The following is a 102,316-nucleotide window of genomic DNA, read 5'->3' as shown; positions in this document are numbered from 1 at the left end:
CTAAAGAGACAAAGGAGGTCAGCGCGGCGCTGCGTCGCCCGGCCGTCGTTCGCCGCGCAGATGCCCGCGCCTCGAATCGAATCTGTGCGTCTCCATTGTATGCGTATATGTGATCGCTTCTTTTCTCTCACACGTTCAGAGGGAAGCGAACAAGATACCTTCGTCACGCTGTTTGCCTTCAGCTCCTCGCGCCGCGTTCACAGTGTCTGCGTCTCTTCTCGTGTGGCCACCGTGTTCAGCGGTTCACCGTTTTGCGACCTCTCGCCCTGCGTGACGCTCGCGTTTTCCTCCGCTCTCTCGAGGCGATGGAGCCTTCATCTCCGGCTGCCGCCCCGTGCGCCTCGATGAAGCCTGAGAGGGACAGTTCTCCTCCTCGAGCAGTCGTCAAGGCGGACCCGGACTGCTCTGTGCCGGCAGGGAGCTCACCAGCAACGTTCGGCGCTGCCTCGCCGCGTCGCGCGCCTCTCCCCACAGAACCCGCTGCGCCGGCGGCCTCCTCGACGCCTGAGAGCTCGGAGACGGTCGCGACACCAGCAGGGCCAGCGGCGGAGGGCGCAGGGCCGTGTGGGGCACCAGAGACTGCGGGCGCGGGTCACGCGCAGGCGGGGGAGGGAAGCACGCTGCTTGTGGCCCGGTCGACTTGCCTGTCGATTTTGAATGCGCTCTCGCTCTGCTGTCCAGAGTGGAAGAAGAAGGACAACTTCCGTTCCTTCTACTTCCACTTTGCGCAGATCTCGCAGGCCGCAGACCGCGCGTTCCTCGACGTGTACTTGACCATCGTGTTCGACAAAGTCATTCGCAGTCTCCCGCCGCAGCCCTGTCCCCCGCCGATGCCTCTCGTCGTCAAGGCCCTTCGGGAACTCCCCCAGAGCGACGTCGACGAGATCACGGCAGAGCTCGACGCCCTGCGGCTCTCCTCCGCGGCTGCGGCTGCCCAGGCTGCAGCCACCTCGGGCGCGGGGCTTGGCTTCGAGGCCTCGTCGCTGTCGCTGACGACCCTCGCCGAGGAAAGGCCCTCCCAGGCCCCCACCGCCTTCTCGCCCAAGCAAAAGGAGGAGGCGGGCCGCCTCGCCTCGCCGCGAAGAGCTGCGGCGCCGGGAGACTCCCAGGCCACGCTGTCGACCCCACGCGGTCGCGGCGGGTCTCGCGGAGGCCTCGGCCGCGGAGGCTCGGGCGGCCGGAGCCAGCGAGGCGCGTCGCACGCCGGCGCGGCGGATGAGACAGTCTCCGGCCTCGAGTTGGACGATCCCCCCGAGGGCGCCGCATCCGCGAACGGGCCGGCGGGGTCTGGCGGCGCGACGCCTCAGGCGCTCCGGCGCCTCGTGGGCGGGATCTCCTTCAACCGCAGCGGAAACGCGTGGGTGGCGAGTTGGGTGACTCGCGCAGATTTCAAGCATCGCTACAAATACTTCAAAACTGCAGACTTCGGATACGAGCAGGCGCGCCTCCTCGCGATTCGCTTCCGTCAACACAAGCTCCTCTCTGGCGACGCTGTCGTCGAGGCCTCCGAGCTTCAGCAGCGCCTGCCGCACGGGCTCCACACGGGCGCGTTTGCGCCCTACGGGTCTCCGGCAGTCGCCGCGGAGGCGGAGAACCCTGAGGCATCGGAAGCGGTCGAGAGCGAGCGTGGGGAGGATGGCGGTGAGCGCGGCGAGGACGGCGTCGAGGGCAGCGCGGCCGGGGGCTTGCGTGCTTCGTCGGGGCTGGGGAGTCTGGGGCTCGAGAGCCGGGGCCTGGAAGCCTCGCGCCCGAGAGGCGGCGCGAACTTCCGGGCCACTGAGCCGTCGCCGATGGAGGGTGTGTACTACCGCGAAGGCGGGAGTGGGGGGTCGAGCTCCGCGTCTTGGCAGTGCCGCTGGTCCGTCGGCGGGAAGAAGTACAGCAAGACCTTCGCCGTGAGCAAGTACGGCCCCGAGAAGGCGCGGGAGCTCGCCATTCGCTTCCGCCTTCAGCAGGCCGAGGCGCTGCTCGCGCAGGGTCACGAGACTTACAACCGCAGCCTGGAGATGGTCATTTCCGAGGGCGACCAAAATCCGGTGGTCTTCGAGCGGGACTCGGGGGCCGCGGACCAAGCCGGGACCCGCGCCGCCGGCCCCGCGCGCGCCACGCCAGTCGCCCTCTCCTGGTCCGACAGCGGCGGACCTGACGAGGGCGGGGAGGGGACGCTGTCGGACGGGAACCTCTGCGGCCGACGCGGCCTGGGGACGCGCCCTGCTTCACAGGGCGGGGGCTGCGCGGCCGAGGAGCCTCAGCCGGGGGCGGGCGACCGGGCCGGTGCCTGGCAGGCGGGCGTGAAGTTCGACGAGGCGACGAATTCCTGGAAAGCCTGGTGGCGACAGAGCGGCGGCCGCGCCGTCTTCAAGGCGTATCCGATTGCGCGCTACGGCGAAGCCGTGGCCCGCGAGAAAGCGGAAACGGCGATGCGCGCCAAGGCTCTGGAGCTCCAGGTGATGGGCGGCGACGTCCCGCGGGCGGTCGCGGTTGAGGCCCGCGACTCGACACGCGCGTTCGCTTCCGGGCGCGGTCGGGGCCGGGGCTCGCCTTTCGCCCAGGGCTTCGCGGGCTCTCAGGGCGCGCCTGGGGGCCTCGCGCCGACGACCCCCGAGGGGCGCGGCCCCGCGCCTCTCTACCAGGCGCGGCGGCCCGAGGATGGCGGGGTCTCAGTGTCTCCGAGCCGACGGGCGACGGCGCCGTCGAGTGGGGCCTCGCTCGCGTCGTTTTTCGCACGCGGTGCAGGCGGAATCGTGTTGCCTGGCGAGGCAGACCTGGAGGAACATGAACTTCAGGGCATTCTCGAGTTGGACAAACGCGTACCGGGGAGTGTCTTCCTGCAGCAGTCCGCCTACTGTCTCTCGTTCGGCGGCGGAAAATGGGTCGCGTCCTGGGGCGTGGGCGGCTCCGACCGACTCCTCTCACGAAGCTTCTCGGTCTCGCGCTTCGGCTTCGCGCAGGCTAGGGCGATGGCCGAGCACTGGCGCCGGACGAAGCTCCTCAAGCTCTGGCGCACGGAGCAGGAGCGGAAGGAGACAGCGAGTCGCGAGGCTCTGATGATGGTCGCTGCGGGGGGCTCGCGCCTCGGGAAAGACAGGGGCGCGGCGAGTCTCGCGGCCGGGCGGACCGGCGCGGGGCCCGCGAAGAAGGGTGAGGCAGGGCTTCACCTGGGGGCGCTTCCCTCCCATCGCCACACACCGTACTCACACTCGCTGTCGGTGGGGAAGCGCAGCGGCGCAGGCAACGCAGGCGCCGGCGGTGCTGTGGGGACTACGTCCTCTGCCCTCCATCACTTCTTGAAGCTTTCGCAAAATCGTCTCGCCGGAGGAAGCCCCGACACCTGGGGTCCAGCCAAGGGCGCGGGCCACTGCGTCAAGGCCCTGGACCTCTCGCCCGGGCGTCGCGCCCTCGCGTCGCTCGAGGGCGACGCCGCCGGGCCTGAGGGGGGCGAGCTCGAGGGTAGCGGACCCGAGGGCAGTGGGGCCTCGGGCCTGTCGCCGTACGCATCGGGCCTCTCGGGGTTCCCAGATGAGGGCGAAGAGGGCGCCGAGGAGGGCCTGGGGGCCTTGGAGGGAGAGACTCTCTGGCGCCTACCGCACTCTCGCTTGGCCGCTGGGCTTCACGCGAAGCGAGAGAAAAACGAAGACCGTCTGTATGCGTTGGACGAAGAGGAACTCGAGCCTGGGGTCTCTGGCGCTTCCTCGATTGACCTGTCCTACGACTCGCAGACGCAAAGGTGGAACGTGGAAATGCTAAACCTTCGCGGAGAGAAGGTGGTGAAGAGCTTTTCAGCGGTGGCTTTGGGGGGGGTCGAGGCGGCGAGACGTAGCGCCATCGCCGCCCAAAGAGACATGGAGGCCGACCTCGTTCGCGAATACCTCGAACCTGACAAAGACACGGTCCATCTCGGTGTCTCCTTCGACCGGAAACATGCCGCCTGGCGCCTCCAGCCTGCGGTCGTCGTGGAGGCGGTGCTGAAGAAGTTGAGGGCGGAGCCCGAGGAGTCGCAGTGGGAGAAGGGACCCTCCGCCGACCCGGCAGCCGACGCTGGACAGCCAGAAGCCAAAGAGGACGCGGACCCCCAGAGCACATCCTCCACGGGCGAGAAGAAGCCGCGCCTCACGGGGCAGCTGGCGGCCCCTGAGAAGATCGCGACGGTCGCCGCGAGGCCCGTTGAAATTTTCGCCGTTAGCGCGCTCGGGTGGGAGGGGGCGCGCGGCGCGGCTCTGAAGGCGTCGCGCGACCTCCAGCTCGAGTTGGGGGTTTCGGAGGCGTCGCTGCCTCCTGTGGAGGACGTTGTCCTTCACCCAGATCTCTCGCGCCTCCTTGGTGCGTACCTGCGGAAGTCCACGCGTGGTCGCCTCGCGGCCGTCCCTGGCTCCCTCGACCTCGGAGAGTCCCTCCGTAACTCCGCGTCCTCCCAGCCGATGGGCCTCGTCGACGCCGCGCCCACGCTCGGGGCGCGCTCGCGCCGCGGCTGGCCGCCGGCGGGTCCTGGGACCCGCAGGAAGGAGGCCTCGCCTCAGGACGCCTCTGAGGGGTCTCGGGAAGCCGAACAAGCCGCTGTGGCTGCGATGCAAGCGGCGGCGGCAGCGGGGGTCCGCTGCCTCCAGGTTTCCGACTTTCTCGCAGACGTCGAAATCTCCCCGATGGACGTTCAGGCGGCGGCGCAGCGCCGCGCGGCCCTCGCGGCCAACGCGGCGGCCGCGGCCGAGGCGGTCGCTGCAGAGGTCGCTGCAGCCCAGGGGGCCGACGACGAAGGCCCCGAGCGGAAGGAGGAGGCGAGGCGACTTGGGGACCTTGCCGCGGTCGGCTTGACGACCGCCAAGGGCATTCACTACAGCAAGCGCGAGCGGGCGTGGGTGTGTCGGTGGACGGACGCAGTGACGGGGAAGGTAGCCGTGAAGGCCTTCCAGGAGAAGAAGTTCGGCTTCGAGGAGGCCCGACGCCTCGCCGAGATCTACCGGCGCGCCGCCGAGGCCACAGGACGCGTGAAGACCCGCGAGGGGCCCGCCACTCTCGCGGGCCTGCCTCTAGTGCGCTTCGTGCAGACCCGCGGGGCGGACAAAACCCGCGGCGGCGTCTGGCGCGTCGAGTGGCTCTTGAGCGAGCCGGAGGCCGGAGACAGCGGCAACAGTGTGCCGGAGCCCGGTCGGAGGCCTCGCGGAGTGACTCTGCAAGTTGTGAAGCCATTTCTGTGTCACCAGTTCGGCATCGAAACAGGCCGCCTCCTCGCCCTGCATCTGAAGAAGAAACTGGACGACGTCTACGGACCGCTCGCCGAGAAACTTCGACGCAGACGCGCCGTGAGCAAGCCCGGCGCGGGGGCGGAGAATGCGGAAGGTGCGAGCGAGAGAGAGGGAGACACGAAGATACACGAAGGCGGACCTGCGGAGGGTGAGGGGACGTCTTCTGGGCTGTCTTCGGGTGAGGCAAGCCAGGCGAAGCCGCCGGCGCCGGGGTCTTTCTTTGACCCCTCCGAGCTGGATTTTGACGACATTTGCTTTCAGTTTCAAGAGGTACAGAAGCTTCTGCACGAGACTGCAGAGCTGGAGGCCCGCGTCCACCACGCCCTGCTCACGAACGCGCCTCTGCCCTTCATCATTGAGCCACCGCCATCGCCACCGTCGATCTTCACCTCCGAGTCGGGGCTCCTCGCGGGCGCCTTAGGCGCCCGTGACGGAGATGCGCCGCTGGTGTCTCTGGAAGTCCTCGCGCTCGCTGCGGCTTCTGGGCGCGGGGGTCGCGGCTCGCGTGGCGGTCGCCTGTCGACGGGGAGCGCTGGGAGTGTGGGCGCGGAGGACGGCCGGCGAAGGCGAAAGCGCGATCCAAACACAGAGGCGGGCGCATCCGAGGGCATGAAGCACGAGTCCGACGAAGAGACTGCGAAGAGAAAGAGACGCCTCGCGACCGGCCGACGCGGCGGTAGAGAGAGCGCGGCGGCGCGCCTTGCCGCCGTCGCTGCGGACCTCATCTCGACCACGGCCGCCGCTCAAGCTTCTCTGGCTGCAGACAAACTCCAGGGACAGCGCGATGGGCCCCCGCACGGGGCCCGCGGGCCCGGCCGGGGCGCATCTGGAGTCCAACGCGATCGCGAGGAGAGCGCAGACCGAGATGAGAGCAGCTCCGACAGCAGCAGCGACAGCAGCGACTCGGACTCGAGCTCCGAGTCGAGCAGCTCAAGCGACTCCTTGAGTAGCGAGGACAACGCAAGTGGGCCTGCAACCGATGACCGCGGGGGGGGAGGCCAGCAGCAGGAAGAAAAGCCGCAGCTTCCCGCTCTCGCTGCGTCTCCGTCTGTCGCAGCTTCGTCGCCGACGTCTGCCTCGCCTCGCGAGGGCCTGGCGAAGGGCCGTCGCGGCGGCTCGCGGCGGCGCCCACGCCAGGGCCCAGGCGACGGCGGCCGCGGCGGCCGCGCGGGCGCTGGCCGGGGGGAGCCCAAGCCGGCGCCGGAAATGGGGCCTGCGCGGGGGGGTCGGCTCGGGCCCCGCGGGGGATCTGAAGGTGCACCTCCAGGCGGGTCTGGGGCCTCGCTGGCGTTTCGACCGCCTGCCGAGCGAGGCCAGGCGGCTTCCGCGGAGTTGCTGATGTCCCCACGAAAGGACAGCGGGGCGACCCCGGTGCCTCGCGCGCTGTCTCCGGCGGGACAGCCTCAGGCGCCCGAGCCGGGGGCGCCGCCGGCGCAGGGACTTCTCCAGGGCGGTGTGGTGGGCCTCCCGCCGGGGGCCCATGCCCCGCTGCTGAACCCAGCGGCGGCCTCCGCTTTGAACCTCGTGCTCCAGCGACGAGCGCAAGGCACGCCGCTGTCTCCTTCTTCTCAACAGGCCATGACGGCTCTGGTCGCGAGTGCGTTGGCCGCGGCAGCCAGTCGCGGCGGCGCGCCGGCGGGGGGCCCCGCGGCCCAGGGTCCGCCTGCCGGCTTGTCTGGGGCCTCGAGCTCCGTGGGTCTCTCGTCCAGTCCTCTCCTGGCGCGACTTGCACAAAATCCGCAACAGCAGGTGTGCCTCGCGGCTGCGGCGGCGGCCTTTCAGAGACAGCAAGAGCTGCAGAGACAAATGCAGCAGCGGGCCTTGCTGGCCTCGGCGTCGCGGCTGCCGACACCTGCCGGAGGAGGCCTCGGCAGAGAGGGCGAAGGCGAGGCTGCGGCCTCTGGTCCGGCACCGGCTCGGGGTCTTCTCGCGACGTCGTCGCCTTCGCTGTCCCCCGCTTTGTCGGCGGCATCTCCGGAAACGCTTTCCGCCCTCAGAGCCAAGCAGGCGCTCGCCCACTTCCAGCAGCAGCTTCGCCAGGGCCTTCACCTTCAGCAGGGCCTCGAGGCCCAGGGCGTCCGGGCCTCCCAGGGACCGCCAGGTGGAGCTGACGGCGCCGGGGGCGGTCCTGAACCGGATGGCGAGGCCGCGCCCCCGGCAGGTCCCCGCGCGCGGCTGCCGCCGCTAAGTCTGTCCGGGGGAGGCGCCCTAGGGGGACGTGGAAGCCCAAGTCCGAATGTACAGGCCGGCGAGCGAGCTCCGTTCCTTCTTCCTGGAAGCCTGGACAACAGACCTCACCTCCAACAGAGACTGCAGCAAGAGCAGTTGCTCGCTGCCGCCGCAGTCGCTTCCTCTGCGGCGCGGAACGCAGGCGGCGTGGGCCTCGCGGGCCCGGGGCCCCTCAGAGGGGCGGACGGCTCGGTCTTCTTCGCAGGCGCGGGGCACCCCACCCCACACTGTCTCCCGGGAGGGCCTTCGGGCCAGGCCGCTGCGCAGCTTCAGAGTCTCCGCTTTCAGCAGCAAGTCGCAGCTGCCCAGCAACAGCAGCAGAAGCTCCAGCAGCACCAAGGACAGTAGCTGATTCACAGTGCCCTGAGTCGTTCTCTGGAGTCGCGTCTTTTGCATGTGCAACCGGAGAACCGAATCGCAAACACAGACTTGTGAAGAGCGATAGTGAAGAGGAGCACTTGCCGGCCTGCGAAGGCGATGAAGGAGAGGAGAAACAGACGAGACGCCTCGCCGGGGGGAGGGGGGAGGTAGTACGAGAGCTGGACCGGTCGGACATGCGATTCGACGCCTGACGGTCTCTGAGCATAGGGCGGGGAAAGAGACAAGGAAAAGAGACAAGAAAAAGAGAGGACGATGCGAAGGAGGGCTCGAGGCGCTTTACTAGGAGTGAACGCCCGAGCTGGAGGCTGCAGGCGGGAGGGAAGGGGATTGCCGGAAGAGGGAAGAGGCGTAGGCAGAGGAGAGAGAAGTTGCAGAGAGGGGAGGAGTCGGGGAGAGTGGAGGAAGCAGCTTTAGAGAAGAATTTGCGTGAGCAGAGATGAAGGACCCCGAGGAGGTCCTCTGTTCGCTTCAGGCCCGCGCACCGTGTGTCTTTGTCTTTTTCTTCCGTGTGGAGTGACCTCTCTTTGTGCCGTTTGTGTGGTTTCGAGCTTCGCGTTGCGTCGAGACGATTCTGCATGCGCTGCCTTGGCCGCGGCCCGTGTCTCCCGGAAAGGACATCTTCGGGGAAGATTTCTGTTTCTTTTTCGCGATGAGATGCCGCCGATCCGAGAGGCCACCCACTCAGACTTGCGTGGAGACTCATCTCCGCCGTCTCACAGGATTGTGTGTGCGCCGTACGCAGGTGTCTCGCCACAGTTCACTGCAGCTTTTGCCTCAGTCGTTGAAAGGAACTGTGTTCTCTTGTGGAGAGAGAACTCGGTCAATTTTTTTTGGTTGCATCTCTCGACTGCCGCCTGCCTTCTGGCCGCCTCTTTGCACCCGCGCAGCCACGCACAGTCCGTTAGAGGAGCCTTCTCTCTCGAGACGGCGTGTAGACAGATTGAAGGAATAGAAGTTTTTCTCCTGGAAAAGAAAACCTCACAACCGCGACTGCCACAACGACAACGCGACCCACTGGACTCAATGCACGCAAGGAAAACACCCTGTGTTTCTCTTTGCTTGTTCTCCCTCGCTTTCTCTTGTTTCTTGGACGCCTGTCTCCTGTTGCCGCCCCTCCGTCTGCTTTGACGTTATCCTCGACCGCTCGTCGTCGCATCCCTGCCGTCGCTCTCTCCATTCTCCTGTTTTGCTTTCACTCCGTGCTTCGCCTTGTCGCTCTTCTTCCTCTTTTCTTCAGTGATGGAGATTAGACCTTTGTGACCTAACCATCTGAGCTTCGCAAACACTCCACGCCACAAACGCCTCCCTGCCATCCTCCCAGCTCTCTCCTTCACAAGCGCCTCCCTGCCATCCTCCCAGCTCTCTCCTTCACAAGCGCCTCATGCGCAGATTTACTTCCTCAGGAGACACGCGGTGTCCAGGCGCCTCTCTCTGTCTTTCTCTTTCGGTAGATGTCTGCCTCGAGACATCGCGTTTCGGTGCGCGCGGTGTCGAACTTCCTCCACACATCACTTCCAAACAGAAACAAGAATGGCAACGACCGATCGCCTTAAAAATACAGTTCCTGCTAACGTACACACACATATATATATATATATATATATATTCAGTTGCGTCAGTGGATGAGGAAACGTACAGGTGTGTGGCTCGCTCTGTAGGTGTTGCAATTTCCCTACATCTCTTGTAAAAGACTCACTCCAATATTTATCTAAATATATAAATATATAAATATGTATATATATATATATATATGTATGCGTGAGTATTCATGTATGCAGGTAGATCAGTACGAAGGGAAGAAGCCAGTGGTTGAGTGGTAGGTTTAGCGAGAGTCATCGTCTCCGGACGTCTCTGGTTTTTGACCGAGACGAAGACAGAGACTCGCGTTTCTTCGTGGTTTGTGCGTCACATGCGACAGCGAGACGCTGTGCTGTAATGGTCACCGTATCGGCAGATATTCTGATGTGACAATGGTCCGCGAGAGTCAGACCTGTATTCCCCAAAAACGTGCAGGAACAGAGACATCCTAGCAGAAGTTGCATTACACTCGTTTGACATGTCTTCTACGAATGCGTGAGTGGTGCCAGCAACCAGACTCGGTACGCCGTCAAAACAAGGTAGTCGCTGGTGATCGAATGGCTGAATAAATCTTTCAGTCCAACCAACCGTTCCCGACTTCAAACGAAGACTACGCGTACGGCCATGTACTGGCTTTGGATTGCCTTCAACTTGCTTCACGCTTTCTAAGATTCAAGTGGACGCGTTGTTGAAGGCGTCGTCGCCTTCCTTCGAGAAAGAGGCACGAGGCCACAGCCTCGCTGTGCTCCTGAAAAATGCACACTCGACGACCTGCCGACGTTCAGCGCCCTACGACACCAGGTTGGTGCGGACATCGGCAAGGAACGTGGAAAAACTCAAACGCATGCAGACAGAAAAAAATGTGGACGAAGAAGCCGACAGTCGCCACCCCCTCCGTGCAGAGTGGACTCCAAACCCACTCCCTGTTCTCGAAGCTTCCTGTCTCCTGTTCGTTTTGTTCTCGCTTGTGATTCCCCGACATCGGCCACACTGCGCCGCTGTCTCCTGCCGCAGCCACGGCGTTCGTCTCTCTGTCTCTCTCTCTCTGTCTCTCTGTCTCTTTCTCTGTGTCTCTCTCTCTTTTGCGCGCGCTTGCAGAGAGCTGGAAATCGAAGCGAGAAGGCAGTGGCAAGCGAACGCGAGCGACGCTCAGGCGTAGAGCTTTCTCTCGAAGCTGTGCAAGTCATGAACATCGCCTTCCCTCTGCGCAGCGCCAGACCTGAGGGAAGCCAGTGGAAACAAGGAAACACCAAAGAGAGTGGAAGCGCCGAGCCGCGGGAAGACCGCGCCCGTCCGACGAAGGAACCGTTGCCGCCTCTCACCGATCTTCTGCGACAACATTCGCGTTCCTTACCGGACGTCGAATCGGAGTTCTCCGCCGACAAGCTGCGCATGCAAGTCGCGGAGCGTTCGCGCGCCGATGTCTTGCATGCCATGCTTGACACCCTGAATCACGTAGGGGATGAGCTGCATGACTGTTCCCTTGTCGACGACGCAGCCGCTCACACCCTGCGCGACGCGAATCGTCTGGTTCTCCGCAAAGTACCTCGCGGCCGAGCCGGTGGACGTCGAAGTTCGCGACGCCTCCGACTTGGCCGACGGCGAGGCCTCGCTGAGAGCCGAGGCTCGACTCGCGCCGCCGCTACTCGCCGCCGTTGACGGGGAGGCTTCTGGCGAGCGCAGGCCGCGCGCGGGAGGCGACGCGTTCCGCCAAGTACCCGCGCGCATCGCGTCCAAGCTCCCCATGCCGCGGTAGGTCTTGACGCGGACGCCGTTGTGGAAGTAGTACTCCCCGGGAGCCTCCTCAGTGCCCGCGAGCATCGATCCCATCATCACGGCGTTCGCACCGAGCGCGAGAGCCTAGACGCAGCAAGAGGCCGGTCGCGGAGACAGCGCGGAGGGACTCGCAGAAAGGATACTTCCAGCGAACGAGGCGCGAGAGGGGAAGGCGAAAGAGCGAAATGACAAACGAAACAGCCGCACGGTGAAACCCAGAAAGAACGACGACGAGTGAGAGCGTGAGAGCGAACACAGGGGGGGAGCCCAGAGCTCGAGGACCGGGGAAGGACGACAGGGTGGCAGAGATCTCTTCTGGAGAAAACCTCACCTTCATGACATGGCCTGAGTTTTGGATGCCTCCGTCGGCGATGCATGGCAAGTCCCCGTGCTCGCGCGCGTATTTGCAGACATGGTAGACCGCCGTCGCCTGGGCGCGACCCACCGCACACACCACCTGGAGAACGCGACGCGCAACGCAGACGGCGGAAGCTGGCCGAAACCGAGAGGCCGAGAGGCAGACAGCAGAGGGGGAACACAGACAACCGACAGGCAGGAAGGGGAAGGAAAACCGCAGGCGGAAGGAGAGAAGAACAAAGACGCAGAAGAAGAGAGGAAAAGAAGAAGAGAGAAGGCGACACGGAGGAACGAGCTGGAGGTCGAAACGAGGCGGAACGAGGCGAAGGTTGCGGCAGAGGTGCAGCAAAATGCCGACCAAAGTGAATTTCGTTTTGCCCGAGTTTTGCAAAGCGGCGAACCTGGGTGGTGCAGATGGACCCGCTGCCCATTCCAATGCGGAGTCCGTCAACTCCCGCGTCGATGAGGCTCTTCGCCTGGCGCGCTGTCACCACGTTGCCTCCAATGATCTGCAAAAAAAAGACAACCCCCGTACCTCCCGCAAGCCGATTCATCTGCATGCATCCAAATATAAAAACACACCTCTGCATATCTATACACCTATATATATATTTATACATATATACATATATATACATATATATATATATATATATACGAAACTCTCTCTAAACACGTGCGCCTGCAAAGCCGGCGGTAGATGCGTCCGCCCAGCGCGTGAACTCGCCTACACCGTCGTGCGTCTCTGGAGACACAGAGACCATCCAAAACCGCACACCGGCGCGAGCGGCGTTTCGTCGCGCTCAGATCTCAGTGGGGAAGGCGAACCAGAAACCCCACAGACGAGAGAAGCGGTCTCCCTGTGTCTCCCTCTCTCCTCTCTGTCGCTGTGTCTCCCTCTCTCCTCTCTGTCGCTGTGTCTCCCTCTCTCCTCTCTGTCGCTGTGTCTCTCTCCGTTTCACAGTGTCGCATGTTCATGCGTTCTCTCTCGCACCCTCTGGATGCCTCGGCACATCGTCTAGGTGCCACCGAGGGAGTTCGTGAGAAGACGAAACGAAACCGTGAGAGCTTCCGTCTCGTTGCCGTCAAGCGGATCGTTCGCAGCGCCAACGCGCGACTTCCTTCCACGACGCAGCCTCTCTGGAGCCAACGAAAAGTCCATTTTTGCCGCCCAGGCCTTGCTGGCAATCCAAGCGACGCTCGGTGAGTCCCGCCACCACGGGCATTGTTGCCTTATCATCTCGAGAACGCGACGCGCTCGAGCTCGAGAAAGCGATGCTGCTGCACCGCGTCAGCGGATCGGAGCTTTCGTGCGACTTGCCTGCAGTTCAGGGAAGGCTGCCTTGAGACGCTTGACGAGATCAACTTGGTAGATCGAGTCTCCCTGGCTGCTGTCCACGACGAGGACGTCCGCGCCCGCCTCCTGGAGGGCCTTCGCTCGCTCAATGTCGTGAGGCCTAAAAGAAAACAGTGCCGGAGAAAAACAGGCATAACAAACTCGAAAGAAGAAGTGGGAGACGAACGGAAGACAGACTAAAAATACCACAGGCACCGAAAAGGAAGACAACAGAGAGACCCCAGCGGTCAAGCACGAACCCCCCGCGCGTTTGTCCACCGTGAAACACAGACGGATCCCTCTCCATACATCTCTTTCTACATGTGAATACGGATATCGGGACTTGTCAACGGATACATCTCATTGGCTTCGTTTCTATCTCCGAGAAGCATCGCTCCGTGTCTCGTAACACACAGAGGCCTTTCAACGCTTGCATCTCTCCATCTCGGGTGGACGTCTCGCCCTCTCGAATAAATAAATAAATATATATATATATATATGTACGTATCCCTGCAGAAGCGTCTTGTTTCGTATGTCTACCGCCCTCTGTTTCTCTGTGTTTTTTTCTCGCCGTCGGCTGGAGGTCCGTTTCGACTCTGCTGAAACGGCGTTTACTTGGTGGAGACGGCTGCGCCGACAAGAAGCTGCTTGTTGGAGTCCTTCGAGGCGAGTGGAAACTCTCGATTTTTCTTCAAGTCGTTGCGGGAGATGAGTGCGACCAGCTCGAAGTTGTCGTTCACAATCGGGAGCTTCCCTTTCTTTGACTCCCGCAGCAGTTCGTTTGCCTCGGCCAGCTGCACCGGCTCGTGACCCACCACCAAATCGGAGGTCATCACCTCCGACAGCGGTGTGTGGACATCCGTCAAGAAGTCGATGTCTCTGCTTGTCACGATCCCCAGCAGCTTCCCCCCCAGCATGCCCGTATCTGTGATCGGCACTGAACTGTATCCGTACTTCTGAAGAACACACACCATTTCCACGAACCAAAACTCCAACATCGACAGAAATACATACATATATATATATATATATATTTATATATGTTTATATATGTATTTATATATGTATTTATATGTGTATTTATATATGTATTTATATGTGTATTTATATATGTATGCATATACGTATATGGATACGTGTATGTCTACGTATATGTATATGTATACGTGTATGTATACGTATATGTATACGTATATGTATATATGGACGTCGATGGGGGTATGCTGGAGTGGATATTCCGCCTCAGTTGAAAGCAACACAGACGAGTCGAGAAGAGAAGAGTCGAAGACGCGCGGAACGGTCGGGGAGAACGAAAGGAGAGTCCGCGCTCATGCGTCCTGCGAGAGATGACAAACGAACGATTCCCCCATCTGTCGAAATCACTCGTTGTGGCCGGGAGAATGCAAAGTTGAGCGTCTGAGCATGACCGGGTCTCGCGTGGACCGATACGAAACGGTCCGCGACTTCTGCAGCCGTTCTGTGGAGCAGGCAGACTGCGTCCAGTACCTCTTTAATGCGGTAGACGTCGGCGACGCTGTCGGACGGACGGAGAACAAAGGGATCGAGGATGAAGCCGTTTTCGTATCGCTTTACTTTCTGCACTTCGGCGACTTGTCGCGCAGTCTCCATGTTGTTGTGAATGACGCCCATGCCTCTGTTGAGTCAGCGCGCGAATGACACAAAGTCGCACAGCCGCGTAAACCTCTGAAACCGTGAGACAACGCGCCGTCACACGGCGAGGGAACGCCGAGGAAACGGAGAGAGCCGAGCTGCTCTTTGCGAAGCTGCTGTCCAGACACCGCGAGCTCTCGGAGCGCAGCCTCTCACACTCAACACAGGCAGAGGCACCTGTGTCTACGCGGTGGAGATGCGCTCCTCGCTTTCTGCACTTTGAGGCGAGATGAAGACACCCACCCACCATCAACGAAATGCCGAATAAACAGACAACATATACACATATATATCTATATATATATATATATATACAAAGGTGCATAGAAGTATATGTACGGATGTACGTATGCGACGAGAGGAGGGTGAGAAGCGAGCAGGAGGAAGGTGTGAGTTGTCCGCCTGGACAGAGCTTCTGAGTTTCTGTTTGAGAGGCGAATCGACTTTATGCTCCTCACCCCATTAAGGCGCAGCCGATAGCCATGCGGTGCTCGGTGACTGTGTCCATCGGAGAAGAAACAATGGGCGTTCGGACATGCAAGTTCCGTGTGATGCGCGTCGACAGGTCCACATCGTTGACTCCAAAATCAATGTGACCTAAAAACAAAGACAATCGACACTGTCCAATACACACAAAATGTGCATCTCTCTCTCTCCAGACCACCGTCTCCATCTATATGCATATATCTACATATATACATATATACACATATATCTATATCTATATCTATATCTATCTATCTATATATGTGTGTATGTATGTGAGAATAGGACTCTCTCTAAATGCGTTTATATGGCACACGGGCAACTCTGCGAGATCTGGGGTGAAGCGACGGCGGTAGGAAAACGGATCACCGTCTCGACGTTCCGCTCGTCATCGTGATTCTGTTGGCAGACTGCGGCGCGTCTACTACGGGCGCCGTCTCCGAGCGGCGTCTGTCGGTGCTGAGGCGTCTTGGTTGTGGTGAGAGCGGCAACGAAAAGTCGCGGACGGGCAAGCCAGGAAGCAAGGATTTTTGCGAGGCAGAGAAAGTCCACTCTTGAGGGCGAGCAGACGCGCGCCGCGTGGAGATGTCGTTACGTACCGGGCATGAGAATCAGGTCATCGTACGTGAACCCGAAGACCGTGGTGTTGAAGATTTTCTCCGCATCCCATCCGTCAGCCATTTTGTTTCGCTGGGGAAGTGCAACGGAAGAAGAAATATAAAAAGGGGAACTGGAAAGACACCCACAAGCCAAACAGCCACGAGGCAAAAACGACGCAGGCGCGCTGCTCGAGTGTGAAGTCGCGCGGTCTCGGTCGAGAGGAGGAGGCAGAGTTTCGCGGGCGCCCAGCTGTAAGAAAGCGATTGAAGAGTCCCGACCTCACGGAGGTGGATCTTCTCTGAAGGGAACGGCGGAAAGTGAGGACGGGGGAGAAATGAGCGAAGACGCAGCTCACGGTTCGTCGACGCTCGATGAGAAAAGCAGCCGAGAGACGCAGACCTGCGGGAGGAGAGAGTTTCAGCGTCAAAACGCCCGCGCGCGGGTGCACAGCAGGAGGAAGTCTCGTGCCTCTCTCGGCTCAAGAAACGCGAGGCATCACGCGCTCGGCGAAGCGAACATACACACATACACACCTCGGCGGGGAGTTGTTCTGTCGCAAGAAACGCGCAGAATCGAAAAAAAAACGAAAAAAAACGAAAAAAAACGAAAAAAGCTGCGGGGGAACTTGACCGCATCGTCGAGTCCGCGGCGCGGGGCCCTCTCGATGCCATCTGAGCTTGTCTGCTGAAAACGTACCCCACGGAAACAGGCCAAGCAAGAGAGAGGAGGAGTTCACTTTATTAGCAGCTTCCGTTGCATGCACTTTGAGCGCCTGTCTCGCGCAGTTCGCCGCGACGCTTGTCGCAGGGTGACGCGGTGAACACAGTTGTGTGGGAAGCGACCTTCTTCTCGTCCTCTTTTCTCTCTGTGAAACGCCTCGTTTTCTCTCTTCTTCCCTGCCTCTCCGCGACTGTATCTCAGCCCCCGCTCCGACGGCCTCTTTGCGTCTCCCGCCAGGCTTGCGGCGGCCTTGACCGAGCAAAGCACTACGCGAAAAGGCGCTTCGCCTCTCCCTGTCTTCTCTTTCTTCTTTTCTCTGCAAAAGCTCCCCGTTTTCCCCCGAAAAGTCTCCTCCTTGGCGCTGTCCTCTTTCCTGAGGAGGCAGAAGCCAGTCTGCCAACCCGACGCCTTCTTCCACGCCAGTCTTCCGCGTCTTGCTCTCGAGGGCCAGCATCCCTCTTTCTCTCTGGACGCAAGCTCTCTTTTCGAACGTTTCCCGCCCTGGACGCCTTTACGCTTCCGGAGACAGACTTCTTCTCTCTCTGCGACTGCGTTCGCCGATCCTTCTTTCCTCCCCTCCAAACTCTCTTTCTCCTTCGACGGCCGGAGAAGCAGAGACTCCAGCCTCCACCGCTGTTGGTACGTCTCTCCTCCTCCGCCTCCGCCTCCTCCGCGTCCTCAGGCTCGGCTGCTTCTCGGCCTCTCCCCTCCGTCTGGTCCCGTCCACGACGTAGCTGTCGCTTCTCCGGCCGAGTCGCCGCTGCGCAGAACGCGCGAGAAACCGCAATGAACGTCGACCCCAACGTCCTCAAAAGGCTCGGCGGCCTCGGCGCCGCTGCCCTCGCCACGGCGGCCGGTGGCATTGGCCTCTTCAACTATTCTCTGTACAACGGTGAGCGACGACAGAGGCAGAGACAGGCCAGGCGCCAGGAGAAAACGCGCGAGACTGGCAAAGAGAGAGAGAACGCACGAGACTGGCAAAGAGAGAGAGAACGCGCGAGACTGGCAAAGAGAGAGAAAACGCGCGAGACTGGCAAAGAGAGAGAAAACGCGCGAGACTGGCAAAGAGAGAGAGAACGCGAGTGCGAGGCAGGGGGGAGGGTGGAGAAGGGAGAAGCAGAGGATAGGGAGGAGCCGACGTAGGCAAAAAGGCCAGGGAGGAAGAAAGGTTTTTGCGACGAGGAAGAGGCCGAACAGGAGGCGTAAGATGTCGAAATTTAAAAATTCCCTGAGACACACACACGAGGAAAGGTCAATGCCCATAAAACCGTATAGAGGCAGACACAAGGACCGGCGCTCGTCCTCCGTACGCCTTTACGCCTATCGCCGTTTCTTGGTGACATTTTCCTTCTTCTCTTCAAGTACTTTTCTCTTTTCTTGCTCCATACCGGTCGACCTCTCTTTCGTTGGATAACTGACCTTCTTGTCGCAACGCTTGGGTCCACGTCTCTCGAGAAGAGACAGAAGGACCGAGACGCACAAGATAGAAAACGTTTGTTCTCGAAGGAACGGATGAGAGAGGAAACCGACAGGGAAAGGACAAAGGTGAAGTTCCACTTGAGACGTTCCACTGATTTCTCAGTGGTGACTCGACACAACGAAGCTAAAAAACGAAGTCTGGGGTCTGCGGCGCTTCGTTCGTAGGCGCGCGCAGGGAAATTCGGATGTCGAGTGGAAGTTCGTCTGTTCTTTCTTCCGATTGTGCATCTCGCCTTCAGAGGGGCTGCGTTCGAATCAGCGTTCTTGGGTGTGAATGTTCTTCGACAAACCTCTTGTGCTCTCTCCTCTCATCTCTCGTGTGCTCGCGTTCTCGGTCTCGTCTCGCCTGTCCGCGCTTTTCCGATTTTCCCCGACGTTGCGTCTCGTTTTTTCAGTCGAGCCTGGACACCGCGCAATTATTTACAACCGCTTTTACGGAGTCCTCGACCGCGTCTACTCGGAGGGAACTCACTTCTGCATACCTCTCGTCGAGCGGCCTGTCATCTACGACGTACGATCCAAGCCGCGCACCCTCGTCTCTCTCTCCGGATCCCGTGGTGAGCATTTGCGTTTTTTTCTCTCTCCCTTGCCCGCCTTCACGGTCTGCCAACTTGACGTTTCGCCTTGTCCTCAGCGACAGAGCGAAGCGCATCTTCATTTCTCTCTCTCTCGCTGTCTCGCCATCTTTCTGTCTCTCTCCCTCTCAACCTCGATCTTTCTACGTGTATCTGCGTCTTTCTTTCTTAGATCGTCTCTCGCCTTCTTGGCAAGCACACCTCCCTTTGTCACATACACATATGCACATGTATATATATATATATATATTCATATATGTATGTATATATGTATGTATATATGTATGCATATATGTATGTATATATGTATGCATATATGTATATATATATATACATATATATATGTATATATGTATGCATGTATGTATGTATATGTGTATGCATATATGTATATATATATATATATACATACATATATATATGTATATATGTATGCATGTATGTATGTATGCATGTTGACATATAAACGTACAGGCAGTGGCTGTGTTTTGCGTTTGGCTCAGATCTTCAAATGGTGAACATCACATGCCGCGTATTGTCGCGGCCGGATGTGCCAAAGCTGCCGACGACCTACCGTCTGCTGGGCAAGGAGTACGACGAGAAAGTTCTGCCCTCGATCATCAACGAAGTCTTGAAGAGCGTTGTCGCGCAGTTCAATGCCTCGCAGCTCATCACGCAGCGAGAAGTCGTTAGCAGAGCCGTCCGAGACCAGCTCGTGGACCGCGCGAAAGACTTCAACATCCTCCTCGACGACGTCTCGCTCGTAAGCAAAAAGCGGAAAACGCGAGATCGCAGCCAGACCCAGACTCGCAGAAAAACCACAAAGCATACACAAGGGAAGAAGGACAAAGATCTTCATAGCCAAAACTGTCTGTTCTCTCCACCTCGGTGGGCGGATAAATCTGAATGTTGGCATCGGCCTGTATAACCATCAGCGCATGTGCGGATATGCGTATACACACATCTATGCATGCGCATCTGCATGCATAGATTTGTGTCCGTGCAAATCTATATATGTCTGCGCATCTCTATGTAAGCATATTCAAATGTGCATCTACATGCGTATGCATATATATATATATATATAAATAAATATATATATGTATATATATAAATATATGTATGCATGTAGATTCATGTGTGCGTGCATGCGTGGGTATGTGCATGCGTTTGGGCATGCATGCGTCTTTGGGCTGATCACATTTCTGAGAGTCCGAAACGCGACCAGGACAGAGCAGGAGAGAGTCGCGAGTCGTCCGTCTCTCAGGCTCAAGTCAGAAGCGAAACCAACCTCGTGTGGGGTCTGGAAGAGACTCTGCGATGCGGAGACTGGTTGACAGGAGTTCCGGGATTTTTCTCGGCGACGGTTTCGTCGAAGCGGCCTCGCGATGCTGAGGTGACTGTTCTGAAGCTCGCGTCTTGCAGCGTTTGTGTGTGAGCAAGCGCCTGCGAGAGGCGCTGCTCTTCCACTCGACGCAGCGGCAGCGGCGCGCGGCACTGCGTCGTGGTTTCGGGAGCGGTAGAGAACGTCTCTCGGCGACTTGTGCAGAAAAGCGGGAGAAGAGACAGTGGCGCGGAGACGACTCTGCAAGGAACGTGGATGCGCCGGCCTGTACGTTTCTCGCTCTTGCCGTTTTGCAGACGCACCTCAGCTTCGGCCCAGAGTACGAGAAGGCTGTGGAGGCGAAGCAGGTCGCGCAGCAGCAAGCCGAGCGAGGCAAGTACATCGTTTTGAGGGCGCTTGAGGAGAAGAAGAGCACGATCATCAAGGCTCAGGGAGAAGCCGAGGCTGCGAAGCTGGTGAGCGGCGGAAGCCTTCAATCAAAGCAAACAATTGCGACAGAGCACCGGGCCGAGAGTGGCTGCTTGAGATGTGAAAAGCAACTGCGTTCGAGGAGAACGGGGAACATGACGCGCAAGGCTGTCGGAGAAAGGAGATGTCGAGCCTCGGAATGTCGCGAAAACGGACGTAAAAGAGACGAGTGAAAAGCAACAACCGAGAGACAACAGAAGGCGAAGACGACCGTCGCTTTCAAGAAACGTACAGGGCGCGGCACAGAAGAGACGTTGAAAGGGATACATGCATCGAATCGGATACGCAGGGAGAAGACAGAGAGTACATACATTCATTCATAAATATATATATATATATATATATATATATGTATATATATATATAGAGAGAGAGAGAGAAATTTTTGCAGAGGAAGAGAAGGCAGACAGAGATGTGATTGGCAGATTCAGAGGTCATGCCTGTAGAGATAGGAAGACGGGAGGGAGCGTGACTGCTCTTTCGGCGTCGGACTCTCATGGCTCCGAGTCACTTCCAGATTGGGCTCCAGTGGTAGGGAGGAGTCGCAACGTCTCCGGCGTCGTCGATACGGTGTGCGGTCTCGCGAGTCGTTCGCTGGGGAACCGTGGACCAGGCGTCTTTGTGCTCAACTTTCTCGCGCTTTCTGTGTCGCAGATCGGAAATGCCATCAAGAACAATCCGGCCTTTCTCGAACTCCGGCGTATAGACACCGCGAAGGAGGTCGCCAACACCATCAGCAAGTCCTCCAACCGTGTGATGCTCAACTCGGACAGTCTCCTTCTGAACCTAATGGGGTAGGCGCGAGAGAGAAACGCTCAGCTCTGTCCAGAAGGAAATAAGCAGATCAGCGCTCTGCGAAGGAACGCGAGAGCGAAAGACACTGAAGACCTCAGGAAGCGAAAAGAGTGGAAAGACACACAACCGCTGAGAAAGAAGCAGATGACAAGAAAGACGGAAGCAGCAGCCTTTAACTGGAACGCTATGAGAACGCATCCGTCTGGGGACCAAGATGTTTCTTGCACAAGACATCTGGCGAAGAGAGTCCGCTGAGGGGGAGCGAAGCATCCGCCGGAAAACCAATCATGCGGTAGGATCACTTTGGAGAAAACGCGTTGACGAGAAACTGTAGAGGCAGAAACGCTTGCTCGGAACCAAACTGCACTTTCAAATGAGTCACGCAAGGAGAAAAGAGCGAAAAGCGGTGCCCTCTTGTCCATAATCAGAGACACTGAAGAAAGGCTGTTTTCTGGCGTTTGCAGGAAAGATTTCAAGACCGGCGTCTCGGAGCTCACTGGCGGGAAGTGAGGAGAGAGTGAAGTTCACATTCAAATCAACGAATGAACGTCTGAAGCAGTTTCGCGCATGCGCGGCGGCTTTGCTGGCGTCCACGCTGAACTTCGAATCCCAGCAGATCTGCCGTCAAAATTGCACTTCTCCTGTATGTCACTTCTCGCCGCCTGCCTCAGCGGCCTACATCCCAATGCGGTATCTAGACAGCCGAGAGCGCCCAAACCTGCTGGGCGTTTCGCTGGCTTTTTTCGTTTTTCTCTGTGTTTTCGTTGCGCCTTCGCATCACTCTCCCTTCGTCGGCGTTACTGCAGACGAGAACTTTGCGTTTTGAGAAGAGTAACGCACACCGAGTTCGCCGGCGCCTCGCGGCCGCCAGGAGAGAACCGCATGCATGCGCAGGCTGTCGTTACTTGGCTAAAAATGTCATCGTTGAATTCGTTTTGTAGCTCACTACACAGAGGCCCTGTCCGAGTTCCGGCTCGAGCACACACGAAAGCGAGAGTAATTCGGCAAACCCAACTGTCCTGGGAGGTCTCTTAGACAGCATCCTCTCTGTCTGGTAAAACATCACCTGGAAAAAAAGAAAAAAGGGTCTTTACGTGATAAGAATGCCTAAACACACCTGGCATACAGTCGATTCTCCTCTCGTCTACATACAGCCACGCAGACACCGCTGCAGAGACACAGAAATATATATATATATATGTATGTATATATATGTATATATATATATATATGCATTATATATATATATGTATATATATACATTCACATTTATATATTTCATATAAATATATATATATATATATATATATATGTATATATATGCGTATATAAGGAGCTAGAGGGATTTTGCGAGAGGAGGAGAGTTGTGAAGGGGACGTGTGGGTGCAGGTGAGAGAATGGAGGGGAAGTTTTTTTCGTCCGCATTGGCGTCCTTGAGAAGTGAAGCGGCACTATGGAGACAGGAGGCTTCACAAAGCGAGATGCGAAGGTCTCGGGAAAGTAGGAGCAAATGATCTTTCACAAGACTACCAGAGATTACATTTTCGTCAGTTTACAGAGGTGAAGGAAAATCGGCGCAGTTCTACAAAGACTGGAAATCTCACTTTCCTCCGGAATGGTGCAAAAACGTTCCGAGTCCACGAAGACCTCGATACACCTCTCAAGACCGAGGAAGACACAAGAAGCAGCAAACAAGAAGAAAGAAAGGTACATGGAGAAGGCAGCAAACAAGAAGAAAGAAAGGTACATGGAGAAGGCAGCAAACAAGAAGAAAGAAAGGTACATGGAGAAGGCAGCAAACAAGAAGAAGGAAAGGTACATGGAGAAGGAAAGGTACATGAAGAAACAACGCTGCACGTGGAAGGCGGCGGAGACAGGAAGAAAGAGGCCCAGGGATCAAGAAAGATAGAGAGGAAGATGGAGAGGGAGACAGAGACAGGGTAGTGAACAGTGTAGACGCGCTTCTTCTGTTTTGAAGTGAGTGAATGTGGAGTTTGGAAAATGTGAGAAGATGGTGAATTTCACAGAACCTCTTTTGCGTTTTGAGTCTTATGTGAGGCATCGACGGAGGAGCGGGAGAACGTCGCCGTACCGCTCAGAATCAAGAACACCGGTTTGGCAGTCTGGCGTCGGTTCCTAAAGAAAGAGCGAGAGCGCCTTGGAATGTTGCTGCGGATTTTTTTTCTTGTCTCGTCTCCGTTTCTCCCGCGTCCTGGGGGCGGCCTTGTCTCCCTAGGCGGCACCCGAGTGTGTGAAGTACCTGAGTTTCGAGGGATTTCTCCCATTTTCCTGTCTTTCGGAAGCAGCGAATGTGCAAAAGACACTTTGAGAAAACAGCTGAGTTTAGCCTCACACTCGCTTCCTGACTACCTTCAAACATGGTGCATGCGCATGCAAAAGGATTACCAAACAAATCCAGAAAAGGAGGGCGGGTGGTGAGAGAAACGTCGCGAGGTCTGTATGTGTGTATGTGTGTGTGTTGCAATTGCAACGCCTGGTCCGGTGGTTCTTTTCTTTTTTTTTCTTCTGTTCCGGCGTTTTCTTTCGTTTCTCTCCTTTCCTCGTTTTCACACACAACTGCTGGTGTGCATCTGCCCTCTCTCCCTTTCGCCAGAGGGACGCCGGGGAGCAGGCGCTTTTCCCTCCCTCCGTTTTTTACGCGACAAGAATATGTCTTCGCGGAGGGCCTTTCAAGACTTTGCAGGCCCAGTTTCGTACATTGAACATCTTGATTTCGACGGTCCTGAGTCGAGAGGAAGCGAGAACAACTGTAGAAATGTATCTACCTTAAAGTTCCTTCGCTTCCTGTCTCCAAAACAGTGTCTGCGGTGCGTCGTTGTCTTGTCGCCTGCTTCCCCGGTGTCGTGTGTCTCCACGTTGTTGGCATTGCCCTTGTCTCAAATCAAAGGCCGACGCTTTCTGCAGTGCGTTTCCTCGCAGATCTCGTTTCGCCGGCGAACGCGGAACTCCTGTCCGAAAAATTAACTCCACACAGGCTCAGCTGCATCCAGAAATCCGAGTTTTTGAGGCGGACTGCGCGGAGTTCGCGCTGTCATGCCCTGTGAGTCCGAAGAGAGCGCCGAATGCCGTTTTTTCCAGAGAAACGCTTTCTCACAGAGGCCAGAGCTCTGTCAAGTTTTCGTTTCCACGCAGAGATCGGCACCGCACCGCTTGCGCCCCGCAGGCTGACGCCGAGCGCTGCAGGCGAGGAAGTCGAGAACGCGACCCACAAGCAGAATTCTTCTGTCTCCACCGATGCCGCTCTTTCTCTCCTCTTTTCTCGGGCTTCCTCTCTCCTCTTCCCCCTCTCCAAGGCTCAACACCCTCACATGCACCGGCTTGCAAATCTCTCAGAGTGTATATCACCAGCATCCATATCGAAATCGCTAAAATTCGCTCGACGTACGAGTGGCTAGACACACACCAGTGTGTAGAGTTGCATATCCCTATTTATTTATTTTTCATTTGCGTATCTGAATGTAGATGCATGCATCTGGATGGTGAATCAAGGCCTTTTTGTGCGCATCGCGCTGCATATTTCTGCCTAGTCCGCATTCCACGGGAGCAGTCTGCGCACCGAGAGGGCGCCTGTCTCGAGCGCCGGTCTTGTCGCATCCTGCTAAACGGCGAGCATCTGGGACAGAGTTGAGCGTCCGATCCACCGTCGCTAAGCTGGGTCGAAATGGGGATCCAAAACCTTCTCGTAGGTCGCTTTTTCTGCGTGAAGCGCCGGAGCCTGAGTGAATCTGGCATGAACGATCTCCTCCAAGTCTCGCGACTGTGTGTTTGAGCGGCGATCCAGGAGTCGATTCGCTGGCGACCGCCTTCGTCTCCGTCGACAACTGAATGCAGACTTGCTTTTCCGAGCTGGGCGGCTCTCCCCGCTCCCCTTGCGCGGTTCCGCCCAGAGCCGCAGGTGCACACATTTCAGGATAGAAGCCTCTTTGTGTATATACATATGTATATGTCTATCTATCTCTGTATATAAATGTCTTTCTATATATGTAGGCATATATACATGCGCATCTATATATGTTTACATGCATATCTATCTATCTATGTCGATGTATTTCTATCTCTCTCTCTCTATATATATATATGAGTATCTATATCTGTTTATGTCTATACATGCATGAATGTTTGTTATCTCACTGTTTTGAGGAATCGCGATTTCATGCGTTTTTGTCTCTCGTGCCTCTCTTGCTTGCCACTGCGCGTTTCGCAGAAATTTCTCAAGCCGCTTGCGCAGCCTGCGCACATCAGCGAGTGAGTTTTGTGAGGGCCGCGCCGCTGCTTGTGAATGCCCAGTTGTTTCCACAGAGCGTTTGTAGGGATGTCTCCACCTCTCTGCGAGTCGATCCGATCCGCGTCTGACGCTTCGTCTCCTTCGTTCTCTCGCTTGTTTTCTCTGTCGCTTCATCTCGACATCTCTCCCACTGTCCGAAGATTTCTTGCGCTGCCAGTCTCGGCATCTGTACACACAACCTGCAAGAACTGTCTCCCCTGGGTCTGTCCTCAGCCAGCCTGCAGGCGGTCTCTTTCTCGCAGGTCTTCTGCGGTCTGCGCCGCCTTTCCGGATGGTCCGTTTCACCTCTCGCTTTCCCCCATTTTCTTCTCTCGTTCGGTTTCGGTCTCCTCTGCCCTTGCTTTCATAGTTGCCTGCTCCAGGGGTTTTGTCTCTCTCTGTGTTCTCGCCAGATTCGCTGGACAGACTGTGGGCGTCGACGCCATGAGCTGGCTGCACCGCGGTGCCATTGCCTGCGCGGTTGAACTGATCAAGCAGGAAGAGTCCGACAAGTGAGAAAACAGAAGCAGTTCTCAGTCTCTCAGCTTCAGCGCTTCACATCACCATACCTTTCGTTTCTTGTTCCAACGGGTGCATCCCGGTTTCGGACTTCCTCGTTTCGGACTTCCTCGTTTCGGACTTCCTCGTCAGCTCTGCTTTTCTTCTGCGTCCTGTGGCTTCCTCTCCATCTTTCTGTGTCTCCCTCACCTGTCGTCTTCCTCTTCAAGCGCTGCTTCGTTTTCGTCTCTTCGCTCTCCACCGTTTTCGCGCCTCTTCGTCTTTCTTTTCTTTCCTGACATCGCTGCCTGCTCGAGCCTCCCTTCGTCGTCCGTTTCAACGTTCGCGAACCTCCGTAACTTTGTTCCCCATTCTCGTTCACCTCCTCAGCGCGCCTGGCTTTTCGTCTTTTTCTCTGCGCTTCCCCTCAGGTTCCTCCGATTTGTCATCCATATGATTATGCTGTTCAAATACCACCGCGTAGAGCCGCTCCTCGGTGAGACCCAAGTCGCGCTGCACCCGCGATGCTCCAGCTCACTTGCCATTTTCTCTGGATCACATCGTCTCGCGCCTATGCTTCTTTCTACACGCAAAGACGTATGAATAGGTCTGTTGAATATCGTTGTCGATCTGTCTGTCCATCTATCCACCTCTATGCCTATGCCTATATCTTTCTATGCATATCTATCTTCAATCTATCTCTATCTACCTATATCTGTGTAACTGTATTTACCTATAGATGCGTCTGTCTATCTAGGGATCTGTGTCTAAGTCCGTATTTGTATGTATGCTTCACTCTATAGCTGTATATCTCGCTCTCTCTGTTTATGAATACAAAGGCATGTAGTATTGTATATGCTTTATACTTGAATAATCGTGCGAAACGCTATGCATGTACATGGATAATGCATGCACATATGCATGTAAAACATAAAACGGCATACACCTATATGTGATATATATCTCGAAAAAATATACGAATCATCCTATTCATTGTACATACGTGTCGAATGCCATATACTTGAATATGTATGTATAAGTATGATATATATATATATATATATATGTATATATATATATATATATGTATATATATATATATGTATATAAATATGTATGTATATATATATATATATATATGTATATATATGTATATATATATATATATATGGATATCTGTGTGTAGCTGGGTGAGACTTGTACGTTTGTATCTTTGTTCCCAGTAGAGTATAGATATCTCCCAAGAGAACGGATGGAGGGTCGGTTAGAGAACTTGAGACGTTCCTGGAGGTGGACCGGATTAATATTTTTCTGCATGCGTCCCCAGCGACGTTTGTTTTTTTTCAGTTTTCGACGGCGCTAAAATTCCGGCAAAGGCAGCCGAGGACGAGAAGCGACAACAGTGAGATGATCGAGCGTCGACCGAAGACCTCAGTGCATGCAAATAGCTATCGTGACACTCTCCCTCCCTTTCTCTCTCTCCTATTCATGTGAATTTGTAGATTTCTGTAGAAAGAACTTCTCACGCAAGTACACGTAGACACAATGAACCACAGAGGACAGTATGTGCATACACCTATGTGTATTTTCACTGGACTGCAGATATATCTATTTATATATATATATATATATATTTGTAGGTATGTAGACGTTTCCAGGTTCATGACCATCTGTGAGATGTGCGTAGACATATGTCTGTTGTTTATACTGTAGGACATAGACATTTATCTTGTTGTGCAATCCACAAGTATATATGTTATATCCATGTAAGTATCAGAATATATATATATATGTATATGTATCGGTGTGGAGGTATGCGATTCAAGTCGTGGACATGTCCATGAGAGTGACTTTGGTGACTTTGGTCAGCTTTTCCTCTCTTGTTTCAGAGCACGGCAAAAGGCGTCAGAGGAAGCGCGAGAGCTGCTGAAAAAATACGAAGAAGCTCGGCGCGCCGGTCGCAAACCTCCTGGAGATACGCGAGTTCGTCTTCGGTTTTTTCATTTCTCTGTTTCCTGCATCTCACCGTTTCTGTTTCTTCTCCCTCTGCCTCGTCTACCCCAGCCTTTGCATCTCGTTCTCTTGTGTCCGAATGTTGTCCTCTCCCTGGCAGAACTGGTAGTCGCAAACAGTCCTGCCGCAGCGACGTTTCGAAGTTCCATTTATGTCGCATGCACTTGCTTGAGGAGTTCGAGTTGAGGATGCTGAGCAGAGGAATCCAATCTTTTCTTTCTTTCTCGAGTCCTGCGCCGACCACAGCCTCCCTCCGCATCAGTGTCTGTGCCCTCCTGTGTCGCTGTAATCCGGTTGTTCATCGACCCCTATTTTTGCATCTCTTTTGCGCGCATCGACGTCAGAAGCCATGGACATGGTCCTCGCTATGCACATGCGTTTCTGGACCTCTCTATACGAATGTGTTTACAAGGACAGGCCAACCTAAAAATAAATCTCTGTACTCTCCATTAAAGGCTCTGTTTCTGCATACGCCGCCTCCACTCATATGCGCTGTCTCCACTCATATGCGCTGTCTCCACTCATATGCGCTGTCTCCATGATGATGGACTGGTCGTTGGCGGTGCCTGTCGAACAACATGTTTCCCTGTCTACCTCCCTTCGCGTCGTTTTCTCCACGCCCTTCCACCGTTGCCTCAAACGTCGAGCGTGGATGCCCTCTTGCCCTTCCCGTTTGTCGCTCTGTCTTTATCTCTCTTTCGCTGTCTCGGCGAGCCTCTGCATATCCGTTGAGAAGCGTCTCTGGTTGTGGCTCGAGAGGCCTCGCATGCGCGACCCTCAATTTGTTTCCTGCTGCGACTTCGCGCCGAGAGCTTCGCGTTCAAAGTGTGCATGCGCACATTGTTAGAGAGCGATTATTTGGAGATGTTCTGCCCCAGAGGTTACCTTCGCGTCCGGGGGATGACAGGAGAGTCTTTCGTTTCGACGCGGGCGGCGCGCCGTGTCTGGTGCTTGTCTCTTCAAGGTGGAGCAAGTCGGCCAGCCAGCTGAAGAAAATGCGCGAAACGATGCCGAAGCAATTCCTCAATGTCCATGCGTTCTGTCTCTCTACGTTTGGTGTCTCTCGCGCTTAGGAACTTCTCACCAGGTGCTCGCAGGCTCTCTCCATCTCTCCAGAAATGGTAGGCGACATTTGTTGCTCTGCGTACGTCCGCTGGGTCCACTCCCAGTCTACGTCCAGACTCACAGGCATCACGCGGTCCTCTCCTCTGTCAGCGTATGGAGGTCGTATCCTTCGATGCTCATCTTCTCCACCCGTTCGCCTCCAAGCACAGATACGCATGTGCAGAGGGTGCCAATGGACAAGCATGCACATGCAAATGCATAACAATATATAAATACATATATAAATACATACATACATAAATGCATGTATACATGCATGTATAAATGCATGTATAAATGCATATATATATATATATATATATGTATATATATATATATATATATATGTATCCATGCGTCGTGGAAGAAAGTTGTTCCCTTGTCGCGTTTCACGGAAAGAGATTTTTTTTTCGTTCGCTTGTCCGTTTCTCCCGCGGCTTCCACTCGTCCAGCTCTGTGTTTTCGCTGTCTAGGTGGACACAGTGATCTCGGCCTGTCGCTCGCTCGGCGTTGCCTTCGTCGTCGCGCCCTACGAGGCGGATGCTCAGCTCGCCTTCCTCGCACGGACAGGAAAGATTGTGAGTCGAACCGGAAACGCGAGTCGCGGATGTTTGTTGCCCGCGGCCTCGGTCAGGGCAACAGCCAACGGTTTCTCCGCTGCAGGTCTCTCGAACATGGCTCGAGGCCAGTGCGTCGACAGAGGCCGCGGCGCAACTCTGCGTAGTTCTGCATCGTGAGCATGCGGTACAAAGGCCAGCAGAAAATCCATGAGAAGCCTCGGCTCGGCCCCTAAGAGAGAGCGCCTGCCGGCTCGGATGGCGCTTCGTGACTACAGAGGAGCCAAGAGGTCTGCGTTCGTAGCGAACTTGCCGTGGGTGTCACAGGCAGGAGGAAAGCCTGGAGACAGGAACCATTTTTCGACGTTTTTTTTTTCGCAAAAAACGAAAATGTGCACACCCAGCTGTTTATCTGGGAAAACGACGGTGCTGAGTCGGCTGTGTCGATGGAATTTCGTTCTTCCTTCCACTCACGTAGTTGTCTCTATCTGTGCGAGTTTGTCTCACCGTGTACAACAAACTCTGTTCAATTCGATTCCTACCGTCCACCCACTTGCGTCGCTCTACCTTTCAGTCGCTCTCTCCAACGAATCCGATCTACGAGTTTATCCCTGTGTCAACATCTCGCTACACACAACTCCGTCGACGTCTACCTGCGCCTGGTCCTACAACATCTGCACAGCTCTGTCGCAATGCAGGCGCTCGTCTCTGTCCGCCAGTTCTCCTCTGTCTCCCTCTCCATCTTTGTCTTGCGTCCAAGTCGCCGACAACGAAGCGCTGTTGAAACGAAGTCGTGAGCGCAAGACCTGCCCTTTTTTTCCGACGATCGTTGGTGATCTGTCCGGGGGACCGTTTTTTCCCTGTGGGCGTGCATGCACAAAGACGTCCGACGCTTTGCTTCTTCTCGAAACTTCCTGTCTTCGCGCGTAGGCTGCGGCCGTATCGGAAGACAGCGACTTGCTCGCGCATGGCTGCCAGCAAGTCTTGTTCAAGATGGACAGGGAGGGGAACTGCGAACGTTTGAGTCTCCCTCTAAACGACCGCGCCTCTCCCGACGCCGCGCAGGCCTCCGTCTCTGCGTCTTCAGCCAAAAAACTGGTGCGCCTTCTTCGTTTCCTCGTTTCACAAGTCGCCTTCTACACGCACGCACGGCTTCGCGACCACCATTCATACGTATATATATGTATATATATGTATATATATGTGTATATATATGTATATATATACATGTATATGTATATATATGTGTATATATATGTATATATATGTATATAGGTGTATATATGTGTATATATATGTATATATATGTGTATATATATGTATATATATGCATGTGTATGTATATATATGTATATATATGTATATATATACATATATATGTATACGTGTACATAAAAGCATCTGCACGTGCGTGTGCATATATGTTTCAGTCTGTATCTATCTAGATCTAGCTATCTATATGTATACGTTCATATATATATATATATATGGATATATGTCCAAGTGCATGCAGCGATGAATGGAGCGAGAGAGGGGCATCTGTAGGTGTCGATACCTGTGTGCATGTATGATGACAGGAACATTTGAAGTTGCAGTTTCTTTGCGTGTGTGACTGAGGGAATCCGAATGGAGGTACCGCGATTTGTGATGTTTTCAGGGACAGCTGGAGTGTCTCCGCGACTTTGATCAGACGATGTTCACAGCGATGTGCGTTCTTGGCGGATGCGACTACACGCACGATGTTCACATTAACGTAAGAGAAGAAAGCATCTTCACAAATTGCATGCGCAGAGCAGCAAGTGCCTTTCTCTCAGTCGACTTGCACTGCACGCGCGTTGGGGCTGCGACGTCGTGAGAGACTTTCCTGCAGTCGCTGCCCTTCGTGTGATCCTGGGTGTGGTGACTTGCGCGATCGCTGCCGAGCTCCTGTTCCTGCCGGCACAGAGAGAGCGAGAGCAAACGGAGACTCGACTGTTCTCGCAATTGCCTGCCAACGTCAGGGTCTCGGCATCAGCACTGCATGCCGCTTCGTACACAAACTGGGGAAGCTGGAAGCCGTCATTCAGTACCTTTTCAAAGACGAGAAGTGGAGAAAGAAACTGACTCTCGTAAGTCGACATGTGCCCCAAGTCCTCTTGCGTCGTCTTCCTTTTCTTCCTCTTCTTTCTTTTCTTTCTTTTCTTCCTTTTTGTCATTTTCTTCTTCTCGCTCGCGATCCTCTTGCTCGGCTCTCTTCCCTCGGTGATGTTGTCTCTCCTCTCCTCTCTCGTTCGTCTCGCCCAGCCTCCACAGAGGCTGCACGCGCGGTGATGTTCGCTGCTTTCTCACGGCGCTCGGCCTGCGTTTTCTCTTGCTTCCGAAGAGCATTCTGCCTCTGGCCAGACTCCTCTGCACAGCTCGGCTTTGCGCGCCTGCGTTCGGCGGCTCCCCCCTTCTGCCCTTCTGTGTCGTGATGTTTTTCTTTTCGTTTTTTGTCTGTTTCCTTTTTTCAGCCTCAGGAGGTTGTCCTGCGTGGACACAAGATGGCCATGGTGGCCTTCACACACCACCGCGTCTTCGATGTGAACTCCGGATTGGTTGTTTCTGCTTCTTCTCTTCTTCCTCATCGTTCTTCTCTCTCTGCTTCTCTTTCTTCTGTGTCGCCTGTTGTGGGGCGCCGCCATGCTTCGTCCTGCGCTCAGACGTCCGCGGACCGAGGGACGCCTGAGGATCGCCTCACGCGAGAAGAGAACTGCGCAGGAGAGAAGGAAAACCACCGGCCGGAGGGAGTCGCGGAGTCGAGCGAGAAGAAGGCGGCGGAGACCGAGCTCGCAGAGCAGACAGAGGAGACGGAACGCAGAGGCGACAAGAAACCGGAGAGGCGAGACTCGCGCAAGTTCTCGGAAGGCGCGTGCGACCTTGACAGAGACGACAGCGACGGCGAGGTAGGCGAGAGGGGAAGAAGCCAAATTCACTAGAGTCGGAACGAAAGCAGAGAAACCGAGGACGCGGTCCAGAGGAGAGAGCGAAGAACATCCGCGCATCGAAGAGAGATGAACAGAGCGTCGTGAACGCCTCCAGGCAATTTATCCTTTGCATGGTCCTCTCGACGGTTCTTGGCCTTTGTGTGCGTTCCAGTGGCCTCGACGGTCTCTCCTGGCCTTGTCACTCTCTTGTCGACGCCTACCTTTCTCTCTCTCTTGAATGTCCTTGGGCCCTTCGTCTCTTTGTCTCGCTTCCCGCGTCCTTTGTCTCCACGCGCGTTCCTCCAGCGGTCCTCCAGCGTTCCTCCGGACTTCTGGTCGTCCCCGCCTCCTGAGTGCGAAGACGAAAGAAACGCAGCCGAGAGAACCGCTGCGAAGAAAGTTCTCTGGCGTTTTCATGGCTTGCTTGCTGTGAACAGGCTGCGCGGGAGAAGATCGTCGGCAAATGCCAAGAGAATTTCCTTCCTTACGCAGATGGCCTGGTTAACCCACGCACCCACAAGCCTCGAATTGCGCATGTGAGTTCCTTTCCCCTCTCGCTTGCGCGCGTCTTTCCTTGTTCCGCGCTGGTTTCATGCACAGAGTCGGCTGTGTCTCTGTCGGTGGCGCTTCTTCCTTCACTCGCGTCTCTGCTCCGCCGCGTCGTCTTCTCTGCTGCGCTCAAATGCTTCTCTCTCGTGTGATCTCTTCTTTTCTCTCTCCACGGTTCCCTCTCTTTCTCTTCTTCTTTCTCTGTCTCTCGGTGGCGGACGCCTGCTGTGCTCGGGGTCTCTCCGCGCGCCGGTTTCTCGGATCTGTTCCCCGCCCACTCGCCGTTCCTTCCGACCTCGTTTCTGTGTGCAGTTGAATCGTAAAGAAAGGTTGTTGCTCGAGGAGTATCGAACACGGTCGCTGATACGCGTCCATGAAGACAATTTGCTTTCAGCACGATCGCGCGCCTGTCAAACGCACCAGCGTCCCTCTTCTTCTTCCTCTTCTTCTTCTTCTTCTTCGTCTTCTGCTTTGTCTTCTTCTTCGTCTTCTTCTTTGTCTTCGTCGTCTTCTGTGTCCTCGTATTTCGACGCTTCTTCCTCTTGCGTTTCCGCTTCTTCCGACGTTCCGCCCTGCTCGCCTTCGCGCGCGTCGGCCTCCGCCGATTTCGCGTCATACCGCAGTGCTGCTTCGTCCTGGCTCCAGCGGACGAGAGCGGCGAAAGACGGGGGAGAGAGCGAACAGAGAGAGCGACGGGCGAGAGCGCGCGAAGACGAGGCCTGCAGAGAGGCGCCTGCGTTCGATGACTTCGCGATGCCATGCGCACCGCAACAGACAAGACAGGGACATTTCTGCGGAGACGACGCTCGCCAGCCTGGAGGCGAGGGAGCACGACAGGCGGCTGCGATGCACGAAGCGAAGGAGAGGGAGGCCAGCGAGGCTGGCGGAGACGCGAGTCGTGCCACCGCGTCTGAACAGGAGAGAGAAGAGATCACTGCGACATCGATGCAAAAGGGAGCCGTGCGAAGTCGTATCGTGTGTTCGAGCGAAAAGCCAGCAAAGGGTGGACAGATGAAACTCACTTTCATCGTCGAAAAGCGAACGAGAGTGGTGCAGACAGAGCGCGGATTCAGGGAAAACAGGAAGGAAAATAACCAGGCAACGCACGGCGCTGAGTCCTCTTTGTCTCTCGAGAAAGATGGTGTTTGTTCTCTCTCGGGGGCGCGCTCGGCCTTCGCAGCGTTTGCGTACCGCGAAAATGCCCAGCTGAGTGAGGAGAACACAGACGCTGAAGAAGGGCAAGTTGTCGGCGCAGGGCCGCAGAAACGCGAGAGAAGCCAAGACGACGAAAATGAAGCATACAACGCGCGACACAAGCGACACAAATCCCCAAACGAAATTCATGTTTCCGAAAGGGCGCTTCACGCGTCTTCTCCTTTCGCCGCGTTCGCTGCACCCTCTTTCCAACCTGCTTCGTCTGCTTCTCTCGCTTCTCGCACCCTTCCCTCTGCGTCTTCTCAGTCTTCGCCTCCCCCGTCTCAGTCTCCCTCTCAACTTTCTGTCCAATTCTCGTCTTCCTCTCTTGCACAGTCGCTTCTTCAGTCTGCCCCCGCAGTTCCTGGCTCTTCTTCAAGCCGAAAAAAGAAGAAATTCGGCACAGCCTTCGAGGCGGCCTCAAACGCCAGCGGGGCGTCTGGGGACTCGTGGATCCTTGGCGGCAAGGTGACAGGCTCGTCCAATCCGACTCTGTCTGCTTTTGCCTGGCGAAACAAAAAATAGGGAACAGCTCCACTCCAAAGGCTCCTTTTCCGGTCTTACCACGAAGAAAGAATGACAAACACTCCCGTCTTTGCTGGAGGTGCAGGCATCTGTACCTACATTTTATATATATATATATATATATATATATATATCAATACGTACCGGTATATATACGTATACATACGTATATGTTTTTTTACGTAAATGTGTACGTGTATATGTATATATATATATATATATATATATGTATATTCTTGTATGTCTGTGTATATATGTTCGTGGTTCGGTTTGTCTATTTACACATTCATGTAAAATGCGTGTGTTCCCATTTTAGAGCATTGGTGCATGCGTATATGCACTTATATATATATATATATATATATGTATATATATATATATATATATGTATATATATATATATATATATATGGATGTATCTTTGTAGGGTCGCGAGGTGTATGAGATTCGCCTCAGTGCACCAGCGCTTTTCCAGAGCTACACAGGAGACACACCTCGTTTTTTTGAACAGCAGAAGATTGTCCCAGTCCCCTTCTGTATTTCCTGACTCTTGTCTGTCGCTACCGAACGAGGATTCGTCTCGGCTCTTCTCGGCTTCTGCGCCTCTCTCGTTCTCTGCGGAGACTGTTCCTTGACAGGAACTTCACGGGGGCAGAGGGAAAAGTGCATGTTTTCCAGGCCGACCTGTTTCGCTTCCCGGGAAGCGAAGAGAAGCGAACGAGCGTCGGAAGCGACCGGAAAAGAACGCAACCGCACACAGTTCCTCGTTTTGTAGAATTCTGTGTTTCCGTCGTCCCTACATTCGCTCAGCAGAAACGGAAGTGCCGAGCTCAGACAAAGTCTCCGGGAGGTCGTCCCCGCGTCAGAAGAGCTCTCTCTGCACCAGCTCGCGAGAGGAGCCTCAGGAAAGGCTCACGTGCCTTCTTCCTGAATTTGGAAGAGACGACAAACAGGCAAAGCGCCCGCATATAAAATGATCACGTATGAAGCGAACACCCCCGTCGAACCTCTGAACGCTTCACTGACACAAAACAACTCAGTATATATACACATATGTGCATGCACCATCAAATCTGTACACGCACACATATACATATACATACATATATATATATATATATATATATATATTAGGTTTACATGCACATTTTGTATCAGCAGCCTTTCGGCAATTTCCCGAGAAGGCGCAGTTGACGTTCGCGACTGTGAATGGGGCCAGCTGCGCGGTGTGCTCGTCTTTCTCAGAATGCAGAAGAACTAATTCACATTTTTGTTTGCGCTTCTCGTCGTTTTTCTCTCTTCAACTACGCCTGCGCATTCATAAGTGCAGTGCTGTGGCTGACAGTGTCTCCTTTCGCGGGTGTAGGTCACAACAAGAAGTCCGCCGAAAGGTTCCGAAACTGACCGCGGGGAGGGCGGAGTGCTGTGAGCAAAGTCCCTGAAGTCTGCACAGCGTCGAAACGTTGGTGCCTCTTCTCTCCCGACCGGGTCCGGCAGGCGGCTTGTGCGTGAAACGATTGCATGCAAAGTGGAAAGCAGTTCAATCTAAAAAGCTTTTCTCGCTGTTCCACTCGGATCGCCTCTCTCACTGTGTCTCTCTCTGTGGCCACAAAGGTGATTTTGACACTTGATTCCTCCTCAATCCGATTTTTTCATTTCTTCGTTTTCTCTTCGTTGCAGTTTTTCCTGTGTTTTTTCCTCCCCTCCGCCGTGCGGCGCTGACGAGTTGTTCTCTCGTCACTTGGCGCGCTCATGGTTTGGTCTCATTTCCTTTCTCAAGTCGAGCTGCACTCCAGGTTTGCCCAGCGCAATTGGGGAGCGGAACCGGGCTCGACGCCTGAGCTACGTTTTGGGGTTCGTGCTGAGTATGTTCGACTGCATGCACCCACTCTGCATGCATGCAATTATTCACGTGTCTCCTCTAGTCCTCTGCGCCAATCCCTTTTGAAAGCTGTCTCCGTACAGACCGGTTCTCGTGGAAAAAAGGCGATCAGAAACGAACAAGTGACGAAGCAGCACAGGTAGACGCTTCGACAAACACAGACTACGCGACAACGAACTCCGGAAATGTCTCCTGCGCATGCAGGCATTTGTCGGAACCTCTGCTTCAGATCGTTCGGCAGGGCTGTCTTCCCGTCGTAGTGGCATACAGAAGGCCGGACCGTCTGCATGCGCGTCAAGGTCGCCAGCACCCGTCGTGTAATACATGTAGAGGAGCTGGTCGTTCGAATTTCTCAAACCCCGTTGCTACCTCCCTTTCCGACTGTAAGCCGATCCACTGATGCTGGTCTTTTCTCCCTTTGCGAGTTTCAAGAGGTCGTCGATGTCGACAGGCGTCCACTTCAAAATGGCCTTTCCCTTCACGTAGATCACCTTGTCTTTTACGTACATGTTCATCCGTCCATACGCGTACACCTGTCTGCCTTCCTCAATTCGCCCGACCTTCGGCTTGAACAGAATGCCCTTTTCCTTGGCAAGGCCCTCCAAGTACTCCAGTGAGCTGATGGTCCCTGGCGGCGCGGGCGTCGTCCCGTCGCCCGAGACGGCCGTCGGGCCCGGCGCCACCGGTTCGGGCGCTAGTTGGGCTCCAGAGCTCAACCCGGAGACACCCTGCCCCAAGTAGTAGGCCGCGCCGGCGCCCGCGGTAGCCGCGCCTGGAGCCGGCGGGGCCGCGCCCGGAGGCGGGAAAGGACCCATTTGCGCGGCATGCGAAGGCGGGTGAGGAAACGCAGACACCGGCGACGGAGGTTGGGGCGCCTGGCTGGTTGAGGGCGGCTGAGGAATCACAGGCAAGCCGAGCGTGGCGGACGCGTAGTTCATCAGTTGAAGAGCTTCGACGAAGACGCCTTGGACGCGTGCATGCGTCACGAGGGCCTGCGGGAGGATTTCTTTCCAGCCGGAGTACCACTCGAGGATTTCCGAGAAGTCGGCATGCGTCGAGTTGATCCACACCTTCAAGACCTGCAGCCAGCGCGGAAAGAAGGCCGTTAAAAACAGGTTCACCAGCATCTCCACAGGCAGCAGCGGGACCCAGACGAGGACGTCGTGGAGGGGCTGCATGTGTTGGTTGTCGGGACGAATCGGCAGGTTCAGCAAATGGTCGTGGAGCTTCGGCATCACGGAGCGCTGCAGGAGCGCCGCGAAGCTGTACGCGTCGAAGACAGTCGCCCAAGGCAGCAGCAAGTTCACGGCACTTCGGTCCGTTGCCTTCCACTTGGCGTCCAGCGCAAGTCCGATCTTCAGACGCAGCGGCGACGACAGCAGCTGCAAGTGATGCGGGGACAGGTGGGGAAGCCACGGGTGCAGCCATGTGTGAATCGGCGTTTTCGCCTTGACCGGATTCCACTCGTCGACGGCTTGGAGAAGCTTCTGAAGCACGACGTCCTCGATCAAAAACCGCGCTGTCTCCGGCGGCAACGCGCCTAGCCAGCGCTCGACGAGCGTCACCACACATACCCCACTGTCGCCTCCTGAGGGCGCCGCCGCCAGTGGCTCCGCGCCTCTGTCTCCTGCAGAGGCTCCTGCGGCCTTCCCGGAGGCGGCAGATCCTTCAGCCTGCAGTCGCGCGCCCTCGCCGTCGTCCGGCGACCAGTCGTTCACCAGCGCCGCCCTGAGTGCTTCGAGCACAGTGACCCGCAGGACATGTTCGAGGGCATGCATACTCAGCAGGTACGGCTGGGCCGAGGCGCGCAGCGGCAGCCGGAGGAGTCGCAGAGCCGCCGTCTGCGAATCGAACGTCAGACGACATGTCACCCGCTCCTGCGTTTGTCTCTGCAGTTCGCGACCCTCCATTCGACCTGCGAGCAGTGGCGCCAGCCAAGACTGCGTGCAGCCGTCGCGTTCCGCCGAAGCCGACTCCGAGAACGCCTTCGACGACCCATCCGCTCGGCCCTCCAAGCGCGCGAGCATCCGATAACACGCATGGACTTCCAACGCCTCCTGTTGCGCCAGCGCCGAAAAACGCGCCACCAGACGGCCCACAGCAGTTGGCAAACGCGACGAAACGTCGCTGTCACAACCGGTCTCCGACGCAGCAGAGGCAGGCGCGTGAGGGCAGGACGAAGCGGAGGAAGACGAGGAAGAAGGCGAAGAAGAGGAAGAAGAGGCAAGAGGTCTCCAAGAGCGAAGCGCACACTGAAGGCGGGGGCGGAGAAGGGCGGTCAAGAGACTAGGGACATGAAGTACACGAAACTCGAAAGGGTACTTGTCATGCAGAGCTGTCGCAAGGTCCAGCACGGCGTCGATGCCGAAAGGATCTGAATCCGAAGAACTCTTCTCCGACAGGGAAGTGCCTCTCCTCTGAGGGCTCTGCGAAGCGCCTCGCGACCCTCCACCTCGAGCTTTGCTTCTGCTCCGACTCCGTTCATCGTTGCTCCACTGCTCTCTCTTGCTAGGCGCAGAAGCTCGCGTCTCATCTCTACGCTCGCGTTCCGAACTCAACGACTTCTCTTCACTTGCTTCCTCACTGCGACCTCGGCGTTCCCACCCGTTCTCCCCTCTGCTTCCCGATCTGCCTCTCTCTCTCTTTTTCTCTTCTCTCTCGTCATCTCTCCTTCTCCGATCGCCCTCCTCCTCTTTCCTTCTCCGATCTCCCTCCTCCTCTTTCCTTCTCCGATCTCCCTCCTCCTCTTTCCTTCTCCGATCTCCCTCCTCCTCTTTCCTTCTCCGATCTCCCTCCTCCTCTTTCCTTTTTCGACCTCTCTCGTCATCTCGTCTTCTCCGATCGCTCTCGTCATCTCGTCTTCTCCGATCGCTCTCGTCATCTCGCCTTCTCCGATCGCTCTCGTCATCTCGCCTTCTCCGATCGCTCTCGTCATCTCTCCTTCTCCTACCGCTCTCCTCCTCTTTCCTCCGTCGGTCTCCACTGTGTTCTTCCTGATTGCCTGGGCGCCGGGATTCGGAGTCGCAGGCGAATTCCTCCCAGAGTTTCCTCAGCTCTTCGTCGATGCGTTCCACGCGTTTCACCATTTCTTTTGCGCTTCGCAGAGACTCGAGAACCGCGTTCTCGGCGAAACCTACACCCTTGTCTGCGTTCGCGTCCGCCCACAGGTCGTCCTCTCGATCGTCGGCGCCGTCTGCGTTGTCCCCGCGGTCGGCCCACTGCAGCAGGACGGCTTCTTGCTCTTTTTTCTCACGCACAACTTGCCTCAGCTCCTCTTCGACTCCGCCAATCACATGCCGCAAGCGTATCTGCAAGCTGCGCAGAGGCGCGGCTCGCGCCACTCGACCTGAAAGGCGCGTCTCGCCGCCGTCCGCGCCCGCGAGGCCCTGCAGGACGAACTCCTCGTCCTCTGCGCCGGCGGCTGCCCCATCGGCGACGCGTTTGTGGTGCAGCAGCGTCTCCCGCAGCTCGTCTTTGCCCTGGATGACTCTCACGTCCGGACCTGTCATGTCCAGAATCCTCACCGAAGAAGCCTGAAGCTTCTCCCGCGCGCGCTGGACCTGCAAGCGCCCCTCAGCAGCGACCTCCGCCGCCGTCTGCGCCAGGCGCCGCCGCCTTCGCTCCGACGGTGTCAACGCCTTGCGGTTCTTCTTCCACTCTTCGGAGACGCCCTCCTCGTTCTTCTCGAACTTCTTGCCGAGCAGAATGTCCAGGGCCGTCAACGCCTTCCCCTTCGACATGCGACCCACCTTCTCCCCCGAATCCTGTGAAGGCGAACCAAGAACCGACGGGAGGCAAACGAGGAAAAGCGAGGAGTGAGACAGAGAGCGAAACCGACATGACGGAGAAGACCCGAGAAACGAGACGCGGAGCACAGAAGCAGAACACAGTGCAAACCGCGCGAAAGAAAACGCCGAGGGAGCGACCTCTCCCAAGACTCGTCACCAAAACAAACACACACACACACATATCCGGTCCGCTTCTCAACTCGTGGAACAAGCACAGATTTCCAGCGTCGAGTTCATGCAATTCACATTGATTTATGCATGGGGGTTAAAAAAAAATGAACCGTCACAGGCACACCTGAACACAGGCGGAATTGTTGACTTGCTTCCCCTGTTTGTGACGCTCAAGAGCACTACTTCTCTAACTCCTCGTGTATATATATATATATATATGTATATGTATATATATGTATATGTATATATATATGTATATATATGTATGTATATATGTATATATATGTATGTATATATGTATATATATGTATATATATATATATATATATAGATAGATAGATAGATAGATAGATATGAGGCCCCCGTGTGTTTGTGTATTTTGATTGCAAATTGACAACGGGTGAGTTTTGCCGTTCAGGCTAGAGTGGCGCTCTTGTTGAAGCTCGAAAGTTGCAGGGACTCACCTGTAGGCCTCGGTTCTTTTCTCTGACTCGGACTTCGAGAGGATTGGCAACTCCGGTGCCGTGTCGGCCTAGGCCGCCTCCTTTGAAGCCCATTTTCTGAAGGAGTTTGAAGCCAACGCCGTAGGTTTTTTCCATTTTCGCGAATCCCCAAGTATTTTTCTCGACGGCGACTGGTCCGCTGTCTCCTGCCTTTGCATCTGCCTTGACGTTCTGCGCTCCGGAGAACTTAAACCGACTCCTGTCGGACTCTTCGTCGTCGGACTCCCCTTCGCTCTCTGAAGCATCTGAAGCTTCTTCTCTGCTCTCGCCCAGTTTCCTTCTCTTCGCCGTCCGCGAGGAGTCTCCATCTTCTTCAGACGTTTCTGCAGGCGAGTCCTGAGTCTCATCGTTTTCTTCGGCGCTCTTCGCAGAGGCCTTCTCTTTTTCTTCGTCGAGGTCAGCCTTCTCTTCTTCCTCGCTGGACTCGTACGCGTCCCCCAGTACCTCCTTCAGCACCTGGGCGTTCAACAGCTGGTCCTGGAGAGAGAGCGATGCATCTGCCTCCTCGCTCGACTCGGACTTTGCGTCTCTGATCTTCTTCTCGCGCTTCTTTGTGGGCTCGGAAACTTGACGCTTCTTGCTTCCACTCGCGTCCGCGGGTGTGGGCGTCCAGACACCCCCCTTGACGAACTGGATCGCGCCTCTCCCCTTCTTGTACCCGTCGTCTTCGTCGCTGCTGGCCAAGAGAAAGCTGTTGCTGGTCTCCTCGTCTTCTGCGAAGATGCCGTAAATCTGCTCCTCCTTCCGCGCCCGGCGAGAAGAAGAAAGTCTAGCCTTCGATCCACGACCTGCGAGCGGCGGCTCGGCCATCGTGCCAGACAGAGGAAGAAGGAGCGACGTGCGAGAAGTCCAGAAAAACGGAGAGTGAAAAACGAAGGAAGTTTCGCGTGCAAAGGGATGAAGAACTGTGGAGAGAAAGGAAGAAAAGCAGGTGGATGAACCTCCGAGAAACTCGGGAACAGCGGAGGACGGGTGCGTTCAAAACAGGGACCTAACCGTTCTCGCGGTCTCTCTCAGGTGTGCGTGCATCTGTTTTCAACTCAGATTTCGCGATCACTCCGCTTCTTCGTCGTTTCTCGACAGGACGCAACTCTTTCTACGAAACACCACGGACGGAACCGCCCGGAGAGAGCATGTTCCAAGATCGTGAGCGCCACTGGGGTCTCCAGAGAAGCGAGAGACGAGGGAAGTGGATGGCATTTCATTGGAAGGCACTCGCCTGGCTTCTGTCAAGAGGGGGAGACTGGAAAGGACAGAAAGATGTTTTTACAAAGAGAACTGCTGAAGGACGCTGTCTCTCTGTCTCTCGCGCCTCTCCCCCTTACCGCTTCCACCTCAAACGCGGCAGCCGCGACTGGCTGCGCCAAGAAGACGACCGGAAAAAGAATGGACGAAAATTTTACAGGAAACTTCCCAAAGAAGGGCCTTTTCTGCATTCAGAGAAAGAAGCATTAGTCGCCGACGCCGGGGAAACAGCAGGAGCAGCGCGGCGGGAGAAATGTCGCAGCGTCGGTGCATGCACAGCCGCAGCAGTGTGAGAAGCGCTTCTCACGCAAGCTGCCAGCTTTGTGCGTCTCCGCTCGTTCGTTTCAGCGCTCGACTCTCCTCGAGTTTTAAGTGCACAGAAAGCAAGAAAACGGCGAATAGACAGGGATGAGGCGGCGTCTGACTCCGAGCAACCCCCAACTGAAGTAGACACCACTGACAAACGCGACCGTCTGACGCAGTCCGGGTGACAGAAGAGAGCGTCGTGTTGTTTGATGTCCATCCATGCTTATTCAAGTCTGCATGGACATAGGAATAGACCATCGCGTATAATGCAGGATGAAGCTGCGCAGACTCCGTATTTGAGCACGAAAAAGAAGGAATCTTTTCCAGAGGTTTACACCAGTGTGCCAACAACAGACACACTGCGCTCCACACAAGCATATCTTTGCCTTATGTGCATTTCTATGCAAAGATGCACAGAAAAGATGGACGAATCCGAGTGTGTGGCCGTAAGGGTGCCGACAGGAGCGTACGGTGGCTGATGGTGAAGTGAGGGGAGGTGATAGAAGCAGAGATCTGTGAAGACGTCTCAAGGTGCGAATACGCGAAGCCAGCAAGCTTATAAAACACCAGGAAAAGAATGTCCAGCCTCGCGCAGAGACAAGGAGAAGCAAATGCATCATCCTTGTCGGAGAAACGAATCATTGGAAATGTGAGCTGCTGAGAATGCGGACGACCAGCAAACCCGCAGACCTGCCTCTTTTGTTTTCCTGTGTTTGCAGGCAGAGTACGTGTAGCTTGTTCCACCCATCATTCGTTTGTTTTCAGCGAGAACCTTTGCCAGAGATGCCTCGAGCTGTGCATGCACAGTGGGGAGAAAAAATGCAAAAGGATCTTGAGGAAAAATGAGGTTCGGTTGTCTCACTCCCCGCATCTTGTCCGGAACAAAAGCCACGGGAGCCTGAACCCAGCACCGTGTGAGGTCAAATTCCTTTTCGAGTGAACGCATACACGCCAAAAGGGCTCTCCGTGCCGATATTCTCTACTCGGATGTGTATCAGTAAATGGCATCTTGAGAAGTTCGGTGGATAGAGCTTGTGGCAAGCCGCCTGCATGCATCGCGTCGGCGACCTATCGAGGGAACGAGAGTGGACGAAAATTGGAAATGAAGAGTGCCGCAGGTCTGAGGCGTCAAGCGGTGATGACATGAGACTTGGTGTGTTCAGTGTAGTTGAAGGTAAAAGGTATTCTAGAGACCTCGGCCAGCACTCGACCGCAGTCTTCTGACTTTGACGATTCTCCATCTGACCATGCACGCTCCTTTCTGTCGACCGAGGATGATCCTCCTCTGAAAGAAGGCACGCGTCGACTGTCATTTTCGCAAGACTTCGGCGACGGAGTCGCGGGCGACCCGCTAAGAAATTCATGTGCATGCACTCGACGCATTCTCACGGATGAGTCGAGCAGCTGAGATAAAAACGCGGCGGTCGAAAGGAGTCTCTCTGTGTCAGAATCTTTGTTCAGAACCTGCTGAAGTAGAAGAAGCGGCAGACTGTAAAAGAGTTGTTTCTCAATGTCTACCGACGTTCATGCCCATCGATGATGGATTTCCATTTGTTTCTGAGAGACAACAGGAAAGTCGAATGATGCAGAGACATTGTGAGGAGGGGGAAGCCGAGAGGCCGCACAGGCACGCTCAAATGTGCAGCATGTTGTCCGGTTTCCAGACGAAATCTCGGGGAAGCTTGCGTAACTTGAATCTATTTTGAAGAGAGCCGACACCTGGAATGGCGACCCGCAAAACAGGGGGTCCCCATTTGAGAAGATGGTAGATTTTACATTTCTTTTTCATCCAGAAACGCACAGCAACCGTAACCAAAACGCGCACACCTCCGTTCGCCACCTGTGAACTCAAACAACTTCACCACAAACGTTTCAGCAATCATCAAATGCGTTGTTAAATGCATTCTCTCCCAGTTCACCTACATTCACAAACTCACGGAAACACACCGGACTTACCGCCATATTTCTCAGTCCTACGCAAACGCGTATACGTATGTACATATATATATATATATATATATATCCATGCATATATGTATATATATGTATATGTATATATATATATATATATATATACCCGCGTATAAGCGATGTCACACGCGAGAAGTGCTAAGCGCATGTTTCCAGGTGAGCTGTTTTGTCCACAAAGAATTCGGTTGGTGGACGCGGAGAGGCAACGTTGATTTCATCGTTTTGAGCATGCTCTCTGAGTCCATCCCACCTCTTTACTTTTTGACTCTTTGCAAGCGCATGCAGACAGCGAACCTGTTCTTTCGGAGCTCCGCAGCTCGGTCTCCAAGCTGGGCCGGGAACATCTGCGCGAGGCTACCGAAGAGGGGGCGACAAATAAAATCTGTTCAGGAGAAAAACGCAGCACGGCCTGTGAGCATTCGACCTGACCGCTTTGTAGGAAACCTTCGAGTTTCTCGAGAGCCCACCTACTTCCACTGCTCCACGAATTATGAATCGGTGATATCCGCATGTCTGTGCACGATGCTGTACACCTGCCAACCTACATACTTCCGTGTGTTCTTTGGCGTATATATATGTATATATATATATATATGTATATATATGTATATATATATGTATATATATATATGAACATGTGTAAGCAAATAAATGCACTCTTCACCTACATAGCCATATATATCTCCCCATCTCTCTCTTTGTTCGTCTATGTACCTGCCGACTGGTTTTTACTTGTGCGCATCCACCTAAGCCAATCACCCTGCATCCTGACGCCTATCGTGCTCCGTATCCGTATCCTGTTCATGTACATATCTGTCCTCAATGCCGCATTTGTGTTACCGTGCATCAGCCTCCGGATGCACACGCATAAGTATATATATATATATATATATATATATATATATGTATATATATATGTATATATATGAATATATATATATGTATATATATATATATATATGCATATATATATATATATATATATATATAATTATGCGTGGGAGTTCGGACTTGGGTTCGTGTTCTCCGTCATCGCCTCGGTGTCAACGTTTTTCTCTCTATGAATTTGCATTTTCGAATGAGTTTGCATGCAGAGGAATTCGTTAGTCTCAGGAGGCAGGTGCGACAGAGGATGTCCAGTGAACCAGGGTGGAAACTCGCCTATGAAATTCACTTGGCATTTTGCGACGTTGTAGAGGTCGAATGCCGCGAAGGTAGGCATGTGCGGCGGCTGGCCGAGCTTCTCTTCGAGTTTGTTCTGGAGGAAAGACGCAATTGCGTCCGAGGCAGAGAGAGTCACTAAACGCAGAACGTCTCTTTCTCCACGGAAGCAGCTGGCGACGCGCGTAGCCCTCCTCAGTGGAACTCGAATACGTGTGTCAAGAGGCTTAACATGGTGGTAAAGAGACACAGAACGTTTCAGCAACTTTAACAGGATCTGCAGGAGATCGACCAGTGTCACAAACTAACGAGCATGCATCCGGTGGTAAACTTATAACGCGAAAGCACCCTACGGAGGGTCGATACGGACACGAAAGTACTGAAGTTCGGTGTAGCAAATAGGGGACTGTGAGATATTCAGATAGCCCAGCCGAAAGAGAACCGTCGTGCGAAACAGACAAAAACATCTGCACTCGAATGTGTACATATACCATTTGAAACAGCTATGGGGGGACTAGGAAGACTGCAGTGGTGAGATGCACCTGTTTTCTGAGACTACCTGCTGAAAGAATTCGTCGCAGGCTCTGACAGCCCAGTCGAAGGAGAGATCGAAACTGAGCAAGGGATTTGAGATGTCGGAGGCGTGGAGGAGCAGCCCCTCCAGATACGGCTTTTGCAGCGTGATAATGATGCCTTCGGTCAACACCATTTCGTCCTCGATTTTCGCCTTGAGTTGCGCGACCATGTCGAAATGCTTTGCCATGTCGGTCCACAGAATCGCGCTGATGATGCGCTGTCGGCAAGCCGAGAAGGCTTGAGGCGGAATGGAGCAGAATACGTTAAACCGGGGGTGCCTGGCAGCAAACAACGAAACAGATGTCAGACGGGACCTCAACGGCGTCGTCGCCGTTGCTGCACAACGCATGGACGGCCATTCGGTCATATCTTGCAGGAGGTTCGAACCCATGCGGTTTTCCTCTTTTTCGCGAGTCTTCGCTCCTGACTTCGCTACGGTCCTTGACTCTGTGCAAGCAACCAACTGTACAAAGAAAGCGATCCATCCATCGGTACGTCGGATGCTATCGTTCTTCTTAATTTCCCTGTTCAACGACCTGTGTCTCTATGTCTTCTTCGCCTAGACATCTGTCGTTCTCTCTTTGCATCCATCTACTCCTCTGATGATTTAGACATGGCTATCTCTCGCTATATATATATATATAGTTATTTCTGTTTGGATTTACGAGGTGCTGCTCTCTCTTGGTGTATACACCTTCAGTCGGATTCGTAGAAGGTAGAAACCCCCACCTCTCTTCTCCCTTTCTACATGTACATTTATCTGCAGATGCAGATGTCCGCGTTTCTCTCTTTGTACACATATGCATTTATATATATATATATATATATAACGTAGATTTCAATGCTTCTTCCCTTCGTAGCCGCTTGCGTTCCGCCCTGTGGACCTCTGCGCAGCAACAAGTGTGCATGGGCTCGCGCGGGGAACTGGCTCCATGCAGCTCGTACCGGAGAATTTGGAAAAGTAGAGCCGCGTGGTAGTTTTCGAGAACAGACCGGTTCTGGTAGAGACGAGAGGGCAAGCTGGAGGAGAAAAGACGAGAACAGGAATGTTCTAGGAACCGCCTCTTGCTTTGGTAAACAGTCAGACACCCCAGGTGCCACAGACGCTCTCCCTTCCGCAGCAGATCCTGCAGCGTCTGTGGCCGGAAAGGAGTTCTCTCAAAGATGCGGTCACTTACAAGCCTTTCTGCTTCTACACAGCCGTCACAGAGAGCTGGAGGTCGAAGGGTGTGTGAGTCCGCGATCGTTCCCCGACAGAGAAGCGTCTGTCTGGCGACGAGTTCACATCTGTTTCTTTCCTACAAACGAGCGTTCGCCTGTGTCTTCGCTAACTTCTCCTGCTTCGTGACTGTGAACGACGACTCACGCAAGAGTCTGCAGAGAAGCTGATGAATCGTGTACACACTGCAGAGCGGATCTGCGAAAGCAACGCGCTTTGGCGAGCGACGCAGCGCAAAGATCAGAAAAGATGTGCGGTCTCTCACCAGTCGTTTCGATTGACGAAGAGATTGTTCGCGCCTGGGTGGCCTAGGTCATGGCCCAAAGCAGCGACGGAGAGCACAAAGTAGTCCAGAGGTTGGAACCGAGCCGCGACGTCTGGCAGGGCCATGAGCAGGCAGCAGACCTGAGAGAGACACGGCGGAAAAGCGACAAAGACAAAGCGCGTGATGTTGACGCCCTGGTTTTCTGCAGTCTCGCGGGGCGTTTCGCGGCGTCTCCTTCATGAGTTGCCCATTCCGTAAATAGAAAGCTGGCAGCGACCGAGCAACGCGAGTAAATGGAGAGGACCTCCCTCAAGGAGCGCGGATACCGGGTCTCCTCGAGGATCCTGACAGTGTGGAAACGCCGGTGCACTGCGGCGGTTCGTGGCTTTCAGTGCGACAAAGATGTTTGGTCGAAGTCGAGGAGAGCCATGTGTCGAGCCAGCTTTCTACAGACAGAAAAATACAGATAAAGTGGAGAATCGCTCGTCGCGAGGTCTCGTTCTGAAACCTACTTGGGCGACATTGAGGGCATGAAAGAAATTGTGGTACGGATTCTGTTCGTAGTTTATATAGAGAGCAACGGCAAAGCCCATGAGAATCTCTCCAGGAATCTCCACCTGAGCCGTCGCGGCAAAATGGTGAAGAAGGTCTCTGACAGAGACAGTTCAGAGGACAAACAGAGACAGCAAACGCAATCGAATCCGGAATCCAGCCGTCCAGCGCCAAACAGGCATGAGAAAAAGAACACACGTACACTGGCCGGCACTCCGCATCAACTCCGTATTTCCACATATATATATATATATATATATACATATATATATATATATGTAGATGTGTAGATGTGTAGAACACAAAAAAGTGAGGGGAGGTTTGAGGTTCGCATGCATGTGTATACGTGAGCGCGGAATACCGAATCATTTCAGTAGAGAGGAAAGGGCAGAGAAGCAAGTCGAGGCCTCACCTGGCGATGCGCGTGGCGGTGGAGGGCGTGAGACTCAGAACATGAAAATCCCAGTTGAGCACCTGGTGAATGCTGATGGGGTCCTCGACACTCAGAGTAGAAGACGCGAGGTTGAAGAAAGCCTGTTTGTCCATACAGGAAGGAAAGAGATATCTCAGAGAGGATATCTTTCGATGCGAGGTGGAGAGAGGCTGCAGCCGAGAGGTCGAAACATACAAGACGAGTACGTCATCAAAAGGAAATGGCGAAGCATATATACATTTGATGCGTTTCTGCAAGGCATGCGTCTGCGAGCGCCGACGGGCTAAAAGAGAGTTGTCTTGCCCTCCCGCACCGGTCTCGCGCTCTCTCCTCCGACCTAGGAGGCAAGGCAAGGGAGTTCAGGAAGCAAAGCCGGCGTCAGGTCGTTTGCGCCGACATACAGGCAGAGGGGTCTTTTGTTAACCAGTTGTTGCTTGTACTTTTACGGATGTTCAGCTCTGTCAGGAAAGGTGTGAGGGGATCCTCGTGCTCTTGTCCGTCGTTTGACGTGTGTGTCTCTTTATACGCGACTTGTTTTGCTTAAGAATGTTGACGTTCGACCAACTGCGGTAGGCATTGCTGCGAAGAACGTGGTGAAACACCGAGGAAGCCTGCATCTGAGCGAGACGTGGAAACGAAGGTCTCTTGGAAATGTGGACCCAGCGGGCAGAGGCAGTGTGCGGATAGACTGCATGCTTAGCTCAGCTCACCTGGACTTCTGGCTCGGCTGGAACTTTCACTTGGAGAGCAGACAACGACTGCATCATGGCTAGGGGATCTTTGCCTGTGTTGGACAATTCACGGGGAAGCAGGAACCGAGAAAAGTCTCACGGTCAGCACGAGATCTGTTGCCTGTCACCACTCCACTTCAGACCTGCAGAAGACCGCTCGTCTTCCACACCCATACCCGTCGTCAGACCTGAGCCTACAGCTCGTCGCTACGCAGCAAAGACAGACCGCGATTTCAGGCCCGTCGGTAGAAGAGCGATCCCCTTGCTTGACAAGCACCGCGCCATCCAAAGCCATCCTAAGCCAGCACAGAAATGAGATGTGGAACTCCTCCTCTTTCAGCGGTCCACGGCCAACCGGGGATTGGCATGCGCGGCGCCTCGCTCGACACCCTCCAATGTTCTCGTTCTGGCGCGCGGTGTGCGTCGGGAGCCGCTGCATGCTTCCCTCTGTGGAGCTCGCCTCACGCGACCGGACGCAGACAAAGGAGATATAGGTCTTCTGTAGCGAGCGCCATTCGTCGACTTACGCTTCGACTCCGGCCGCCACGTTCGATCCGTTCCCTGAGGATCCAGATCCGTCATACGTCGCGATCTTCGTCGCTTCTGCAGAGACCCGTCGCGGCCTGGCAAGGTTTGGTAATAGCGAAGCAGCGCCAGCGAACTATCCAAGGCATCGATAAACTTCGCTGACGCGTCCAGGTCCTTCTGGAAGGGCGTCTGCAAGCACACACCGACACAGCAAACAATGACCTGTCTGTCCACAGTCGACGAACAAGCAACCAACTGGAGACTCAGAAGCTGAGGCACACGCTCATGCCTTCATATATATATATATATATGTATATATGTATACACATGCTTTTACCTGATGCTCATATATACATATATATATATATATATATATATTGAGAAGTTTACATGTGCTCGATAGTCATCGGTCACTAGAGGGACTCCGAAATGCGCGCCTGTGCGGGAGCAACACAGTTGGGTACAAGCGATTCCGTTTTTCTCTTAGTCTGAGAGCTCTTCTACAGCCCCTGTACGCAAATGAGGCCTTGAGCGTCCACAGATATGCATTCTTGTTTTTCTCTGTATCTTCAGACGCAGACGAATGTCCTGAAGGGTGCTTCGCATGCCCTGAAAGAGTCCGTCGTCTGCGTTATCCACGCAGCGAGGTGCCTCGCCTTCCAGCGTCACGAGCATGCGTTGACGCACACAGTGTCGAGGCAAAGAAACGCATGTTCCGAAAACCTCCAACGCACCTGAGCGATGGCCGCAGCGAGTTGCTCCGCCGGACGCGAAAGGCCGACTTGATTTACAGCCTGAACGACCGAGTTGACGTCGAAGAGCAGCGGCTCGGGGATCTGGTCCCCTCCCGGGAAGAGAGGCTGTAAAGTTTCGTTGTGCAACGGAAACAGCTCGACAGGCTCGTCGTCGCTTCCGTCTGCGGGGCAGAGAAAGCAACGGCCACAAAACCGAAGCCGAAGAGACGACAACGGCACCCACCGGTATCGACGTAGGTCCAGAGAGAAACACACATGCACTTGGATCGACAGAGAAGCTGGAAAGCAGTACGGAGAAGAAACCAATCGTAGACGTATCTCACAGTCTACCTGACTGTGCCCAGGACTCATAGGCAGACACAAACCATACAGAGCTAAAGATCTACATCACCGCATCTACCTATATCCATCTATATATATATATATATATATGTAGAGAGAGAGAGGAAGAGATTGATATAAAGATAGATACATAGGTAGATGAAAACTCATGGATACGCCAGTTTCTCGGCTGTATGCTTTAGTCGTTTTTCTTCGTAGAGCTTGTACAAGGCTTTTCTGGAATCATCAGTTCCGTAGAGGCTAGACGCACAGTGTTCCTTCCCTTCCTGTCTTCTATCTCAGGCACTGTCGAGCGTGTACGCGTCGGCTTCGGTTTGACTCTCCTCGGACCTTTTGAGTGTTTCGAAACCTGTGCATGTTTTTGGACTTCAGCATGTGAGTACAACTCTCCCCCGGCCTTGTTGTGGTATCAGCACTGTTCTCTGTATCAGCGCTGTGAGTTCGTCTCGTGACAAAGCGCTTTCCCCCGTGCCTCTGGGCCTGAGCGGCAAAGCTGAAAGTGAACTTTTCTCTTGTGGGGTATTCGAACTCGTTTCACCCATTCTCCTTCTCCTTTGTCTCGTTATGTCTTCCACTTCTCTTTGTCCGCCTCTTCTTCTTCTCTCTCGGTCTCGCGTCACCCGGTATTGTCGTCCTCTTCACCACCCGCCTCTGCTTCGCTCTGCTGAGTGGGGACGTTGACTCACCTTTGTCCTTGGAGTCGTCGCTGAGGCTGGCTTTGTCGTTTGTGTCTCTGCTGCTCCGTCTGGGTGGACTGTCTTTGCCTCTGAAGACCGAGGAAAGCAGGTTTCTGTGGCGCCCGGCTTCGCTGGTCACCGACGACTCCCGCTGCGAATGCGGCGAGGCGGAGGCTCTCAGGGTGCGCCGACGAGCCACTGAAATCCTGAAGGTGTTTCTCTTTTTCTTCTGCGGAGAACTGTCGCCGCCTTTTCCCGAAGCTTCGTTCGCCTCCGATCTCTCGCACGAGACCAACAAAGATTTGCGGCCAGGCCCCGCCGCCAGTTTGCCTCCTTCCGAGCGCGGCGACGCGTACACGAGTTCCCCTGGCATGAACGGAACTTCCGGTTCGATCTCGCTCTCTTCTCTGAGACACAGACCATACGCTGTCTCTCTCTGTGCAAGGCGACATCCATTTACTGTGGGAACTACATACACATAAAGTTATATATATATATTTGTACACATGGATATGCAAGTGCATATGCGTGCGTGCATAAATAGGAAGATGTATGTGCGTGTTTGTTCGCCAGTCTCCTTCCGTGGCTCTTCGCAGACGGCAGATGATCTGAGAATCATCCGGTGCAACGGGGAAGTCATTTACGGCAGGAAATAGATAAATACATACATATACATATGTATACATATATATATATATATATGTGTGTGTGTGTAGGTACATTATGTGTACGTTTGCTCGAGACATTGTCCGGAAGATGTGAAGAGGAAGGCAGGCCGCGCGATACCCGAGAGAGGGGAAGCCGAGGTCGTAGCTTTGAGCTGAAGTGCATTAGTCTGGTGAGAAAGTCGCTGTGGCGACGATTAGATCCATAGGTCAGAGGAAAGGAGACGGCAGGACATGTAGTGTGCTGGAGAGTCTCTGTGTGCAGGCATCAAAAGGCCGTTTCATCGGCTGAAGACTGTAGATCGGTTGTCGTGTAGAAACGAGGAATCCCCAGAGAGAGGCCGTGTGTTAGACGGTCGCCGAGTTGAGCAGGTCGCGACTGTATTGTTTCTCGACACCCTCCGCTTCTGCAGGCACTCGTTCTGTCACTGAGCATGCTGTCCTGCAGCAGAGATCTGTGGAGTGCGTTCCACCCGGACAAGTCTTTTCTCCACTCACTGGCTCGAGTCGTCCGCGGACTTGCATCCCTCGACAGAGTCCAGCGCGCGTGCAAGGATTTGAATGAGGGCATCCGTTCTGACCGGCACCGAGAGTCTGCGAATCCAGCAGAGAAACCGAGACGTCGAGCTTCTCAGTTCGACGTGTACGAGACGATAGTAAGTCCCAGAGCACGCAGAAGAGACTAAAACGCCTCGAAAGGCCCTTCCTGTCTCGATAAAGCCACGACATATATATATATATATACATAGATCGATCTATCTATCTGTATATATATATATATATACGCACATATATGAAAATGCGTTGCGCCGTGTAACAGACTGCGAACGGGGGCTTATGTGACAGCGTCATGTACGATGCATCGATGCAGACGCGCAGATAGAATTTCGAGTGAGTGAGACAACTCGTTTGATTGGACTAAGACGCTGACAAGCGGTTTGTGGTGCAGTGGAACTATCACATTCCCAACATATACGCCTGTGTAAAACGTCTATGTGCGATGGACACACACACACACACACACACCTACAAATACCCACAAACCTTATCAAGCATACAAGCATAGGGCTCCCTGTATAAACCGTGACATGAGAGAGGCACAACATGCATAGATCAGTGCTGCATCTCTCTCTCTCTCTATATATATATATATATAGTTATATACGTACTTGGAGCCAGAAAGATACGGTAGGCCGTTTTGAGTCAGTGGACGTTTCATGAATAACGAATGTATGCATCGTGTTCGAGTACGTCACATCCGCGCCAGCATCGTGCGACGAGCTGTGAGACGTCGTATGTTAGCTACTTGCTTATGCCTCACTCCCGGATAGGTTCTAGGCTTACAGCAAGCCAATAATGTTAGTGGTTGCGGCTGCTGCGCCCTCCTGAATACCGAATTCACTTTGTGCGCTTTAAACTCTTTTTGTCCGTCGTTCTACAGCCACCCTGCCTTTTTTCTTACTTGGTAACATCGTCAGGGAGAGGGTGTTGACGAGATTCCCCTTTTTCGTCGCCATCTTGAGAGCTCCGATCGCCTCGAGATGAGACGAAAACTTTTACCAAGGGAAGACAACACCCTGGAGGCGGGCGGAGGGCGGCGGCCTCCTGAGCTTCTCTGAAAATCTCCGCAGACGTGAGAGGCCGCGACGCTGGATCCGCCGCATTTGCAGAAATGGTGACGAAGTCTCCCAAAACAAAGGCCAGCGAAAAGGTTTTTGTCTCCTGCAACGCCACATGCAGACAACGCACACCTGCAAGCACCCCAACCGGCTAAAAAACAATCGCTTGTGCTGCAGGAGAATGAATCGCTTCCTCTCAAGAAGTCAACTCTGTACAGGCATAGCCAAATCGACAGCGGGCTCCTATGTTGCGTTGGCCACTCAATCTTTCTACACAGATGTACCACTGATCTAAGTATGATACACACATCTGGCACCACAGTCAGCATACGTATATATTTTCCTAGATATGTATATACAACTATTTATGAAGTTATATACATATATATATATATATATATATATGTGCATACCTTTACACATGTATATATATATATATATATATATATATGTATATGCATACATAAGTGCATGCCTTGGAAGGGACGCGGCATAGGAAAGGGACTCGACTGGCTCGGAGGCCTCGGCCTGTGCAGACAAGGTTTTTCTCTTACAGTCGCAAGCGACTCCCGCAAGTGCCTCAGACAATAGCAGGCGGTGAACTGGATCCCGACGTCCTTGCAGAGGAACTGGAGAGCTCGAGAGGTCTCAGGGGCGAGTCCTAGGGAGATGATGCGTTGTCGCCGCTGTTGAGAGAAGGACGCGCGGAAGTCCTTTTGGAAATCGAGAAGGCGGAAGCGTGCACGAGTCCGAATTTGGAAAGACACCAACATCCCGCGAGAAGGCGAGGAGAGAATCTGCATCGTGCCTCCCATGGTTTGCAGAAGCTTCGCCGTGCACAGCATGCGTAGGCCATGCCCGGCTCTGGAGACCTCGACAGAAACACCCGCGTCGCCCGGTGAATATCCAAGCACTCAAAACATCAAGCTCGGCAAACGAGCCTGTCTGAAGAGGTATCTGGCCCCAACCACGTTCCAGGCACAGATGCAGAGAAGACAGAGAAGACAGAGAAGACAGAAACCGAAGGCCGGACAGACGGATGCCGCCAAGGAGATCCGCCCGCAGAGAACGAAGTCTATAACAGAGGCTGAAACGTGGTGAGGTACACCGACCGACGGATGAGGCACAGAGGCGAGGGCACATTTCGCCGCAGACAGGCGCAAATAGGGAGATAAGCGAATCCCGAAGGCGTCTACGTCATGTCTCCTCACGACATGGCATGGCCTGAAGAGACACAGCTTGCACCTATTCATTTCGAGTTCTCCAAACAATCCCTGCGTTTTCCATCACAGAACGAAGCGGAACAAAGTGTAATTCGCAGACTGTGTGATCCGCTGCAGAAAGGAAAACAGACACATCGTCCAGGAGTGGTACACAACTGAGCTGCTCGATTTCTGACTCGAAACGAGGAGCTGTCTGATGTCACGACCTATGATGCACACGCATGCGTTTGAGGCCCTGCTGTGTTTATTTCTTCCTCAGCGGAAACAGACTCGCCAGAAACGCAGTGGAAGAAACGCACCTCCTGAGGAGGCTCTTGGGATGCCCAAGTTCTTGAGCTTCTCTGTTCTCCATGCACACCCCGTGACCTTTGACCTGCAAAAAGACGCGTGATGAGGGACGCTGACTCGCGATGGAGAGATCGACACACACACTGAAGACTTCCTCACTGTGGATCCTCTCTTGAAGCCATCGCCGGCGCTCGACGCGGCCCTTCGCAGGTTTTTGTCTGGCACGGCCTATTTGTACAGAGTACATGCCCATGTACACCAGTATTGGTTTCTCAAGTATTCCATGGACGGCGCCATGTCAAGCTTAAACGTGTTTTGGAACATTCCCCTCAACGGGGTTTCTGCACCACAGAGAATGAATGTCTTGAGAGGCAGGCGCGACGCCGTTGTCTCATCGTGGCTAGAGTAGTTCAACACAGATTACCGAGAGACCGTCTTCGTGCTGCACAGTTAGAACTGGCTAGTTCTACGTACCTGCATCCATACAGACAGACACGATACACGCAAGAGAGGAAACACCAACAACGCGACCGTCGACAAGGTGACTAATCTGGCGAGACCCAGGTCTACATTCTGAAGTATCTGCGTGCTGAGTTGCGTGAGTGGACAGCGCACAGATAAGGTATAGAGGTTCATAGGCCGGAAAGGCGATCTAAACGAGAGTGAGACATGTGCAAATATCTAGGACTATGCATGGATATGGACACCCTAATCTGTGGAGCGAAGCGCTACAGGCATAGAAGAGCACCTCGGAGAAGCCCTTCGACTGGCCTGTCGAAAGCGCCGCTTATGGGAGAAGAAACTGGCGAACGACTGACTTCGAAGTGAATGTCAAAGCCTCGGAATTCTTCTAGCGAATCTCCTTGTCGGGATGCAGACGCGTTCGCGTTGACGAAGACGTCGACGCCGCGGCCCTTCTCAAAAGTATGGTCAACAACAAAGGAGAGGACCTGAAAGCCGAGACGAAAGAAAAGTCACATTGCACGGCAAGGTTTCGCTTGCTCGGCTACGCTGCCAGCCCTGTCGCTCTACCAATAGTCCTGCCAGGTACAATGTCCAGAAATGCAAGTGGATCTCCAAGTATGTAACTAAAGGGGAGGGCTGCTCTTCACCCGCACATGTATCCGTGGTGTTTCGTTGTTGACAAAGCTCCTCAAAACGCACTTGTATGAAGACAAATACAAAAGTGAAACCCCCTTCACATTTGCATAGAGATAGAAATCTCATCATTTTGACAACGTACTTAATGATGGATGGTAGCGAATGCATTTGTAGGGATTTTATCAGAGACCTAAGCAGTTTCACATGCGCTTGGTGTATGCAGTCTGCAACTCTCAGATCGCTGCACCAGAGACGGGGGAAGAGCAGCGACAGAACTGTTTTCGGATATCTGCACGCATGCTCCAAAGGAGAGACGTTGGAGGATGCAACAGCTATTGATTTTCTTTGCAGCTCTCACCTTCGTTAAAATCGTCCGCAATTTATGTGAGTCAACGAGAGCGACGGAGGGGCACCCAGCCCCGAATGTGCATGTGACTGGGAGTCCCCGAGCCTCAGTTTTAGACGCGAATATTTCCAAGCAGTCTTCGACGATGGCCCGGATGTTCGTCTCTTCAGTGCCAAGCTGTAGCGGGTGTCACACAACATTCAAAAAGAAACAGAGATTCGTGTGCAACACAGACAAGAGGTACATGACAGGGAAGAACAGTTTGGCATCGACCGCTATTTTCTCTCCAACTTCTCTTGACGAAGGTCTCCCTATACCAGCCCCGGCCTGTGTCCACGGTGCCTGCTGGCGTTCACGTCTCTACCTTGGAAGCGCGACCATACCACTATGTATTTTTTTTTATAATTGCCTATAGGTCCACCTGTGTTAATGCGGGAGAGAGAGCACGTGATCGAGGTATAGTTACATGCCGACGTCTGTGTGTGTACTCATTTTTTGGTTTGTTTGTGAATGCATGTGCATGTTGTACGCGTTTAGTGGATGTCGTTTTACCTGCGGAATTTCGATTTCCGAGCACAGACAACTGACGGCGTTCACTGTCGCAGCCTCTGTATCGACGACGCACTTTTCCATCAGTTTCAGAACTTTTTGGTGGTAAGGCGTCAAAGTCGACGAGGCACCCAGCAGAGCCGCCACACCGTTCAAAACGTGTAGACTGGCAGTGATGCGGAACTCGAAGGTGGCATGCATGAAGTCGGTCATCTCGTCGATTTTCGCCCGCAGTTCTTCGACTGACTCAAAAAACGCTTTCTGGCAGGCCCCGAATGCCTCCTGTAATCTCCCTTGACAATCGCAGGCGCAAAAAAAGGCGGCCCGACGTAACGCAACACAGGTACAGCGCAGAGACCGGCTTCCAGTAGACCCAGACCGTCCACGGATATTTGACCGTGTCAAAACGAGAAAAAACCGGGAGAGGCTGGCGTTGCAGGTGGTCTACAACAGCCGTATGATCGTCTCCATTTGTGCGTAGGATATATTGATATATAAATATATATACATATATGTATATATATATATATATATATATATGTACATAGGAATGAGCATTCATTCATCTGTGACCGTAGATGTCCATAGACCCGTACGTAAATGGGGGGTCTAAATGGAGATTTGTCGCAAACTTCGGTTTAGCGAGTGGCGTCAAACCTTCTGTGGTACACACGCTCACAGTTCTCATTCTATAAGTATGGTTATCTGCTCCTTTTTCCACATCTGTCCCTGCAGTCGGTGACAGCGTCTCCGTGTGTCTTTTTGTTGTTTCCTCACTGGAGAAGACGGCAACGGCGATGAGAAACGCGATGAGGGTAAGGGAAAGGGTGGCTGCAGTGGCACTGGCGCACCACATGGGGCTTTCCCAGTCCAATTCGCTGGCCACGTCAGCCGTCAGTTTGTCGAGTTTCGACAGGTAGGTTTGGACGGCAGCTTTGACTTTATCGTGTTCACGCGCGGTGAAAAAGAGGAAAGACATCGGACCCGTGACTTCCTCCCACGCGCCAGGAAGTCGGTTAACGATGACTTCGTTCAGGACTTCCGTGAGTTTCAGTCGGTCTTTCAGGACAACCGCCATCATTGCATCGTGCAGCCCGGTGTCGATCTGCCGAAGCTGCGAAAGGAGTTTTTTCAGCGGGCACGGTTGCTTGCCACCTTGCGACGTCTGATCTGGACTGACGCATTTTGAAGAGGTCGAAGCTGCGAGGTCTGCGTTTCGCAGAGTCTCCAGCGCCGAGAGAATCATATTTGCGGCGCCGACAAATCGCCCTTGAACGGCAAATATGAGTTCGGGCGTGATGACAGCTGCTTCAGCGAACGGGCGTGTGTCAAGGGAGTAGGACCATTGGGCTGCAGCCTCTGCGATGTCCAGCGTCATGGTTACGTTTCGCACCGCGGCTGCCTCTTGATCCAGCTGGTCAACAGTGTCCATCACCAGGTTTTTTCTGGAGATAAAATAGAAACTACAAGAGGTCGTGGCGAGGATGGTAATTGTGAGCAGAACAAACATGACCAAGTGAGAGACTTCGAGTTTGCCGCCGTTCTCGGTGACTGCCGCGTCGTACGTGTGGTACATGGCGTACGTTTTCTCCTGATGTGTAGTCTTCAGCGCCGTCGTCGAGTTGTGCGTCGAGCCGAGGCGGATGGAACCCAGACGCATCGACTTCTGTCCAAAAAAGCCACTGGGCACTCCAGCGCTGTTCAGGCCACCTTGGAGTGTTCGGCGGCTCCCGGCCAGCGACGCGGAACCCGCGAACATGCCGCCCGACTTCGGTTTGGTTTTCGACGCCGCCATTCTCTTGGTCGGATGTTCACTCTCTAACGCAGCTCCCCATGTAGCGGACAGCTATAGCTCGCACACGTTTCACTTCATCTCGCCCGTTTCCTCTTCGAGGCAATGCAGTGGGCGTCATGTACACACACACACACACCTACGCAGCGTTTGCAACTGTCACTCCGCGAATGCCGCGAAGCAAAGGGGTTCCAAGCTTCGCCCACTCTCGGTAAAGATGCAGATACCAGACGGAGTCTACATGTTGTTCCCCATTGCTTTGTGGTGGTGAATGTGGCGTCTCATGTTATGCACTTCCACATACACTTGATTGAAGACTGGCGTGTTTACAACCGTAGAGTACTTGCAGAGGAGAAAACGAAAACGTCACAGTTGACGAATGACGTCTGGTGTAAAAGGAGGTGAATGCCTCCGTTTCAGTTTTCTCTCCTCTGTCGGGAAAGAAACATCGGCTCTAGCCTCGTGCACATTTAGCTTTCGTGTTCCACCTTTTCCCCCAGAGGAAGAACATCTGAGAAGTCCCGACGGATCGAAAGCGAAGCACCAGTTAACTTCTCCTGTCGAAAGAAGGGTGTTCTCAAGGGGGTCGTTGATCGTGGAAGGCCGACCCGCATTTCAAGCGATAAAACGTCGACAAGCATGAACTAATATCAAGCAGGGGTATCCTTGTGTCGTGTGTCGTTTTGAGTGATGCCAGGGAAGTCTACGTGCAAGCCTCGACAAGCGAGTAAAAGACAAATGGATTCACCACAGAAACGCGAAGGCATGCCGGCCATGATGGTCTCGTAGGAATCAGCAAAGAACTTAAAAGAAATAGCCACACTACATGGTTTTAAACGTACATTTAAAACCCTGGTTCTTGAAAGAAAAGAAGACGAATTTCAAAGGCACCGAACTGTCAACGTGCGCACGAGGCGGAATCGCGTTTCCGCACAACAGAGTCATTGTTTTTTCTGCTGACAATTTGCCAGGGGAAAGTGCGACTCCCTGAGTCCCTGAAACGCTGAGTCTTCGGCACGTGGTCACTAGTTAATCCGTTGTCTCTTGGAAAAAAGGGGTTCCTCAGACTCTTTTCTGGTTTTACAGATGGATGAAGATTAAAGTGTGGTTCTCACCGATAATGCTGTTTTGGTTTGCCTGAAATAGAGGAGCGCCTTCAACCACGCAGCCAACGAGACCTGATAACCGTTACCAGTTTCCTTAGTGAAATAAAGCGATCCAATCGTTACTGCCAGCGAAACGATGCAGAATCGCAGAACAGTTAATGGAGCAATGCAGCGTTCTACTGCAGCAATTCAAAATGACTTAGAGATTTTCTGTTCCAAAAGCCGGAGGAGAAATCTTCTCGCTCAAGCGCGTTCGCTGTAATGCAATAAGTTTTTAACCGTCTAGGACCATTTGTTATTGCTGTGTATTTGCGCCAACTCCTATTACTGAGACTCTACTGGCTGGCTGGTATTTTCGCGCACAAAAATTGTCGTGGCTGCATGTGTGTGATCAGACCTGAGAGTTATTTTAGACCTTTTGTAGACTAAGAGGCACTTCGATTCCAGCGACATATAACAAAGCGAGGCAGCCGCGGGATCACACGGTTCGTTCTGTTTCGGTGGAAGAAACACTTCACTAGTTATGGCCATGCAGTTTTGAAAAGACTGATCAGATCGTCCAAGAAAAGACCTCGCTTGGGCAAAAACAGGGAGGGGCATGCATGTAGTGTGGAACAACTCATTTCGTGCAGAGACAGGGAAAGACTCCGTTCTGCATGAAAAGCGTAAGCCAAGGAGCCGCCTGATGAAATGGAAACAGATGCCGAACACATGGCTTCGATTATACGGGACGCCTGCGGCCGGATAATTCCTGAAAAAGAACGGGCCATCAGTGTCTATCGAAAAGATGGAAAATGCTAATTTCGAGTTGTTTTATTCGGGCGACAGAAATGCACATCTTCAGTTTAAGATCCTTATGTTTACCGGCGTTTCTCTGCGTTAGCAATTCATTCATGCAAATGAGAATGGCTTTGGGCGAGCGAAATTAGCGGCCAAATGGGACGCGACGCAAACGCCTCGAGAGGGTGAAAGTACGAGACAGTTCGCAGCAGATCTACTGCAAAACACATGCAAATTTCCAATTCGATCTGTTGAATGCCTCAGAATCTCAAAGTATCGTGGGTAGCGGGTACAAAAAAAATGTATCATGACTGGATTTCTGCTTGTTATTGCATTCTTGCTAAATTACAGTCCGAATCCTATGAGTCGGTGCAGACACTCGAGCACTCGATCTATCGTTCTGTCTTGGGCATCGAACCTATATTGCCGGCATTCATAAATTCAGTCTGTTTTCCTGAGCCTATGATTACAACATCGCCAACCGACATTACTTTTCGCACCTCTGCCAGCCGCGAGCGATGACGGCTTTCTCCAGTGATTCCCATCTGTTAACGGGCCTTATAAGCACAACGGCTCAGGCTGAACGGGCTTTGAAATTATGTATCTATACGTTCGCTTTTGTATGGCTTTATGGCGGAGCGTGTCAACTTGCAACGCGAGCCTCTCTTTTGCTTCAGTTCTCCGTTTCCGTATTCAGATCCTGTGTGCCAAGCTCCGTTTCCACTGTTTTTCACCCGATATAATTGTCGTCGATCCTTTCTTCTGTAGTTCCATGCGTTGCGCTATTTCCCTACTGCTGTCTCACCTGGCTCCCACCCACATGTTGTGAACAATCCCTTTCTTCTGTTTATATCGTCTCCGGCCCTGCTGTCCTGTGCCGTCCTTGTGTCTTATGCCGAAAGCAGCGCAGACATCATCATTGCGAGGCTCTTCTATTCGCCTTCTCTTGACCACGGAGCATTTTCTCACGAGCTGGTCCTCGCGTCTGCTGTCCTACACTGTTCAGCTCTTGAAACTCAGACTCTGGAAATCGTCTTTCTCTGACTTCAGACAGCTCGAGCAAGTTTGATGTTTCGTGTTCTTGTGTGCCACAGATGCTCCCTTGGGCCAGTCTCCTCTCTCTGAAGAATTCGCTGTTTCCCTAGACGCCATTTCTGATCAGCCGCACTGGTTGATTTTGTTGTCCTCCAGCGGCAGCTGCAGCGGGTACCTGTTTCTCCGTCGTCGATCTGCTCAGCAAATCCTTTAGATTTTTCGTGCTGTCAATTCCTGCCGTGTCTTTTATCAGTTGCCGGACGAGGAAGGCTGCGTCTGGTTTGCCTTTAACATTTTACCCTTTTGTTTCGTCCACTATGAAGGTGTCGCCTCACCGAACTTCCGAGAGGGGGTCGTTGCCCACAGGCGGTGAGAACGGCAAGCACCGTTTCACACAAAGCGGTGCTCTGCGTCGCCAATCTGCTGCTCCCGGTGGTGCCAAGCGAAGCACCATGACAGGATTTCTGAAGGCCGAGCCTAATCCAGGAAGCGGTAAGAAGGCATTCGGCCGTTGCTCTCATAAAATCGATGCGGAAAAAAAACCATTACCGGGAAGGGGCTTTCCACAGGCATCCAAAGCATCTTTCAGAACTGCAGACCTATTGCGGGGCAGGAGGAAACTCTCCTTTTGATCACTAAATATCGCCCTTCCAGCAATTGTCTAAGATTAGACCGTGAACTAGATAGAGGAACAGTAGCTCACATGGAACTCGAAGGAGGATAAAGATGCGTTCGGAAATACTCTATATCTCTTCCATGTGAATGCTGGTTCCTCACCTTATTTAAGTACTTGGTGTGTTGTATTCTTTCTTTTAATTCGGATTATCTTCGATATTCTTCCCCAACTGCGTAATGCAGGAACGGGTATTGCACTACATGACACACATTATAGCGTCGCTGATGGATATATCTATGTAGCTCCTTAACAGAGGCATCCGCGGGAGTGGTACCGTTTTGCAGGGTCGGAGCGAGAGTTTTCTGGAAAAGGACTGCGGCATATCGCGCTTGCTGCCTGCTTAATACGTTTTCTAAATCTTTAAAGAGGCGTTTTTTCCAGCGTATACCAACACGCCCTCCGTCTGTACAACGCCTGACGAGTGACCCTCACGGTAGAACGGAGTCATTGGGTATGCGTTGAAGGTGTAAACTTTTGATAACGTGGAGCATGCACCGACACCGAGAGAGCCTCCAGGAAGGTCTACTCTCTGGTGTTGGGAGATACGAATTCCATTTTTCGCTGGAAACCTGTCCTTTTTTGCTCAGAAACCCAAGACCTGGAAGCGACCCAGAGGCGCCTGAAAAGCGCGCACAGGCGGACGATGCTGCCAACCTGGATTTTGACGGGGCTGTCTCTGGCGTATGTACTGTTTGAGGGAGGGCGTTTGTTGTATGAAACGACATTGCAGCAGTGGTCAGAAGAGGCAATCTTGCACATCGACAAGGAAATCTTTTTTCTCCACGATTTTGCGGCCGGCTTCTACTCTCTCGCTGAGCAACTGACTAGCGATTACTGCTTCTTGAACTTCATGAATGCCCATTCCCCGCCGGCGGCTCCGACGTCTACGCGGGAAGAGGTCCAGAACTTGATAAGCGGCTACGCCCCTTCATTTTGTTCCTGGATCAAAGACTTGTACTTTTTTGAAGAGCCACTCGCAGACACAGCGGACCGTTCAACCTATCAGCTGTTGAACACGACCTATATCTGTGGAGAACGATTCGCAGACTTGGTGCAGCGCATCAATGGAAACATGGTGGAAGTCGTGCAGAACTACACCCTTGTCAAGATGCGACTCATCGAAATGCTCGCGCCTCTGGTGGACAATCGGAACTGGTCACCTCACCTGTTATGTGACTTGGATTTCTCTGCTGGCGATTTATGGGCTTGCCACGACGGACTCACGGCACTCGAACAACTCAGGGGCCAACTTTCCGGTAAGAGACCGGCGGAAACACCCACATAAACGGTGGGCCGAAGGACTGACAAGCGCAGTTGGAACAGATATCCTGACCGTGTGTAGAAGGGTATTCTCGCCGCGACAACTAAAGGCCTCCCTCGATCTTCCTGCACATAAACCTCGGGCGACCTGTGCCATCATTGTCGAATGCCGCCACAGCTCTTCCTGGTCGACAACAAGAGGACTTACTTTTGCATCTGTTCAATATCATCTCGGACCTGGCGGGATCCATGTGTGTGGCTGAGTGTATCCGACTTCTCCAGAACAGTGGAAACCTCGTAACTCGACAGGCAATGCAGTGGCTTACGTGATTCCAACTGAAGATTTGAGGCGAGCCTTCTTCGACTGAGAGAGACCGGAAAGCAGCGACTTCCGAGTTACGGCAGCATCTCCTGTTGGAGCCGCTGTCTCTGTGTTTGCTGACAGGATATCTGGGCAGGGAATGGCACCTCTACTCTCCGATCCTCAGCATCGTGATTGTCTTCATCCTCGCCACGCTTTTCTTTTCCAGACGGCATGCATTCAATGCCGTCTTCCACACACGCTTTGAAAGCCTATGGGCGATGCTTCAACAAATTGATCAGGTTCGTAAGCAGAGGTCCTTCCACCATAAGTCGACCGTCTCCTTTTGTAGCATTCAGAGGGGCACGTCGTCTGTCGTTTCTGATTCTCGAATTCTCAATGGCATGACTCTGCAAAAAGAGAAAAGCATGTGTATCTCTGTAAATATGTAGATCTGCATCTACAGGAAAAAAAGGATATATATATATATATATATGATTGGGCCTAGCGGCGAAAAGGGAGAGACTGAAGTATTGGGTGTGTGTAGGTTGTAATTATAGCTCCTGGTGAACATGCTGCTGTTTTCACATTAAAAGGGATCGCTTCTCCATCTTTTGAGTAGAAGGACTCTGCTGCCGATGGTGACTGGTTTAGGTTCTCCAACGAAGACTAGAAAACATGGTGGTAATCATGCAGTCTGTCATTGACGATCGCATGATTGGGCGCCTGAAGGTTGTCTCGGGCATCCAGAGCTTGCTTCTCTCCTCGGAGTCTCCGGTGAGTTCGTGAGAGGCCCCGCTTGAGGAAACAAATAAACGAAAGACGATGCAGGGCAAGACATTTGAGATCCGCAGAAAGAGAAAGAAGCCAAGGTCTTTTTGACATCTGAAAACGCGACAGAGGAACACGACAGTTTCTTTGTATCGAACACACCAAACATGTGAGAAAAGGAAAACTCCCTCTCGGGCAAGGCAGCGAATCCTTCCGACGTCCAACAGCAACCACAGAATCCTTTGAAGTCCAACAGATCAAAGGAAACAATCTCGGAACTGTTTCTGTGTCTTTGTACGGGTCTGTCCTCGAGCTGGCCACCATGGCGAGCGCTGCCTTGTGCATCTTCCCAGGAGGCGGCGAAAATCGCAAGTTGTGTGAGCGCAGGTTCCCTCAAGGAAAAACAGGGTGACACCTAGAATAGAAACAGACAGCCCCTGTCCTTTGACGAAGAACTTTGAGCCTTTTCACTCCCTAGCATACCCCTTTCGCGTTCTCTGCTTCCTTCTCCCTTGTCTACGCCTGTCAGTCGTGGCTCTCGCTCTGCCGCTTCTCCTGAGAGTCCTACCTTTTACTGGTTTCTGCCTCTTTCTCTGTGTTTCTCTACACATGCGGGTTGTTTGTTTGATGTCTTTCGGCTCTTTTCTAGGCTGTCATGCGTCAGTTTTATCGGGTGATGGAGCACTGCACCTTCGAGCTCATTGAGAGCCTCAACCTCGCTTCCCAGTACGTCAAACTGGAAATGCAGTCATCCACAGAAGGCCGCGAGATGGTGAACATTCGTCTCTTGCTGGACGGCTGCATCCAGGTATACAAGAACGAAACGCGAGCAAATGGTAAGAGACAACCCGGGCCTGAGGATAGGGCATCCGGCTAGCGTATTGTTGAAATAGGTTTCGTCTTATCAGTCCTGTGTACTCCAAATGGTTGCCTGCTTCATTCTTGCGCTTTTTATATGGACTTCAGAAGCATCTTGTGCATTCTGTGCGTCTGTGTTCGAATAACCAACCACTGAATGCACTCGGTACCCAGACCATGGTATTCCCTTCGGTAGTCTCCTTCCTGATGTCAGTCTCTAGGGACTACACGAATCAGATACGGTATGAACTGGTGCTGCGAACAGGTTAGCAACATTTTTTGAGTAATCCAGGGGTGGTGCTTCATCAAACGAAAGGACCAGTCAAGCCTGTATTTGTCCATACGCATCTTCCCATGAAAAGTACACTTCGCTCTCAAATTTATGCACACATGTACGGCGGCATGCGTCTGTAGACACGTTGGACAATCGTGAGCAAGTTTTTATTTCGTTATTGTCCTCCCGCCTTTCATCACGCGTTCTGCATTCAGGAACGTCGATCTCCTGCGTCTACGCCCCCACGGTCCCCACTGCTCTGGCGATCGACAAGCTGAGGCTGCGAACTGTCTTGCTGCAGGTTCTGCGTTTCGCTCTTCTGGAAGGGAAAGTCACTAACGCGGAAGTGAAGCTGACAGCGAAAAAAGTATTTCTTGGAAAAGCACCTTCCACCATCGAAACGGAGAAGCGAAACGATCTCAAGAACTTTGATACACAGGTAGACCGCCCCAACAAGGGCGCCCGTGAGGCTCGGAGCGAAGGGGCAAATGCCTGGACCATCAGCAGGCATCGTGGCATCGCCTTTTAGTCTGCATTTACCCTGAAGTTGTGACATTTTCTGAAGGAACATCTCTCCGTCGACAGGCACGAAAACGCTTGAAGCTCGCTTCTGTTGCCGTCCCTGTTTCCTCCGACGGTCCTCCGTCATCCCCTGTTTTTTCGCACTGGCACCTGCAGTGTACACTGAACACAGCGAGTTTGAAGGTGGAAGAGAACGGAGGACACACAGGTGCCGTTTCCCACCCAAACCTCCTCCCATCGTTGTTTTTTTTCCAGATCAGCATCAAATGCAAAATGGAGAGCGCCATGACTTTCTCGGCGGTCGAGCTCCTGGATTCGGCCTACCTGCGGTTGAGGCGGGGAAAAGGAATTGGGTTCATTTATGCCAAAAAAGTTCTTAGGGAACTTAATGGCGACATCACCATCACCACCACAGACAGTAACGAAGTGATCTACGACCTCTACTTTCAAGCCATGGGACGATTCCATGTACGCCGTTCGTCTCTGGCCATTCAGCTGCGCTGACAAGCTGCGGTTCCTCAGTCACTAGCATGTCACATTAAACTACAGCGGAATCGTTGAACCTTGTGACGAAAAGCGAAGTCACTGCTAAAGAGTTCATTTGCGACCGGATGCCAACACCGAAGCACAGAAGGCGCAAAACTCGTGGAGGCGAGCTTTGCAGAGACAAACGTACCCTCCGTTTGCAGAAACTCTCGGATGTGAAAACCCAGAATCCTATTTCCATCTGCGCTTCTCGTAAAGCGTAGACACGTTTGACCGTCCGTCTTGTCAGCAGCCTGCCCGTCGTGCTCCGTGCACTTCAAAGTTAACGAGATTGCCTTCTTCGCTAGAAAATTCAGTACAGAAATTCAATAGAAAGACTTTTGCCATTACACGTTTTGCAGGTGCGTTTGGAAAGACCCACAGACACCTCCTTCAGACCGTCCTTTGTCTCTGTGTGTTCTCATTGTGTCCCTTTTGTCTTGACCAACTTCGCTCATGTTTTCTCCCGCTCTGTCTTTTTACAGGTGAAGGACTTCCATGTTGCATTCGGCACAGTAAAGAACGCCGTGGCGTTGACGATGAATGTTCAGCAAGCCAAGGGCTACTCGCAGTTGGCTGCAGTGGCGGATTTGGTGGGCGTAAAAGTGATTCATGTGACCTCTGTCGCAGAAGCTGTCGAGCACATGCTCTCGAATCGCGGCCACCGGATCGTCTCTGTCTTTTTTAAGGACCCATCAGGAGTCATTCGTTCGCAGCTGAGCTCGGCGCTGCCCCAGAGCAACTCCAGGAACATTCCCCTTGTTGAAGTCGTCGCGGAAGGAGACATTCTGACTCGCGAGCGACTCGAGGAATCGTTTCGCGTAGCCAATCCCAGCGATACTTCCCGGGAGGTCGCCATTGAAATCCAAGAACGAGGCAGAAGAGGATCTACAACCCAAGGCCGGCTGCTCCTCAGAGGTCAGGCATGGCTCATATGCTTCGCGATCGCACTCCACTTGCTCGTGACTCCTTTTTGGATTTGCGTGCATGCGCACACATGTTCACACGTCCGAATGTGTATACTCAGTTACTCCGGTCTCGTAGAGTTGTATTTGTGTATCAGCTTGTGAATGGGTAGAGACCAAAACTCTTGGTGAGTCTCAACCTACAGACAAAATTGTGTACGGACGTGTGTTGAAGCAAATCTCAGAGTATGGATACGTATCTACAAATGCACACATGCATATAAATGCACACATGAAGTAGTACCTTATATTTGTTGCTTGGTCATTTCTTGGCAGTCCACTCAAAGATCCGTCAGCATTTCGTCAACCTCAGGTCGACGTAAGAAGAGAATGTGACTGTTGAGGCGCGTTGGACTACAGTACTGAATCGGTCGGGTCTCGATGTTGCAGCTGCTGTTTTGTGACATGTTTCTCTCTTCACCCTATCCGGTGTTTCCTCATCACATGTCTGCGAGCCTCTTCCCGCGTGGATCCCCCCGCGACGCAGTTCTGACTGAGGAACCTAACTCGATTTGACCGTACCTGCACAGCTCATCTGTAGACATACACAACCGTGCCCGGAGTTTATCCTCTCACTTCGCAGTTGTTCATTTACATCCTGACTAAGGACTCTGTTTCGTCTGCGTGTCACGGGTTTCATCTGCCTTTTCTATTTCCCCTTCTACCGCATGCAGAGAGTCATGCCTTTCGGCAGTCGAAAATCGTGCCTATCGAGGAGCCTCTGACAACGTCGGACTGTGTCACTGCCATGGCCATTGGAGCAGCTTCCTTTCTCTCGAATCGTCAAGCGTCGAAAGACCTTCTGCGCAATCTCTCTTATGGACGTCGTTCGTTCTGGGACAGTTTAGTAACAGCATTCACCGCTAACACGACGCGCCTGGATGTGAGTCGACACCGGGAAAAGAAAACTAAACTGTGGCAGAGGCGGAGAAACCGCCAGGTCGGCATGTAGGACTGAGTCACGCTTCTACTTAAACAGTTTCCACCGTGTTTGCAAGAAAGAGCTTTCGTGCCCTATTCAGCAGAGACACGTACCCACGACGAAACCGGATCGAGAGGCTCAAGAGTATCACCGAAAACGGCGAAAACGGGTGCTTCTGTTAAGGCGCACAAAGCGACAAAAATAACCTTGCGCTTTGGCGCGGACCCTTGAGCAAGGCAGCCTGACACATCCGTTTACATCGTGCAACACTAGAGAGGCCGGCGAATGGACTGCAAGTTGCTTCCTCCTGCTCAGTTCAGCTTGAAATCCGATACTCTGCTCTTCCACCGACCACAAGAACCCCACAAAAACCTTTTTCCGTTTTCCTCTCATCATGGATAATCACATCGGACAGTCGTTCAGGGTGTCTTCCTTCACCAGAAAAGCCATCTTGGTAGGCTTCGCTGTCGAGTCTGTGTACCCTCACGAAATTGACGCATGCAGGCGTTGCCTAGGTGGCTCACGCTTCACGAATACTGTTTGTCCATGAAAACAGTGTGTCTATACGAGAAAATTCTCAAGCACTACTAGACGTATATGGACAACAGAAACATTGGAGCTCGTAGGACCGAGTCTCATGTGTCGCATCCAAGTGCAACCGATCTTTCCACGACTCTCTCGTCACCCTGACTCAAAACTCACCGTTCTGTCCACATCGTTTTTTCAAGAAAACCGAAAAGAAAAGATAGCGTTGACGCATTGACACCCTCTATTCATCCCCTTTGGAGTTTTCCTCGTTCCACCTGCGTGTTCAAAATCCCCTTAGACTGGCGACTCAGCGGACACCTTGAAGACTTCCAGGTAGCGACGAAAGGCCAAGACTATCATACGCAAAAGCGCAAGGCTCACTTTTGCCTTTTCTACCCACACAGGTGGCCAGTTTCTGTTGGACGAGGCTTCCAGGGAGTCCATTAATAAAGGTGCAAAACTGAGTGTAAACGCGAGAGCAGATTCTAAGACTCTACGACATGTCTCTGATGCTACAGCGCTTCGACATCACCAGTTTTGGCTGTACGGACGAAATGGTGGAAAGCACACACAACTGGAATTTCCCTACAAGAGGAAACATCTCGAGCCACGTGTCGGGCCATGAGTCTTCTGAAAGCCACCAGGCTTTTCGGCTAAAGGGGTGAAGCAAATATGAAGAAAATTCGAAACGCCTGTTCTTCATCGGGACGCCTCATCTCCCGTAACAGTTCTGGTCACGGGGTAGGCTTTTTGTGTTTGTAAAAACAAATACTTCAAGGCCCCTAACGAAGCGCAAACACGACTGTGCAGCGGACGTCAGCGCCTCCTGTTGAATTGGGAAGCTGCCGGAAAAAGGAAGAACAGCGTAGGCAATGAAAACTGCCTTGAATCACCAGATAGAGTCACGGAATCATCTCCAGGCACTCCGTCTGTCTTTTGTTTCCCTGTAAACGCAGAGAAGGCGAAAGTGGGTCAACGAAATTTGGAGGCAGGTCGAGTTCGATGCGTGGAAGCCTGTACAACAGTTTCGCGGGAGCGTCTACCCAGGTAAATGCCCCCCGTGTGATTCATTTATCCTCGTGGCACGAGCGGATGAAGCAGAGGGAACAGTGCAGCCGCGTGGTGTTTTTGATCCAAGTTCTACTATGCCTTGCATGACCATCATGTTAATGTATTCACTGACTTCTATTGTGGTTCTTATCAAGGGAGTGAAAGTTCACCATTTTCCATGACGGTTTTATGTATGTATATATGTGTACGTGTCTGCATGCTTATGAGAGGGCAACCAAGTTTCCTCACGAAGAAGCCAATGTATATCTCTCCATACTTAAGCGCGATGCACGCGTTACCCAACAAGCCTGGGGTTGTCCCCACCAAGGACGTGTATGGAAGTGAGGATACGACTGATCCCAATAACGGGAAGGCCTTCAATTAACTAGTCAGTCGCCACCGGATTCAGAACCTTCAAGCGAGTACTTTAGGAGGGTAAACTGCGTAACTCAGACCACCGCTAATTCAGAACTTCTGAATCAACCGTGGTGATACTGCGCTTGCTGCTGAAGCGTCAACAATTTCGAATGCACGTGAGCTGCAAACGAGGTCTCTTGAAAACGACGTTTTGTTTAGTGTTGTTTTCTGTATCCCTTTCTCGCCTCGGAGTCTTCCGGAGAGGCACTTTGATGCACGCACCTATATGGATAAGGAATGAAGTCAACACCCACAAATGCGATGTCACCTGGAACTCGACGTGTAAAACCAGGACGGCTGTGGCGCCCTTTTTCGTCTGTGTGGCCGCTGCTCTTAAGATGTCAAATCATTCAAACAGCATGAGCTCTTTGGCCAGCCACGATTTGGAGAGGATCTCTGAGCCGCCTGTGGTGCGGTTCCACGATCCCGTAGCCGATCGCCTGTTTCACAAGGTCTCAAATATGCCCATTCAAAATAAGTACTACGCCTACTTTGTTGCGGGCAGAATCAACGAAGTTGGTTTCGCCACCAATGGTAAGATCACGGTCACAGCTGTTCCCCAGAAGCGGAGAAGAAGCGCCTGAGTGTTCTGCTGGCCAAGTTACCTCAACTTCTTTGGAGCTCACCTACCTTATAAGAGATGTGTAGGTTGTAGAAGGCACCACCTATAAGACGGCGAACGATCTCCTGTCGGCTTCGCTGCATTTGCGGCCCTCGAAAAGGAAAAGAGAGAACTCGCGTTGCGATGTATGCGCTGCGGGGAGAGGGTGCCGCAATCCCGCACCTTGTGTGTCAGGTGTGCCAGGAAGCCTGGGTCGTTAGGTTTTCTCTGGATGCCCCGCTCTTCACGCGCAGGCAATTGCCTCGACTTCGAGTCGCTTCCGCTTCTAAATGGGACACCCGACGCTGCACAGGTTTTCGACCTTCTGGTCATTATTTTTCCTGTCCTCCTGCGTCATGAACTCGCAACGACGCGAACCCTGTGACTGAAACGCTTCCGTTTACCAGCTCTTCTTCGGGGGTGTACACGCTGACATCTCAGAAAGAGTCGAACATCAGGGCGCTTTGAGGCCCCCGAACCACTCTTGGGATCTGTGTCTCAATTCCGAGCCTTTCTTGCAGTAATAGATCTCTACAAGAATATGGTGTTGGATCAGCGTGTTTACAAGCTCCCGGAGGAAAAGAATATGAGTTTCTACGAGTTAGCCCAGACACGGGCGTACCTTCTTGAAACTGGACAGAAAAACGAATGTTTAGGTGCAGATTACAACGAAGATTACTTGGGTACGTCGAACTGGTTGTACATTGGAAAATGTCCACAACAGAATGACGAACACGATAAAGTGTCAGCTGCACATTTGGCGACTACCGTAGACACAGATAAATATGTAGATCCTTTTATAGACGCGTATTAACTGTGTACGTGTAATTACAGAAATTTAGGAAGCTGCGTTACAATAGAGAAACACACCGGTATATGGCTCGGTATACTCCAATATTCAGATTCGAAAGGGGAGGAGAGGGTAGATCTACAGCTGTTCAGCTTCTCGCTTGAGTCTTGTCTTTCTGTGTCGTGGCTTTCACGTTAAGTGCCTTAAAGACAATGGGGCTCCGAATATAGTCGCAGCACACGTTCAAATATGAATCAACACAGGCAAGCTTCTCGGCGCACAAATTGATCCAATGGACACGACTGCTTTGGTCAAGAAAGTCTACGAGGAGTTCGAGGTGAAATCCGAAATCAAAGTCCCAGAAGAAGAAGAGCCTGGAGGCCAGGAAGACGAACTCCCCACTGCTGAACGGGTAAGGCGTGCGTCTCTCTCTGCTGTGTCTGGATATTTTTCTTCGTGTACACACATCTACTTGTTTACATGTGCAACTATATGTGCACATACGTGGTTACACTCAACTTAATCATCGATGTACAACAGAATTTCTCTCGCGCGAGAAAGACTGGCAGAGTTTGCCAGCCCAAGGAGATCCTTCGGGTCGCATGAGAGGCAGTCAATCAAGAGATGCCTAAGATTGTGACACACGCGAGGAGGTCAGACTCAAACCTGTTTCGAATGGTTTGAGTATGGAAGTTGATGGAGCGCATGTGGACATTTTTGCATGCACATGTGTGGTTGTCACCACACCAGTGAAGGGGGAGACTGATACTGGCGGACAGCTGTTGTATGTAGAAAGAAAAGCGGCACCGAAAGGCAGGAGGGAGGCGGTGAAATATTGTGCACTCCGGGAGAGGGACAGGAATACCAAGAGAGCTTCGAGTTCCACAATTCGAGTTTAGGGTGAATATCAAGACGTCGTCCAAATGAATGGGGGTGCTTGTCTGAGGAGAGCAAGAGGTCTGTTAATTACGCTGCCTCGGTGCTTCCTGCTATGACGGAGATTCCAGCTGGCGATGATTTCGAGAGACATGCGTTTCCATATCCGCGTCAGACGACGGAGGAATTCAGATGGGGCAACATTCCCGAGTACACAGTGCCGAGCTGCATCACGGCGAGTGTTGCCAGGTGAGTGCAAGCGAGGGACCCAAGTCAACAGGTTTTCCTAATTATAATGGTTTTCTCTCATGAAGCAGTTCGTGTTTACTCGATGAATGTGGATGAACATCGAACAAAGCAACGCCGAACGTCTGGAGGGATCGGGCTCTTATTGCTCGTGTCTTGCTGGTCTTGTTTCCCACCGAAACCAAGATCACACAGGGCACTTCTCCTTTGTGTCGCGTCATAAGCGTTTCCTTCTCTTTTCGCCGTTTCAAGTCTGCTTTTTCTCTCGATGCATCGCTGCTTCTATTGTTTGTGCTGTCTCCTCTGCAGGATGGATACAGTCCTGTGCTTGGCTCCGAGCATCGCGTCGGAGGCACGACTAAACACGTACAGAGAAAATGCTCCATCAATCGCTGTCGAGTTCATCTTCAGCTGGGACTTTGATATCTCCAGTCTCCAACCTGAAATGTCTGCGAAACTGGTCAGAAAAATAGACCTTTACCACCGCGCTACTTTACCCAGCAGCCGTGGTCAACGTCCACGAATCCACTCATGTATTGTATACATAAGCATACACGTGCAAATACTCACGTCTATCTATTCTCCACGAACCGCGGCATGTACTTCACTGTCAAAAACGGCGACCGTCGTGGATGCTTTATCTCTGTAGACATTCATGTATCGATATGCATGCATCTGGGCAAGCATTTACGCATAGGTGCATTAATAAAGTTTTTATGTATGTATGTATATATATATATATATATGTGCATAACCATATGGGTATTATCAGGAATGTCGTTGTCTCCAGGGCAGCGCAAACAGCATTCATACGTAGCTGAGAAAATGTAGGAGGCCGTGTACTCATGCTCCTATTGACGCGTCTCCGACAGAGAAAATTCCAGTTGTGCTCATGTGCTTCGTGTTTTTCAGGCGTACGAGTTGCTGATTTGGTGTGCAGATAAAGCGCACATTAGCGTTCCTCGGGAGACGTGCGAGAAGTTCGTCCTCTCTGTGCAGCAGAACTATTCTGCAATGCCTTTCCATAACTTCAACCACGCGTTGCATGCAGCTCAAGTAAAAGCAGACGGAAACGGCGACGATAATAGAAAACCAAACCCAAATCATACCAATCTAGCGAGCGTCTGTTGATAGCTTTGCCGCCCTCTCTCTTGCACACATTCATTTTCTACCATAGCGCTTGATCCAAAGGTCCAATATATATATATATATATATATATATATATATATATATATATATCCAGTGTTAAACGAAAGATGTCTCTTCCCTACAACAACACTCTCCATTTGATAAATCACGTATCACAAAAGCTTGAACGGGAAGCCGACGCAGTAGTATGCCATGAGCTAATTCCCTCTTAAAGAAATGTCGAGCGCGTTGTCCCTTCCGGTTGCATACGACTTCTGAGAGAGTAATTACAGCACAATTCGGTGCGTCTCATCAGTGTACGCGTGCGCTGTACAAAGTATGAAAAAGGTACTGGGGGCGTGAAGTCTATGTCAACCGCGAGAATGCATCCAACTGAAGATCTTGGTGCCTGTAAGAATAGCAAGGAGTTCAATAAACTTGCACTCTACTTTCACATATAACACAAAGCGTTTAGTGAATGTTGCCAGTCGCTTCAGATCCAGACCCCGTGGCCAACTGTGTCAAGCACGGAGAAACTCTGCTTAGTCGTCGTGCAGAAAAAACGGTATCGGAGAATACTGTGACATCGTGTCCCAGCAACGCAAGTCGGCATGGTACACGAGTACAAGCAATCATGGATTGATGTATGTGTGTGAATTGCCGCTCTGCGCAGGCAGTGATATTGATTGCAAAAGACCTGTCTTTTCAACATTGGTTTTCTTACGAAGATAAATTTATTATTATGCTCGCGGGTGAGTTTGTAGCGGAAAGAGTTGAAAGAAGAAAGGTTTACGCAGTTTGTGGAATACTGGGATCCGTATATATGCATGAATACAAACACCTACACACATGCGTATGCATATACACACATAAGGGTGCATACATTTGTGGAAGCAGAGATGCACAAATATCCACGGAAGGCATTCCAGATTGTGCTTGCAGACCCGCAGACACTTGCCGATACGTACACACGTATTCGCAAATAGGTATCTACGTGTTCCTGTTCACAGAAAACCATTTCACGTTAAGATCATGTGGGAACAACAATGTCGATACGTGTATCCAGTCTATCTCCCATGTGCCTGCGTCTGCACCGTGTGCACTTGCACACATCCGTCGCTTGAACTCTTCTTTCTTGTGCATTTCCTTGCTCAACACAGCGCTGGGTCATGACATGGGCCACCCTGGAGTATCAAATGAGTTTCTGATTAGCATGCGATCGTTCACGAGCATCTTGTTCAACGAAACGGCCGTTCTGGAGAATTACCACACCTTGCTTTACATGGATCTTTTGAAAAACTCTGATCTGGACATTTTGAAAATGCTCCAGCCCGAGGCCGTCCAGCGGGCGCGGCAGAGAATCATCGCAGCCATCTTGGCCACCGATCGCGCGTTAGACATGAAACTCATTGACCTTCTGAACGATGTCAAAAGCAAAAACGAGAAAGTGCCGGTACCCGCCGCGCTCCTCGATCCAAATGTCAGGGACGCCTGTCTCATTCATGCGGGTAAGCGAAACGAAAACCGCAACAAAGTGGCGCCCGCGGAAACTCAGGTGTAGAACGTGGAAGGTCTTGATTCAAAATGGATAGCAGTTTTTTTAAGAAGAAGCGTGAAGTCGTCAGACCAGAAAGAGAAGCGATACGGTGATCTATTGACAAAACGTGGAAAACGGAGGCGAGGGAATGAAGCACTCTACGCCAGGAACGTGGTTAGTGTTGCAGGTTTTTCGCTACTGATAGGTTCATTTCGTCGGGATGCATGCTTCTCTGATATCTCTCTCCTATGATGTGAGACAGTTGAATTGCTCTTCGCTAAATCTCTGTGGCGTAATCTTACTGGGATGGTACCCTTTTCAGGGGTGTGCTCGCGATTCCTATGAACTGCGTCGCCGCATCCGACTCTGGTAATTTGGCTTGTACTTCTAGAACAATCGCTGCCACGTGATTCTGCAGTTTATCCGCTTTTCTAGTCGTTTCCCATGCGTCTGCATCTCCTCAGCTGACCACGCTCTCTCGCTCCTCAACTTTCCACTCCATCGGAAGTGGGCTGAGAAAATGGCGATCGAAATGCACTTCCAGGTACGCACCGAAGCGACATATGTTGAATAAATTGATCTGAGCCACCCGAATCGGTCTCCTAACTTTCACTAGGCCGAGAGCTCCTTCCCTTTCGTTCTGGAAACAACACTGACTAGCCCACTATTTTCGGAAACACCGCGACGCATCCCAACACGGGTGAACGCAGCAAACAAAGTCTGTGTGGATTCTTGTTTTTGTTGCTAGGGGACAGAAGGGTTTGGGGGGCTTCTACGGGGAGACAATGATCTCTGTCCAAGGGGTGTTCCAATTTGTTTCTTTTGCAGAACACTATGGACGAAGCCTTAAAGCTGCCCAAGAGCTACTGCAGCCTCAGTGTAAGTGGTTTGCGACAGCTTTAGAACGAATCTTACGGGTCAGAAGACTTCTTGAAAGAATAATATCGGTTTCGCACAGAAATATGACTAGGGGAGTTTCCGTGTAGAGCATCAGTCATGCTGGAGCATGTGGCTACATCCGGGAACCGATGCACAAATGTGGGCAATGTCCGGAGAGGCTGCTGTGTGTAGCTCCATCGTCTGCGTGTCAACGGCATGCTTGGTGTCTCTCTCTCTACGTGTACAGTCCAGACCCTTTTTTCAACGTCTCGCACTTTACCCTTTCCTTCTTTCTCCTCCTGGAAACAATACAGCCGTTCAGCGTTTTTCGGGCGTGACTGCAGAGATTAACAGAAGCATCCCTTGCTGGATCCCAAGTGACGATGATAGGTGAGAGCCAGGAGTCGAACAGGCGTTCCTGTGCGTCTTATCCAGTATCCTCAAAGAGGCTGTGCTAGGGAACTGCCAGCGTATGACAGACCTTTTCCGTTCACAAAGCACATGGGTTCTGTCCCAATTCTTTCTTTCCCGTTAGACTCCTCGAGTGCACCTTACCTGGTGAACTCCCACTGCAAATAGACAAAGTGTTAAATGCCTTGTTTCAAGCGGCTGAAATGAGATTTCTCCTTCATGGAGCTTGTTCTGTTTGTGACACCACGCAGATACACACTACCTGCCATTCTTCAGCGCCCTCGCTTGGTATTTCCCTGGCGACCTCGATATGAGAGTTGCTGTGATGAAAGCCAACGCGTAAGTTCGATACAGCCTAGACAAACGGTGCTCGTTTTTTTACGGTGGAAATTTCTCAGCTACCCCGTAGCCCTAAGAAATCGATTCGCATTGCCGCTTCCCGAAGCCGCGTGGAACATCACATGAATATTAGAGCCATGTAGCACGACGCAGTGAGGGGAAGAACCACCAACTCCAGGCTCCAAATCCTTGAAATTCTTCGAACCTTGACGCACACTTAAGTTAGGGCGCCTGTGCAGTTAAGTCAGGAGCGAACCAAACGGATTATTACCGTGAGACCGCGGGAGTGACTCGAGACCGTCTGTTCCCAGGCTTGCAGAAAATTGAGCGAAAGAAGAGAATTTTGAAATGCTATTTGCACAAGCATGCAGAATATTGTCTACGGAAGGTGGTGTTTGCTGCTTCGAACCTGTTGTTCCGTTAAAACTCAGTGCGTTCTGGCAGCATCTTCGTGATGAAGAAATGAGGAAAACAGTCGCACTGAATGACAATCCGGAGCAAGAAGATTGGAGGAGTGCAAAACTGCAAGTGATCTCTAGCAAATTCGTCGAGAATAGAGAGAAAATGCACCAGAAAGCGGCGGAAATGATGCAGGCCGAGGCTACAGATGTTTTCTTTGACCCTTACCCAATGATAGTAGATCAAAGTGGCAACGGTAAGCTGAATTTACGTTAAGACATCACGAATTCATACCAAGACGTCGCTTATCTATCTGTCCATTCCACGCATTCAGCAAAGAAAAATCGTTGCCACGCCATGGTGCATGCTGGTGAACGTTCCGCCCGCGAATGGAGGATACTACGTCTGATATCTTGCTACAGTTATCTAGGACTGTAGCATCATGTGTGGCAACACATGCATGTAAGTATGTGAATACACATCTATGTATATGGTTATCTGTCGACGATACACATGTGTGTGCGTTCGTAGATCAACGAGTGTGCCTGCATATATACGTATGTGTATGCGCTTGCATACGCTTCAGAGGGCGAAGAGGACTCCTTCGCGAAGGGGGTGATGCGCGAGAAATCCGGAATGGGGGGGTACGCAATAGAGAGCAGACGTCGGTCAGCTGATTCATCCAGGGGAGCGGAACGGCGGGAATCAGATGCTGAAGCTCATCATTCGGAAGCAACGCATGCCCCGAAACCAGACGAAAAGTCTCAGTTAGACAAGAATGGGCAGCGACAGTCCAACAGTTCGGGTCTGGAACAAGGCAGTAAAGCCGGGGTATCCTGCTTCCAGCGCGCAAGCCTGCGGGCTCGTTTCGTCGATGCTGGTGTGACCATTCCGGCAACAAAGCAGCCAGTTCTGAGTGAAACACATGCGTCTGCAACCAATGACACTTCCAGAGGGGAGCAAGGAAATGAAAAGGGAAACCTTGACAGCACAGAGCAAACCACGAAAATAGGAGACGAAGAGAAGGAAGCGAGAACAGACGAGATGGTCGGAGATCCGGAAGAAACACGTGAGAAACATGATCCTCCAACAGTATCACACTTCGAAGACAGAAGTGACCATAGACAAGTCGATGCCCCAGATTCACTCCCAGAAGCAGCACCTAACGTAGGGAGCCAAAACCCCAATTCAGCAGGAACGCATCCAGACACAAGAGCCACTCCTTCAGTGTCTGTCCCGAGTAACGTCGCTGATGAAGAGGTTGCAGAACGGGTGCCGGCACCTGTTCCGGCAGACCAGTCGTTATCTAGAACTTTACTCCAAAGTGATGAAGCATCTCAACGAAAGAACCAAACGAAGAGTCTTTCAAACGCTGAAAGCGTGGACACAGAGGAAATGTCGGCTTTCGTGCTGGACGAAGTCTCTGGGTTCTTTTACGACCAGCAAGGCTACGTGTACGACCAACAAGGAAACCTCAGAGGTTATTTGGATGCCAGTGGAGCTTTCCAGGCGTATTCGGAAAGTGAACTGCAGTATTACGCGGAAACCATGGCAAGAGTTCAAGATCAAGAACAAGCGGACTATGCGTATCCAGAAGGTTAATTCTAGATGGAGTCATGTTCAGTATCCTGAAATGGTATTACGAAGAGGATGACGGGTATTGAGTTAACTGTGTGTGATAGTTCCATCAAACCGATAACGACTTGTAATAAGATCAATCCATTTAAATATGGTAGACAGTAAGCATTTGTCATTAACCTATGAGGATAAAAGGCAACTGTAAGGGCGGTATGCATTTGTCATTAACAGTGAGGAGGGAAGGCAACTTTAAGTGCGATATCGATACTTGCAGGGTTGCCCTATCCACCGGAGTGGGTCCATCAGAAGGAAATCAGGTTCATGACAACGGTTCAACCACATCAGGAGGTTCTTCTGCTACTGCGCTGGAAGGAGTTAGAGCTGGTGTGGAGCATTTTGACTCTGGGCCATTTAAACGTAGTTGGAAGAAACTTCCGTAGCTCCTGCAGCAGGTGTCACCAGTCATAAATTTGAAACGGTATTTACGAGCATAGGGCAGACATATGAGCCCCTCTACAAATATGCAAAGTGAATATTCAGCATTTGGGATAGCGGTTGTCGAGGCGGAGCAAGAATTGTGTTTGGACACAGACGATGTGTCAGCTCTGGTGATCACCGCGAGTACGGAAGCTCGAGGTTTCGGTTACGGTAAAGGAGAACTGTCCAGCGCTAGATCCGTACGTGGCTCGAATCGAGCAGTTACAAGCACAACATCTGAGCATGAACGTTTTGTCTAGTCAACACAAGTTTTGCTATTGTGGGCTTAAATAGACTACTGCCGAGTTTGATGTTCGACTGAAACACGATGGATTAGTGGATTCAGCGCAAGAGGCTAGCAAACGCTGCACAGCAGAACAAACAACGCCAAAGGACCTGCTGCAATTAATATAAAGTTCTTTCCACAGCCATTCTCTAATGGCCATGCAAGACGCCGGGGGTAGCCTCGACTACCGCGCACTTACATATATTATGCATAAAATTGTATGTGTGTGTGAGGCCATTCGCTTAGCAGGTGGCGTTTGTTTTACTGGACAGACATGGGAACTGCCAGAGGTACGGTTTAGTACTTAGTAGTTGTGAGTCTGAAAAAGGATTTTCTTAGTTTCGCGGTGTGGCACATGAAGACCGTAGTTTGACGAGTTCTGGACACATCGTTGCTAACGCCAGTGCCGCTGTTATTGCCTATGAAGTTTAGGCGCTTGCGTTGCCGACACAGAGGTGCATCCCTTCTGGTTCATTTGCGTAATCGCCGATCGATCGATACGCAGGCACACATGCCTATGATTCCTCCCAGTACAACTGATTCCGTGAGGTAGAACTGTACTGTACTCGGGAATTAAGTTCGCCTGATCAAGTAGAAGGTTTGTTCAGCCACTGGTTCACCATCAACTGCCTTGTTTCGACTTCGTACCGACTGTGTTATTGGAGCGCATATATTACCCTTCTAAGAGGGAGTTGTTCCCAAACTGTGGACACCGTTTTCCGCTCCGGTTATACAAATATGACATTCACAAATGCCACATATAGAACGGGCGATGTACAGGCTCATTCGTAGCAGCGAAGCCGAATTATTTATGGCGTCATATTCAGGGGTTCCGTGTGACGCACGTGCTCACCACTACCAAGTCTTTGTTGTCTGGCGTCACGAAGTGACATACCGACAGTGCCGCACAGAACGCATTTGTTAAATTGCTCAATCTGTAGGAATAGTATCGCTTGTCGTCTTCTCTAGAGCATATGTCGCTACCGTACACGGAATGGCTAGCGACGAATAGCTGTGCTTCCTCAGTGACTTTCAACTGTGTCTTCAACTCGACGTGAACATTATTTTGACAACCTTAATGCGAGGGCCGTTGTCCTGTCCTGTGGTCAGAGTCACCATCCCTTCAGAAGATCGTCCCCTACGGTTCCAGTTTTGCTTAGCACCCCATCCATGATCCACGCTACTTTCACTCAACACATGAGAAGTATTTTTCTTCCTTTCTCGAAGCAACTTCAAGAACCGCCGGAGCAGCTAGCTCGAAACGTGGTTATCCTGTGCTGGGCGTGCGATCGGAGCCGGCTGAAGTCCACATTGCGACGAGAAACGTCGGTGGAGGCAAGTCTGTGGCACGAAGGCTAATGACCGGGAGGACGAGGAAAATTAACACCGATAAGCTTTTCACGATGTGTGTTTCTGGACGAAGACAATGAACGGTTTTCTCCTTACTTTGAACGGTTGCAATATCGAGTATGCGATGCCGCGCTCGAGTAGCTTCGTTCAGTACACAGCTTGCTGGTGGGCCAGCCTACACTGAGATGTTTGACTGGATTCTGCCGATGTTTGTTGAGGCGTTGTTGCTCACCCAAAAATTTCGTACGTAGTCCTCACTGTCCATGGTTATGACTAGTCATGTGACAAGAAGATAGCATTACGAAGATAACAGATGTTTCTTCAATGTTGGCATGTATCGGCTGCTTGGTTACCAGTTACATAGCGCGCCTTTTGTCAGCTTTTTCATCTCTTTTCCTCATGTGTGAGAACACGAATCCGAAGCGAAACTAGGGCGTGCCGTTGATTTTTCTCGCTGTCGGAACACTCTCCCCACACATTTCCTATCGTCCTTCCAGATGCTTACTTCCTCACCGTCGATAGTGGTTGCGGTTGCCTTTGACTTCACTCCCCTTTGCTGTTCACATTGCGTCTTTCTCCGTCGCGTTCCGTTTGGTCTGCTTCATTGTCAAGAAGTAAGTCTGAAAGCACCTCCATTGTTGCCTGTCTGCAGTAGAGCCCAGATTGACACGCAGGAGGTCCGCGATACAAACTGCAGGCATGCCGGCAGGAAAGTGACTTCGATAGAAGTTGTTCAGTTACTATTGTCAACAAACACTGCTTTTTGTGGCTGCGTTTCTCAAGGAAAGGGGGTTGCGCTCGTAACTCACCTTTCAGGCACCATTTTCAAGCAAAGCTAATTCTGCAATCATGAACAGCTGCCAGTTATAAAGTCATTGTAATGAGCGTCGAAAAATTCTCGAGGCGCTCCAAGACGTGGCCACACCGACTTGGTTCGCGGTATCTAGTTGAAAAGGAACTCACGAACGTAGGGAAGTTGTTTTTCGGGGCGCGTTACTGTTCTTCGTGCGAACCTTAACCACTTCACGAAGACATTTGGAGCACATTGCCAAACACATCAGGGGATTTGTTGGTGAAACCAGTGCGAAGGTATTTCGGGACTCGAAAAATTGTCCTGCGCGTTCGTATCTGAAGAGTATCTACCAGCATCCCGGTGTGGAAGCAAGAAGAGTGTGAAACTCTGTGAGAGCTCTATTGGAGTTATTTTCGTGTGCCGCAGCGAACCCCCAAATGGGAGGTGCCTGTACAAAGAACAGAACAAAGCAACCTGGGCGCAAGAAAGCGCAGGAATTGGCAGAGAGGCAGAGACGAGAACAAGAAGCCATAGCGGAAGATGAAAGAAAGAAAATGGAAGAGGCGGCGGAACAGCGCCGACAGTTAGAGAAGGAAGATAGTCGCCTACGAGAAGAGGAAGAGGCGAGTTTAGCGAGTCCACAGAGGGCTGAAGCAGAGGAGGGAAAACAGGCAGAGGAACGAGCTGAGGAGGAAGAAAGGGAACGAGCTGAGGAGGAAGACAGGAGACGGACTGAGGAGGAAGACAGGAGACGGACTGAGGAGGAAGACAGGAGACGGACTGAGGAGGAAGAAAGGAGACGAGCTGAGGAGGAAGAAAGGAGACGAGCTGAGGAGGAAGAAAGGAGACGAGCTGAGGAGGAAGAGAGGAGACGAGCTCAGGAGGAAGAGAGGAGACGAGCTCAGGAGGAAGACAGGAGACGGACTGAGGAGGAAGAAAGGAGACGAGCTGAGGAGGAAGAGAGGAGACGGACTGAGGAGGAAGAGAGGAGACGAGCTCAGGAGGAAGACAGGAGGCGCGCTCAAGAGGCAGAGGAACGCCGCAGAAAAGAAGAGGAGCTGGCGAGACAGCGACGTGAGGAAGACGCCCGGGCAGAACGGAAGATCAAAGAAGAAGAGGAAAGGAGGCGAGAAGAGGTAGAAGCAGAAAGAAGAAGATTGGAGGAAGAGGAAGAAGCGGCACACCGTCGAAAGTTGCTGGAGGAGGAGTCTGATGAATACACATCAGAGTCACCAAGTGATCAAGAACAATACGATCTAGATACAGAGTCAGGGACAAGTTCACCCGCTACCGTTAGCAGTCGGGTCCCTCGATCGGTCACTGGTAACACCTGCCAGCGACGTAGCCGCAAGGTTCACGGCGCCAACATGAAAGTTGTTCACAAGGCTGCACGAATCGTGTCTCATCACTGTGGCTGCGAGCTGGAACCACTTCATGATGATCTTACCTGCCCTGTCTGTGAATTCACAGATATGGGGGATGTTCCGCTTCTTCGATAACCGACCAAGGGCATTGCACCGTCTCGCGGGGGAGGCAGTACTGCTCCCGTCTTTGCCAGTGGCCCTAAATTTATGGCATGGCACTTGCGCAGGATTCCGCTTTGTGTCATCTTTGTCAACAAATGGACGGGGGAGTTCAAACGATCAGTGGCTGCGGTGAGGTTGAAGCACCTTCACTGTTGAGGGCATCACGAGAAAAAACTGTGGAGTTCGGGACGCCTTGGAGATGCCTTCTGACTAAGAGGACTTCGAGAGCTGTAGAACAACTCGGCAGCTGATGTAGAATGCAACATCCAAAATTTTCCTGTTTTCTGCTGCTTCTCGAACAAGGTCTGAATGCCAGCAAGTGCACAAGATATTTCGGAAGTCCATAAACTCGCACAAAACTGTGTAGGCCCTTGGATAGCAGAAACTCGACGGCCTTGCTTTGCCACTGCATGCCTAGAGAGGCTGAAATCCGAAAGATGTCTGTCATTCTCGTGGTGCGGAGGCTGCTTCGTGGTGGTGGGTTGGCTTTGCGTCTGTCTTCTTTCGCGCCCTGCCGAGGTTTTTTGAAAGAGGGAGTTTTGCGGCCAAATTTTCAACCTAGCTAGTGTTTATCTCCAGTCAGATGTTCTTTGTAGTTATCCTGCTGGCTGACTGCTCTCTGGTTCGATACTTGTCACGTTCCGCAGCCTAATGTGGCGAAAGTGCATCCATTTGATTATTCATGCACAGAGGGCAGGACGGCCTCAAAGAGGTGTCCCGTTTCCGCAGTTTGTCTCGATGTTTATGTGTTGAGGGCGTCATTTCCTGATTCACTCTCTGTTTACAGCAGTGTTAGGAAGACCGAACGTTCGATAGAAGACCCGCAGTTGGCTCTTTCGCTAGGCTATGGGCGTTTTTTGTCACACGCAACGTGAATTCTTATCGTGGAAACCAGCGTATTTGAGGATTCTGTGTAACATCCGTCAGGTATCGCACTGCTCTCAGAGTGTTGTTGTCCAATGAAGCAAACGTTTCTCCTGCCAACATGAGAAATCTGGTTACTCTTGACACTCTTCGGAGCGCCTGGTTTTTTCCTACACAAGACAGTCTGTCACTGCTGCGTCTTACAGTCTCTCCGGCTTCATCTCTTGATGTGGACTCTCCCGTCTGGGCCAAACAAAGCATCTCGGAAGAAAAGCACTGTCTGACTGCTGCCTGAAGCAGACTTCGAGTGTAGTTCTAACCAACAGCAACATGCACCATGAATGTCATAGCAGCAAACCGGTGAGGAGGGCTGCCACCGGAACTGCTCATCATCCCTTGAGCTCCCGAGTGGGATAAACCGTGGAAATTCGCAAGACCACCCTATAGGCAACATCTAGAGGAAAACCTGACAACACGAACTCTGAGGAGGTACTTTTGTGGAGTGAACCCTGCGTCCGTCGAAAAGCCAGCATGTCAGCTGCTTCCAAGACCGTTCCAGAGTTCCCAACGGGACACTATTCATGGCCAAGTTGGTCTCCCGTCGGCTTCCGGAAACGGGGAGAGGCAGATGCATTTAAAAGACCAACCACGAGTTTCAGCGGGGCCTCGAAAGCTAAATTTTAGGCGTTTGCACTTGGTGGACTGTAGGCGAGAAGCAAAAGGGAAAGAGAAAGAACGAGAGACCCGCACTCTTGACGGATTAAGATTCTGGTATTCGAAGCTCGAGTCTCAGATAGTAATCCTAGATCAATTAGGGGTGACATGTGGGCACTCACCTAGTAATTGAGAGACACTCACAGACCCAAAGCTGTAACATGGTGATCTCAAGCGTCTGGCATCTCGCAGCAAGAGGTACCGCCGACAGCAGCGGCGGGCTGGCGTGTGACATGACGGCTGCATTGTTTTTTCCTTGGGAATTCTTTGCTTCCGCCATCAAAGCGGTAAAAGCGCTTCGTTGTAAATCACTACCATTCCTCGTGACATCGTTTCTTTCCAGCATTTCAGCTTGCTCGTGCGCCACACTTTGCGCTGACTTTCCCTCGTCTCCCATGTGTCCACGGCGTTCGCTGGCGCACCGAACCCCCCTGTGCCGCCTCGCGGAATTTCGTTTCCTTTCTCGTTTGGCTCTGCTTTCTTTTTACCGTCTTTTTTGAAGTCTCGATTCACCTTGTGTTCCGGATAGGAAGTGCGTTGGCAAGAAGTTCGGTTTCTCCTGCTTGTGCGACGGAGACTCCAGGGGTGCCGCTTTTCGCCTCCTTTCTGTGTCTCGCGGGGGGCGGCGCCGCTTCAATCGAAATTTCGTTTTCTGAGAATTCTTTCGCGGCCGCAAACCGGCACGCGTTTTCTGAGAGCTGGTGGTTCTTGGTGTCTCTGTCTCGGGACTTTCTGTCTTTTTCTCGTCTCCTCTGCTCACGGCGAGGCCCTCGGCATGTACATGGCGCCACCGCGAGCCCCGGGGAAAGTCCACGCATCTCCAGTTGGAGAGGGAGATTTCTGTTCAGTTCGCGTTTACACAGTCCTGCAGAGGAACCAGGATGGCTGAAAAGCGAAAGCTGCAGCAGGAGGTGGAGAAGACGCTGAAGCGCGTCGAGGAGGGTTTAGACGCCTTCAACGACGTCTGTGAAAAGATGCATGGGCCGGTGGTCAGTGCCTCGCAGAAAGAGAAGTTCGAGAACGAATTAAAGAGGGAAATAAAGAAGTTGCAGCGGCTGCGGGACCAAATAAAGACCTGGCAGACGTCGTCGGACATCAAGGACAAGGCGCCCCTGGACGAGGCCCGGAAGAAGATTGAACGCGAAATGGAACGCTTCAAAGTCTGCGAAAGGGAGTCCAAGATGAAGGCGTTCTCCAAGGAAGGCCTCGCGGCGAAGACGAAGCTCGACCCGCAAGAAGAAGAAAGAAATCGACACAGAGAGTGGCTGAACGAATTCATTTCCACCCTCAACACCCACGTGGACGCTCACGAAGCCGAAGAAGAACTCCTCATGAGCAGCAAAAAAGGGAAACACAGAGACCACGCCAACACGGAGCGACGCCTTGGCCAGCTTCAGCTGTACGTACAGCGCCACCGATGGCACATCAACAACATGGAACTGATTTTGCGGAGACTCGAAAACGACTCTCTCGACCTGTCGGTGATGGACGAACTGAAGGAAAGCATCGAACTGTACCTCGACAATTTCAACGATGACGACTTCTTCTTCGACGAAACGCTCTACGCTGCCCTGAACCTTGACGCTCCCGATGACAACTCCGAGATGGTCAAGGATTCAGAAGAGGAAAACACCAGCTGTACGTCTTCATTCCTGTCTGCGTCCTCCCTCAGTCTCTCTGCCGCATTGCCCGTCCTCTTTTCTCTGCGCGTTCTCTACGAGCTCGGCCTTGGCCCTTCATTTGTTGCATTCTCACCTTTGCACCTTCTCATCGTCCTCAGTCCCCACTTTTTACTTTCGCACCCTTCTGTTCCATTGTCGTTTTCTTTTCTTTTCTCCGTGCCTCTCTCTTCCTCGCTTGTGGCATCGCGTCTCGTTCCTTTCTCTACGTCTCCTCGTCCCTCCCGTGTCTCAAATATATCTGCAGTATGGTCACCTCGCCAGATCTACTACTGTGCATATGTCTAGTCTATACATACATATGATTATACGTGAGTATCATGCGGTTTCCATCTGTCTCTCTTTCTCTACAATTATATATGTATATATATATATGGAAATATATATATGAAATATATATATATATATATACCCAGTTCCCTGCAGAGTATTTGTGTCGTCGTGGTATCGATTTCTTCAGGTGTTTTGGATACATGTTTCGTCACGATGTGCATTGTTTCACCCCGGTGTCTCTTGTGTTTTTCTAGCGGACCAATGTGGCGACTCGACGCCTCCGAGTGGGCGCGGAAGTCAAGAGGCTTCCGGGGCGGCCGGAAGCCCGACGAGCACGGCGAGCGTTCCGTCCTTCAACTCGGATCGCACCGAGCGGCTTCCTGGAACCGTCGCGCCTGGCGAGAAGAGCCGGAACAGCGGCGCGCTGAGCGCACCTGCGAAGGCGCCTTCGAGTCGAGGCTCTGCGGGGGCTGCTCCGGGGGCCTCAGGAGCCTCGAAAGGCGAGAAAGGCCTTTCCGGCGACGCGGGGAAGGCACGGCCTGGGGGCGAGAAGGGCGCCGATGGTGGCGCCGCCTCAGGCGCGCTGTCCCCGAACGGTTCCAGCGGCGGCAGTTCTCCGGGGCTCCTCGTTGCGAAGAAGGGTGCCGAGAGAGGCTCGCCGGGAGAGGCGGCGAGTCCCGCAGCGCCTTCTGCGGACGCGTCACGCGCGACCAACGAAGGCGAGACGCTGTCTCCACACGCGTCTGGGAAGGCGCAGATGTCTCCTCGGACGGGAGAAAACGGCGTCTGGACGGGCGCCAGACGCCCCGGCGCGAGCCTGCTGCCGGCGGTCAGTGCGGCTTCCTCGGCACCCGCCAGCGGCCGGTGGGCGGCAGTCGCTGGGGGCCTTGCAGGCGCGGATGGGCAGAGTGTCCGGAAGCGCGGGGCCTCTGAGGAGAAGAAGGACGACGGCGAGGAGGCGCGGAGACGCAGTGTGCCGGGACGCGAGCCTGAGGAAGAGAAGGGCGCAGCAGCCAAGGACAAACGCCGCGGCGGAGCGGCCCCAGGCCCTCAGGGGAAGGCCCAGGGAGACGGCGCCGCCGAGAGGAATTCCGGTGAAGCGGATCAGAAGGCCGAGAGCGGCGACCGAGAGCGCCTCGAGATGGAAGACGAAGAGGCGCAGGGAAAAGGGCACAGTGTGCGCCCTCCCGCCCCGGGCGGAGACGCCGCGGAAGGAGACACCACAGACAGAGGAGTGCCAAGCGCGCGCGCGACGGCCTCCGCGAAGGCTGGCGATGGGTTCCTTTTCCCTGGGACCTCCAGTTCGCGTAAGCAGGACAGTTCTCCCTGGCGCTCATACATATCGAAAGATGAACAGAAAACCAGGGAGAAGCGGTGGGCGCAGTACGCACTTCTGATCACAGATGACCCCCAAACGCCTATGGGAAAAGGGACACACTCTGACAAACCTATAAATATATATATATATATACCTATATGTATGTACATATGTGCCTGGTTGCATGCATGCATATATATATATATATATATGTATTTATATATATATATATATATATTTATGTATAGGTATATCGTCGAGGGGTAGTCGACGCTTGTTTGCTAAGTGCTTCCCTAGATGTGTGTTTATTTCGATATGGCACGCAGTGTTCTGAACTGGCATTTCTCGTCGCGTGCGTCTTTTTGAATCCTTTCACAGTCTCCACGGTTGCAGCTCTCGTCGACTGCAGCCAGTCGCACCGGCCGACGCGATCGGATGCGGAGCAGATCCCTGGGGGCAGCATTTGTGGGCGCTCGTCGGCGGCTCTGGGTTGGGGTCCGAACATGTTCGGACCTGGAGGCCCTGGGGCGCGGCCACTCGCTCCACTCTCGCCTCAGATCGCCTGGACTTGCGCGCCAGAGAGCTTCCCCGACGCGCCTCTCGTCGGTTACGACAGTCGGCAACTTTTTGCAGGCCTTGATTTGGACACTCTCTTCTTCGTCTTCTACTACCAGCAGGTAATCACAACATATCCAAGTCCAAGGTGCTTCATCGGAACAAACAATGGGTCACATCCTCAAGTATCATTATATCCATTTATCTAGATCTATATATATGTATATACGTATATGTATATATATATATATATATATATATATATATGTAAACATACAAGAATGTGTAGGGGGTATGGCACTGGCTGAATGTGATCGTTTTGTAGAGGATGCATCGTGAAGAATGTCGCTTCATGCGATTTGATTCACAATTCGATCTCGTTCTCCCCGCATACCTGCGACACATACCTGCAAACTTATATACATTTATATAGAGAGATGTATGCATGTATAGATGTATTTATGTGTGAGTGTGTGGTTCTGACGAGTGTGCAAAGACTCTTACAGACATATGCATCTGTTTATGAAGAAGTGTGTGTAGGTCTTGTTTCTCGATTTGACAGGAGTGTAAAAGACTTTCTTCGTTCGTTTTCAGGGGACCTATCAGCAGTATTTGGCTGCCCGGGAGTTGAAGCAGCAGTCATGGCGCTACCACAAGAAGTACTTGACTTGGTTCCAGAGACATGAAGAGCCGCGGATCACTGCAGACAAGTATGAGCAGGGCACTTACGTCTACTTCGACTACGACTCTGGTGAGAAGAGAGGTTTCTTACTTCAGATCGCTCGACATACAGTCCACCCGGGAAGCAGAAGAGATGTTGGTTAAATGCACATCGCCAGTTTTACAGAAAGGTGAAACGCTGAACTGGGGGCGTTCCTTCGATGTCTCAGCGAGGGAAGTCGTGCTACGAAGGAGGCGCTCTGCGAGCGTCAAACGTCCTCTCCTGCTGTCTCCGTTCGTGGATCTTTTTGTGGGACGTTTTAGGGGACAGACGGCAAGCAGCAGAACACAAACCTTTCGCGTTGGAGCAGCTCGTGGCAACAAGCGTTACAGTTCAATTTGTTTGACTTCAGTCTCAAGCGTTTCTCGGGAGTGTCTACGTCGAGTTGAAATATCCAGGTTTAGAGAACTCGAGGGCCGCTGCGAGTCCACGTTCGATTGTTTTGCGGGGGACGAAGGGGCGTTGCCGCAAAGTTCTTTCGAGGTCGGTGCAGATGGCAGGGGAAGGACATGCAGGCGAGAGAGAGGCGAATGTGGCGGTTACACCTTTTTTCTCTCTTTCATGTCGCTCTTTGTGCCGCCTTTTCTCTCCAGGCTGGTGCTCGAGGATCAAACAAGAATTCACGTTCGAATATCACTGGCTTGAAGACGAACTCGCGGTGTAGTAGAGACAGCCTCGGCGCAAGAGGTGGCTGTGCAGGAGACGAGGTGCCGTGTCGGCTTATAGTCGGATAAACTCATACGACGGTCGGGGGTCTGAAGAAAGGCGGGCAGGACGGAGGCAAGCGGGGAAAAAGGCGACAGAAGAGCCAATACGATCCGGAGACAGAGAGGTGGACACAAGCCGACAGTCGGCTGGAGGCTTCTGCCTCGCCTGCGGAACACTGGAGAGAAAGAAATTTCTTTTGTGTCTCTTGTAGAGGTGTGATGCGAGGGAGAGAGAAGAATAGGGAATGCCCGCACGCCTTCAATCACGTCCGTCTTGCGCAAGGGACAGAGGAGGTCGACGAGAGGGGCGAAAATAATTGGGAAAAAATGAGAAACAGAGAGACGAAGAGAGAAAGCATTCGAGGGAGGAGAGAAAGAGCGAAAGAGAAACGGGCGGCATGACGTATCTTCACACACACACACACACTCGGTCCTGAGAGAGCAAGAGGACGCTGGATTCAGGCATCATTTGTTTCTTTTTTTTCTTGTCAGTTTTCGGTGTACCAGGAGGATCAGAGTGCCCTGTCTCTCGAGGAAGACGCAGTGAGGAGTGGTGGCGTAGGACAGGGAAGGTGCAACAGAGCTGAATCTGATCGAGAGACCCAGCATTTCCAACTTCTCTCGTGTTAGTTCCTTGAGTCCGTTCCTTGTTTGTCTTTTTTCCGTGGTCGTCTTGTCGCCGTTTCTGCTTCCCGGCTAGTCCCCCGCTCTACGTCGACAGGCGATAATCACCTTCGGGTCTCTGGAGAAACCTATAGAGGCCTGTTCATTGCCGCGGAGTAGTACAAGCCAGGAGAGAGTCCTTTAGTTGACGAAAGTGTAGAAAGCGAAACGCCTTGGTCTCTCTCACGAGACAGAATCTCTTTCTACTGTCTCCTTTCTTGCTCCGCTGGCCACCTCTCGCTGGTCATGCTTCCTCTCTTTCTCCGTCTCGCCTCACTGCTTCTCTCCTTCTTGCTACCTCTACTTCATTCTCTCTCTCTCTGTGTGTTTTCCAGCTATCGCTCCTTCACTTTCTGTTCGAGCTGCCTCGCTTTCTCCCGCGGTTCTACCCAAGGCTTCTTCACTCACTGTTCTCGCGACCGATATTCCTCTCTGTTCTGCCTACCTCACCTTCTCTTTCTGTTTAGCTACCTTGCATCCTCTCTCTGTTCGCATAGCTGCGCGTTTTCTCTCTGTGTGTTGACTGCCTCTGTTTTGCTCTTCTCCGTCTCTTTTTCTGTTTTCCCTGCTTTTCTCTCTGTTCTACCTAGCTCTCTGTAGTGGCTGTTCTGCTCTCGCTCTCGTTTCTGCCTCTTCGCTCGACAACCAGAAGCTTCTTTGCTTCCGATTTCGTCGTATCTACGTTCACACGCCTTCGCACTTCTCGAAGAGTTTGAGGCCTTGTGTCTCTCTTTAGTCGAAATGTGGACTGCGGTGGAGCCAAAAATCAAAAACAAACAACCCACCTTTTCGTTTCGAGAATTCGCATTTTTTTTGTGGAAAAGGATTACGCCTGCTGTTTCTTCGTGATACCCTAAAAACTCAGAGGCGCGCGAGTCTCAAGAGCTACAGAAATATGTAGAAGCGAGTGCCTTGTATCGAATCAGTTCTTCCCGACCTCGACATCCAGGCGGCTTCCCGTCTACTTTTCTCGAAATTACCGTTGCGACAACTGTGTTCAGGAGGTTTACAGTTCAACGTGTCAAGTGGAGAGTTTGAACATAAAAAACTCAGCTTAATTTTCTACGGTGTTACGTCAGTCAAAAAAGTTTCATCGATGTTGATATGGGCCAGTGTATGTATTCCCGTTTTCTGGCCTGCGTCCTTCGCAGTGGCTTCTCGACCTTTCTACATGTCCTTCGTTCGGGTGGCAGCTGTGCAGGCTTTACGGCATGAATTTCAAGACAAGCGTTTCGACTGCGCACACACAGCGAGGCGTCTGCACTGGTTTGACGCTCACATGCTAAAAAAAATCATTCCCTCGTCCGCAGTCTGGACTGAAAAAGCAAAGCTTCCCTTACAGGTTCCAAAGGCGACACAAAACTCTCCCTCAGAGAGCAGACAGTCGTCCCTGTGCCCTCCCCTTCCCCTCCAAGATACACAGGTCGACACTAGGTACCAGTAGATGCAGGAATACGCATATGAAAGTAAATGCACACATATGAATACTGATGAACGTCAATTTGCTTTCTCCACCTTCGCTTTCGGTGGAAGTCTTGCGAGGCTTCTGTGTCCACGTCAAGACACAGGCGGAGAAGAGAGAGAGTTTCTGTTCCTGTCTGAATCTTTGCTTTTGCGCTGTAGAGTCTTTCAGCTTGAGCTGCATCCTCCCAGTTGCGCTCGGCTCTTCTTTGACACAAAGCAAGAGTCTGGAGAACGGCGGGGCAGCGACGAGAGGCCTCCGCAGTCAACAAATGCGGCGTGGAAAAGACAAGCAACGTTTGTCGAATTTCCCCATCTAAGCAGGCTCAGCTGTTGTATGTCTTGGACGCAGACTGAAAAAAAAGAGAAACCACATTCCTGCGACCAGGTGTGCAAACGACCCCCTTCTTTCCTTCACAAACGTAAAAAACGCTAGTCGCCAAGAAGTGCCGTCCTATACACGGGAGGAAAGACCTACGCAAAGACCTCACGAAACAACTCTTTAAAGTTCAGATATCCCTTTCTCTCCTGACTACTCAGACATATCTCCACAAACATCCACGTGTATATATATATATATCTTTCTTTGTATGTGTATAGACGCGCGTATATCAGAGAGTGTTGACAGATGCATTCATGCTTCGTGAGTACGCTTACCTTGACTGCATGCGAGTGGTGCCGTTCGATGTCCGTCCACTGAGGAGAAAGAGCAGACGACATTTGAGAGCTCATGAAGCTCGCGCATGCGGGACTCCGACACCGGGCCGTTTTCCATCCCCCTCTCTCGTGAGCTCCCGCATTAACCGTCTAGATTTCTTTTTGGCAAGGATTGTAAATGCAGATGCACATGCATCAACAGCTGCACATCTGGGGTCGTCGACAAAAGTAGATGCACATTACAAAGAACTCGTCGTTCGAGTAAAGACTTCACACCAAGTCCGCGGTCGGTTCCCCACTGGTCGTCGCTCCTGCAAGCGATTCTCGACGCAAACTACTCGGCATACCTTTAGTCAGCTCGACTTCTTCCTCTCTCTGTCTCTCTCTGAAGAGACACATGACTTTCTCTCTTGCGCCTCTCCAGACAGCGTCCACGCGCTCAAGCGCCCTTCCTTCACTTGTTCATTCATAAGAAACAAAACGCAAATGCTTCTGCGTTTCTTACCTGCGGAGTTCCAGAGACGGCTCGGCTGACGCCCATATGTGTGTGTGTGTCGGTCTTCGCGCGGACAGGGCCGTGGAAGCTCTCTCCGCGGCTGACTGCATGCGCCGCGACGCCCTCAGCAGACTGCCCCGCGAGGCGCGAAGAACCTGAGAGCTGTGGGGAGTGAGTCGCTGAACCAGGCGCAAAAAACTGCGACGCGTAGTATGCATGAGAAACTCCCGCGCTCGATCCGCTGGCTGCCGGCCTGTCTCTTGCATGCACGCTGCCCCCAGATGTCGCCGTCGACATGCCCGGACTCATCTGTGGGGAGACACCGTGGTGCGAAGAGGAGACACCATGGTGCGAAGAGGAGACACCGTGGTGCGAAGAGGAGACACCATGGTGCGAAGAGGAGACACCATGGTGCGAAGAGGAGACACCGTGGTGCGAAGAGGATACTCCTTGAGGCGAAGAGGAGACACCATGGTGCGAAGAGGAGACACCATGGTGCGAAGAGGAGACAGAGGACGAGGATGCGGGGTAGTGAGGGTAGTGCGAGACTCCTGAGGTGGAGGATGCGTAGGCAGGAGGTCGGTCTCGGACGAAACTGCCGGATCTGTGCATTTGGTGAGACGAGGCGTAGTGCGAAGATCCGAAGTGAGAGGGTGCCTGCGCGCTCGCGCCGGTGGGGTGGCTGGCGCTCGAGCTTCCAGTGTAGGACGAGGAGGAACTGCCGCTTCGCGGGTTGTGCGAGGCTTGAGGAGACGCCGAGGTCTGCGAAGAACCTGCGGGTCTGCTCTGGGAGTTGCGATGTTGCGCGCTTGAGCTCGTGCGAGGATTTGCAGAAGAGGAAGAAGAGCTCGACGAGGAGCGAGTTCCCGACGAGTGATGTGAAGAATGGTGGCGGCCGGAAGAACCAGCTGTGCGGTGTCGCCGCTGGTCGTGTTTCTTCTTGATCACCTCCGAGTAAACTTTATCTCGGTAGTCTTCGACAGAGTACCTAAGAAAACGCGAAACGAAGCTGCCCCGAAATGACCGAGAGAAAAAAAGGGCAGGCGGTCTCAGAGACAAGCAGAGGGAGAACAAGACAAAAGAAGAGGGAGAACAAGACAAAAGAAGAGGGAGAACACGATTCAACTGGCAGACCAAGCAGAGAGGAAAGGCGAGGGAACGTGGAGAGAGACTGCAAGAGAGAAGGAAAGAAGGGAGACGAGTGCATGGAAAAGAAGATTCTGAAAAGTCCGAAGGACATCCAGGGCGGACGCACGACGCAGCGCGTCCAAAAGCGGAGAAGCTGCAAACGGTTGGCCGAGCACACCCCGCGAGGAAGTACCACAAGAAAACGTTTTGACTCTGGAGGCGAATTGGCTCCTCGAGCGAGATCAACGGGAGGCAATCGCAGCGGAAGACAGCACTCCGACGCCACGGTTCGCCTTGAAAATCAACGCGGAGTCTTCGCAGCTTACTTGGTGTTGTCGTCGATCGGGATCGCGATGATCTTCCCGCATACAGGCTCGTCTTCAGGACTGTGAAATTGCCGGACGTACGGATGTTCAAGTCCTTTCTCGGCACTGAAAAAGCAATCACCCGAGAACAGCGCATTTCGAGAAAGACGCTGCCGTTAAGACACACAAACAAGCGCGCGCACCCAGACATACAGCTTCTTCCTCCCCGATACACACAAACATACGGTGATGCAGTGAGATGGACAAAAGAGTAGAGACAGTCACATCGATGTACACGTACATATCTCTATATATATTTATATACCTATATATATCTATATGTATCGATATATATAGATATATAGATATATATATACATGTTGAATAGCTACTAGAATACGAGGAGGCAAAAGGGTACATGAATCGCGAGGTTGGTTGACAGATCGAAAGAAGTCTTACCTGATGCGCTTGTTGGGATTGAACTGCAGCAGTTGCTTGAGAAGGTCCAGCGCCTCTGGAGAAGCGTTGGGGAAGGCATCTTTGAAATTCCTGAACAGGTAGACGAGACAACGCAAACATGCGCGCGCAAATCAGCACAGGCGTCTCTCACAAGTCTTTCCGCAGCCAAATGGGTACGGAAAGATCACTCCTGGGAAACGAGGACGCAGCTGCATGCAAAAAGCGGAGAAGTTGTCCAGATACTGAGGCACACTCCGATAAATATTAGGTCACGCAGAGGGACATGATGAAGATCTAGAAGTAGGCATGCGAACCGGCGCACAATTTCCTTTTTGTCGAAAAACTTCCGAGAGCAAATACTTGACGCAAAGAGGGACCAAGACAGAGTGTGACCCGCAGAGTGGTGCAGACGCTGCCGCATGCCTCAGCATCTTTGTGACTTTTTCTGAGTTTGAAAAGGTGAACAAAGTAACAAAGACGACCGACGCAAATACAGACACGCACACCGAAAACTCACACATACAAATAGGCATTTGCTTTTTCATGGGTGTGCATACATGTGGAGAAAGAGAAAAGGCGAGAGCTTTTCAGTAGCTACGCGAAGGTGAATGAATATACGCAAAGATGAATGCACATACACTCGAATGCGCGGGTGCAGATTTTATGCCTCAATGAACCATTACATTTGTACTGATGTGTGGATTCGGACAGAAAGCTCGAAAGATGAACAGAGACATCGCGTACTCAGAAACGGAGGTGGGCATGAACAGACTTGATGTCGGTGTGTTTACAGAAAAAAACTTTCCCCCGTACACCGCATGCTGTTTGGTTTCTCTACGGCACTCACTTAACCTTGCCCAGCGGCAAACTTTCCATCATGGTGGCGGCGAAGGGAGACTTGACTGCGTCCACGTCTTCGGGACTTGGCCTTCCTGTAAGAGTCATGATTCTCTCCAGCTGGTTCATCGTCGAGGTTCCTGGAGAAGAAACGAAAATGCATGAAGTCTCGCAGAGACGCGCAGATAGACAAGAACCCAGCAACGGCGTCGAACGCGAAGACTGACGACTCGGAGACAGTGAACGAAGCGAAAGACGCAGGAACGATGCAACTCAAAACTCGTTTACATTCCTACGAAGTAGTCCTTTCTCCTCGTAGAAGACACGTCGAGATGACAAGAGGAAAGAAACGATAAAAAGCGGTACAAACCCCCGCGGAGACACACACAGAAAAAAACGGAAAAGGATGCAGGAAAAAGCACAGACGGAGAAAGAGGGGCGCAGGCATACATATATATATATATATACATAGATAGATAGATATGTAGATATAGATAGATACAGATATAGATACATAGATAAAGATATAGATAGCTCTAGGTGCATAGACAGAGACGTTTGTATATGGATGAAAGGCGACACAGAATGTGACTGCTGTGAACCTGGAGAGAAGGGAGAAAGATCCCTTTTCTGCTCGAGAAAAGTACTTTTGCAGACCTGGAAAGATGGGACGACCTGAGAGCAGTTCACCGAGGATACACCCCAGAGACCACATATCCACGCCCTTGGTGTAGCTGGTACTTCCGAGAAGAATTTCTGGAGCGCGATACCACCGCGTCGCGACGTAGTCAGTGAGTACCGGATTCCCGCCAGCCTCCGAGTTGTTCGACTCGCTGTGTGCGACTGAGCGGGCAAGACTGCGAGATCCGGGGGCCAACACCGAGGAAAAAACGAGAAAAAGATGGAAAAATCGAAACGCGAAGGCCGTCCTCCACAGGAAAAAGGATTCCTAGTCGCCAACACGAGGTCTGCACACCTCGCTCCACGTAATTATAAATATAAATATATATATGTATATGCATATATATAGATATATATGTGCATATGTCAGTCGTGTGAGAATTCATAGACAGGAATTGCAAACAGGGAGACATATTTATATATATAGACGAATAGCGCCAGTAGTCGTACCAGTAGACCGGAAATTATGAAATCCGCCTTCAGCGCACCAGCATGGATAAATATATTTGTCGTAGATATATTTATATGTGAATAAAGAGTAATGACAACATGCTCGCCGACGCATGCAGACTCATTTTCAGTTTACTGTCTTACCCGAAATCGGCGACCTTGACTTGGCACTCGCTGTTCAAGAGAACGTTCGACGGCTTCATATCCCGATGAAGAAGTTCTCCTGCAAAGCGCAAGAACGTGAGCGTTTGGGGTGTGAAGAGGTTAACAAACGAGAGAGAACTTACAACACAGAGAGGAAGCAGAAATATAAAGAACGCCGTCTCACAAAAAACATATCGACGCCCTGAAACGTTTACAAAAGAGACGGGAGCAACCCGCAGAAAAAAGCTTTACCTGAATGCATGTACTTGATCGCCCGGAGAAGCTGGTAGACGATGTACTGCTTGTGAATTTCCTCCAATATGTCCGCTCGAATGACCGCATGCAAATCCGTCTCTGAAAGAAAAAGGAAGACGCTCTTGCACGGAGTTTGCGTCGTCAGAATTTCCTCGACCTGATCTGTCTTCCCGGCTCTCTCCTGTCACAGTATTCACCAGTCGAGCTCTTGAAAATGCATGCAGAGCATGCAGAGCCGACGGGGCTGCTAAACGTGCATGCGTAGAGTAGACACAAGTACACAGAGAGAGGTCGACTCCCACCATCGAGACGCATGTGCGTGTTTGTGTCCGTCGTGCATACAGGTGGACTTTAGAGTTCGCCGAAATAGAGACAAAAGCTTGGACGGGAGGTTTCTCACCCATGTAGTCGAAGACGAGGTAGATGTCCTTGTCGTTATCTGCCTTGAGGACATTCTTCAGACGGACGATATTCTCGTGCCCCGCGAGTTCCTGGAGAAACATGATTTCTCGAAAGGTGCGCTGTGCGTCGGTGGCATTTTGGAAGGCGTCGAAAATCTTCTTTAAAGCAACGGTTTCGTTCGTCCGGCGATCTGTGCTCTTCCAGACGATCCCGTAGGCCTGGAGGCAAAAGGAAGAAAGTCCGAGAGAAGTGAGGAAGGAAGCGCCTTCAGAGGCTGCAATTGACAGCACGACCCGTCGCAGCTGCATGCTCCACCCGCCAGGACGCAGCAGTGCGGAGGGTCCTGGGCAGAAAACGTGAGCTTCCTGCCGCAAATGCATGCACAGACGGAGAAAGTGAAGAAATGATGAAAAAGGAGGAAGAAAGGGGGTTTCAGAGAAGCAAGGGAAACGAGCGACATAGACGCTGCGTCGGGTGAGAGGCTGGGCTGCTGAAGCCACAATACGCGTCCGTAACAAACAGAACGGCGGCAGATGATGCGGGGCAAAGTCGGAAGAAGCGACAACTCAAAACAGTGAGCTGAATACAGACGCGGTATCTCCGTCCGGAAACGCCGACAGGTCCACTCGACTTCGCGTTTGCACGGAGACACAACAGCTCGGAACACAGCCACACTCAAGCAGAAGAAAGAACCCACGAATCACGACGCCATCCGCGACGACCTCGGATACACACCAATCGGCATGTTGTTCCACATATAATATGCGAATACATGTAGTGGTGTGGAGTTGGAAGTCGAAATGTACATGCGTTTAGGTTTCCAAGAAGCACTGACTTCTCAGAAAGAGTCTTCAAATAGCCGCGAGGCCACTTACTCCTTTCCCGAGCTTCTGCAGGATGTCGTATTTTCGCAGGACATGTTTGTCGACCTCGTCACTCATCTTGTGTAGTCGGCGAGAAACAGAATGGGGAGAAAGGAAAGACCGGAGCAACAGGCAAGAGAGTACGGTTTGGCTGCGTAATTCTCTCTCGTAGGAAAAGCGCCCCGTTTCAAAATAAAGGCTCGAGAGGTCGCAGCACAGCGCCGGAAATAAGCACTGGAACGGGTCTGGAGCATATACACGCAAGTGTGAAATGCTCTTCAGCGACAAGTGACGAACTTAGGCTCCAGACAGTCTACTGCGGAAAAAGTCAGTCTGGACAGCCGAGGCTGTGTCTATACGAGGCTTTGCCAAGCGAGTAGACGCATACAGGGAAACGCCAAGACGGAATGGCTCGATGCAGGGGGCGGGGGAGCGGTGGAAGGGTCAAATTATGTCGCCGTTCCGTCGCAATCACGCCGTTGAAAATGCTAAGGCGAAGTTCGGATCAACACAGGCACCTGCAGGCCTCTCGGGTGAAGATTCGTGGCCCGCGTCGTGTCTCCCCTTCGGATTTGTGTCTGGGATCCGTCTCGCCTCTTCTCGGTCCCTCTGCCGCGTCCGGGCTGAAAACGCAGACTGACAAATCCTCTTTCTTTGACAAGAAATGCGGGGGCCAATGTCTCTTTCTCTGACGAGGAACGAAATCGGGGAAGAGGAACTGTCGCCCAAAAATTCGGAGTCCAGGTGACTTTCGTGCGTTGGTCCTCAGAAAGGCAAGCTCGCGGAACGGTCTGGCGGCAGAAACGGCGAGCGTCCGCACAGAACAAGCTGTCAACAGCGGGAAACGGAACAAGATAAGTGACATATGGAAGAAAGACGCACGACAGCTTCCTGAGTTGCGTGCTGTTCTAACAGCACCCTGCATATCTAGAGAGCCACCAAAAGCGCCACCGAAACGGGGGAGGGGCAGGTTGCCTGCGCTCGAGACGCAAGCAGCAACGCAAACAACGTTGCCAGAACGACCACGCAGTGAGGGGAATGAAGAGGAAGAAAGCAAAAGGAACGGTCAGGAATGAAGAGAAGTCACCGGGAAAACGGAGCTACCAGCGTGGGTGCCCTGCTTGGCAGCCGCGACAGAAAGCGCCTCTCGAGGCCACCTGACTTTTGTTGAATTGCTGAGGTGTATTTACACCGGGCACCGGAGTCTGGTGAGTGTTGTTTTAGGTTCTATTTGGTGCAAGTGCAGGAACTTGGTGAGCGCTGTTTCCCGATATTGTTAGATGAAAGCGGCGGAACTTGGTCGAGGGTGGCGAGGGCAGCTCTCTGGTATACGGCCGAGGCGGATGCACAGACAAGCCGCAGGCGGTTCCGTCTGGAATTCCAGATATTGCCACAAGGAGCTGCAAAAACCGATTAGGAACAGTCTTGAGGAAATGGTGCAGATCGGCGGCTCGCTAGCGAAAACAGAGCTTGTAGGGAGACTCTGAGACTTCAAAGTTCTCTCTTCTCTCACGGAGTCCTCAGGCCCGATCTTGAGGATCGTGACCTCGGCAGAACCTGGCGGCGTTAAACGCGAAAACGGGCTTGTCTTTCAAACAAAAAATCGCGGAACAAAAAAGCTTTAGCTCCAGTTGAGCGAAAGCGGGGAGCCTCGTCGGGAGGTGGCTGAGAAAAGAGAAAAAGACAGAGAAAAGGTTGTTCGCAGCGCTAGCAAAACACGGACGCGCGGAAGACTGACAGACCATCGCCAACACATAAGGACGAGGAGCGGTCTTCGAGCAGCGCGTGGAAATAAGCGAAACGGCAAAGAGTCTGTAGACGGACAACAAAAACGAAAGATACCGCCAAAACGAGCGCTTGCTCAATAGAAAAAAGTGCCGGCAGCATTAAGCCCACACGCAGACAGCTGGGATCTGTCCAGGAGCGTCCGCAGTTGATGAGGACGGAGCCTCGTCCGCGGTTTTGCAGCAAACGGGACAAAAGTCTTGGTACTATTCGCGCATCGGCTTCGGCTCTTCCACAGAGCGAAAACGCGTCGTTTGGACTGCCAAAAACCGCACAGGCCAAGAGAAAAACGGCCTTG

General features: G+C 52.6%; 11 protein-coding genes across 11 annotated transcripts; 6 read left to right on the top strand and 5 right to left on the bottom strand.

Annotated features, from left to right (window-relative positions):
- Window positions 1-305: 305 nt before the first annotated feature.
- AP2VIII2 (AP2 domain transcription factor AP2VIII-2) lies at window positions 306-7,817 on the top strand (the record flags this gene model as incomplete). The annotated part of the gene is made up of 1 exon (XM_002368130.2): window positions 306-7,817. One exon carries the CDS (start codon window positions 306-308, stop codon window positions 7,815-7,817), a length of 7,512 nt encoding a protein of 2,503 aa, XP_002368171.1.
- A 2,394-nt stretch (window positions 7,818-10,211) lies between these two features.
- Window positions 10,212-15,971, bottom strand: IMPDH (IMP dehydrogenas). Its single transcript, XM_002368129.1, has 9 exons — window positions 15,654-15,971; window positions 15,027-15,165; window positions 14,404-14,551; window positions 13,513-13,853; window positions 12,883-13,018; window positions 11,963-12,070; window positions 11,536-11,661; window positions 10,783-11,288; window positions 10,212-10,647 (listed from the first exon to the last, which is right to left on the bottom strand). Exons 1-9 carry the CDS (start codon window positions 15,733-15,735, stop codon window positions 10,578-10,580), a joined length of 1,656 nt encoding a protein of 551 aa, XP_002368170.1. The 5' UTR covers window positions 15,736-15,971; the 3' UTR covers window positions 10,212-10,577.
- A 505-nt stretch (window positions 15,972-16,476) lies between these two features.
- TGME49_233100 (SPFH domain / Band 7 family protein) lies at window positions 16,477-21,879 on the top strand. The gene is made up of 6 exons (XM_002368128.1): window positions 16,477-17,266; window positions 18,249-18,410; window positions 18,932-19,191; window positions 20,070-20,228; window positions 20,896-21,035; window positions 21,501-21,879. Exons 1-6 carry the CDS (start codon window positions 17,161-17,163, stop codon window positions 21,544-21,546), a joined length of 873 nt encoding a protein of 290 aa, XP_002368169.1. The 5' UTR covers window positions 16,477-17,160; the 3' UTR covers window positions 21,547-21,879.
- A 2,839-nt stretch (window positions 21,880-24,718) lies between these two features.
- On the top strand, window positions 24,719-34,722 carry TGME49_233090 (XPG N-terminal domain-containing protein; the record flags this gene model as incomplete). Its single annotated transcript, XM_018780350.1, has 14 exons — window positions 24,719-24,739; window positions 25,262-25,302; window positions 25,735-25,833; window positions 26,251-26,315; window positions 27,167-27,221; window positions 27,709-27,802; window positions 28,906-28,953; window positions 29,410-29,514; window positions 30,424-30,591; window positions 31,151-31,246; window positions 31,494-31,601; window positions 31,986-32,417; window positions 32,876-32,974; window positions 33,300-34,722. 14 exons carry the CDS (start codon window positions 24,719-24,721, stop codon window positions 34,704-34,706), a joined length of 2,838 nt encoding a protein of 945 aa, XP_018636792.1. The 3' UTR covers window positions 34,707-34,722.
- Window positions 34,723-36,953: 2,231 nt separating this feature from the next.
- On the bottom strand, window positions 36,954-41,860 carry TGME49_233080 (G-patch domain-containing protein; the record flags this gene model as incomplete). Its single annotated transcript, XM_002368126.1, has 2 exons — window positions 36,954-40,352; window positions 41,012-41,860. The coding sequence occupies 2 exons, from the start codon at window positions 41,858-41,860 to the stop codon at window positions 36,954-36,956; spliced, it is 4,248 nt and encodes a 1,415-aa protein (XP_002368167.1).
- A 2,255-nt stretch (window positions 41,861-44,115) lies between these two features.
- On the bottom strand, window positions 44,116-54,940 carry TGME49_233065 (3'5'-cyclic nucleotide phosphodiesterase domain-containing protein; the record flags this gene model as incomplete). The annotated part of the gene is made up of 15 exons (XM_018780349.1): window positions 44,116-44,158; window positions 44,867-44,954; window positions 45,734-45,830; window positions 46,293-46,587; window positions 47,255-47,329; window positions 47,794-47,933; window positions 48,306-48,444; window positions 48,758-48,879; window positions 49,489-49,562; window positions 50,037-50,226; window positions 50,772-50,953; window positions 51,821-52,218; window positions 52,975-53,070; window positions 53,939-54,198; window positions 54,650-54,940. The coding sequence occupies 15 exons, from the start codon at window positions 54,938-54,940 to the stop codon at window positions 44,116-44,118; spliced, it is 2,490 nt and encodes an 829-aa protein (XP_018636793.1).
- A 1,394-nt stretch (window positions 54,941-56,334) lies between these two features.
- Window positions 56,335-59,397, bottom strand: TGME49_233050 (hypothetical protein; the record flags this gene model as incomplete). The annotated part of the gene is made up of 4 exons (XM_018780348.1): window positions 56,335-56,556; window positions 57,066-57,230; window positions 57,606-57,895; window positions 58,380-59,397. The coding sequence occupies 4 exons, from the start codon at window positions 59,395-59,397 to the stop codon at window positions 56,335-56,337; spliced, it is 1,695 nt and encodes a 564-aa protein (XP_018636794.1).
- Window positions 59,398-62,632: 3,235 nt separating this feature from the next.
- On the top strand, window positions 62,633-80,193 carry TGME49_233040 (3'5'-cyclic nucleotide phosphodiesterase domain-containing protein; the record flags this gene model as incomplete). Its single annotated transcript, XM_002368122.1, has 24 exons — window positions 62,633-62,807; window positions 63,579-64,247; window positions 64,697-64,854; window positions 65,207-65,329; window positions 65,973-66,159; window positions 66,671-66,894; window positions 67,233-67,445; window positions 67,988-68,420; window positions 69,142-69,350; window positions 70,874-70,964; window positions 71,817-71,918; window positions 72,507-72,668; window positions 73,039-73,187; window positions 73,827-73,900; window positions 74,207-74,357; window positions 74,810-74,953; window positions 75,700-75,778; window positions 76,187-76,534; window positions 77,028-77,107; window positions 77,392-77,442; window positions 77,787-77,832; window positions 78,105-78,192; window positions 78,624-78,847; window positions 79,178-80,193. 24 exons carry the CDS (start codon window positions 62,633-62,635, stop codon window positions 80,191-80,193), a joined length of 5,196 nt encoding a protein of 1,731 aa, XP_002368163.1.
- Window positions 80,194-83,512: 3,319 nt separating this feature from the next.
- GAP70 (gliding-associated protein GAP70) lies at window positions 83,513-85,542 on the top strand (the record flags this gene model as incomplete). The annotated part of the gene is made up of 1 exon (XM_002368121.2): window positions 83,513-85,542. The coding sequence occupies one exon, from the start codon at window positions 83,513-83,515 to the stop codon at window positions 84,572-84,574; it is 1,062 nt and encodes a 353-aa protein (XP_002368162.1). The 3' UTR covers window positions 84,575-85,542.
- Window positions 85,543-87,060: 1,518 nt separating this feature from the next.
- TGME49_233020 (Not1 N-terminal domain, CCR4-Not complex component protein) lies at window positions 87,061-92,278 on the top strand (the record flags this gene model as incomplete). Its single annotated transcript, XM_002368120.1, has 5 exons — window positions 87,061-87,817; window positions 88,386-89,438; window positions 89,828-90,126; window positions 90,599-90,755; window positions 91,319-92,278. 5 exons carry the CDS (start codon window positions 87,061-87,063, stop codon window positions 91,387-91,389), a joined length of 2,337 nt encoding a protein of 778 aa, XP_002368161.1. The 3' UTR covers window positions 91,390-92,278.
- Window positions 92,279-93,882: 1,604 nt separating this feature from the next.
- TGME49_233010 (cell-cycle-assocaited protein kinase ERK7, putative) lies at window positions 93,883-100,311 on the bottom strand (the record flags this gene model as incomplete). Its single annotated transcript, XM_018780347.1, has 11 exons — window positions 93,883-93,909; window positions 94,214-94,252; window positions 94,719-95,697; window positions 96,164-96,268; window positions 96,602-96,691; window positions 97,449-97,578; window positions 98,096-98,295; window positions 98,714-98,792; window positions 98,966-99,067; window positions 99,369-99,588; window positions 100,246-100,311. 11 exons carry the CDS (start codon window positions 100,309-100,311, stop codon window positions 93,883-93,885), a joined length of 2,037 nt encoding a protein of 678 aa, XP_018636795.1.
- Between the last annotated feature and the right edge of the window lie 2,005 nt (window positions 100,312-102,316).

The sequence above is a fragment of the Toxoplasma gondii genome, chromosome VIII (assembly GCF_000006565.2).
Source record: "Toxoplasma gondii ME49 chromosome VIII, whole genome shotgun sequence".
Taxonomy (NCBI): domain Eukaryota; phylum Apicomplexa; class Conoidasida; order Eucoccidiorida; family Sarcocystidae; genus Toxoplasma; species Toxoplasma gondii.
Note: the sequence above shows the minus strand (reverse complement) of the source record. Positions and strands in the feature narration are given on the sequence as shown.

Excerpts from the sequence above, each read along its gene's own strand:
- IMPDH (XM_002368129.1), bottom strand. The coding sequence starts at position 15,735 with ATGGCTGACGGATGGGATGCGGAGAAAATCTTCAACACCACGGTCTTC. Across the intron at positions 12,071-12,882 it reads CAGCCTTCCCTGAACTGCAG|ATCATTGGAGGCAACGTGGT; the intron begins GCAAGTCGCACG and ends TTTTTTTTGCAG. Across the intron at positions 10,648-10,782 it reads GAACTCCGATTCGACGTCCG|GTCTGGCGCTGCGCAGAGGG; the intron begins GTAAGGAACGCG and ends GGCTTCCCTCAG.
- TGME49_233100 (XM_002368128.1), top strand. The coding sequence starts at position 17,161 with ATGAACGTCGACCCCAACGTCCTCAAAAGGCTCGGCGGCCTCGGCGCC. Across the intron at positions 19,192-20,069 it reads TCCTCGACGACGTCTCGCTC|ACGCACCTCAGCTTCGGCCC; the intron begins GTAAGCAAAAAG and ends GCCGTTTTGCAG. Across the intron at positions 21,036-21,500 it reads CTCCTTCTGAACCTAATGGG|GAAAGATTTCAAGACCGGCG; the intron begins GTAGGCGCGAGA and ends TGGCGTTTGCAG.